The sequence below is a fragment of the Xyrauchen texanus genome, chromosome 24, assembly GCF_025860055.1.
Source record: "Xyrauchen texanus isolate HMW12.3.18 chromosome 24, RBS_HiC_50CHRs, whole genome shotgun sequence".
In the NCBI taxonomy this organism is placed as follows: domain Eukaryota; kingdom Metazoa; phylum Chordata; class Actinopteri; order Cypriniformes; family Catostomidae; genus Xyrauchen; species Xyrauchen texanus.
In genome coordinates, this window is record NC_068299.1 from 13579125 (window position 1) to 13723303 (window position 144179).

The window sequence follows — 144179 nt, forward strand, 5'->3', positions numbered from 1 at the left end:
GATGAAGTAATGTAAGTACTTTTATAAAATTATAAGCTTCACATTTCTGCATTTAAACCCTCCAAAAATTGGTCCCATTCACTTCCATTGCAATTGCCTCCTGTAACCCAGATTTGTGCAGTTTTTAAAGAAAAGGAGGGACGAGTTGAAATATTATTATTATTAATATTTTTTGTAATTAACATTATGCCACAAATTCTGTCGACTGAGCTAAACTTGTTTTGATATTCCTTTAAAAGACTTAATGAAAGATGCACTGCAATACAGATTTAAGTCAGATAGGATTTACTCAATTTACCTGTTCACCTATTAATTTAACTTGTCCCTAGAAATCAGTTTACCTAACAGAACAGGGCAATTTTTGTAATCTGTTAACCACATTATCTGTCATATAAACATGAAAACACATACGAGAATTGTGGCAAGAACATATAGTACGCAAGGCCATGGTGGTTGTATAGAGCAGCCTTTCTCAAACTTTTTTCAGTCAGGGCACCTTTCAAAAGTGCATAAAATCTCAAGGCACCCCAGTGTAAAATATAATTTAAAAACACTGCATAACCCAAATGTAAATGCAAATGTCCTGTTTATTTAGACAGAACAGTAATGAACAGAGCATAATACGAACTGTAAATAACAATAACAATAATAATAACAACTTTATAGCACCTTTAAAAACACAGGTTTGCAAAGTAATTCACAAAATAATTAATCAGAGACACAAATGCCATAAAACCGTAAGAGGTGGACCGCCCAATACAAGAACCCAACAACAAATCCAGACCAGAGAACTAAAATGAAGTGCAGGATGCAGTTAAAATAAAATAAAAAGGGGCAGACATGAAAAAAATATATATACAATACGATAAGAAAAAGATGCATGTTAAAAAAATGCACCAGAGATACTAAAAGTGGCCTAAATTCACGTTTATTTTTACGTTTCTGTCAGTCTGAGGTGTTGTTGCTATAACGCGTTGCTATGGGTTGCGTCAGTTGCGTCAAGTTGTGTGTGTGTCTTGCTTCGGTCTTGTGAGACGGATTTTTATGGTTAATTTTATATATATATATATATATATATATATATATATATATATATATATATATATATATATATATATATATATATATATATATATATATATATATAAAATTAACCATAAAAATCCGTATATATATATATATTTTTATTTATCTAAAATGAATTTACAATTTTATTAATACGTTCATATATTTAAAAAGAAGAAGAATGTATTTATGTAAATTCAAATATATTTATATATGAAATGTCAGATTTTTTTTAATTTATTTTTTTAGCCTACGTAATTTTTTGGCGGCACCCCTGACACAGTCAGGGGGCACCCCAGTGTGCCGCCGCACCCACTTTGAGAAAGGCTGGTATAGAGCAATTGGGAGGATCTGAATATCTTCAAATGTATCTGTAAAAAAAAAAACTGATCCTACTAAATGATAACCAACTGATCCTTTCTGCTTTAAATACACTAAACCTGAAGACCTATTTTTTCTCAGTGTTAACATTGTAACATAATGATCTCAACATTGGGATTAGCACAAATTCAGAATAATCACTCATGGGATGCAATAGAAGAAATGAGCTGTTCCAATCGATTTAGAACGAGATGAAAGTGATAGGAGTGGTAAATAATTCCTATTAAACATATTCCCTTTAAACCAATTTGCCTATTACAATTTGGTAGTGAGACCAACAGTTACTTGCATGTCAAAAATATATACATGCAAATATATTTTTTTCTAAATATTAATTAGGTATTTTACATAGCCTATCTATGCTGGAGAAACTTTAGTGACGAAGGGGTTAACCACGGACTCTTCACGACAGCCGTAAACTGCTTCGCGGAAGATGGCGACCCGGTGCGGCTGTCGAAACGTATGAGTTTAATTCTTGTAATAACTTGAGACCATTGCTCGATGAGTGGAGACGATGTCTTCTTCAGTATGGAGGTGAATTGGAGAGGACAGAGGCTGCATCTGACATTATTTATAAGTGAAAGAGTTTCAGGGATCCCTCATGTGAACTGGTCTGAAAATACCAATGCACATTAACTAATTTAAGTAACTGGTCTATTAGGGGTTATTTGTTTTATAATGGCTTGGATGTCACGGCTCTTTTGCATTGGACGAAGGAATCTGAGTATTTTCTCCAACCCGTCACCTTCGAACTGGATTAAAGTGGTGTCTGACGCGGAGAAGGTCGTAGGATATCCCACTTCATTCATGAGTTTACGGTGTTTACTCAGTGATGAGCTCAGTAATGTGGCCATGCATGTGAGGAAACTGGTCGGGACGAAACATCCTCTGCTTAACACCGCCAGGTACATTCATGACTTTTTCCCCCTCACAGTTGAGCAGCGTATAAACGATTTCTAGAATGGCGAAGTTCATAATTATTAATTAGGCCAAACTGACGTTACTTGCAACCTTCGTAATGTTTCAGGAATGGTCAGTCAGGTATCCTAATTAATGTTCATGAGCAATGTTTTCTCCATAGTACCCTGCAACAAAGACGATCTTAACCATTTCCCACCCTGGTCTTGGTAGGTTTATGCTGGTTTGGTGCTGGTCTGGTGCTGGTCTAGTTAGTGGACCACCATAGCCATATTTGTTTTTGTTACCAGTGAAACCCAGCTAGTAAAGCTGGTTAACCAGCATGGTCATGCTTATTATGCTGTGGGATAGTTCACCCGAAAATGAAGATTCTCCTATCATTTACTCATGCCGTCCCAGATGTGTATGACTTTCTTCTTAGTAGGGAATCTCAGCTCTGTTGGTCTATTCAATGCAGGTAAATGGTTGCCAGAACTTTGAATCTCCAAAAAGCATATTTAGTAAAACTCCAGTGGTTAGATCTATGTCTTCTGAAGCAATATGATAGATGTGGGTGAGAAACAGGTCAATATTTAAGTCCCTTTTTACTATAAATGCTCCACCCTGCCCAGTAGGTGGCGATTTGCACATATAATTCAAATCACCAAAAACAAAAGAACAACAATGTGAAAGTTTTATAGAAAAAAAATACTTGAAGTGTTGTATCTGTTTATCACTCACACCTATCATATCACTTTAGAATATATGGATTTAATCACTGGAGTATTATAAATTACTTTTATGCTTCCTTTTGTGCTTTTTTTACTTTTGAAGTTCTGGACACACTTTTACTTTCTTATGGACCTACAGAGCTGAAATATCCTTCTAAAATTATTTGTTAGTGTTCTGCAGAAGATAGAAAGTCATGAACATCTGGGATGGCATGAGGGTGAGTAAATGGTGATAGTTCACACAAAAATGAAAATTCTATCCTTTTAAACCATAGACATGACATCTATCCCTTTAAGCTAGTTTAAAACCCTGGTAGGATCACTAGCTTATCAGCATTCGTTGTTGTTGGACCAGCACCCAAAACTCAACATATGCTGGTGACCAACAATGCAGGTCATTGTAGGATTGGTTAAATGTGGTTCCGACCAGAGTCAACTTATTAGCATCTGCCTTTTTGAAAATCAGCAAATCCTATTGGGCTAACATGTAAACTAACTGAAAATAATTATCTAAGCCTGCAAGAAAGAAGGATATGTAAATTATCTGCCTGGCACAGTGAAGTCGCACTCATGAAAGGTCAAATGTGTAAAGAAGTCCCTGAAATCTCACACTTGAGTGTCTAGGGAGGACAAATGGATGTTTTCACCTCAGTGTCTCTGGAAAATACTTGCTTAAATCCAACAAGATGCGGGCTATTAGATGAATAGCTCCCCAAGGACATGTCTCACAGAGCTTAAGAGTCCTCTTTAGATTTGAACCCCACTGCCATTCATGAAATCTGCTGTGCTGAATTGTTCAGTTTGAGGTGTAGAAGCAGATCAGTTGCAGGCTTAAAGGTAACAGGTTCAGTGCCAGGTAGGGTCAATCTAGAAATGGTGGAGTTATTAAAATCACAGTCCTTGAGCAAGGCACTTAACCCCAGGATTATTCCAAGAAGACTGACCCTGTAAGTAGAGTACAAAAAAAGTCATTTTGAAGTGTCTTCAAAGTAGCCATGACCAAAAGTTGGGATGGTTCATCCAAAAATGACAATTCTCTCATCATTTACTCGCCCTTATGCCATCCCAGATATGTTTGACTTTCTTCAGCTGAACACAAATAAAGCTTTTATATATATATATATATTTCAGCTGTGTAGGTCCATACAATGCAAGTGAATGGTGATCAGACCTTTTGTAGCTCCAAAAGTCACATAAAGGAAACATAAAAGAAAAAGAAAAAAAGAACTTGATCTGTTTCTCACCCACACCTATCATATCACTTCAGAAGATATGGATTAAACCACTGGAGTCTTATTGATATGTTTTATGTTTTCTTTGTGATTTTTGGAGCCACAAAGGTCTGATCACCATTTACTTACATTGTATGGACCGACAGATCTGAGATATTCTTCTAAATATCTTTGTTTGTTTTCTGCTGAAGAAAGAAAGTCATACACATCTGGGATGGCATGAGGGTGAGTAAATGATGAGAGAATTTTCATTTTTTGGGGAACTATCCCTTTAATGCTGGCTCCCCCCTGTGGCTGCCATTTGCAGTTCCAGTCTCATATCATACGGGGCAACTCCGAGACAGAAAAGGATAGAGTTCAGGTGCGTCTCTACATTTTTCTGTAGCATAGCAGTCTGTATTCTTGAGGGTCTACATTTACACTGCTGTGAGATTTACTTTTCTCAACTCACAATATCGCATTGACTCTATGTAGAGGTGATCACTGCCACAGTTTCAAGTGTGGTAAATAACGGTCTTTAACTGTCTGATCTCAAGAGGTATAACTGGAATTTTTATTTTCCATAAAAAATTGTCTCCCTTTACTTTTTTCATTTTTATTTGATCTTGCCCATACATTCTTGCTGAGAGCATTATTGCACTTATGGACATGCAGAAAGTTTAAGAGGGAATAAGGACTGTGTGTTTGTGTCTGCATTTGGTTGCGAAAGAGAGCGAGATAGTTCTGGAACCCAATCCGGTCCATCCAGAATACAGTGCTGGAAACCGTAGCCCAAGGGTGTAATAACCTATACACTTAAATCTGATATGACAATCCATTTGGTAGGGGTGGGGAGAGGACCCTGTCTTCTCCCCTCAGTGCAGATTCAGCCTTCTTTTAAGATGCACCAAAGATATTTATATGCACAATGGCAGGCTGGCGAGCCAGGCTGTGCCAGCTCACGTTCCAGTTCGGTTTACTGTTCATTCTCAAAAAAAGAAAAAACGCACACCTCAGTGAAGTAGGGTTGAGATAACCAAGGATGTGAGGGAGAGAGTCGGGGAGGAAGACAAGAGTAGTTTGCGGTTGCATCAAGAGCTTGCTGAGATGTCCGAGGTGCTTAAGGAGAAGACCTTGAAAAAAACACTCTAAAACACAGATCCCCACACAGGCGTATTTTCCCGAAGACACACACACACACACATGATCTTACGAACAAACAAGTTTTAGTGACGTTCACACTTTCCCAATGACCTCATCTGCTGTGGTGTTTTTGATAATTACAGCAGTTACCTTATTTATTGACAAAAGTTTCACATAAATGTACCGTGTGCACCTTTAACAGGGTCATATCATCAGAAATAAACATTTTCTTGGCTTTTTAGTCAATTTGGAAAACGTACTATATCATTTTAGAACTCAAAACAACCTCAACTTTCAGATGTCATGAAATAATCTGAACGTGACAATCGACATTTTCCAGTACTAGTGAATAGCTGTGTCCATCCATGTAGATTTATGCGCATTTTGGAATATCACATAAAAATTACTGGATTGATGCACCAAGATGCAAATAAAATCATCAAAATGCTCAAATATGATTGAAACATATTCACCAAATGAACTCCTAATTAATTTATTAGAAATACAAGATGCATATCAAAAAAGTTATTTGACTGAATAACTCATTCATAACTGGACTAACCAGTAGACCAATCATTGCATCTGAAATGTTGCTCTGGCCATCCTGAAATCAACAGTGTCTTGAATAAACAGAGCCTGTATAGAGTTTGTAGAGCAAATAAGAAGTATACAATCTCCAACTCTGCCAAAGAAAAGGTTTATTGACACTTTTGGAAAACAGCAGCACGACAAAGACCTAAGGAAGGATGAATGCACACACATAGCACTCCCAGAACTGAGTGTCACTCTGTCGCTCGTAGACATGACCCAAAGTTATTTACAGTGTTTTTTCTGTGTGCTCTGAACAGCGAGTATTTTATTAATAAAAGAGTCACATGGTAAGATGGAAACATGGCTTTATCTGCACACTGTTTGTGTGATTTTATGGTGTTTCACATAAATTCAATTTGCAATTTGGATGGAAACATGGCTAATGATTTGGTATTCAGAAACTTGGCCCATCCTGTCAAGAGTTTTGTAATGTGGAAGTAAGATAGATACTGTTATGTATAAAAACAAAAGAAATAAAGGTAAGAGTAAAATGTGTGAAAGTCTGTCGAAATTGTTCCTGCCTGTGTAGCACCTATTCTGCATATCTTTCTGATGGATCCCAATGTTAGAAAATATATATATATATATATTTTTAAACCATATCGATTATCATGTCAGTCCAACCATAACAAGTTTCGTGACACATTTCAACATTCTTCAATCTGTTACAGCAGACTTTGCAAAGAGGCTTCTATTGAAGTATTGGGCAGTTAAAAACTGTATTGGACTTGACATAGAAACCCATAGCTTGTGAGGAATTTCTGCAAAGCACGGTTTCTTATTTCACATATGGTGTGAGAGAAGGTGGTAAATGGTCAAATTATGGCTCTTTCTAGCACTAGATAACTTAACCTATTTAAGGGAAAAACAATGTATGATATGACCCTTTAAACCCCTCCCAGCCTAGGTGTAAATTTCCATCAGTCTTTCTTTCCTTCATTCACTCTTTTCTTCATTTCTTATCACCACTCATCTTTTTAATGACTCCCTACTCCATTTGCAGTAGAGTCAGAGTGAATTTCTGATTTAATGACACATGTGTTTATGTGTGCACGCATATGATTTTGAGATGCATTCTCTGTCCGATTGAGTGATGGTGTGTATGTTTCGGGGTGGTAGATGTGACCAGATTATTTCAGGATGCTCTAGTCTGACCTTTCTGTCAATATATGTTTTAAAAACTTTAACTGAAGCCATCAGGTCTGCTGAACTGGAGAATGTAAACCTGTGGGTGTTCAGCTGGATCACTGGATGGTCTCTATTTAGATTGTGGTAGTGGCCTAATGTATACAAGAGCCACATGTTTGCCTCTACTGTTATCAGCCCCATCTATCCCCTTTTCTTTCTGAATCCTCTTTTATGCTTTCACTCCATCATTATATATCCTGCCCACCTCTGTCTGTCTCTCTCTCTCTCTCTCGCTCGCTCGCTCGCTCGCTCGCTCTCTCTGGTCTGATTGGTAGTGGGCGTGTCTTGGTGTCATCTCATCTCGATTACCATGGTTGTGATTCATGACAAGTGTCTCTCTGCCTGGAGACGGGATTACAGCCACTGTTGTCACGGGAAATGCATTGTTCCTCATTGCCCACCAACAATAGGGTCATTATAGTACAGTGCCCTAGAACTTGGAGATCTATTTTCTGATCAGCACATCCAAATGTACAAACTATCTTTCAGACCCTTTGATTTTGACACTTTAGCCTGTATAACCAGCTAAATAAATTTTAAGGCCTTTATCACAGTCTTTTAAGGAAGTTTTCTTCTCTTTTTGGCCATGTGGTAAAAGTTCTTAAAAAATTAAAAAACTAATTTACAACACCGTTTTGGTATTCCACTGCAATCACCACCATCAAGTTATTGCTCCTAGAACCAGCAGACCCATTATCTCCCTCTTTCAGAGTGTTGTCTGCGCACCTCTGATTATCAATTTCTTCTGTAATTGACCCTTTGCTAAGCTCCACCCCTCATGGTAATTAATACTTGCTCAGGCAGGCTTTACAGGAAGTCCTATAGAGATTAATTGGAAATTTGCGTGAACGGCATCCTCATAAAGTGGTAACAGTTGAATGGGTTAGTCTTAGACGATTCATATGGTACTGCAAGCTATTAGTTTTTTTTTTTTCATACAAAGAATATTTGAAATTATGGTGAGATTACACGTTTAAGTTGTTTTCTCACAATTTTCAATTTAAAAGAAACTGCACAATTGTAGGAGAGCTGTGGGTGAAAATGAGACATTAATAAGAGTCTCAAAAATGATAAAATGCAAAGTCTTCATCTCAGAGGAAAGTGCCCTTTGACCATTAGTGCTGTTTTAGTTTAAGGAGGCAATTAGAAGAATGAGATATTTGTATTATAGCCTATGTGTATTTTTAACAGATAATAGAGCATGGTAAAGGGTCAGTGGGGTTGAATGCCTCTGTGCGGAACCAGCCACCAACTGTCTCACAGATGCAAATTAATCATGATGTTGAAAGGCAGACCAGCTCATAACAGTGATGACCTCTGCCTCTGAGACCCCTTGTGGAGCTGTGATTAACAAGCCTGAGAGTTTCTTTGTGTGTGTGTGTGTGTGTGTGTGTGTGTGTGTGTGTGTGTGTGTGTGTGTGTGTGTGTGTGTGTGTGTGTGTGTGTGTGTGTGTGTGTGTGTGTGTGTGTTTGTGACCTGTTTCCTCCACTGCAACGAGAGGGAGAAAGATGGAGAGATGGGTGGTGAAAATAGGGCAAGAATGTATTGGAATGGCATGCTTGCTCATTATTTGAAAACTGTGCATTTAATTTGAGCACAATTAGAATATTACTCAGCCTGGTGGTCACTCACAAACATTCAATCACATATACACATACTTTCATAATGTTGTTGGATGACAATATTGATAAGCATGATTTCTTTTTATATTTTATGAAGAAAATGCGAATGGTGATTGCACATGTATGCAAAAGTTGACGTCTCAATGCTAGGGACTTGTATGTGGTTGCCAGGGTTTTGCAATATTTTAGCACATTGTTATTCGGTTGCAAGGGAGTTCTGTGTGGTTGCTTGGTGTTTTCTTTCTGGCCAAAGTCATGAGACGAGCTGACCCCGAAGTCTTTTAATTATTCTGGTGTGTGTAGATATGGTTTGCATCCCTCCTGTTTAAGTGAAACATGTTGATATTGCAATTGCAGATGCAAAGCTCAGAGAACTGACTTTAACAAGTGGAGTACAAATTTCTGGATGAGATGGTTGTGATTCCTGAGGGAGATCATTCAACATTGGGGTCACTGTAAACAGACTTCTGTTGATTTCTGTGAAGAGATCTATCAGTCAATCTCTGTGAAGAAATGTAGACTCATGTCGGCCTCGGCGAAGAGAGCTAGACTCTGTCGGCCTCCGTGACGAGATCATATTCTTGACTCTGTCGATCTCTTTGAAGAATTGTAGACTCCGATTGACTAACATGAAGACATCCAAAATCTCTCGATCTCTGAAGAGATCTAGACTCTGTCGTCCTCCATGAAGAGATCTAGACTCTGTTGTCCTCCATGAAGAGATCTAGACTCTGTCGTCCTCCATGAAGAGATCTAGACTCTGTCGACCTCCATGAAGAGATCTAGACTCTGTCGACCTCCATGAAGAGATCTAGACTCTGTCGACCTCCGCGAAGAGATCTAGATTCATGTTGACCTCTGTGAAGAGATCTAGAATATGGCATCTGTCGAGAGATGTAAAATCTGTTGACATCCATGAAGAAATCTGTATTTCAGACTCTGTCGACCTATGTGAAGAAATCTAGACTCATGTTGACCTTCATGAAGAAATCTAGACCCTGTTGACTGCTTTAAAGAAATAGACTCATGTTGACCTAATGCAGAAATCTTGACTCTTGGTGTCTGTGAAGACATGTAAAATCTGATGACATCTGTTAATCTGAAAATTAAATCTGCTATTTATTTATTTTTGGACTGTTTTAAAGGACAAGATGATTTATTTTTAGATAAAGATGAATCCCATTTCTGCTCCTCAGCACCATCATTTCTCATTCTGAAGGGTTTGATGGGTGCTACAGCCATCAACACTGATCACTGACCAATAGCCTGACTCATTAATGGATCTAGCCTAATGTGCACTCAATTAATTTGGCAACCGGAAATACAGAAATCAAGGTTTTTGTTTTTTATTAGTCCTTTTGATGACATCACAAAAAGTACCATAGTACTACTATTGTAAAACCAGAAGAAAGTTTTATTATTTTTCAATTAAATAAAAAATAAGAAAAGAAAAACCTGATTCAAATACATTTATTTTTGCAAAAATTACCTGAACCTGGCATGAAACTCAACAGTTTGTCAGGTCCCATCAGGCTTTGCTGGGGTACCAAGCCACTATGGAACATGAATCTATGTTTCAGTTTCATTGGGGTCATTGTACAGGGTTTGTGGCTGTTTTTAGTGATGCATCGTATGTACTTATTTGGATTTGTGTTTTTTTCTTTAGAGGATTTGTGTATGACAGCCGGAATAATCTACAGATGCGAGGGCTGGTGGTGCTGCTCATGTCAAAAGCAGCCGGTCCCAGTACCAGCACCAGTAACCCCATACATGACACTATGATCAGCGGCATCTATCCAAGGTAAAGATTCTTTATTTCTTTCTTTCTTTCTTTCTTTCTTTCTTTCTTTCTTTCTTTTCTCTGTCAGGGCCATGGGGCTTTAACAGCTGTAGCTCTAGTCATTTGTGAGAAATGAATGCCACCACACACAGTGTTTTCAGTAGAACACAAAAGGAGATGTTAAGCAGATTGTCAGCCTCAGTCACCATTCATTGAAAGTCATTTAATCTTTTTTACATACAATGAAAGTGAATGAGGCTAACATTCTGTCTAACATTTCCTTGTTGGTTCTACAAAATGTTATTTTTAAAAATGGGATTGTAGTTACATGAGTCCCAGTAAATGATGATGTAATTTTTTGGGGGTATCTATCCCTATCTATCTAAGATTGCTCTCTCTTTAGAATCACAAGTGAAATGAATATATATTAAATTTGCATTAAAGGAGCGCTGATTTAGGAGAGAATAAAGTTTATGGGAAAACATCTCTGGTAATCACATTTTTGCATACCTTTGTCTGTGTGACGTGTGTAACAGACAGATTATCGGAAACAGGATATGGAAGTGTGTAGGCTAAATTATGTCTAGTTAAAGACACAAAATTGACCGACATTACACACACTCATGCAACCACTTCCACTGCTGCGTCTCTGAAGTACTCTTGCTCTAAACAGGGCGACATGTGTGTGCGGATCCTTTGGCTGCAGTACCGGGGAGTTACCAGAAGCGGCTGTTGTACTTGGCAGCATGTTTGTATGTGTGTGTGTCAGATGTTGAATGAACGCTTCTCTCTCTCTCTCTGAGTAGGGAAAGAAAGTGTCAAAGCAAGTGAGAGGACGGACCAGCACTCATCGCCACACTATTTTCTCCCTCATTCTCTTGCTTGTGCAACCCACAGCCTTTACTGTATCTTGAACGGGAAGTGACCTCATAGTTCCATAGCTGGAAGTTGGGTGTCATGGAAACAGGGTGGTGATGTGGTTGTCCTGAGACTTGTTAGACTCAAGGCTGACCCTTTGTGGGTGTGTGTTGGTGAAACCTACACCTAAACTAAACATGTCTGCATTAGTTAGTACTTTAAAAAATGAACAGATGTAACTCTAATTTTTTATTTGATGAGCATGAAGCAATTCTAACTAAGGCCACATTCATACTAATCAATTTTCGTTTAAAAACACAGTGATTTTGCTTTTGAAAACTCTCTCCATAACTGCTTACTTTGGAAAATGTTTGGAAGCTGAACACTGAGTTTTCAAATGATAACCAATTAGTCTGATGCTCTCCATAGCTGTATATATTTGGGGGGGGATTAAGCTAGAAACTGGAAACTGAGATTTCCGGGTTCAATACAAGTTAAGCTCAATCAACAGCATTTGTGGCATAATATTGATTACCACAAAAACGTATGTCGACATTTCTTAAAAAAAAAAGCAAAAATCTGGGTTACAGTGAGGCATTTACAATGGAAGTGAATCAGGCCAATCTGTAAACGTTAACATACTTGCTGTTTTAAAAGTGTAGCCACAAGATTTAAACAATATACTTAACACAATTTTAGTGTGATAATACTTACATTTACTGTATAAAGGAATATCCAGTTGTACAACTTTGTTTTAACAACAACATAATGCCATACAACCTATACAACTAAAAACATATGCAAAAACGATGATTTAGACAAATTTAAAGCTTAAATAAAACATGAGTTTTAACAGAAGAATTAATGTAAGTGTTTTTATAAACTTATAAGCTTCACATTTCTACCTTTTATACCCTCATTTCATAATTGATCCCCATTCTCTAAAAATCACGCAAGTCAGCATAAAAGTAACCCATATGACTCCAGTGGATAAATCAATGTCTTCAGAAGCGATATGATAGGTGTGGGTGAGAAACAGATCAATATTAAGTCCTATATTACTATATTGTCCTTCCTGATCAGTCAATCTCCACTTTAACTTTCACTTAAACAATCCTCTTGTTGTGTTGTTGGTGATTCACGTTCTTCATGCATATCACCCCCTGCTGGGCAGCGAGAAGAATTTCTAGCAAAACATGACTTAAATATTTATCTGTTTCTCACCCTCACCTATCATATCACGTCTGAAGATATAGACAAAAAACTGGAATCGTATGGATTATTTTCATGATGGCTTTATGTGCTTCAGGGACTGCCAAACTTTTGGCATAGATTCACTTACATTGTATGGAGCTAAAGAGCTGAAATATTCTTCTAAAAATCATAATTTGTGTTCTGCTGAAGAAAGTATATCGCGCACATCTGGTATGGCATGAGGGTGAGTAAATTATGATAGTTCAACCAAAAATTAAAATTGTCACTTTAAGAGGGTTAAAGGAGATTAAATCACTGTATAGCACAATTGCTTTATTCTCACATACAGTACTCGAATCTCTACTTCTCTCTTGACTTCTTTTTCTTGTCAACTGTCTCTTTTTTTTTGTCACTAGTCTATTTTGTCAGTTTTCTCTACCCCCCCTCCTCCCTCCTTTGACACCTTTCTCTCGTTCCTGGTTAGAGGTGTGTTTGATGGTGGTGATGGATGAATTGCTGTGCTGCTCTCCTCCTCCTTGACATGCAGCATTTGTAAAATGTCCCTTTCTTCATTCACTCTCACACACAAACACACACACGGATGGTATTTATGTATGCTTTAGACGTGTGTGTGTGTGTGTGAGTACATGCACAAGTGCATCTAAGATAGATGTCTGTTTGAATGATTGCTCCACACATTTTTAACGGGACAGTGTGGAACACGAGTATGAAATTGAGCAGACTTGATTACAACCCAATGAGCTACACCAGTTTGCTGTTGTTTTTGGAAAGCATACAATTGGTTTATTTTGAGGATACACTAAAAATATCATCCATAAATCCCTGTGTGTGATAAAATAATACAATTGAACGCAGAAAAATAATATAAAGACATAGGAATGTGCAATATGGCAAAACATTTTATCTCTATTTTTATCAAACATATGGACGATTTAATACATTTTTTACAAAAACCTTTCAATTTGCTTCACTATACATTCACTGATCGACTGGAGTCATGTGGATTACATTAATGCTACCTAAATATGCCTTTTGGACCTTCAAACAGCCAGCATCCGGATGGCATCCATTCACTTGCATTTTATGGACAAACTGAGCTAAAATGGGCTTATAAATTTCTCCATTTCGGTTCTGCTGAAGAAGGAAAGTCACACACATCTGGGATGACTTAAAGGTAAGTAAATCATGAGAGAATTTAGATTTTTAGGTGAACTAACCCTTTAAGGATTGTGAGACTGAAAGCAGTGTAATTGCTGACTGGTTGTTCAGAGGACAATATGTAGTTACAAGAAACAGAGTTTTGTTGTGACAGCTTACTTTAAACTAATATAACAAGAAATAATATTGTTTATTAAAAAGTGCTCAAAAGCATTAATATTATTGTTGATAAAAATTTGTATGGCATTGGAATCAGAACTAAAATGGTTAAATTCCTTTGATTTCCATACCTAATGAATATATGCCATATATGCTGAACACAGTGCTGGTTGCTGCCAGTCATATAAGTGTTCTTTTTTTATAATTTTTTTGTGATAAGTTGTGCTCTCTTCATAAAAAGCTTGGAAGCAAAACCATTGTTGATCTGGCTGATATACTCTCACACATTAAACACACGCATTATACATTTAGTAACACTTTTGGTCGACTGACATCTTGACCTTTAAGGTGATCTGCTGTGAGCATGCAGACACACACTTAACTGAGCTCTAGGGTTAAATTGGCAGAGAAAATGGAACACAGAGAAAGGGGGCGTGTCAAGGGGCAGATCCCCTCTGCACCATGGCATCGGTTGCTATGCAACTGAGTTCTGAAGCTATTTATACTCCCTGTGCTGCCCCTCCCACTGACTTGAAAAAAATAAAATAAGGCATAGCTGCAGATTTGGGGGAAAATGAGATTTTGATTCTGCTCGGTCTGTTTGCACAAAGCCAAAACACTGCAACGATTCAGAATCCGAATCAGAATGAGCTTTATTGCCAGTTGTTCTCACACACACACAAGGAGAAACAAGTGCACACTGAACATTACAGTGAGACACAAAATATAACACAAGGTAGGAGTATAAATAGGCATACAAATAATAGGACATATAACTGAATTGCATATGTACATGTGCAAGTTCCACAAGACATGGTCCCATTGCACTCCTCTGAAAAAACAGCAAATCAGACACAAGCACTGACAGCTTTTGTTTGGCTGTTCTTAAAAATATAATAAAGTGTGTTTCTTCAAGTTCATCTTTTTGACTAACAGAATTTCTTGTCATGTGTCACTCGAGACGTCTTGCATATCACCCACCTGTTGTGGGTAGATGAGCAAAATTACTTGTGCATGAAATACATTTGGACGAGGAGCTCGTGAACAGGATTGAGTCTCGTCACATTTTGCGGGTGGCGGGTTCTATAACGGACATTCATAAAACCGCTCGTAGAAAATGCTCAAAACAACGAGACCCAGAACTCTATGTATGTGCGTGTCTTGGAGAAGCACTTTCATTGCACTCGTGAACAGCGGAGCTCACTGCACACTATTATATTAAATCAGACGTGTATCTGCAGCTTTTCTTTCATCTGTTCTTCAAAATATAATGCTTTGTCAAACGCGCATCTTTGTGTATAATTGCTTGAAATATATCACTCCGACAGGCAGGTGTTCATTTCAAACCTTGTTCACTAGGAGTAGGCTGTACGACAAATTAGGAAGGAAATAAAAACTGTCGTTGACTTCAAGCTTTGCAATCGCTCCCACACTTTCTGTTCGAAAATTATCTCTAGAAAGTTTTAAACGTTCATGTGTTGGTGAATGGTGAGACACCCGGCGAGCCACTTGATTTTTAACAAAAGAGCCACAGGTTCCCGACCCCTGGTATAGGATATAAGTTAACGAGCAGACATCGCATTTTATTTTAAGCTAAAAAAAGACTAGGATAAAGAGGAATCCGGCAAGGGGGATTCGCAAGGGTTACCTGAGGTGGCTAACGTTGACATGGCGGCTAACGTTAGGGATGCTGAGAATAAGGTTAAAGAACCTACTGTGTCCCCCGCTGTCACTTCAACGTCCACTGTAGCCGGTGGAGGGAGAACATATAGATTCAATGCGATTTGGCTCAAAATGTTCCCATGGCTAGAGTCCGAAAACAACGTCATGTTCTGCAAATATTGTAGAGGTCAGAAACTGGCAGGCAACTCATCCTTCATATCAGGAAAACCATATCTGAAAAGAGATAGCGTAGTGAAACCTAACATCTCGCGGCGGCAGATCCAGTGCAGAGATTTGTACCTGTTGAGACAGGAGAAACCATCTGGCACAGTGTCAGCATCCTTGAGGAGGCAAGTGCTGCAGTCTGAGGACGAGAAGAGGAGGCGGATGAAAATGAAGATAAACATTGTATTCTTCATTGTGGAGTTGATATTAATCCCACATATGACAATGATGTAAGATGTGCTGAGATGATCGGTAAAAATGACATAATGAGAGATCTCTGGCTGACCTCTAAGCGTGCCAGACGGCCAACATTCAAAAGCAGTAGGGCAACTGTGATATCCTTTGATTCTAGTAGGCATGGGACAATGTGTGATTTTGGTGGTAAGTGCTGTTCCACAGATGTGTGTCCCTTAGTGCATGCACACATACTCAATGATTATAATGATTTAAATGTAAGATTGCCAACTGTATTTTATATGAACTATCATAAGCATTCATCAAGATAAAAAAGAAAAGTCAAATCCTACAACTCTTGACCTGAGACAATGGTTCTTCAAAGCATGTTTGCATTTCCTCGGTCATCCTCATCCATTGTAAAGCACATCCTTAAACCTGGTCTCAGTTCTGCATTCAGCAGCTTGTCCTGAGCTCATGTCAACCAAATTGAAACTGACTGGGATCAGTGGCCCAGCTCTAATAGGATGCAGAGAGGATAGCTCTGCACAATAGAGATGATTGAGTCCAGGAGATGCTCCATTATAGAACAGCCTTTAATGACCACAAGAATTATTGCAGCGCTTGCTTTGTAATTACCCAATCATTGACCAGCACGTGTGCATGTCTGTGTAGAAATGACCACCGTAATCCTCTCGCACCAAATAAAGAGAATCTCTTAATCAGAGATGCATTTTCTTCATTCTCTCATCCTTTCTCTGTCGCTCTGAAGGAGGGGTAAGTGGTCATCAGCACTAATGTCTCTCTTGTGTCTGGAAGGTGGTTATCGCTGGCACCTCAATGGTCCTAGCTGATTATGGTCTTGAACTCTGCAAATCAACATTTGATTGTAACGTCCGTGTGATGGTGTCTTGATAATCTGGCTTGTTTGATAATCAGTGGCATCATTGGTATTTTGTGAATTGCATTATGGTCACCAGGACACTTGACACACACTCAGGGTTATTTGTTTTGCAGAAGAAAATTGTGGCCAAAATCACTCTCTTTCCTTATACAGTGCCCTGCCTCTAGTATTTGGACTGTTTATAGATCTAATGCACTCTTTAAATTGTAATGGCTGTGATGAAGTGCAGTTGTTCCCTGACAAACTACATTTTGTACTGATTTATCCGGACATGCTACATTTGACCCCTTTGTTCTTTTTCATGATTGTCTAATAACAAACATGAAAACAATTTGGATAGGTGGTGTTAAACAAGTACAATTTTGTCATAAAAAAAAAAATACATTTGACACCAATAGTGCTTGCACTTGAAAATATCCGGCCAGCTTGGAGTTTGCTGCCTTTTTTGTGTGTTTGTGTGTGTTAGGGCTGGAACTAATGATTATTTTGATAATCGATTATTCTAACAATTATTAGAATGATTATTTGACGATTATTGCAAAGATTAATCATTAGCTCTTAGCTGATTATTCAGCTTGTGGCTCGACTCAAAAGGCTGTATTAAACGTGCTTAATAAAGAGGACAAAATCATCTTTTAAAAATACCTCAAAGTATAGCTGCTAAAGAAAATGTACATTGTTTTAAAGGAGTTTTAGATTTTTTTTTTTTTTTTTTTGGAAAACAAGCCAAAACAAAATCTAATAAAAAAATGTATTTTGTTGCAGTGTATAATGGGGTGAAAAAGAATACCCTTTCACCTTTCTGTTCACTTCAATCCATCTTTAACTCAACTAAAAACAAACTCCCTCTTATTAATAAAGCTCCATATTGGCAGTTTTCTTTACGATAAGATATGCACAGTGACATATAGTATGATTCAATAAATCGTGAGCCATCACATTCTAATCTAGCTGCATTAAGCGTGTAAGCTCAAGCATCCCCACAACAGAGTGTGCTGGTGCAGTTTCAATCTCTCCCCATTAGATTAGGACATTTGTGCAACTCATAGAAGAGGTACTGACCACACAGAGAAATGCCAGTTTGTAGTTATTTACACGATCTGCTTCTGTATTATTTGAACTTTAATAAAGCTATAACGCATTAAAACTGCATTTAAAATATAGGGCGTCTCCGGTTATTCCACAACGAGAGTGCTTCTCAATTTACTTATTTGGTATTTTTGTATAATTCCCTCATACTTTGGGATCTACATCACCTGAAGCTTTTTGGAAAGTTTAGAGTGCATCTGGACTGTGATCTTTGTAATTATTCCTCTCCTAAAACAGGTGCGAGCCGCAGTGCTGCTCTTGCGCATCATCATTAGAGTTTAATGTGATCTCATGTTACGTTAAATGAGATCAAATTACTATTCGACAATGAAAACATTTGTCGACAATTCTTTGTTGTCGATTATGCCAACTAATCGTTTCAGCCCTAGTGTGTGTGTGTATTTTAATCTGGTGGCTCCTCTTGTGGCCTTATGGAATAAGAAAGTGTCCACTGTTTGCAAGCTTCAGAATCTCAGCAGATACAGCATGTCCTTTGGATATTGTTTGCCACCATAAATATGAAGTATTCTGACAGCCTTCTTATTTGACATTTTTTTATTTTTTTTACATACTGCATATCATGGAAATATGTATATTCAGGTGCAGAGAATATTTACAAAATGTTTTCCTCTTTTTTAAATTTTGTTTATTTATAATTTTTTTTTTAGTCAGCGTAACTTGGCTGAGATCACAGAGCTGATCCACACGGCATTCCTGGTGCATCGTGGTATTGTCAATCTGAAGGAGTGGACGAACTCTGATGGCCCCCTCAAAGACATGCAGTTCGGCAACAAGATGGCTGTCCTGAGTGGTGATTTCCTGCTGGCGAATGCCTGCACAGGATTGGCTCAGCTCAACAACACCAAGGTACTGCATGCTGCTGGATTTTTTCTTCATTACAGCGGAAACAACATTAAAATTAATTTTGGGGCATACAGATAAGTGTAAGACATCATTAGAGACTATAAAGGGTTTTACTGTATTTTGGCTCAAATGAATGCAGTCGTGGTGAACAGAAGAGACTTCTTTTAAATGGTAATGTAGGTCTAAAATTAAGCCTATGTATAGAAAATGTATAGTCAGATTACTATTACCTTGATTTTGATAATTAAGTCTCCTCACATTCATTCTCATTGTTTTTTCAAAAACCATGCATAAACATTATTTTCTCAAATACAAACATGTACACAAATGTTACTCGCATATTATTGTAGCCCAGTTTGTGCTGAATACAGTGTAATTAGACTTTAGCCATTAATATGTTTTTAAGCAACAACAAAAAAAAGCACACTTTTTTTTTTTTAAATGCAAATGTCAAGGCATGTCAACTTCTCCAGGGTCCAAAACACCCTCAGATCCCAGAGGGTTAAGAGTTCAAAGAGAAACTTATGCATTATTAGTTATATATCAATTAGGGTTTTTCCCTTTGAAATAAAGTTGATGTGTATAATAGTTTTTTGATGTTAAGGTACTTTCTCCTAAACATATACAGAGAAAACATAAGCTGATTTCCTAAAAGTATTAACTCTTGTGGCACTATCAAAACATTGCTGTGCTTGTTTCTGTTGTCCAACTAAGCAATATTGACTAAACCAATGATGTGATTTGGGGTGGGCTACCTATTTGTTGAGTAATGGTAGACACTAGACAGAGTGTTTAGGGAAACCTATACTGTATTTTCAGAACTTAAAACTGCACCTTGAAGAGTATTTGACATTTAAAGGAAAGTTCCTTGTTCAATGCAAATTAATCTGAATCTAGGGCTGCAACTAACAATTATTTTGATAATCGACTAATCTAACGATTATTAGAACAATTATTTGACTACTCAGGCGATTATTGCAAAGATTAATCACTAGCTCTTAACCGACTGTTCAGCTTGTGCCCCGAGAAAGAGGTTATATTAAAAGTGCTTGTAACAATAAAGAGGACAAAATCATATTTAAAAAATACCTCAATGATATTCACTGAATTAAAGGAATAAAAGTGTTCTGTCTTGTTTTCCATTTAAAATTATCTAAAAATCCTTAAAACAAGATTAATTTGCCTGAGAAGCAACATATCAGATATTAAGACTTGTTTTCAGAGAATGTATCCTTGAACAGGGACTAAAAACTAAATGTTTTTCATTTCGGTTTGTTCTGAGCAAAAACTGTATTTTTTTTTGTTGTTCTTGTTCAGAAGTTCCGCAGCCTCCTTTCCAAATGTTACCGGTTAGAACAAAATAAAAGAATGGTTAATTACTCTGTGGTAAAGGGTGAGTGAACTACCAATTGCTGTGTTGCCAGATCTCGCAACAGAAGCAAACAACCTGGTCTGGAAAAACAAGCCCAAAATAAGTGAAAATAAGCTCTGGAAAAATTGAAAATCACTTTGTTCTGGTTTTCACTTGCGTTCTGATAAAAATTCACTTCGTTTTCTTTTTCCATTTTCGTTCCTTGAACTGTTTTAGTCCCGGATCTTGAATATATTGTATTCCATTTATTTTAGTATTTTGTATATGTGTATTTTTTCACTTGTTTATACTTCTGGCAGTAATGTAAAGATAAAATACACTTATATTCAAGATATATTCTCTGAAAGCATGTCTAAATATCTTATAAGCTGCTTATCAGGTCAATGTTTTTTTTTTTTTTTTAAAGATATTTAGAATGATTATTATTGTTATATATTATTTAAAATTGTATTCAACATTCTCAGAAGAGCTCCTAAAGTAAATGTACGTTGTTTTAAGAGTTTTAGATATTTATACTGGAAAACGAGCCAAAACAAATCAAAACAGTGTTTTGGTGCAGTGTACAATAGGTGAAGACTAACAACCCTCGCTCACCTTTTTGTTCACTTTGAAACATTTTCTACTCACAAAACACAACATATATGCCTTATGATTCACTACGTTGCAAGCCATCCGGTTATAATCTAGCTGCAAGCACACCAAAGGGACGAGTGTCCATTCCCTAGAGTACGCATCAGCCTGGTGCAGTTTCAATCTCTTCCCCTTAGATCGGGTCACTTCATGCGACTCACAGAAGCACCACTGACCACACAGAGAAATGCCAGTTTCGGAGTTTGTATTTATTTAAATGACCTCCTTCCTTATTATTTTAACTTTAATAAATGACGCTTTAAAGATATAACGCCGGGGTGTTTCCCTTAAAGATGCTCGGAATGCAAGTTATGCTTAAGTGGAATGGCAGCTATGGCTTCACTTTATTTCACAAGGAGAGTGCTTCTGTATTTAATTATTTTTATAAGTTCCTTGTACTATGCAAACTAAATCACCTAAAGCTGTTTGGAAAGTTTTCTCAATCGGCACGAGCTGCAGTGTTCCTCTCACGGGCCATCATTATTTATATATATATATATATATATACATGCATGCATCCGTACTGTGTGTGTGTATCGTTATAGGCCGGCCATGCTCTCCTTCTCATCACATACCCCCAATGTCGATTCAGGCCAGCAAAACCTCCGGCCTCACATCTCCCCCTCCCTTTCCTGGAGGGGAGGTGTTGCCCTTTTGGCCTTCCTTGAGCCTTCTGGCCTCCTGGGAATCTGAGTAGAGAGAGGGAAAGAGCGAGGGAGAGAGAGAGCGAGAGAGGGACAGAAAAAAACTGGCTTGCCGGTCCCCGAACACACTGTCTCCGTATGTTGCTAGGCGATGGCACTGGACCTCGCTTCCTGGCGGCAGGCAGCGGCTCCTCCGTCTCCTGGCGGACGGAAGTGGGCTCCTTCACCTTCAAACCACTCCAGCACCATCGGACCGTAACTTCTCGGCGTCACAACCCTCCATCAGCAGTGAGGGCTCTCCAACAGCGCATCCCTCCTCCTTCCCAGGATCACCAATGTAATGGATAAACCTTTAATAAACAACTGAACAAAATGCAACAGAAACCGGCTTTCTATCATAACACTAAACACACACACACACACACACACACACACAAGACTGCAGCGTGTGTCTCTCTCTCTTGAACTGGCGTCCCCGGCTGCTCTTTTATCCCTCTCCCGGCTAATTCAGCACAGGGTGTCCCTCCTCCTCATCACATAAGATTTTTATTTTAAAGAAAATGAGGGAAGAGTCTTAATTAATTTTCGTGGTAATCAACATTGTCACAAATGCTGTTGATTTGAGCTTTGTTGTATTGGACAAGGAATATTTCTTTAAAGGGACAGTTTACACAAAATGAATAAATCTCTAATCACCCTCATGCCATTCCAGATAAGTGTGACTTTTTCTTCTGCAGAACACAAATGAAGATTTTTAGAAGAATGACTTAGCTCTGTAGATCCATACAATGGAAGTGAATGGTGGCCAGAAATTTTAATCTCCAAAAAACATAAAGCAGCATTAAATTAATCCATAAGATTTCAGTAGTTAAATCTATATCTTCTGAAGCGATACTCCTACTTCCGCATTTTTCTTATTTTGTTTTTGACAGTTCACATTTTTTGTGCATATCGCCACCTACTGGTTGGGGCTGGTCAAAGGTGGAGATTTATAGTCACAAAGAATTTAATATTGATCACTTTCTCACTCACATCCATCTTATCTCTTCTGAAGACATGGATTTAACCATTGAGTCTAATGGATTACTATTATGCTGGCTTTGTGATTTTTGGACATTCAAATTTCTGGTCACCATTCACATGCATTTAATGGACCTACACAGCTGAGATATTCTTTAAAAAAAGAATATTCTTACACATCTGGGATGGCATGAGGAAGAGTACATGATGAGGGAATTTTCATTTTTGGGTAACTATCCCAACATGGACTTGTATTGTTATTTAACAGCTATCTATAAATACTAATGACTGTCCCAAATCACAACTCTATCCCTAATAATATATTTATTATTTATTTTACTATATTTATTTAATTATATAAATGTTTCAATTGAAGACATCTATATATGTCCCATATGTAAAGGAGGTTTTGCTTACTTCTGGGAATACATTTGTACCTAAATTAAATCCAGGTAAACCCCCCCATTAAGCATATGAGAACATTGTCTCACCGGTTTCCAGCTTCCTGCTCAAAGACCTTGTTTGTGTGTGTGTGTGTCCTCTCCTGCTAATTTCCATACACTTGCATACTCCTCATTCTCTCTAGCTCTTTGTGCATGTATATGTGTGTGTGTGAGCATATGCCTCCTACACCCCTCATTAAGTGTCAGTGTTCTCCTCTAGCTCTAATTAGAGTCGCAGTCAAAGCACGTCTAACTGCATGTGGCCAGCAGCACGACTGCCTCTTTCTGGCGCAGCGTTGGAGCATGTTTCTGCATATCATATAGCTTTATGAATGGTCAATACAGAGTAAAGATGATGGTGGATTTCTGATTAAAAGATCAGGAAATTTTAGAGCAGTGGTGCTCGACTGGTGGGCCACAGGTCTGTTCTGAGAAGGTTGTGGACAGCAGGGAAAAAACAATGCTAAATGTAAATAATAAATTGCAACTAATCGTATAATTGTGCAGAGTTAGGATAACAAAATGCATGGCCTTAAAAGGGAGAAAAGACTTTCAATATCTTTTGACGTCAAAAGCTGGTATTTTGGCTCAAATTCATCTGTCACTTGGTAGAAGCAAGCCAAATTTGTAAGAACCAACAGAGACCGGTTGTGTGCCATACCCTCATTATTGAAAACCATGAACAAAACTACTGTATTTTATCCTGATATAATTTTATATAAATTATATTTTTTTATAATTTTTAGATTTTAATTATGAATTATATTTGGGTCACCACTTGATATCCATGCAAAGTAAAATCAATGCAATGTGTCCTGAAGCAAAACCAGTTGAAAACCACTGACTTAAAGGATATATTGCTTGTGATGTAATTAAAAAACTAAATAAAAAGGGTTAATTTGAACTTAGAAACTAACATTGAATTTCAAGTTCTCCTTTCTCTCTCTCTGTATCTCTGAAACACACACACACACACACACACACACACACACACACACACACACACACACACACACACTCCGATGCACTAAGAGGCTGTATGCTGACAGGATCTGTCACCAAGTGTAGCTCTAGAATGAAACTCTCACCATGGAGGAAAACAAACACTTTTCCTTCTGCGTACAGCCTCAGACATGCACACATACACATACAAAGCTCACTATAATGTGTATAAGCGGACATGGAAATGACTGCAGGGGATTGATTGATTGAGATGATCAGCAGATTGTCAAGACTTTTTTTTTTTTCCTTCTCTCTCAAGAAAAGCTCAGCGTTCAGACATCAAGACCTCTCTACAGTCAAAACTGCACACCTGATTAGATCATATCCCTGATGGGGTGTGTGTGTGTGTGTGTGTGTGTGTGTGTGTGTGTGTGTGTGTCTGTTAATACACGCCATCTGTAGGGAGATGATAGAGTGGGCAACTCCTAGTGGCAGAAAGGTTAAATTCACCTGTTTTGAGGTCAAGTAAGTTTTGATGACTTGTTGACAGTAAAGTTAAAGATTTAAGTAAAATTGTAGAATTAGGCCTATAAAAAGAAAAGTGGATGAGCCGTGTTTGAATCCTTTGTTAAATGCACAAATGTGACCTCACATTCTATATTTATCCACCAAGTTTCTACGTTGATTGGCAACCATAAACAGCCCACATTTAGTGGACTATATTAGTTGCCAGAAGAATTGTTCATTCTGATTGTTATGATTATTAATTGTAACTGAAAATCTCGTTGTTTCCAACGTTTATAAAAGCAATAATTCACTCAAAGCTCTGTGTTGCAGTGATTTTTACCAGTCACTTGAATGAAAAACATCACTGTACAACCTTATTCATGCTAGCGCCATCTTTTGATTTTTAATGGGAATGACAAGGAGGCTGTGTGGAATAGACCTACAGTCTCTTCAATGGGCTGTACTTCAGTTTAAAGTGTTTTTGGATCTTTCAGCGGACAAAACATTGAGAAAATATCTGTCCAAGAACATTCAGTATACAAAACGCCAGATGACATGAGTTGTGGAAAATCTGATCTAGGAGCTTTATACCATTTGCACATTTGAAGAGATGGTAAGTCTATCCCTCACAGCCTCTTTGTCATTCCTATTAATGATCAAATATAGCGCTAGCGTGAATCATGTCTCAACATGTCTCACAACACAGAATAAACCCATTTAGGATATTTTATATCATGTTGTTCCAAACCCATATGACTTTCTTGTATCCCGTGGAATACAAAAGATGTATGGCGGAATGACGTGTTTCAGTCACCATTCTCTTTCATTGCAACTTTTTTCCATACTATGAAAGTGAATGGTGACTGAAGATAACATTCCGTCTAACATCTTTTGTTTTCCACAGAAGAAAGTCATGCTGTTTGTAAACAACTATCCCTTTAATGTCAAACTTAAGTATTTTCTTCACAAATAGATATATTATATATAATTGAAATAAAAAAGTGATGTATATGATGTTTTCTGTAGAGCATTTTACCTCATTGCTCACTTTGAATCTGCATAATTTTCTGAAAAATGTGATTTAAATATCTTAAAAATCACTCAATAGAATAATTGAGCTTTAACGTCTTGCACACACACACACACACACACACACACACACACACACACAGAGAGACACACACACACACTGAAGAGAGTAAGAGTAAAGTCCTTTTTCCTGTGAAACTGAACCTGGTTTGCAGTGAAGCCTGATCAAAGACACACGCTCTGTTCTGAACCACTGAACTAGTGATTGACTGGTGGTCCAGCCAATCAGATTTTAGACCCTTTTTAAGTGAGGCTTTAAAACTTTCAGATGTGTAGTAGAAAATTAATTCTGATATTTTGTATTTACACTTTTTGAAAGTTATTTAAATGTCTTAAAATACTTTTTAAAAAGTTTTACATAGTGGTGCACTGATCAGGAAATTTGAGGCAGATACCGATCACTGATTTAAAAAAAAAAAAGTGCCCTTAGCCACACTTTTTCAAGTTATATTCTGCAGTTATGTTTATGCCCCTCACAATAAACTACATTAATTGTGAATTGTTCACATATATTTGTATTGAAAACAGTTATGAATAATTCTGTTGTCAATATCAAAGTTCATTGTGATAATGGCAAGCAGTAAAATGAGGGCATCACACACAGCAGAGATACGTTGAAAAAAAAGTTGTCTATTACTAGCTCCTATACTGCTCCTGTGAGGAATCATTAGTATTTATGATTTGTTTACCTCCTTTGGCATTTTGTTTCAATACAAGTTATAAACCCACATTTTTAAGGAAATGCATGAAGATGCGGTGCCGTTATTTAAGGATAAACATTGGGCATTGCGACAAACATTCATTTAAGTTAAATTGGGATACTTCGAATAGCGCTGAGATGAGTGACATGATATATTGAGAGCACCCGGAGAGCGCGCTTGTTTGTTTGACACTGCGCTCGTGTTGAAGGGGAGAAGCTAATCGCGCACATGATTGCTCAAACAGTCTCTATCACTCCACACAACGTTTGATTGTCACAACTCAAGTTACATCAAATATACTCCGATTTGTATTCAAGTTTATTTGTTAATTCGCTTTTATGCCTGTTGGCAGTCTCTTTATCATCTCTGTGCTCACAGGGCAGCGAGTCAGAATTACTACCATATTGACTCTAGAAAATGGGCAGAATAATATTTATTCACTTGTTATTCTTACACATGTTTTAAAACAAACTGGCATATTCATCTAAATTACAACATGTCTTAAATTCGTGAATGCTTAGAATTGCCATCAAATCACCGTCCAGCGGCCACACTGTATGCTTCAAGGGCTGAGCAAGCGCTCATTCATTAGAGTAGCAGTGTATGCTTGCTGCAAAAAAAGATCGGCCCTGGATCTAGGCATGATAGTCCGATCACCGATCATGTATTTAAGATGAAAATTGGCCGATTTTAGATCGGTGGCCGATCGATCGGTGCACCCCTAGTTTTACAATGTTTCTTGATGGTACTGGCATTTACATAGCCAGAACCAAGTGAGTGCACCTTTGTCATAAAGCTACCATATATGTAAATTAAGGCAAAGCCTTGTTGCATTAGTGCAGCCAGCAGTGCAGTTTGCTTGAGAGCATTAGTGGTGGAAATCAGACGTGCTCTCTCCGTGGCACAGTGCTTTTCCCCCTGATTGATCTGTATTATGTGTCGTGGCCTTGAGTGGGACCCTGACTTAGTAGACTGTGTGTGTGTTTTTGTGAGTGAGAGAGAGAGTGGGATTCTGGCTCGCCACTAGTGTAAATGGTAAAGGGATCCGCGAGCGGCTGTCTCCTCTTTCTTCTCCTCACAGACCTGTCGGCGAAACACGACTCCTGCTGGATTTGGGAATGAGACGAGATGAAGGGAGGGCAGTTTATCTGATACTTTCCAAAAAAAGCCCCCCCAGCTCAAATACACACAGACACACACTCACACATAAGCTCATGCTAAAGACACAGACATACACAAACACACAGATTAAATACACATGCACTCACACACACACACACACACACACACACACACACACACAGTTTAATGTCTCCCAGTGTGGAGTGTGTGAAGCCGCACATCTGGCTGCGCAATAGGGGCTCTCTGTCCTCTCTGGGTAGAGGAGTCAAGTTCCCGCACTATTTCCTCAAAGATCTAGTTACTCAGAAGGTAGAAAGAAAGAGAGAGGGAAGAGTGGGAAAAACAAAGTTTAAAAGAGAAACTTTGGGGGAATGGAGAAGTGTAACATAATATAAATATGAGGAAAAGTTGAGTGTTTAGACCGTAAGGCCTCTGCTATTTTAGGTCCCCGGAGATTCCGCCAGTGGGCTTGTGATTCAACTGGCAGGTCTTTTGGGAAAAGAGAATAAGAACAACAGAGGGTGAAAAAGAGGTGGAGAATGCAGCCTTGGTTGACGGATGGAAGGGATGGGGAAGTGTGTGATTAGATGAAAGAGGAAGGTGTCATGATTTACCCCAACGAAGTGCTGTGGAGTAGCTGTAACAGAGTGGCACCCCCTTCAGGGGCACTATGGTTACCGCATGATCCAGATTGGGCACTGGGCTTCCTGATGAACAAAGTAAACTCTTCATAGCCAGGAACCAAAATCAACACTCGTCAAGTGCCAAATTAGAGTTAAAAACTTGCTTTGGCATGTAAATAAATTGTAGTTGTTTGCTAGTTGGGTGGTACATTCCTTATGATCTGCAACGTTAAATGGTTTAAATTGTAAGGGGCTGTTTGTGGGGATGAAACACCCAGTTTCCTACAGATTATTTGAGATTTGGACATGGCAGCATGTTCATTCAGTAACTTATTACTTGTCCATCATAATCACTCTTGGCCCGTTGAACAAAATAAAAATTAATTTTGTCACTTGTTCAGAAAGAACCTACATGCGTATATTTCTTCACGATAAACCATTGAAATCCCTTTTTATTAACTTATAACAAACATTATTAGATTATTTAATGCTTAAAAGATTATTAAAACTGTAGTGCTCACAGAAGCACAGTTGCCCGCTGTGTGACGTTGCAATCTTTTGCGCACTCACGTTTTTCTGCTCTCTTTGTTCCGGAAGTGTATTTCCCATTCACTTTTTCAATTGGGATTTCATAAAGAACTTTAGAAAAGTGTTCTAAGCCTTGAACCAATCCAACTTGGCTCTGAATCACAACATTACAAACTTTGATTTGAAGAAAAAACTGATTTGAAAAATCATACAGAAAGACAGAGGTACAACAAGATTACGTACCTAACGTCTTTAATGAGGGAACAAACTACAATCCCATGAAAGATCGTGAATTATATAATCAAAGTAAAAATGATGGAAAAATATAAAACCTTTGATTTTAGGTTGTTTATTTAAAAGAATAGAATCAATATATTTTAAGTATATTGCAAGATATTCTGATATATACAAATATGTAAGTTGTTTGACAGTATATGGAGACAGACTCGATGGGCAATTTTGTTTCTGTTTGTTTGCCACGATTCTCTGATTGGTGGTTCTTTCTCTTCAGGATCATGGGTAGTGTAGTTCTTTACAAGTTATGTTGCTATTAAACACAGTTTTTTAAAATGTATTAGTTGTAAAAGATCAGAATACTTTTAGGATTGGTTCAAAATATGATTCTTTAATTCACAAAGCAGATCTGTATAAATTTCATGACTAAGGTTGTAAACTGCTGTGTACATTTTTGCTTGTGTGCATGCTTGCTTTGCATGTCACATACATGTCATGTCCCTCTGATGCTTTTTAGACCACTACAGTCTTCTGGAGAAATTCTTCCCATTTTCCCAAACAGCTCATGTCCTTATAAATACTAATTTCAGAACAGAAAGAGGTGATCCTGTATCAACACTCTTATTATTATATAATGAGAGACATTTATGTGGTACAAATGTTATCAACATTTGTCATTATCAAAGTTTTCTGTAAATGTTGTTGTAGGTGGTGGAGCTGATCTCCAGTGCTATCGGAGATGTGGTTCAGGGAATCTATCATGAGAACTCCAGTTCTGCAGAGGTACAACTATCAGCTCATTGCACTTACCATAGATAGCAATTTGGGGTGCCCTGTAGTGCACAAAGTAATTCAAATTCTATATTAATGTACCAAGTTGATATGTTTCTTTCATGTTTTTTCTGGTAATAAGTAATTTAACAATTTATTAAACAGTTCTGTCTTTTATCATATTACATTTGATGCTGTTTTTTAATGAGCAATAAGACTCAAGGTTATGAATTACACAGCTAAATTTATCACAGCTAATGCCTCCCACATACTACATGATTTTCAAAGATGTCGGATTGCGGTACCGTTCATATTTCACGTCTGCCTGTCTTGTCATGGAAGTCGAAGCATTTTCAAATTACACAACGAATCGGCGGGGTGAACACATTACAAAACATTTAATTGACGATTAAAACATCCCAGACAACTCTGCCTGGACTCTAAATTACATTTCACAACAGAATACATGCAAGAACTGATTCAAGATATGAAAACAAATGCATGATCATATGTTATGCATTTTACAGTATGATGTGTATGTTTTTAATCGCCTCAAGGCATCATATATTTTATGGGCTACAATATGAAAAAGTACCTCCTACTGAAAAATCTACCTATTTGCTTATCTGACTGTCCAAGAGAATTTGCAATTTTTCTCCATCTCTTCACTTTCTCCACCCGGTTGTGGTACAGTTCAGAGGAAACATCAAATGCACTGGTGCTCCTGCCAATGTTCCGCAAATATTTCCTCAATTTCTTTGGTCCAATGAGACTTTCTTGATACCGCAGCCATGCTAGTTGATGTTCTGTTGCAGGTACATCAGGACTCCTCCCACTGAAACTTCCTGTGCCCGTTTCTTGCTCTCTCATTGGCTGTAGGTCAACGCTGCGGTTGTAATTGGTCAAAACATATTTCACATTGCACGATTTGGAGTCACAGACAGGTCCAGATATTTAACATTCTAGATATCTTGCTGACATCGGCGACTCGTCAGCGCTTCTCTCAAATCGCGTCTTTGATAGTTCATACATTGGGAACGGCGTTCACGTGAGCGAGCTCTGATTTGCCTATGATTTCGGGCATTTATCGCGATCTCCACAAAACTGTCGGTGAGCGAAAATCGGGCTTAAAATAGTGTAGTGTAAACTCACAGGGAGAACGCTTGTCTTATCATTTTATAAACATAAGTATATATCTGTGGGATTTATGGAATGTAATATCTATCATTGATATAGTTTTATTTTCCTCAGTCATAAATTCAATTGAGAGGAGCACAATAGTGACGAGTACCTTAGCATTCAGTGTTTAATATTCCGATTTTCCAAAACTGAACTAACGACTGAACAAGCCAAAACATCTCCAAACAGACTGACTTGAAACATCTGCAAACTGCTCATGTTGAATAATAAATGTCAAAGTTTTGTGTGAGGTAAGGAGAGAAAGTGATGGAGAGAGAGAGAAGAGCTCCATGTGTATGTGAGAGAAACATAAGGAAGGAGAATGAGAGATTCTTTTTACCCCTTTTAGAGGAGAGATTTCCAAGCAGACATTTGCATCATCTTCCCTGCTCCAGTTACACGACCCCACCTCCCCTTCTACCCCCATTCTGCCATTTTTTGTTTACTCTCTCATTCTTCTAGTTAAAGTTTTTATTCTTAAAGTTTCATTCACGTTCAGAGGTTTTCTGATATTCTTTTGTTTTTTGTATGTGTTGTTTGATATTTTCTTGTCCCTGCTAGGCCTACAATTAATGGCTATTTTGATAAGCGATCAATCTGTTGAATATTACTTGAATTAAATAAAAATGCCAAATTTTATTTTCTGTATTTTATTGCTAACATGTTATTTCACATATTGTCCTATGTTGTCCACTTAACAATGTGCAAATTGAAGGCCGATAAAAACAAATATATGTTTTGGATGAATTAAGGTATGCTGGATAATATGTGGGGAAAAAAGGTTTAAAATAAGAACATTACAATATAAATTGCATGTAGCTTATCACATTATCAAAGCGAAAGAAAAAGACAACAGTTTGAAATCAGGACAGATTATGAATTAACTAAGTTAGAAATCATATTAACGAAAAACATGTAACACTTTACTATCCAATTGTAATCTTTGACATTAGTTAACTACATTAGTTTACACAAAATAACAATGAAGAATACTTTTTCAGCACTTACTAATTTTAGTTTGTTAACTTCAATACAACAAATAGTAGAAACTTATTGTAAAGTGTTACTGAATAACAAAGGTCCTGGTCAATAATACGTTTTTTGTTCTTTATTTTGTAGATGAGCATTTGGTTTATACACTTCTCAAGATCAGGTCTCTGAATCAAGTAACCAGAGGTGCAAACATTCAAAGTGCCATTTACAACAACACGTACCATTTACGCATCTCATTAGATTAGAACTTGAGTGTAACGTGAATTATTTTTTGTACTTTTACAGTTATCTGTTTCTGTGATTTTCTTTGACACACATCACAGTATCTGTAAAACATTGATGCTTGTTTTAATGACGTTTTTATCTTTCTTTCTGTATTCTGAAGGAGGGGAGTCTAACAGTGGTATCCTGGGAAGACCAGACATTCCTGTCCCATGGTGCTTTGCTTGCCAAGAGTTGTAAGGCAGCAATGGAGCTGGCCAAACACAGTCCTGAAGCTCAGAATTTGGCTTTTCAGTATGGAAAACATCTCGCTCTGGGACACAAGGTATGTACACGCCTGATTTGTGGGCTGAAGCTGTCTACCTATAGTCTACCTATGCCTGCTGTCTCCGTCTTGGCTTGTATCTCCTGGTGTTGATTTATTCTCTCGTGTGTGTGTTTTGTAGTTAAACTCTGATCTGCAGCCATTTATGAACAGTGGGTCAGAACCAGCTGTGTTTAGTTTGGACTCCGCACCTGTAGTATTCCACAGACAGATCATAGGACCTGAAAGATGGCGGCACCAGCTACAACAGGTACCACACACAGAGATAATTTAATACACCTACACACATACATGAAAAAATACTGAAATTAGATTCGTATTTGTACAGAGATGTCAAGGCTGTTAAAGCAGGTGTGATACTTCATAGTCTCTCTTTAAATTAAACTGCTGAATCTTACAAAAGCATGCGCTGGTCAAATTTAGAATCTATGAAAAATATCTTATTTTTCTTTAATGACAATAAAGCCCTTATAGAACTTTTAAAGGAATATAACCGGTTCAATACAAGTTAAGTTCAAATTACAGAATTTTTGGCATAATGGTGACTACCACAAAAAAAAAAATATTTTTTATTTTATTTTTTATCTGGGTTACAGGGAGGCACTTATAATGGAAGTAAATGGGGACAACAATATTCGTGCAAACATAATTTTAGTGTGATAATTTAATAACCTTTTCTGTGTAGTTAGTACATTTTACAACTTCATTGTCATGGCGACATGAAGCCACAAACCTTAAATGACCGTAAAAACAATGATTTTAACAACTTCACAGCTCAAATAATACACAAGTTTTAGCAGAAGTGCTTTTTTTCATTGTGACATTTTCCTGACAATCAATTACATTTCAAATAATGTATACAATATGGATATGTTACTTAAGTGGGTTTTTTGTGTAATTCTCATTATAACTCGCATGCTCAACAGCTAATTGCTGTATTACTGAATTGTAGTACAAAACATATGTTATAGATTGGTTTTTCATTTAACATAAATGGACATAAAATATTACCAGTATATAGAAATTATTCAATTTGAATAATATTGCATTGTTTATTCGCATTATATTAATGAAAATGTGATCTCATTTATGTGACCTGCAGTACAGTTCATTCCGACTCAGTGCAGTGAGAAGTCTGCACATTTCGGCCTGCTTTACTGGAGTATAGTTGATATTCTTACTGAGTTGACAGGATTTATCATTAATTGGTGTGATTCAATAAGATTATAGCCTCTAAATTGATGGAAAAACACTGTTACGGTTCAGATTTCTTTGTGTCAGCATGGTGTGCTCTAGATTCACATTTTTCTTCCTCTTTTTTTTAGGCCCAGAATATGGCTAGACAGATTGATTACACAGAGGTGAGCAACTGATATTTTTTGATAAAGGAATGGGGGAAACATAGTAAAGAATGACAGACTCATTTTAGTTTGTTCAGAATTGTATTTCTTTTTACAGTGCATTCAGAAAGTATTCAGACCTCTTCATTTTTTCACATTTTGTTAAGATGTAGCCTTATGCTAAAACACTTTAAATAATTTTTTCCCCACATCAATCTACACTCCATACCCCATAATGACAAAGCACAAACCAGATTTTTGATAACTTTGCATATTTATTACATAGAATTTTTTTTAAATGTTACATTAAAGTGTCATATAATCATATAAGAATCATAGAAGTATTCAGACCCTTAACTCAGTACTTAGTTGAAGCACCTTTGGCAGCAAATCTTTTGGAGTATGATGCGACAAGCTTTGCATACCAGGATTTGGGAATTTTCTGCCATTCTTTTCTGCAGATCTTCTCAAGCTCTGTCAGGTTGGATGGTGACCGTCAGTGGACAGCCCTTTTCAGGTCTCCAGAGATGCTTGATTGTGTTCAAGTCCGGGCTCTGGATGGGCCACTCAAGGACATTCACAGAGTTATCCCTAAGCCACTCTTGCGTTGTCTTGGCTGTGAGCTTAGGGTCATTATCCTTTTGGAAGGTGAACACACTGGACCAGGTTTTCATTAAGGATATCTCTGTATTTTGCGGCATTCAGCTTTCCTTCAACTCTTACCATTCCCTGCCCCTAAAAAAAACCCACACCATGATGTGCAGGTAATGAGTGGTTTCTGGTTTCTTCCAGACATGACGCTTGGAATTGAGGCCAAACAGTTTAATATTCGTTTAATCAGACGAGAGAATCTCGTTTCTCAGTCTGAGAGTCCTTTAGGTGCTTTTTTGCTAATTCCAAGCAGGCACTGAGAAGAGGCTTCCATCTGGCCACTCTGCCATAAAGCCCAGATCGGTGGAGTGTTGCAGTGAAGTTTCTCCCATCTCCAAACATTATCTCTGGATCTCAACCAGGGTGACCATCGTGTTCTTGGTCTCCTCTCTTACCAAGGCCTTTCTCCCCCGATTGCTCAGTTTGGACGGGCGGTCAGCTCTAGGAAGAGTCCTGGTTCTTCCAAACTTTTTCCATTTAAGAATTATGGAGGCCAGTGTGCTCTTGGTAACCTTCAATGCAGCCAAATATTTTTTGTAGCCTTCCCCAGATCTGTGCCTCAACACAATCCTGTCTCTGAGCTCTGCAGGCAGTTCATTTGACCTCATGTCTTGGTTTTTGCTCTGATATGCATTTTCATCTGTGAGAACTAGTATAGACAGGTGTGTGCCTTTCCAAATCATGTCCAATCAATTGAATGTGCCACAGGACGACTAAGCTAAATTTAAAGTGTCATAACAAAGGGTCTGAATACTTATGTCAATGTGTTTGTTTATTTATTTATTTATTTTTTTATAAATTTGCAAAGTTATCAAAAATCAGTTTTTTGCTTTGTCATTATGGGGTATCGAGCATAGATTGATATGAAAGAAATAAAATAATTTAATGCATTTTAGCTTAAGGCTGCAATAACAAAATTTTAACAAATAATTTTTGAATGCACTGTACATGTTGTCAATGGAATAAGGTGTTTATCCACTGTAAAAACCAATAAATCAATTGATTATTTTCTCAAAGAATAAATTAGATTGTCTATCGAATTCAAGAGAAATCAATCCTCCGGTTCAAATCACTAATCAATGAATCCAGCCACAATCCTTTTGATTAAACATTCATACAGTTATGAGACAGATCAGTGGTCCAAGAGTCAGTCATGAAATTATTCCAAGGCTCCCAGCATGTGTTAATGTTTGCAAAAAAAACATTGAGAGCAGTTAATTCATATTTAGGAAATAAGTGACTAAGTTGAATCATGTTAGATCATGCTTATTAAAATGTTTTAAATAGAGTTGTCAATTACAAATTTTAACTAAATAAATGACATATGACAATTATGTCATTGAATTAATTGCGTATTTCATTATTTGCTGAGAATAGCCCCATGTGAAGATAATTCAAAGACATTATGTTATTGTGACTGACGAAAGCTTTGAATAGACATTACAAAAAGTGACTTTAGAAATCAGTATATTGTTGTTTTATTTCCATCTCATTAAACACAAGTCTGTCAGTGACCTACAGTCAAGAGTTTGTCAATCTGTTTGTGTATGCAAGGCAAGTTTGTTTTATACACATTTTAAACTTAATAGTAAGTTAAAAAGCTTTACATATAAAAAATATATATATTATAAGGAATATAAAAAGCAGTATATAAGGAATTTATTACAATGAATAAAAGGAAACAGTCTGTAACTGTAAATTCAGAAATTTGGTTTTCAAAGTCAGAAGGAGAAGAAAGTGAACGAGAAAGAAGGGGAGACAGATGGAGGCAGTGACTGGGGTGGGGAGGCAGGAAGAGGAGGCGGACACAAGAAGCTCGGGTCGCCGTGGAAACTGGATATTAGGGGATAGTGTGGCAAGTTTATTTGTAGAGGAGACAGAGAGACGGTTTGACAGCAACAGGGCACAGACAGACATATCACACCCACACACACATCACATGTCTCTTATCAGCACATAAATGTGAGACATATATTATCTAGTATACACTTGCTGGTTTGTTCTTCAGTGTAAAAGTGTGAAACACAAATTGGTGTAGGCCACGAGGTCACATTGCTTTCTGGCATACTCACAATATTCAGTAAAGCTTTTTAGTACAACAAAGACAATGAAACTCTGGCCATACATAGATATGGACATACACAGAAACAGCATAAATACATCATGGCTTCCAGACATCAGGGACACAGCCAGTTGATGCCATCTTATACCTATCCACAGCCATGTCTCCTCCTCATTCGGTTTCTCTGTCTCGCTAAACCTTGTGTTTAATTTTGCCTTCGCTTGCAGCCCTCGATGGGCCGATGCATTTGCACTCACTGACCACTTTATAAGGTGCACCTATACACCTACATATTCATGCAATTATCTAATCAGCCAATCGAGTGGCAACAGGCAATGCATAAAAATCATGCAGATATGGGTCAGGACCTTCAGTTAATGCTCACATCAACCATCAGAATGGTGAAAATATGTGATTGAGTGATTTCAACCCTGGCATGATTTTTGGTGCCAGACCTTATTTATTAAGTGTACAAATGGTAGTAAATACATAAATAGGCTTACTTGTCTTTCTAAATAATAACAACCAAGGAGCTGCAACAGGTGATTTCACCGTTATAAAACATTTTACATTATTAGCAGTAGATTTAAGCTGGCTCAAGAGGGCAGGCACATCTGCCCTGCCCCTTTATTTGAATTCATCCAATGAGATTGAAGCACTGCGTGCGCACTGTGTGGAAGGTTACAAAAATTGGCATGTGCGCAACTGTGCAAAATGGATGCGACAGCCATGATGATGTCACTTTCTGCGTGCAAGCAAGTGGATGGATAAAGTCTAAACCAGGCTTTTGTGAAAGCAGGTCTCTTCTGCTGTTTTTAACTCTAGGGCCCCCAAAGGCTTTTTTAGCATAACACATCTGTGAATTCATTTGGTAAAAAGGCCTGCAGCAAAACATGTTTGTACAGAACAGTGGAGGACTAATTTTGTGGGGGGTGGGGGTTTGGCTAATCATTGTATACAGTGTTAAGTACATTTATATATTGAATATAAACACATATGAGCATACTGTATATATTAGGATTGTTCACCCAAAAATTAAAATTCTGTCATCATTTACACACATTAATTTTGTTCCCAGCCAATATACATTTTTCTTTTATTAAAAAAAAGAGATGTTGGGGACTTACAGTCTCAGTCACCATTTACTTTCATTTGATAGAATACAATGAAGTGAATGGTCAATGAAGTGAATGGTCTCTTGAAACTGCCAGTTTTTAAAATTCTTCCAAACATCTGCTTTTGCATTCCATGGAAAAAAAAGTACATCATATGGGTTTGGAACACGAGGGTGAGTAAATGATGACAAAAACATTTTTTTCAGGTGAACGATCTCTTTAATCTGTAAAGATGGCTGTTTCTGTTTGATCAATTTGGAGTGATATTAACATTTCTCTGCCTGCCTTTCTTGCATCTTCTGCAGCTCTGGGGCCTTATAAAGATGGAAAGAGGCATTAGCCAGGCACTAGACCTGTGCAGTTACCACGGCAACAAAGCCTTAGAGGCCATGAAGTGTTTCCCGCTCTCAGAGGCTCGGTCAGCGCTGGAAAACATGGCCTGTGCCATCACCAAGTTCTGAAGATGATTAAGCTGGACCTAAATGTAAATCCAATTCTATTTGATCAAGAAGCAGCAAGCTGAGCCTGAGTCTGATTTGTCACTGTTTTAAGTGGACTTGGCTTGAAGCTTTGAGGTTGTGACCTGCTCTCTTTGAAGGGCAGAGATACAGCTCTTTAGATGTCAACGCTGATGCTTATGTAGAACTAATGCATGTCTTCAGCTTTGAAGGGGTAGTTTACCCAAAATCTATAATTCTGTTGTTATTTACTCACCATCGTGTTCTAAACACATTTGATTTTCTTTATTCCATGGAACACAATGAAGATGTCTGGCAAAATATTAGGGACATCCTCAGTCAATATAGTAAAAAAAAAGAAAAAGCAGTGTCAACATTTTTCAAAACCTCTCTTGTGTGCCATGGAAAAAAAGATGACATACAAGTTTGTAACAACATGAGGGTGAGTAAAGGGAGACAGATTATATATTTTTGGGTGAACTATCCCTTTAAGTGTGCAAGTGGAAGCAGACATCAGTCATCACACATGACCGCACAATCCAGTTTGCACTCTATGTAAACTATCCACATACACGCTATGAATTTGGTCACCAAAAACATGCTATCTATTTGGAAAACTCTTGATATCATTTTTTTTTTCCAGTGCTTTCTCCCTCTATATTTATTCTGAAACTTTCAGACTAGCTGCCAGACAATTCCCTTTGGTACTTGGCAGAGGTCAATATTTCTATATAGCAGTTGAAAAAGACAAACAAACATTATTGATATGACTGTAAGTTGATTCATGACAAGAGAAAAATCATATTGGTATTATAGGGGGCGGCATTGACCAAAATGTTTGTAGGAAAACTATTGACAATATGTGAGTGTGTGCATGTGTATGTGTTGTGGGTGCCCGGGGTGCTCCAGCGGCTGTGTTGGCACTAATAATTAATGAGGTGAGTGTGTGACCTGAGTGAATGGGCAGGAAATGCTGCAGTATTGATCAGCTTGGCGAGATAGCTGGCGCCAGCTTGGGCAGCCTGCGGTTTCCCGGGTGATCACGGGGAGGACAACTAGGGTGTGAAGCAGGGCGTAGGGGAGTGACTGTCACCACCAGCAGCCACTGGGCCACACGCACACACTTAAATTGCTTGAAGGACAGAGAGGAAAGAGACAGTAAAGGAATAATAGGCAGAAACAAGACTGGAGGGACTGCAGGAACGTCAGTAGTTCTTAGCTACAGACTGGCTTAAAGACCCCATGAAATGGCTTGGCGAGTGCAGTTTTCATATATTGAAAACAATATATATTCATATATTGGCTTGTCCTTTTTTAACAATATCCAATAGCCTTTAGTTTACGTCACAGCTGTGGACCATTTACAGCTTGCTATTTTAAGACAGAAGTAGGTGGAATTAGGGGTAGGGGAAATTCTAATTTTAAGCATGTTGTTGGAAAAGTTTGGTTACGCACCTGGTTGCAAGATGATGTTGTTAATATTTTTATCGATAGTGTCAGAAAAGCAAATGTGAGATGAAAAATGCAACTGCTGAAGCAACCGTCTCATTTAGTCGAGCTTCTATGACACTTTCGGCTCAAGTGTCGACTCGCATGAGCTTCAGGACTCATCCCTCAGTCCTTTACATCGCAAGTGCAACATTCTATCTATAGCATATTTGGTTATGTAATGCAAATGTTAAAATTAGGGCTGTAAATCGATTACAATTTTTAATCAAATTAATTACATATTGTCCCGATTAATTAATCACAATTAATCGCATATACAAATATTTGCTGAGAAAGCCCCTCATATAACAATAATTCAATATATAACGATGAAATAATTATACATAGTTATCTTTAAATATTACAAAATTATATATATATATATATATATATATATATATATATATATATATATATATATATATATATATATATATATAAAATAAACAAATAATCAGATAATTAAAATGCATTACATTCTTGTATCAAAAGTGCTGATCATTGATAAGACAATATAAAAGTGGCTTTAGAATATAATGTATTGTTTACTACCATATTATTGATCATAAGTCAATCATTGGCATACAGTTCACAGCAATCCATTTCACAAGTCAATTTGTCAATCAGTTCGAGATTTATTATGAAGGCTTGTTTAAGGACCCGTCAATTTACACCTGCATATGAACATTTATTTTGGGCCAGGGGTATACATAGACCACAATACTACAGATATAAGACATTATATTAATTACATAGTGCAATGGTTTTCAATGCTTTGGAGTTGTTGGAGGTACAAGTTGTTGGAGTATTTAAATAATATTTCAAGTCTTTACAAAAAAGTGCATATAGGGGCTTTATAGACATACATTTACACTTATGTATAAAAAAAACTTGGCAAGAAAAATAAACAGATTAATCCGAAAATATTAACTTTAATATTAAAGTTATCAAAACTGTGAAAACCAAATAAAACATCTTTATAAAGCAAAGAAAATCTAGTTAAAACAGAGGTGCGTTCAAACAAACAAAACTTTCTCCAAAATATTACAGCGTGGACACATTCCCAAAAAAGGTGAGAGGCAGATTTCATCTACAGCATTACTGAAGGAGCAAAGGGGAACTATTTCCAGGAGCATGTTTCTTAAATAAAGATTGACTGGGTAAAAATGGTGCAACAGTTTAAAGGACACCTCCTTAACCTTGTTGGTAATTAAATATTTGTGAGGTAAAGACCGTACAACCTGCGTCAGACATGCTTGTGTCGCACCTCGGGTGTGTTGCATCATAAAAATAAAATGTTTAGGTCACTGTGTCAAGTTAAATATAGTTTAATACTCAATCTTTAAATGCATCTTGAGATCCCTTCGTTTGCATTTGTGCTCCTTCGAGTGTTTTGAACGCAAGAACGTAACGCGCGTTTGTGTGTGTGTCCGCTGAAGAGTTGTTAATGTTTTGTTCACTGTAATAAACTGTGTGTTGCTCACACAGCTGAAATTTCACTTACTGCCCTCTGGAGTAAACAGGTGGTACTACAAGCTGACATTTCTCAGGAAAGCATTGCGATTTAATTGTGTTCATTTTTTTAACGCATTATTTTTTGTAAAATGTATTGCACGTTATTAACGCATTAAATCAACAGCCCTAGTTAAAATTTAGCACTTATAAGTCATGTACTATAGTAAAAAAAAAAGATTCATAAAATAGAATTGTGTGAGAAATTTGTAGAAGCTGATGATCTGCCCCTTTTAACTTATTTGTGTAAAAGGGAGTAAAGATCGTTGTTGGCATCTTTGGCATGCTCCTGGACAAGCTGGACAGCGATTTTCAATGTAAACAAGAGGCATAAAAGTACTGCTGCTGTCTACTTAAATGGCAAAAGACCGAAATCTACAAAATGGTTGGTCTAGGTCTAGATTACGATTAAAATCCTATTTCAATGGTGTTATAAAGCGTGCTGCTTTAACTCAGAACACTGCGAAACAAAACGCTATTTTAAAGCTGATTCAGCTAATGCGCATGCGTGTTCTTGAGTTGACTAACAGGTGATGTCTGTATTTAAAAGGTGATTGGCTCTTTTATTTTTAAGTTGGGACTTCCTTTTCTACATCTCTTGGGCATTCTAGTTTTTCCCATTCATTTAAATATTAGTGGTCCGTCTCTGTTGTTGTAGCACCACTAGTGTTAAATTAGAAAACTGCCACGATGCACACAGCGAGCCACAAAATATTATTTAAAATGTTGGTATAGTAACAAGATTCCGTGAGACCTGGTTGTGCAAGTTATTTTTGTCAACTTTTTGGAGTACGGTTACATACTGATGACCTCGAAGCAAACGGACATCATGGACTTACAGCCATTTTTATTTCATGGTGTCTTTAAAAACATACTTTTTTCTGTTTCTCTCTGGCCTAAGATGTGTTGGGAGGATATTACACTAATTCTTCTTGCATGAGCGGGGCAGCCCTCTGGTCATATGTGAAAAATTCATTTTGGCCTCGAGCAGACCTGTGAAAACAAAGACAGAACAAGCAGCTCTCTTCAACTGACACACCACCACCCTGTCAAAGGCAAACTCTTGTGCTCTCTCTTACCCTGATCAGAGTTCATTTGGACTTATATTAGTCACTGATCACAGATCCAATGTTCATAATATGTGTAGAGATGGAGGATGGGAAATCTGATGCAAACAGGTCCTTTAAGCACTTTTGTGAATAAAGGTCATCTAGTCTTTGTTTGAAGGAAATTGTAGGTTTAAGACTTCTATACATCTAAGAGATTTCAATTAATCATGTGGAAGTTTGCCTGTTTTAAACAGTTTCCAACATAAATGTCACTTTGGAAGCAATAAAAGTATTTAAGGAGCAGTTCACCCAAAAATGGAAATTATATAATCATTTAATCAGCCTCATGAGGTTCCAAACCTGTAGAGCTTTTTTATTTTTTTGTGGAACTCAAAAACAGATGTTAAGCTGAATGACCACCTCAATCACCATTCACTTTCATTATATGGAAAAAAATGAATTGTGAAAAAAAATCTCATTTTGTGGTATTTGAAAGCAAGATGTGTGTTTGGAACTGCACAGTGGTGAGTAAATAATTTTGGGTGATTTATCCCTTCACTCTTTGGCAATTTTCATGAATTGATCTTTCAAAAGATATAAAAATGCTGTTGGCTCAGATTTTTGAGTTTTATTTTCCTTGGTTTAAATGTAGTGTGTGTGTGTGTGTGTGTGTGTGTGTGTGTGTGTGTGTGTGTGTGTGTGTGTGTGTGTGTGTGTGTGTGTGTGTGTGTGTGTGTGTGTGTGTGTGTGTGTGTGTGTGTGTGTTATGGGGTCAGAGAGTGGCCTATTGTAAGACAGACATTTACCCAGACTCTGTGTGAATTTATAGCCATCTGTATCATCACCATGGAAACATGATCCTGTCTGTTTTTGTGCATGAAAATGATTTTTGTGGTTACAATCTGATCTCCTGATGACATGGTGACTGGCCTTGTAGAGAAATTGAATATAGGACACCAGCTCCACTTCAGCCGAGCTCTTGACTATTACAACACTTATTTATCTCAAACAGACAGGCAACTCTCCTCCTCCTTTATATGTTTTGGTCAGTTTGAGTTATTTTGGGACAGACGGAGGCTGGTCCAGGATCAGTTCTTAAGATTTGTTCTCCGTGCACTGAAAGTCAAATGCTTATGTGACATATTTTTAATGATGAAATAAACATAATGGAAAGAGCCCTTTATAAGTAAACTATTTTTCCTGTGAGATAAAGATACATTCCATGCTGTGCTTTACTCAATAGACTTTAAATGTCCATCTGCTGTAGGATGATGGATGTCTTGTGCTCTGTCTCTCCAGCTACAGACAGATGTGTAATACTCATCACCAGCAGTAACCACACATCATACAGTGCATCCAGAAAGTATTCACAGCGCTTCACTTTTTCCACATTTTGTTATGTTACAGCCTTATTCCAAAATGGTTTAAATTCATTATTTTCCTCAAAATACAAACAATACCCCATAATGACAACGTGAAAGAAGTTTGTTAGAAATCTTTGCAAATGTATTAAAAATAAAAAACGAAAAAATTAAAATAAAAAATCACATGTACATAATTATTCACAGCCTTTGCTCAATACTTTGTTGAAGCATCTTTGGCACCAATTACAGCCTCAAGTCTTTTTGAGTATGATTCTACAAGCTTGGCACAATTATTTTTGGGCAGTTTCTCCCATTCTTCTTTGCAGGACCTCTCAAGCTCAATCAGGTTGGATGGGGAGCGTCAGTGCACAGCCATTTTCAGATCTCTCCAGAGATGTTCAATCGGGTTCAAGTCTGGGATCTGGCTGGGTCACTCAATGACATTCACAGAGTTGTCCCGTAGCAACTCCTTTGTTATCTTGGCTGTGTGCTTAGGGTCGTTGTCCTGTTTGAAGATTGACCTTCGCCCCAGTCTGAGGTCCAGAGCGTTCTGGAGCAGGTTTTCATCAAGGATGTCTCTGTACATTGCTGCATTCATCTTTCCCTCGATCCTGACTAGTCTCCCAGTTCCTGCCGCTGAAATACATTCCCACAGTATGATGCTGCCACCACCATGCTTCACTGTAGGGATGGTATTGGCCAGGTGATGAGCAGTGCCTGGTTCCTCCAGACATGATGCTTGCCATTCAGGCCAAGAAGTTCAATCTTTGTTTCATCAGATCAGAGAATTTTGTTTCTCATGGTCTGAGAGTCTTTCTGGTGCCTTTTGGCAAACTCCAGGTGGGCTGTCATGTGCCTTTTGCTGAGGAGTGGCTTCTGTCTGGTCACTCTATCATACAGGGCTGATTGGTGGAATGCTGCAGAGATGGTTGTTCTTCTGGAAGGTTCTCCTCTCTCCACTGAGAAACGCTGGAGCTCTGTCAGAGTGACCATCGGGTTCTTGGTTACCTCCCTGACTAAAGCCATTCTCCCATGATCGCTCAGTTTGGCCGGGCGACCAGCTCTAGGAAGAGTCCTGGTGGTTCCAAACTTCCATTTACGGATGATGGAGGCCACTGTAGGCCTACTCATTGGGACCTTCAATGCTGCAGAAATGTTTCTGTACCCTTCCCCAGATCTGTGCCTCGATACAATCCTGTCTCAGAGGTCTACAGACAATTCCTTGGACTTCATGGCTTGATTTGTGCTCTGACATGCACTTTTAACTGTGGGACCTTATACAGACAGGTATGCGCCTTTCCAAATCATGTCCAATCAACTGAATTTACCACAGGTGGACTCTAATCAAGTTGTAGAAACATCTCAAGGATGATCAGTGGAAACAGGATGCACCTGAGCTCAATTTTGAGTGTCATGGCAAAGGCTGTGAATACTTATGTACATGTGATTTTTAAAAAAAATTTATTTATGTATTTATTTATTTTTTTACATTTGCAAAGATTTCAAACAAACTTCTTTCACGTTGTCATTATGAGGTATTGTTTGTAGAATTTTGAGGAAAATAATGAATTTAATACATTTTGGAATAAGGCTTTAACATAACAAAATGTGGAAAAAGTGAAGTGCTGTGAATACTTTCCGGATGCACTGTATGTCATCATGTTTCCTGTTCCCATGGTGCATTCCATCACTTAAGGTTCTGAAACTTCAGATACAGAATAAAATTTTATAGTGGTAAGTAGGGAAGACTGGGGTAAGTTGTCACTTTTTATTCCAGTGAAATTTCTTACATTTAAAAATAAAGACATTTCTGTATAAAAGTCTCTACTAACAACAAAACTGAGCTTAGTTACTGAGCAATGGCCCTTGTGAAAATTAGCCCAGTCTCCCCCAAGTTCATGTTAAATGAATACAGGATCTCCGTCAAAAAGTGTAGGATGCTTTTTTCCTCTTATTTTACATTTATTTTTATGACCGAAGTGGCTAACACAAAGTAACCATAATAGCCTGTTTTTCTAGAACCCATACAGTAGCTAACTATTATATTATGGCACAAACAAGTTACCATCGTAATATTTTGTAAAGGCAGACAAAGCACTAAACTTGATCATTTACAGTATGCATTTATCCTCCCTCTGTTAGATGGATGCGCCTTTTTCTTCTCACGAGATAAAAAATTAGACGAGCGCATCACTGAATGGAATCTTTAATGAGTAGCGCGAGCTCCGTTCTCTGCGCACGCGCGCGTCCCGTCCAACAGAGGTGCGCCGCGAACATCATCGCATGAGCGCGTGATGGATCAAACAAGGCACATTACCTGAATAATGATCGGCGCTCCATCACACCCACAGCTCAAAGTACCACGGCTCCATGACTTAATGCAGACATTAGCCTACTAATGCACGTTACGGCACATTGGCCACGTTGGGTGCAGCTGATGAGTGTCTGAGAACATAACATTCATAGTTTCAGAAGTGTGCGTACGTGTACGAGAGCAGGAGGGGACTTATTTGAGCGATTTGCTTGTAGTCTACAGTGTAAATCCTGATTCGGACCGGATTAGTTTTCCGGACATGTGCCTTTTAACAGGGTTGGGGAGTAACGGAGTAAATGTAACGTCGTTACATAAAATACAAAATATGAGAAACAGTAGCCTATTCCAATACATTTACAATTTAAATAGTTTGTAATTAGACTACAGTTACATTCGAAAAGTATTTTGGTAACTGAAGATATTAATTTTCATTTGATTGTAATTTGTTTCATTTTATATTTAGTCTATTCAGTTGAAGCGATCAGAGGAGCGTTTGAGCAGCTGGGAAACGTTTGAATGTATTACTCATAGGAGCAGACAGAGGGCGATCTCATCCTGTTCTCAATGAAAATGTGGATCTTATGCCATTGAGATCAGCAACAAAGAAAGAGTTACATAAATACATGAATACAAGGCTATGGTTTGTCAATTTTTTTTTATGTGGTTTGGGTATTTTTAGAAGATTATTGAATGCTTATATGATAAATACATACCAATGTAGCTGTAGCATCATATAAAGCTATAAATTATAGATGTTCTGCCCCATTATATGAACAGAATCCACAAGCAAAAGTAAAAATATGTTTTTGTGTACACACTGTTGTTTTCAAGTTTGAAACATCAGAAATAGTTCATTTTGTAAATTGCCTTATGAACATTTAGCATTATGTCAAGTTAAAATGGTATTTCTATATGCACCTGTCGCGATAATATTTTATAATTAATTACATCAAGAACATCTACACTAGATCTTTTTTCCCCCTCAAGTAAGACCTTTTATATAAGTGCAAAATGTACTTATACAAGATTAAAAGATTATAATTCTTAATAAGAATTCCTGTAAAAAAAAATCTAATAAATCCTTAAATATACTTGAGCAGCGACACTGCATAAGATATTTAGGCTTTTACAGAGCAAGTGTATTTTGTTTTACTGTACTAACAGATTTATTTTAAAGTTTTTTACTTGTTTTTTGTCAAAAACAAATGAAAACTTCTTCAGTGCTGAAGAAGTAATCCAAAGTATTTAAGATTACATTACTTATGATGAGTCATTTAATGGAATACAGTACAAATTACATTTTACATTATGTATTCTGTAATCTGTATTGGAATACATTTTACAAGTAACCCTCCCAACCCTGTCTGTAAAGTAATTATTACAATCAGTTCACATTATTTTATTTGTCCCTCAGGAATATATGTTCATTATGTAATTACAATCTGTTTACAAATTATTTCTGTAAAATTACAAATATTTTTCATTTTTACCAGCGCAGGAACTAAGAAGACTGTAAAAGTCTTGCTTTTATTTCTGCATCATCTATAGAGAATCCACTCCATCACATTTTCATGCTATATAAAGTCTAATTCTGTTCTTAAGCAGCCCTGCTGCTGATGGCTTGGGTGGATATCCTATTAATTACATGGCTAACAGCCCAATGCGGCTTTGCCTTGCAGTTCACCTCAAGTCCACTAGAAAGCGACAGATAACACTAGATGAAATGCCCAGTAGCCTCCTTAAGACACAATGGATGACATCTTTAAATTAATGTACTGATTAAGTTAAAGAATGCCTTTTAAAGATAAAATGGCATGTGAAATGGGGTCAAGACATGCTAATAACTCTATAAAGGTATCTGATTATTAAAGGAATGTTTCTCAAAAAATGAAAATCCTCTCATGACATCCCTGATGTGTATGACTTTGTTCTGCTGAGCACAAATTTTTAGAGGAATATTTCAGCTCTGTAGGTCCATTCAATGCAAGTAAATGGTGGCTAGAACATTGAAGCTCGTAAAAAAGCATAAAGGCAGCAAAAAAGTAACCCATATGACTCCAATGGTCAAATCCATGTCTTCTGAAGCAATATGATAGGTGTGTGTTAGAAACATTTAAAAATGTAAGTCCTTTTTTTTAACTATGAATTCTTTCTGCCCAGTAGGTGGCGACATGCACATAGAATGGGAATCGCCAAAACTGAAAGAAGATTTTGAAAGTGAAAGTGGAGATTTATATTTATAAAAGGACTTAAATATTGATTTGTTCCTCACCCACACCTATCACATTGCTTCAGATGACATGGATTAAACTACTGGAGTTGTATGGATTAAAAATCTTAAAATCCTTTTTTGGCGCTTCAAAGTTCTGGCCACCATTCACTTGCACTGTATGGACCAACAGAGCTGAGATATTCATCTAAAAATGAGGGTGAGTAAATTATGAGATCATTTTCAGATTTGGGTGAACCTTTAACTTCAACTTGCATTACAGCCACAGAACTTAATTGTTGAACAAGTGCACGTTTGGCTTTTTAAATCAAATCTGTACATGCTTGTGTTCAGGGTGCAATACTTAATCTATGAAAACTTGTGTCTTAAAATACTTAATTGGTAATGATTTTGATAAAGCATTGAAAACCCCACAATTCCCTGAATTGGTGAACGTTATTAATTTATCTGTATCTCATTGCATCCAAGAAAGGAGGTAATAAAATAATAGATTGCACTGCAAGTCCTTTAGCGTGACCTTACGATATTTTTATTACATTTTTTGTATCTTTTTGCTTCTTAGCGAATAATAGGCAATATTGTTTTATTTTTATTACAGCCAAATAATTTATACACAGTGCAAAATATATATTCTCATTGAAAATTCATTATTAAGGCTTTGTCCAAATTTGCTATATATTGAGATTTAAGTTTGTGCGATCATGGGCGTCTATTTCGCAGATGATTTACACTCGTGGAATTCAGCCTAACAGCTCGCGTGACCTCCAAGTGACTGTCACGCGAAGCCCCACGCCACAGCGCGCACTCGGTGCGTCTCTCACGGACACTGCGCAGCAGCGCATGGATTCACGCTGGGTGGGCTGGCAGGAGCCCACAGCAAACCCACAGCTGTGCGGAAATGACACAGTAACGTCACGTCACGCGAGAGGGCACTGACTACGGGGAAAAAAATCAGCGGAGAGAAACACGGACAACAGTTACCCGTGGACTACTAGATTTAAAGACGCGGCCATGGCTTATGCCTTCTAACATACTGCACACGGCTGCACGTCGCAAAGGTGAGTTTTCTTGATGTGGTGCAGGTAGTTTTTGCGTACCGCGTTACACCAGACGGAGCGAAAACTCGTCGGTGGATGTTTTTCTTGCCGCGTCACGCAAGAGGGAGAGGAAAACACGAGAGAGGAGGGCAGGACATTGCGTTATTGCAAAAGAACACATACAGTAAATAGTATATTGTTTATTTAAGGCATACGCAATCGACATTAGGGATTCCGAAGGATCGCAGCAGGGAACCGATCGTCCGTCTTTTTCCCTGGTTGTACCGATCCGTGGGGTTGCCAGTGGAAGAATGAGGAAGTGGAGCCGGTGGACTGGGGTCGGTACGGTGAAGTAGCGCCTCTCCGGTGTTCTGGCGAGACTTAACGGTGCAAGACATGAACAAACAAATAGGAAAAAATCTCCCCCACAAATTTAAACTTTTCCACGCATCATTATTCCCTTAAGATTTCCCCACGCTTTCAATGACACAAGTGACCAGTCGTTTGTATTGTTGACATAACTGTCAACCAATAGGGCAAAGCCTTCCCTTTTTTTTTATTTTTTATAAATACATTGTCAGAGTGAGATTTTGTCAATATGTCAGTCAGTTAATTCCTGATTTATTTTAAAATCCCTGGACAGCTGTTACCATATGCAAAAAAAAAAAAAAAAAAAAAAAGGACAGGGAAATAAATGTGATCAATTTGCAATTTAACTGGCTGCAGATCAGATTGACATCAAGTGAGTCATGGATCTTTTGTTTTTCTCCCAGGACATGAACTCCTCTGTATGCATGGTTCATGCAGACGGACAAGCACCTGATCAAAGTATGTGAATATTAATTAATGCTCGGATCATTCTCACATTTCATTACACATCTCAATTTTCACTGTTTAATAACGTGTGTGTAACACCCTATCAATCACAGTCTGAGTTAAATTAACCAATGACAACAACTGAATTATATCTGTGTCAAGGATATATTATTATTGCTGTATTATTGCTAAACAAAATTAATAAAATGAAACCATTCAAAAGTGATTGGGATAATGTATGTTTCTTGAATAGTTACTAATCTCTTTTAAACTTTTCTCCAGAAGTTAAAGTTGAGAAAGATGCAAATGTTATTGAAAACACAGAGGGAAAGATGGAGAGCTTCTTTCAGCACATTACAAAACGATCAGCCACATACACAGGTCCCGATGGTCTTACAACAGAGGTGGAACGTTCCAATAGCAGGAAGAGAGTCAAGGTGACCGCACAGGTGAGGTAAAGTTTCTGTGTGTAAAGAATGGTACATCTGTGACATCACAGACAAACTTCAGTTCCTCTACAGTTACAGACTTGTGTTTGGGAGATTTTACTTGGCATACTGTGAACTAGGCATCTAACCTCAGGTACTGTCCCTGTATAATGTGATGCACTATGGATAAACACATTGGCTGAATGAAAACTTACTAGCATACTATGCACATGAATATGAACGTGGTGTTTACCATATACTGTAATTACATAACAGATGGAAACCTTAAACAATCAATGTGTTACAAGTACAATGCCAGTGTTAAATGCAGTGAATACTATCATAGAAAATACATATGGGTCATATAGGAACCATATATGCATTCTAGGGGTAATAACACAAACTTTCTTATAATTAAAATTATATTCAACTAAATGCTTAAAGTCAGTTTACATGGTCAAAGACAACTTTACTGAGGAATACCTGGAGTATTGGATGAAAAGACTGCTTAATGTAAAAAAAATTGTCAAAAAGAGTCATTTTTGACCCACATATGCATATTTCTTTGATAGTTATCCCTTTAAACAACAGGCTAATTATATTTTTTATATATTCAATAATCCTAAAGTCTGGTTTAAAGTCCTTTATACTCATCATTCAAATAACCTATTTTCTGTAATACTGTCTGTCTAGACCGGAGAACATCTCCTAGATGGCAGTTCAGATGATGGAAGCAGGTCCTACTCTCACAGTCACAGATTATCTCCACAGGAGCAGATACCTCACTCTTCATACAGGAAACCACTCTACAGCATAACACATCGCATTTCTGAGCGTAAAGCTGCATCTAATCTGGACCAGCATGCAGTTCACAATGGAGCCAGAGCTAGCCATAATGGTATTCACTTCCAAACACTTGGCAGTTCTGGAAAGCATCACATGTTTAAGGCACCCACTGGTGTGGGGGTCACAGGGTCTCCTGCAGCCTTGGATACTCACCTCTACCCGCTCATTGAGAAGATGTTCTTCCTCCTCAACACGCTGAATTCCAGTATGGCTCAGCTGCATAGTAAGGTGGATTTGCTCTCGCTGGAAGTGACACGCATCAAAAAGCAGATGAAGCCCTCTGAGATGAATATGGAATTCCAGCCACCTCCTGAATACCAGCTGACCGGTGATGAGCTGACCCAGTTGATGGAGCAAACGTCCACTGCGGGCGAGCTGGGCTGCAGGCTGCTCGTTCAGCTGTTCCCAGAACTTTTCACCGCAAAGGAATGCACACATGGCTGCAGCGCGTGCGGCCTGACAATGGAACGCACATTAGACTCATTGCACCTTCAGCTACTACGAAACTATGTGGAAGTCTGCTATCCACTGGTGAAAAATGAAAACTTCTGGCAGACAGAGTGTCTGCTGCAGATCAATGATTTCTTTAATCGTTTCTGGGCTCAGAAAGACATGGAGAGTGGTCAGGCGTGTAGTAAACAGGTTATTGGGTTTGACATGGAACAGAATCACCGTTCCCATCTCATCAATGAAGATGTGCAGGATGAAAGTCTTTCTCTGAACTCTGCAGAGAACGACAACATTCATCCTAACAATGCCAGCTCAAACATAGTGTTTGACCACCAGGAGTCTGCTGATGACTCTGAAGACTTAACCTCCCCCGAAGACCTCGTAATTTTCCTGTTGAACAGACTCTTTCCAGAGGTGTTTGAGGAGGGTAAGTTGCCAGAGGGCCACAACAGCATTGGAGAGTTGATCATTGACTCAGACAGACTAGAGATTATACGAAAATACATGGAGGCCAATTTCCCTGATGTCCCAGAGGACAACTGGCTGCAGATGTGCATACAACGCATGGAGGAAGCACTGGAGAATGCTTCAGCCAATGGCAGTGGTTGTGACAGTAACCGAGATGACAACATCTCTATTGTTAAGATCACTGACCTCTGCGATTACGAGAAGACAAATTGCAGATCTAAGAAATCATGGTTGGAGCCTGTGGATTTCGACAACCTGGAGATTCTTCCTCCAGACTTCGATGTTCCACAGGAGTATTTACTCACAAAGGAACAGCTAAGGAACAACTACGAATGCAGTTTATCCATCGGGAATTTTGCCTCCCATCTCCTGGTTCTTATGTTCCCTGAGCTCTTCACTTATGAGAATGCAAGAAAACACTACAACTGCAGCGGCTCTCTGGGGAAGAAACAGCTGGATCCCGTAAGGGTCAATCTCATCAGACATTACGTCCAGCTGTTGTACCCACGGGCTAGGAATGACCGTATCTGGACCCATGAGTTTGTTGGCAAATTGGATGAGCGCTGTAGGCGACGGGATACTGATCAACGCCGCTCATATCAGCAACAACGGAAGTCCTATTCACCTGAACGAGAGCCTGACCCGAAAGATTCGCTAACTGCGGGCCAAATCAATGTTCTCACCTCAGATCATTTGAAAGAGAATTTTGAAGTCCTACCTTTACCCCTGGAGAAAAGCAGTAAAGACTTCTGCAAGATTCCTCTTGAGGACCTCTCAGTATCCAACCCAGATTTTCCAGTGCCTTCCGACTACCTGCTCACAGATGCTGAAGTGAGGGAGATTGTCCAACAGAGTCTGTCTGTTGGGAATTTTGCTGCCCGCCTTCTCGTTCGTCTCTTCCCAGAGCTTTTCACGCAGGAAAATTTACGGCTGCAGTACAACCACTCGGGGGCCTGCAATAAGAAACAACTGGACCCTGTGCGTCTCCGACTTATTCGCCATTATGTGGAGGCTGTTTACCCTGTAGACAAAATGGAGGAGGTGTGGCACTACGAATGCGTGCCAAGCATTGATGAGCGCTGCAGGCGCCCCAATCGCAAGAAATGTGACATTCTCAAGAAGGCAAAGAGATCAAACAACACAGTGACTTATTCCTAACAATGTTCCTGCAAAGTGCGGTCATGCTTTCCTATATTTTACACAATATAGTTGTTATTTGCACAAGTCCATAAGCTGAAGCATATTAATTAATCTTGTCCTTGTTTTAGGTTGTTTGAATCTTTTGGCCTGAAACAAGATGGACATGTAGGTGACAGAAAAGTTTGTGATTGAGGCCACCATCATCTGACAATGAAATATTAGTATTAATATTTATATGCCAAATAATTATTGATGTAATTATAATGTCTAATAGATAAGCTACAGTAGCCTTAATAAACTTAATGTAAACATTTAAGGGATAGTTTCCACCAAACTGAAAATTCTCTCATCATTTACTCACCCTCATGCCATCCCAGATGTGTATGACTTTCTTTCTTCAGCAGAACAAAAAGGAAGATTTTTTGAAAAATATCTCAGCTCTGTAGGTCCATACAATGCAAGTCAATGGTGATCAGACCTTTTGTAGCTCCAAAAATTACAAAGAAAACATAAAATATATCCATTACACTCCAGTGTTTAAATCCATGTCTTCAGAAGCGATATGTTAGGTGTGGGTGAGAAACAGAACAACATTTAAGTTTTTTTATTATTACTCTAAATCTCCTCTTTAACTTTCACTTTCAGATGAGAAAGTGATACTAAACAGGCACCTTATGTGACTGTCAGATGTAAAAGTGAAAGTGGAGTCATGTTTCTATTATGTGATTTTTGGAGATACAAAGGTGAGACATTGTTCTAAAAATCTTTGTTTGTGTTCTGCTGAAGAAAGAAAGTCATACACATCTGGGATGGCATGAGGGAATAAATGATGGGAAATTTTTTGGGTGAACTATCCATTTAAGATCTTTAAAAACAATAGGTCACTTTAGTTTGGGGTGGGGGAGAGAAGATTGATATATATTTTTGTTTTTAGTCGTAGCAATGTTGCAGCACTGGCTTTTTATAATTATGAACTTACTGAAGTATGTCCTGCCGTACAGGAAGTCAATCTTTTTCATCTGTACTAAATGATAGCAACAGGTTATATGTTATATATTTTTAAATAAAAACACACTTCCTAGCAAAAATGGGTGTTGATTTTTATTGATATTTTGCTTAATCAGGGGTAGTTTTATATGGAAATTTGTTTTTCACCTGTGTGCCTTGTCAGATAAACCATGGGGAAACCTCAAGAAAGGCAGATACATTCAGTTGCTGATATTGCTCAAATACTGTCTAAAATATTGTCAATAAAGTGGACATCAGCCTCCTTTTGTCAACACTCTTAAAATTACATTGGTCATTTTAATGAAGATAAACATTGTTTCCAGTTTGAAACAGTCAGATTGTCTTAAAATGTAAATTCTTGATTCTGGGTCTGTAAGTGTAGGTGTATGCAAAATATACAATGTTAATCATAAACAAGGGATAAGAAATACACAATTTAATTTTTATAGGTGAAAAGTGATTCCTTTAAAATTTTGAACTCTCTGATTGGGTTTGACCTCTCCCTCAAAGGCTTCCTCCTCAGTAGAGCTTTTATCTGTCTCACCACAGAACATCTTAGCCCTTACTTATCCATTATCAGTCTTCCACAACAACTGTATTTTTGTGAATCTAGTGAAAATGAAACAATGCATACAACCAAAATCACCTCTAACAATAAGATGTGTTTTTGATCTAAAACCGAAGATTATTCTTCAAGTAGTGTGAAAGAGTCATCAGAACTCTTATCATGTGCATCTTTGTAAGAACACTTTTTTTTTTTCTTGGGCAGAGACAAAACATTAAATGATCAGTCTGCAGTTTCAGAAACAAATGGAGTGGAATCGGAAATACCACTTTTGTCTTTCAAAACATAGCACAGAATTGGTCTTCACTGCACATCCTTTCTGGAAAGTTGTAGGTTTTTCCAGCTTCTTAGAATGACTCTCAGCTTTTTTTGCATCTTTTGTATGTCCAACCACCTTTTTTAAGTTCACTCTCTTCAGTAATACTGTGTCCATTTCCTTATCCTCACTTATGAGTCTTATTATCCAGTGTCACCCACTTTAACCTGTAGGAGGAAGCATAGCATTGTGGCTATTATAGTAAGATTCCATTTCAAATCTATTTTGAGTTTATTCATAAAAGGAATAAAAGTTGTGCAAAAAAAACCCAGGGGTCATGATCCTCACACAAAAACATTGCTATATTCAAATGCAAATGTTTAAGTTGTGGGCAAATGTCTTAATTGCACTGATCACTAATCAGATTAGTTAAATTAAGACAGTTATGGAAAAACTAGCACAACCAGGATGAGTTTCTTTGTTTCATGATTGCAAAATCTGGGCTGGAGATAGATAAATAGAAGAAATCGAATAGATATTTCTGAACTTAGTTCTTTCTTAGACAGGCACTAGAGGGCGCCGACTTACCATTTTACTCTTCGTAGAGAGAGTCTGACCATTCAGTATCAATTTGAGGCTATAGAAAGCATCCTCCACACCACTGTAAACTATATATATGGTTTCTTAGTAAATGCCAAAATATCAACCTCCAACTGGAGCTGAAAACACCCCTTTGTAACTCACTGGTGTGGACATGATGAATAGTTTCCCTGACTTGCTGTTGGGCAATGTCCAATCCAGCCTTCAAAACCAGATCAAAGTGTAGAGACTGCACCGTTCTTTCATGGTCTTTTTAGTCTTTGGATAGGCCAGGGTCATCTTGAAACTCGTCCTCATAATCACTAGCCACTGCATGTACATCCTCTCCCTCCTCCTGCTGAACTGCTTTATGCCTCCCTTTCTTCCTTGTGCTTTTGAATCTGGTCTGCTCTGCTGAGCGTCCCACGATTTTGGCCAAATGGCTGCAGGGTGTGTCTGGGGAGTGGCTTAAACCCACAACTGACGAGCGTGTGACATCCGCAGGCAACACATGCTGGAGCCGTGGCAAGGCGCGAGACGCTGCAGGGAGTTCAGTCAGACTCTGCATGCTGTAACACTGACACACACACACACACACATTGGAAATAGATAAGAGAATATTGTGTTTATGTATATCCACGTGAACATTCCGTTTACACAACACAAAGTGATGCTAAAAATATTTATGAATAAGGTTACAGTCTAAAAAATGTTTATAGTAAGTAAAACTAGTTTGATGGGAACATATTGCACAAAGACATTCTAGTTGCTATAATTTAGACCATAAAAGGATAGTTCACCCCAAAATGAAAATTCTGTCATCATTTAACTCTCTCACGCAATCCTGGAAATGTATGACTTTTTTCTTCTTCTGCAGAACACAAAAGCACAATTTTAGAAGAATATCTCAGCTCTGTAGGCCCTCATAATGCAAGTGGCCAGAACTTTGAAGCTCCAAATAGCACATAAAAATTGCATAAAAGTAATCCATATGACTCAAGCGGTTAAATCCACACCTTCAGAAGCAATATGATAGGTGTGAGTACAATTTTTTAAATATATATTTAAGTCATTTTTTTTACTCTAAATCTCTACTTTAACTTCCACATTCTTCTTTTTTGACAATTCACATTATTCTTGCATATCGCCACCTACTGGTTGGGGCTGGTCAAAGTTGAGATTTATAGTAAAAAGGACTTAAATATTCATCTTTTTCTCCTCCACACCTAAAGTACCACTAAAGAAATTATGGATTTAACCACTGGAGTTTTATGGATTACTTTTATGCTGCCTTAATCTACTTTTTTGCAGATTAAAATTTCTGGCCACAATTGCATTGTATGAACCAACAGAGTTGAGATATTCTTCAACAAATCTTAATTTGTGTTAGCAGAAGAAAGTCATACATCTGAGACGGCATGAGGATGAGTAAATATTTAGATAATTTTAATTTTTGGGTGAACGATTCCTTTACAGCATAAAGTGAATTAAGCAAAGCTTTCAAACGTCATTTTAAAATGAATCTGAATATTTTTTCTTCCTTATACTGTCAATATTTAGGTAAAGATATCGACACATAAGACCTGCAGTTGACAATTCTTTGAGGAGATATTTCATGTCTAAATAACTTCCTATAGTTCCAACCGACTTGACTAAACACAGAACAAAAAACAACCATACGATGCCATTACTATTTACTTTAAAAACATGTACATGTAAGGAACGAGATGATAGACTTGACTCGTTCCCATGACACACAGAACAAACAGCAACTCGTAATGGGTTTCTAAATCAACCTCCACAGCATTGCCTGCCACGACACTAATTCGTGATAAAACCTAACCACCACCAAATTACAGGCAAAATTTGTATTTAACAGCTATTTATAGCTAGATTTAAAAGATGAATTCATACCTTTGTGGATTCAAAAATCTCTCTCTGTCTCGAACTGTAAAGCCCAGTAAACCAAATCATGTGTCATGAGCTGATGTAGTGTGAGTATTATAGCGCCCTCTACATTCGGGATGTATAACCACCAATGCTTTTTTGGGCTTCATGTTATCTAGAGTAAACTTTGTCTGGTAACCTAAAATATTCTTCGTGTGGTTAAAAAGTTAATTCATCTGACCAAAATGTATTTGTGAAAGGTTACCGCTTTTTTCAGTGCATCTTTTAAAGTGGCGTTCTGCACTTTGGCTGAGATTTGTACAAGACCAAACGACCGCCCAGTCAAACCCATTGGTGGCTGGTCTGGGGGCCAGAGACTTTAAAGCATCATGTGAGAGTCTTCTCCCGTCAAAACTCACACAGTGGGTCGGAATACACGCAACGCAAAAAACGGACACTTCTATAATCCATCTTCATCAACATGGCATGCTTTATTAGCACTTTTGTCTTTTGCTTATCTGCATGTTTAATGGAGGTGCACGGGACTTATGGCCCTTACACACGGGACCAGTACCAAAATCAGCTGTACGCGGACAGGTTTTCTGTTCACCGGCAGAGATCGCATTTCACCCCCAGTATACCTGGACAGGGAAACTCCATCAACATTGGAGGTATTGACAGAATTCATTATATTGCTGTAATTTGAGCAGTTTTATGATAAGAATAATAATAATAATTGTTATTATTATGTTGTTGTTGAAACTTATAGATAATAAAGGCAATAAATAATCAAAATACACTGAAAAAATGTTACCCAAAAATATTTACGTAAACATCTAGATTAAATGGTTTTATTCAAGTAAAAAATATTATTTAATCTCACAAATTCAACCTGAATGCATTTCACACCAACAAAAGTAATTGCAGGGTTAGGTCAGGTAGAAATAGCTTGTTAAGGTAACAACTGAATGTTACCACTTTTTGTCTACAGATTTATTCATTTAAATGGAAATTTGGAAATCAGTGTTATGAATGAAATTCTGAAATTGGTATTTGAGAATCAGAGATACTTTTTTAAAATGACATTAATGCTCTTTAGGGATAAAAAAAGTACTCTTAGAATAATAGATTTAAATAGTAATGTGTATTTAAGGATTTATCAATGTAATGATTTAAATTCTGAAATAGGTATCTGTGAAACAGATAAACTAAATTAAATTATTTGTATGCTATACAGACATAAAAGTACCCTATGCTGCAAAAAAATTTGATTCTAAAAAATTGTCTTCATGTTGTAACATCTAAATTAAACAGTTTTATTCAAGTAAACAATGTAATAAGTCAACCAGAATACATTAGGTTACACCAACAAAACCAATTATTAGGGTTATCAGGCAGAAATAATTCATTAAGTTATCAATTGTTGGAACTTTTTTACCATGTAGTACTGTTTACAATCTAACACAGTTGGACTTGCCAGGATTATTAACTTGTTAATATTAGGAAATGTGCTTAATGACGGATTAGAGACCCTCAGACTTCTAAATTCTTGCAAACAGTGGCTTTATTGACTATTCAATTAAATGAATTATTGAAATATTAAAGCTCTTTTTCCTTGTTTTTTTATATATTATATATCCTTACAGTCTATTATCGCTAAAGAAAATTTTCTTAATAAAATTTTGGTTTGTTGAAATCTGCAGGGTTTGGGACACTTTGTCTTAAGCAGTGAGGCTTTTCCCATGTCTAATATTGTATAATAATCATTTTTTAGATGGTATAATAATCATTCTTAGATATCAAAATACTTATATGAGTTTCTAGGCCTTTGTGTGAGCCAGGAGAGAGCATATGAGGTTACTAAAAGTGTTGATGCTGCAGAGAACACAAAGAATGGTATACAACCTTGAAATACAGGATGTACTTCTTTAATCAGTTATTATATGAATGGTGTCTTGTATTTTTGCAGCTGGTGTTTTGCTGTTTCTGTTAATTAGTAGTATTCTGACATATATCTTTGGTGTATTTCCTTTATGCTGACACGTATCTCTAAAATATATGGTGTGTCTCATTAAAATACAGGATGCACTTCTTATGAAAACACTTTTAATAAGTTAGATATCTCTTATATGATATGTTTCTGGCATGGTGTTTTACCTTGATGAGTTAAATATCTTTGGAGCTTGTATTTTCTTTCATTAATCAAATGATACTGTGTATGAACAAACAAGGCCGCCTCATTATGAGGGTACACTGAAATGTAGGGCAAAGGTAAAAGGTATGTGATGGGGACATGGCTGTTTGTCTCATACACAGGTGTTTCTAAAATTGATGCACTTTTACCATGAACTATGACTTATGTCAAAAATAAGTGGAGTTACCAGTTGATGTATGTTTTTTAAAAAATAATTAGATGGGGATTTTCCACCAATATTTAATTAGTGAGGAAAATAGAACATATTGGTGGCTGAAGGAAAGAGACAAGAGTAATTATTCTATTGGTCAGAGATAATGGGCAAGAAGATAACAAAAAGGTATATAACTGAAAACTCAGGAGGATAGAGTCAGAACGGACAGCTGGCCGGTCTCATGTTTGTTGGTGTTCAATAAACTACAATTTTGGCATCTGGAACTCAAGACTCCGAGAGTTTTCTTACAACTTAGAGAGATTCATCGCGATATTCCACGACATATTTTCAAAAGTCCCACATACTAAGTCCCTCAAACCACAGTATAGCCACATAAGCCAGCCAATTTAATACAACCGTAGCCAAAATAGGCTACGCACTAAGTTATCAATACCGTGCTGATGGGGCCACACTCTGCAGGATTGTGAACCAAACCTCTCCCTCCACAATCAGCTAGAAGGAAGTAAAAGATTCCAATCCTCTTATCTATTGTCAATAATGGGGGAGCAGAAACAAATCATATTATATGTAATAAGCATGTGCATGCAACTTGAAAGCCTTAGCGTTGTGTAGAGTACAATTGATTATTCATAAAGAAAAAACATATATAAGATAAGATATATAAGATATACACAATATATTCCTCCCTCAACACGAGCTACATCCTTCGTTGCCAGAGGAACTCACAGACAATTCCGGTAGCCTGGAGCTATCTGGTGGTGTGTTGGAGCAGACAGCGGGTTTTTAAACCACCAGTTGAGTCTATTTGCTCTTGCAGCCAAGCACTGAGGTGCTCGTCGCTCCTGTCTTCAAATATAGCTCTTATATGTCTTCTCTTGGCAATAACTTCACATATACATTATATGGAACCATAATCATCAAAAATGCTACTTCTATTTGGTTAGAGACAGTGTACTAAAGATATACTTCACCAATAAGTAATAAGTAATTGGTTACATTGATAATAGGGAATATGTCAAAAATAACAAACAAAACACCCTCTAACTCCTTTCTTGAGATGCTACCTATTTTGTTATGTAAAATGAAAGTACAATAGTCTTGCTGTCTCCCTTACTATCAAAAACATGAGAAAAGTGTTCAAAAATAAAATTCCCCTTACATTGTTATTTTCTTGATTGCTTCTCGGTAAATCTCATCAAGTTCATCCAATCCTGGCCCAATGGTATATTGTCTGGTTGCTACACTTGTTTGCGTTGTCATCATTGATACGGCTACCATTTGCTTAGCCTCTGTTCTAGTCATAATTGATCTCAGAATGGGTATAATACAACATAACAATAATGCAAATAGGGTCAGTCCCATAACTACTATTATACCTATTTTCATTAGTCCCAACTTCCATGAACCAAAAAGATCATCAAACCATTGCCCAAACCGCTGATCTCTCCCTACATTAGATTTAACTTCCTTTCTCAGGTCATGCAGTTTCCTCATCAGCCTGGGTAAAAGTTCCTTCTGGGGATGTATTATTTGGTATGCATGTATATACAGCAATCTAAATCTAAACCTAATCACATTATTATTAAAAAACATTTCATCATCTAAATGCCATATTACTGCACAATTGCCCTTAAATTGTCCTACATTCCTTTTTCCTTTAGTTTTGTTAAAGCATTCATACTCCAGTTGACGATTTATTTTATATGATAATGTGCTTTCTTTTTTCTCATTATCCACACGTATTTGTCTAATTTTCTGCCTTCATCTCCCCACCCTATCATCTTATACTATTTATCATATTCCAGATGACCCAAGAATGCCAAACATTCTGCTGGGCAGTACACTGTTCTCCCTGTTTTACCACAATTGTTTGGCATAATACTCAGCGCAATGCTTATAATCATACTGATTTGGGACTACTACAAATTTTTTCAATGGAGTGGGTGAGCACATTACACAGTTTGTCATTTTTGCTTGCTTAGCTGTATATCTGGCCCATTTATACCAGTCATTTTGATTTGCATATTGTAATAGTTCCTCTGTTCCTGCTGACTCTATGGGTTCCATATCATTTTCTAAATTTATTTGCTTTTTCAGTCTTTGGGTGATTATTTTGACAGGTGTCTTTTGAGGCCGATTCTTCGGTTTGTTCTGCTTAGCCAAATTGCTTATCCAGATTCTTTGCTTTTCGGGTTCACCTTTGTTTAGTGATCCAGGCGTTACGCTTCTTTCTGATTTCTCGTGCTATGTTATCTAGTCTCTGCTCATTCGGGGGAATAACATTGAAGGTCTGAGATGTCAATTGTAGGAAATTCATCATACCATAGTCGTTGTGACAGTCCTTCACGTGGAGAGTCTGGGCCTTCCTTGATCGCCTGTCCGGTAGGCCCTGTATAGGAGGCAATACCTGTCCCAAATATGTTAGTAACAGCATCATCAACACTAATACCTCCTTGAGCTTCCATTCTTTCTCCATGTGCCACAACTCTTCCTCGAACAACTGCGCTTGTTGGCCTGTTTCATTTCCTTCAGTTGCTTCTGAATCTGTTTCAGCAGATCACTTTCTTCTTTGTGTCCTGATTTCCTCCTGCAGCATTAGTAACTTCTATAAAATCATCTTTCTCAGCCGTCTGCAATGGGGAGAAACTAGTTCCAGAATGAGTTAGTGAAACAACACACATAATAATAACAAATGAAACACAGAATAGACACATGAATATGAAGTTATTAACATTCATATATGAGGAAGTTATGATGTTCAATTTAATCTTAACCTTTCTCCATGGGCTTCACCCGCCCCAAAGACTAATTTTTAAATGATCCAAATCATTCTTAAATTTATGTTCCTTTAATTTTAGTCTCAAATGCAGCTTCTCAGTGTATCCACGATCAACCAAGACCTATTCTGTGTATACCAAACAAAAAATAAATAAAATACAAATAAAATAGCTATCTATCTGCTTTCTATCTTTTTCTAAAGTCGGGGCCCCTTTCTGTCTGTCTGAAGACATCAAGAGAGGCCTGTTTCCCCTCAAAGCCATCCTCAATGCCTTCATCAGACAGTCCCTAACAAAAATAAAAAATCTCTGCCTATCTTTTGTTGGTTGATCAAGTTTACACCGATAACGCTGCACTCACATTTAAATTGTTCTCCAGACATTTTTAAAATCATAGAAAATTCAAAAACAACTTTCTTGTGTTTAATTTAATAATGTTAAAATAGTATTCTCTCATAAACTGGACCAGACAGAACATAAAATGGACACATGAATGTGAAGTTTTCACATTTAAGGTTTAACTGCATAAGATACAAAATATAATTTTCTTATTTTATCATATCTTTGGTCCTCTTTTGCCATTTGCTTTAATATAACAACACTTATCTTAAATACAACCTTGGTTTAAAATACAATTACTTATTTGACTTTAGTTTAGCGCAATACACTCGACTCAAAGCTTTATTGTTTGTCCAGATAATGTGATTTCCCAAATGCAATTCAATCACTTTAAAGTTATCACTTTTTTATAATCTAAATATTCTTACTCATCACTTTGATATAAAAGGAGTTATGATCTGACACATGTCCATTCAACAGCTGCTCCCTTTCTGTTTAGTTAATCTTACATCAGGCTTCATTCATGGCATGAAAAGAACAGCCCAAGAATAAACATTGTCCAGTCCGCTAAGGGTTAACTTTTTGATTTCATGCACATTTTTGTTTTAAAGCTATTTGTTTGTTTATACTGTATTATATTTATCCTTATACATACATACATACATACATATACATATACATACACACATTTACACAGACATACAAATATAATTTTTATCATTGGTTTTAATTCTACAATCATAATATTTATTAAGTGCCCTCTTTGTTTTTAATCATCAGATCTCTTCTGCCTCTTATATTGATGAAAATAGTCTAAATAGATTTTCTTTTATGTAAATTGCATACATACTCCTCATTAGTTATGCAGCAAAGGATCAACCTCTCTATCTTGATTGATATTTATTGGGCTCATATAACATACACTTCCATACGCAATCACACTTCAGTCATACTTCCCATACTTTAAAACACAGATTCTCTCACAAACACAGAAACTTTCACACTTTTTACAAACACAAGGCCTTTATAAACACAGAGCTCTCAAAAAATATTATACTAAAACAAACCTATTACTTCTGCCCCTCCTTTTGCTCTCCTCTTTTTATCCCTCTCCTTTATTTCCATAAAAAACACTCATTATTTACAGTGGTTGATTGCTATATCTGTTACTTCTTTTTATATTAAAACTCATGTACTTCCACCCACAGAGGTCACATCCATTTTGGGTCTCTGTTCAAGACAATTTCTACATTGGTGCTAATTCTCCTTTACTCTCCCTATTAAAAATCACCTTAACATTTTTGACTGTATTTAATTTGTTCATAACTCCAGAAATGATCACTAATTCCCTGTGTTTTTATTATTAATCTTTTTAATTCGATTTCTTTTCTCCTCTCAGTTAGTCTCCTCTCAAATTCAGTAACATCTTATTTCCACATTATTATTTCTGCTTCAGGAGGAAAACTGAGAAAAGGAAAAAAAAATTATTGTTCTGTTTCTCTGTGCGTGCTCAAAGCCCTCCCTTTACAGCTCCCTATTCTCACTCTAGCAGCCCCTCCCTTCTCTCTTTCCCAGCACTCAGTCTCCAGCGTACTGTAAGAGAGAGAGAATGAAAAAATCAACAACTGTGCTCATTTATCCGAGTCTTATCAACTATACTTCTGGATAACATCCAACTAAATAAACTAAATATTTATTACTACTAATACTTATTTATATATTTATTATACTTATTTTTATTTCTTATCTCTTCCCCTTATATTTATTTATTATCTTTTATTTCTTTATTTTTACTCTTTTTGTTATCCTCTTTATTTTCTTAACTTACATTTTCTCTTATTCTTTTATTTTATTATTTGCTTATGTTCCTTCTTTTATTGCTTATATGGTTTCACTTTATTTCTTCTCAAAACCAACTATTTGTTTATTCATGCTTTATGTTTGTTAGTATAATCTTATTTTGTGAATTACAAAACTTTTCTTAAAACATGGTTATACCTCACATACTACTTATACATACATCTTGGGTACAAAGTCTAAACTGGATAATAAGATTATACATTACTTATTTCTTATACTTACAGCATGGTCACAAGTGTTTAAACTAATGCATTCATTTTTCTAATTATTTGCTTTATCATGCATTATACTTTCATTTTTGATTACATATGTATTTCAACATGAGCAATACATTGCTTTCACATAAGTAATGCATCATTATCTATGTCTATATTAGCAATACACACTTAAGTTTTGTATTCTGCTTTATATCATGCATATCTATGTTTCCCTATCCAAGTCTGCCCTCTTAAAACAACGTTTCCCAATAATGTGCCACTTCAGATTTCAAGTAAGGAATATTTGCCTCCTTGACTGACACTTTCAAATGTCCCTTGTATATATCTATCTCATCTCTATGGCCTGTTTTACAGAGTGTAGTTATGTGATCCACAAATAATTTAGGATCTATGTTCCTAACCGCAACATCCAACCAGTTAACAAATGGCCACTCCTGTTCTATTTCTCCTAAATTCACCACTTCAGTTAAGGTTCTCATTAACTCCTTCTTTTTTGCAGTTAATTTTCTCTTCTGCCCTGCGTAATCTATGTACTCTGATTCTTTCCAAAAATGATCGCTGATTCCCTTTAACTCTATCAGCGCTCTTTCCAATTCTCTCTCCCACTCTTCAGATCTGCATTGATCTCCAAGTTTACAAAACTCGCTTGTCTCTGCATTTTTCTCTAGTCTTGTTCACTGTAATGGAAAACTTTTTGCCTTTTCTTTATCTTTTTCCCAATTATTCTATTTTTTCTCTTCTGAATCTCCCCTTCCCCTCACTCACAGAGCTGTCCGTTCAGCTGACCAGTGAGTGAGAGCAAGGCAGGGAGTTATCAGAGAAGCAGGTGCCATTTTGCGTCTTTATACTTTTTCAACAATTGTTTTATTCAATTCACTGTTTCAATTCAATTTCCACTTTTGCTCTCATTTAGCATTTCCTTTGTGCAGCTGATTCTCTGTATTATTCTGCCTCTGCACACAATACATCATCAACACTGCAATCATGCATTTGAATAAACACAAAAACAGCGCATTACCGTAAGCACACATGCACCAACAACATAGTTAGTCATGCACATTATTCATTATCTCAAACATGCACATAGTTCAACATTTGCCCGTTTTCTACACAGTCCGGGTTCCGTCAAACACTTCAATAAATAACTAAATCTAACACCTGGAGGAATTTTACGCGAATTTCACTTCTCCACCCGTGTTAGGATTTTCACCTGTACAGGATTTTCAGCCACTCTTCTGGCAAAACCTTGAATAAATGCACCTAACCGGGAATTTTCACGCGCGTCGCTTCTCGACTCACCCCCAGGCTTTTTCTACCTTCTTCAAATAAACTTTCTTAAACTCTCTTTAAACAATCCCACCCCCCTATTTTTGAAATCTGGAACTCGCCTCTATTTTAGCCAATTAGTTCAAATTATTCTATGTCCGGACTGGCAAAAGTCTTAGGGAAGCCACTTACCGGGACTCGCTACCACAGACCACACAAAAACACCTTAAGCAAAGATGCTTACCTCAGTTTCTGGCGCCAGTGTTTCTGTGCGATTCGTGCAAGCCGTCCCACCAGCGACCTCTGCCCCCTTGACCTCAATGCCAGCCCCACGAGTTGGGCGCCAAAAATATGTCGTGGAATATCGCGATGAATCTCTCTAAGTTGTAAGAAAACTCTCGGAGTCTTGAGTTCCAGATGCCAAAATTGTAGTTTATTGAACACCAACAAACATGAGACCGGCCAGCTGTCCGTTCTGACTCTATCCTCCTGAGTTTTCAGTTATATACCTTTTTGTTATCTTCTTGCCCATTATCTCTGACCAATAGAATAATTACTCTTGTCTCTTTCCTTCGCCACCAATATGTTCTATTTTCCTCACTAATTAAATATTGGTGGAAAATCCCCCATCTAATTATTTTTTAAAAAACATACATCAACTGGTAACTCCACTTATTTTTGACATAAGTCATAGTTCATGGTAAAAGTGCATCAATTTTAGAAACACCTGTGTATGAGACAAACAGCCATGTCCCCATCACATACCTTTTACCTTTGCCCTACATTTCAGTGTACCCTCATAATGAGGCGGCCTTGTTTGTTCATACACAGTATCATTTGATTAATGAAAGAAAATACAAGCTCCAAAGATATTTAACTCATCAAGGTAAAACACCATGCCAGAAACATATCATATAAGAGATATCTAACTTATTAAAAGTGTTTTCAGTAAGAAGTGCATCCTGTATTTTAATGAGACACACCATATATTTTAGAGATACGTGTCAGCATAAAGGAAATACACCAAAGATATATGTCAGAATACTACTAATTAACAGAAACAGCAAAACACCAGCTGCAAAAATACAAGACACCATTCATATAATAACTGATTAAAGAAGTACATCCTGTATTTCAAGGTTGTATACCATTCTTTGTGTTCTCTGCAGCATCAACACTTTTAGTAACCTCATATGCTCTCTCCTGGCTCACACAAAGGCCTAGAAACTCATATAAGTATTTTGATATCTAAGAATGATTATTATACCATCTAAAAAATGATTATTCTACAATACTAACTGTGTACCTTTTCCATGTTTCACTTATTCCCAAAAGAGTAAATGTCTTCTGGATATACAAAAACATTGTACAACATTGTTTCTCCATTAGGTTGACATATTAATGCCTGAGAATACACAGTCTGAAACTCATGATTTTCCACAGAAAACTTATGAACAGGCCTCTTGGCTTTGACTCAGCACTTTAAAATGAATATTTTTAGTCAGGATAGCTCATGCTTTTGCTAACAAGCAAAACAGTTTCATCACATGACCACTGGAATGTCATCTTGCTTTACACCATCAAAGTAATGGCTTATTGTAATGCTTTCGTCTCCTTTTGGAACTATTTATTTTCATTCCCCACCTTTGTCTTTCTCTGCTCTTCTATATTCTCCTGTCTCTCTCTCTCTCTCTCTCTCTCTCTCTCTCTCTCTCTCTCTCTCTCTCTCTCTTTAAACAAACAAAGCTCATGGCTTTAATCACAGGTTTTATGGCTATCATCATCATCATCATCATCAGTGGCCACCCTTGAAGGGGCCTCTGTCTCCTTTTAACTACCACCATCCTGTCTTATCTGTCCGACCCTTCTTACCCATCCAACCTGTTGTGCCCACACCACCCAGAATGCCATTGGTGTCACCTGCCCCAACAGTGCCCATGCCACTCACCATGGTAGCCACCCTACCCCCACTACCTCCAACACAGACTACAACACCTCCAACACCTCTATCACAGACTACAACCACTCCACAGCCGGTCAGTACCCCCCATGGCACAACTGCCCCAGCCGAATCTCCCTCTGACCCAGGTAGACCCATCCCACTGCACAGGGGGCAGAAGACCAGTGTGGTACTTTTTAGTCCCTCTTAAAGGAATATTCTGGGTTCAGTACATGTCAAGGCTCCATCAACAGCATTAAAATAAAACAGCATAATGTTGATTAGCACAAAAAAGAAGTAAAAATCTGGTTTATAGTGTGGCACTTACAATGGAAGTGAATTGAATCAATCCATAAATGTTAAAATACTCACTTTTCAAAAGTAAAGCAACAAGACGTAAACAATATGTGCATTAACATGAGTTTACTGTCATAAAATCACTTACTAACCTTTTCTCTGTATAGTTACATAAAATTCCGTTGCCATGATGATGACTTATCAGTCTTAACCCATGTAATCCCAAAAAAACGACAGTTTAAACAACTTGACAGTTCAAATTATTCACAAGTTTTAACAGAAGAATTAACGTAAGTGCTTTATAAGCTATTAGCTTCACATTTCTACCTTTATACTCTCCAAAAATTGGCCCAACATTTTTTAAGAAAAAAGGGACAAGTCAATAATTATTTATGATTATGAATATTATGCCACAAATGCTGTCAATTGAGCGTAACTTGTATTTAACCCTGGAATATTGCTTTAATAATTACAGCATAATCAATTCTCTCTCTCTTTTGCAGGGGAATTCTTGTAAGCAGATGTTGCAATTTACTTACCCTCATGTCGATTCAAACCCATATGTCTTTCTTTTTTCAGTGGAACACAAAATTAGATGTTTGGCAAAATGTTTAGGTCTAAAGAACCTCAGTCCCCATTCACTTTCAGTGTATGGAAAAAAGATACAATGAAAATGAATAGTGACTAAGGCTGCCATTCTGCCTAACATACCCTGTTGTGTTCCATGGAAGAAAGAGAGCCATATGTGCCTTGCTCAAGGACACAATGGTGGTGGCTGTGGGGGTTGAACCAGCGACCTTCTGATTAACAGTTATGTGCTTTAGCCCACTACGCCACCACCACTCCATATGCAATATACTGTATATATTTTTATATTAATGAGGTTTTACATTTTACTAATGCAAATCTTATTGTTCACAGAAATGCAGCTTTAACCTTGTTTAGCACAAATGGGGTTAACTGCTCCAGTGTCTTTTGATTTTTCAGTCCCAGTGCTGTATTGCTATCTACGGAGCTTCTCTGTGTCATAAAAAGGCACACTTTTAAATATTAATCTCTTTCAGCATCACACTTTGCACTTTATATAATAATTTTTAATAGTAATGTGTCACTCGTTTAATATATTGAGAAATTACCATGAGAAAATGGCAACAAATGAAACATTTTAAATACATTTCCAATCGCTTTCTCACAGCTCCTGCCAAGCTTTGCAGAAGCCGCCCGCTGGACTTGGTCTTCATCATCGACAGTTCTCGTAGCGTACGTCCTGCGGAGTTTGAGAAGGTCAAAATCTTCCTCTCTGAAATGGTCGACTCTATGGAGATCGCATCAGATGCCACACGAGTTGCCCTGGTCAACTACGCCAGCACCGTCAACATAGAATTCCTCCTGAAAAAGTACATCAGCAAAGCTGAGGTCAAGCAGGCCATCTCTTGTATTGATCCGCTTTCAACAGGAACCATGACTGGCCTGGCCATCAAAACCGCCATGGAGCTGGTTTTTACAGAGGACGCTGGGGCCCGGCCACAAAAAAAGAACATCTCTAAAGTAGCCATCATTGTGACCGATGGAAGACCGCAGGATAAAGTTGAAGAGGTGGCTGCAGCAGCAAGGGCATCAGGGATCGAAATATACGCCATTGGAGTGGACCGTGCAGACATGCGGTCTCTTAAACTGATGGCTAGCCAGCCTTTGGATGAGCATGTGTTCTATGTGGAGACTTACGGTGTGATTGAAAAACTCACATCCAAGTTCAGAGAGTCACTCTGTGGTAAGAGAATAGAGAATCTCTCTGGTTGAGAATCAACAGTTCAGTTCTATCAACTGAATCACTTGATGCAGCTCATTTTACTGAATCTAAAACTAAAAACTAAAACTAAACTTAGGGATAGTTCACCCAATTCTTTCATCATTTTCTCACCCTTATGCGATCCCAGATGTGTAAGACTTTCTTTCATCTTGGTCCATATAATGCAAGTGAATGGGTGCCAAATTTGTAAAGTTACAAAAGTCTGCATAAATTAATCCATAAGACTTCAGGGGTTAAATCAAATCTTCAGAAGTGATATGATAGGTGTGCGTGAGAAAGTTTTTGGTGATTCACCGTCTTCATGCATACCAGCCCTACTGGGCATGGAGAAGTATTTAAAGAAAAAAAGTACTTAAATATTTATCTATTTCTCACCTACACCTATCATATCACTTCTGATATGTATTAAATTACTGGAGTCATATGGATTACTTTTATGATACCTTTATGTGCTTTTTGGAGAAAATAGTTTTTGGCCACCATTCACTTGCATTATATGGACCTGCAGAGCTGAAAAATTCTCCTAAAAATCATAATTTGGGATGGCATGATGCTGAGTAAATGATGAGATAATAAAATATTTTGGGTGAACTATCCTATAATTGTTAAATTAATTTTAGAACACTCAGACAGTCAAAAGTAATTCCAAACAGTGAAATTCTATGTTAATAAAATTTTGTGATTTTGATGATTAAGCTCATTAGTAGTGAAATTATTTTTGCTGATTCAGCTGATTTTGCAGGTTTGGACGTTTGTGAGATTGGGCACAACTGCGAACATATTTGTGTCAACAACAATGGTTCTTATTACTGCAAGTGCAGGGAAGGATATGTCATCAACTCCGACAAGAAAACATGCTCTAAGCAGGCCAATGGTTTGTTTTAGTATCAAAAATATGCATCTTAGACATACAGTAGTTGATGCATATCATAAAAGATAGCTCGTTATTTGATGCATTTTAAAAGATACTTTAGAAATGCATCCACGATACTTTGTGCAAATAAATAATTTTTGCCTTAAGCTAAATAGACATTTAAATATGTAATTGGAATTAGATATTTTATCTGAATAATTATATTATTTGAAATAAGGTGTGCTCTGGAGTACCTATGGCTTGTTTTTAAAACTGTGATTAGTGACAAACTGTACAATAATACTATTCATCCTGATTAAGCGATTGGCAGTTAAACAAGTTTAGAACCTGGAGAAAGATCTTCAGCATTAAATACAAAACAAAACCGCTTAATCTATGTTTCTCTTTCAGAAGAGGCAAGAGGAAATCTGTCTGAGAATGCCTGCATGTGTGAGGCTCAGATCGCATTTCAGAAGAAGGTTCACAACAGCATTCTGGAGCTCAACAGCAGACATATCCTTTCAGTTAAACAAGTACTCTAATTTAACCGCTTTGTCAGTCCGTTGAACTCCTTAAAGTGCCTTTTGTTATCCAAAGTATTAATGATGGCTAGGTTTTCAACATATTGCATCTTGACAGATGATGTCTATTAATATTATATTAATAAAAGTAAGTAATATTAATATTGATCTTTTGTTTTTGGACTTCAGGAAAGGAACCACTAGTTCTATAAAGACCCTGATGGTGATTATGTGTGGTGTGTTTTTCTCCTTAACTGTTCATACTAGATGACATCACAAACAGAGTGCAGCAGTTTGATCTTCGTCGGGTCTAAAGTGGAGGATGAGACTCATAACAGTCTACTCAAAATATATATATATACAAACACACACACACACACACACACACACACACACACACACACACACACACACACACACACACACACACACACACACACACACACAGTAAATGTACATGTAAAAAAAGTCTTTAATCTCACTTAAACTGCCCGCAATGTATCCAGATCATTAGTCATTTGCGGCCTTGAGACCCTGCCTTTCTGTTAATTTTGAATCTATTAACTCTCTTATTTTTACTATATTGTGCTTGCAATTTTATTACATTTTATTATGTACTATTCCTGTTCTATCAACAAGAATATATAGTTGACTTTGTTGACAATTGCACTCTCATTAAACACTATTGCCTTTCAGAGTTAGTGTGACCTAGACTGTGAAAGCAGTGTAAAAGTGTTAAATGTTTTGCTGAGCAAATATAATTTTATGTTGGAAGAAAATATGAGACAAATACATGCAACCTTGACATGCTCATTTTATACAGAAAAGTATTATGTAAAATACTGTATTATGCATATTATTTTTTTGTTGTTCTTTATTTTTAATACCTGTACAAATAAATATGAACAAATAAAATTATTCTTGGAAATTTTGTTTTGTTTGATGGTGTCACATTTAAGGTTTACTTTTCATGGTTAGTTAGATACAGTATTTGCTTATATGGCCACTGCAAAGCACTCTTAGAAGACATTATTCTATGTAAAACCTTAACAGATTCTATACCACTCACTTAATATTTAGACCCTGAAAATTCCATACAGATTCTACATAGCACCATAATGAACTTTATTACTATCATTACTATTATTAATATATATATATATATATATATATATATATATATATATATATATATATATATATATATATATATATATATATTTAATACATTGAGAAGACATAATTATTAATTTTCTACATAAGCATGACATTATATAATAGATTTCGGAGATACTAACGAGAATAAATTATTATGAATAGCTATATTAAATGTATATTATATGATTATTAAGATAAAATGAGACGTGCGTTTATTAACTATTTGACCTCAAGACTAGTAGGATAGGCCCATGTATTTTCATAGTAAAACAGTTTTTAACTACCCTTTTACACAATTTGATTAATTGTATAATCAATTTTCCCAGCATTCAAAAAAATGTCAATCTAGTAAAATCTAGTAATTTAACAAATTTAACGTATGTGCCATCATGTCATGAGTGGAGCGTTACTACAAAATTACATGACTACAAGTACCATGACCACATACTAATACGCCATTTCCGGTTTATGGTTACCTAGAAACTAAGTGTTACAGGAGTAGCGTAAATGCATGGAAAATAAATACACGCTATAACAAATGTCTTAAATAACCGCTTTCGTGTGCCTTTACTTTAAATGAGGACACTACACTAATCACGCAAAGTCTTTGGAACTTTATGAAAACATTAGAATCCAAAAGACAAGAAAATCGTTACAAAAACTCGGGGGCAAGCTAGTAAACTAAGCTAAAGCAAATATGTTTATTTATCTCAGTAAGAAGGTAAGTTTTACATACTGCACGATCTTTTCATATATGTTACTATTGTCTCTGCGCAGACCGAAAGCTGTTGCGGTCTACTTGGTAGTTTAGTCATTAGCATTTGATAGTTTCATTCCTTAAAATGATTTATTTATTGATAATGATAGCTTTTTCTGCAAATATACAGTACAGGCACTTAAGATGTTTCACAAAAACATTTGTCTTTAGATGGTTATTTATATCTTCAGCTTTATTGTGTCAATAGGAAAAATACATTTTAGACTCCCAAATATTACTTTTGCAAATAGAAAAGATTAGAATAGAAGAACAGGGCGTCCTACAACAGATGTCATGTCCACCACAGAAACCCCCACTGAACATTGAGTCAGTCTGGGATTACATAAAGAGACAGAAGCAATTGAGACCGCTGTAATAGATAGAAGAACTGTAAAAAGAAAAACTGTATCCAGGTGTACCTAGGAGAATTGGTGCTGTTTTAAATGCAAAGGTGGTCTCACATCAAATATTGATTTGAGCTTTTTTATGTTTACTGGACTTTGTACGATGTTAATTGATAAATGAAAAGTATTTATGCCATTATTTTTGAAGACATCCTCACTATGCAATTTTTTTTACAAGTGCCTAAAATGTTTCACAGTACTGTATATGCTGATGGCATTGTATTTGTGTACTCAGATTGCCATTCCAAACAATACAGTTTTAAAATGCATGTCCTGGAACAAAGATCAGGGTTTCATCGCTTGTGGAGGAGAGGATGGACTTTTGAAAGTGCTCAAACTTGAGAATTACACAGGTGGTAACATAAACATTTTACAGAATGCCTCAGGTTATCTTGATACAGGCAAGGCAAGGCAAATGTATTTATATAGCACACTTCATACACAATGGTTATTCAAAGTGTTTTACATAAAATGATAAAGCAAATACAAGATACATTAAACCAATTTTATAACCAATTAATAGAAATAAGAATAAAAATTCATACAAAAATATATAAACAAAAAGAATAAAGAAATAAAATGATACTTTGCAAATTAGTAAGTGCAGCAAAGTGCTCAGCCAGTAAATGTATAGCTAATCAGATGTGTTTACAGTCTGGATTTGAATGTGGCTATAATCCAATGTTTATTTAAGAAATTACAAGGCAGTTTTGTGTCTCAGTGATATAAAAAATTAGTCGTGACAGCTTGTGGCGAATGGTGCGCAATAGGCACATCTTGTCACATCAGCACATGCCATTATGTTTTAAAAAGACAGTAGAATCTGAAACTGAATCTACCTGCATTTTTATCATCAGTAGATCAATGTACATTTTTGAATGGAATAATTGTAATTCTTCAAAACATGGGATGTTTGAATTAAATCCACCAATCAGCCACTTATTGATTACTGTTTGTTGGTGTTCTTAGATGATGCTAAACTGAAAGGTCTGGCTGCTCCTAGCAATCTGTCCATGAATCAGACACTGGAGGGCCACAGTGGTAAGAAAGAACAAATGTATGATATCAGCCCTGTATCTGTGCTTTCTTTGTATACTGTAGGTCTCTATGTGTATCGTTTGTGTTGGTCACTCTCTGAGATTTGATTGGCTGTGCAGGTGCAGTACAGGTTGTGACGTGGAATGAACAATACCAGAAATTGACCACCAGTGACCAGAATGGGCTCATCATTGTTTGGATGCTTTACAAAGGTACATGGTCCCATAACAAACCGTCCAGATAATAATATAATAGTTAATTAATTTCTTTTAACTCCAACCAGATTAATGTGTGACTTTGTTTGATTGTAACTTTTCTTGTGACTTTGTGTGTCTAACAGGATCATGGTATGAAGAGATGATTAATAACAGGAATAAGTCTGTGGTGAGGAGCATGAGCTGGAACGCTGATGGGCTAAAGATCTGTATTGTGTATGAGGATGGTGCTGTGATTGTGGGCTCAGTGGATGGTGAGCACACATTTGCTCCACTCTCTGATTTGGCAAAAATGTTTCCAACTGTCTTAGAATAATAGTAAACATTTTCAATTCTACCTTCTTTTCTAACTTAAAGGAATAGTTCACCCAAACTCATTTACTCACCCTCATGCCATCCCAGATGTGTATGACTTTCTTTCTTTAGAAGATTTTGAGCACAAACAAAGTTTTACAATATAACTTTTACTTTGTTTTAGGTTTGTCAAAGTCCTAATAATGCTGCAATCCTTCCAGGCCTAACTTTTAGTGGACTATGATTATTATTTTTAACAAGCCAAATAAAGAAAAAAAAAGAAAAAAGCTTTAGCTTTATTGTTTGTTTATTTAGCCTTTTCCATGCGTGTTCATTTGCTTATATGATGTTTATTTATTACTGTATTTGTTAATGTGTTTTTATGATTGTGTGATTTGTAGGAAACAGGATCTGGGGTAAAGAACTGAAAGGGACTCAGTTGGCACATGTGGCCTGGTCTCCTGACAGTAAGATCCTGCTTTTTGGAATGGCCAATGGAGAGATCCACATCTATGATAACCAGGGAAACTTCATTGTAAGTACTGAGACAGCTTGCATGTGATAACTAAAAACCTCTATGGTACTGTGTGCTCTTACTAAATGAATGAAGTTCTTGGCTTTGAATCTTTAGGATACGATATGTTGATTTATTTTATAGTGTGGGTGCTATTTTGATGTTTTAGCTTTTCATTTATCCAGTCAGTTGATACACTGCAAGCAAAAACACAAATGTCCTTTGTGTTTGTTTGTGTATGCCCAGATGAAGATGACCTTGAGTTGTTTGGCAAATGTAACAGGTGCCCTCAACATAGCAGGTATCCATTGGTACCCTGGCACAGAGGGGTATCTGGAGCCTGACTGCCCCTGCTTGGCACTTTGCTTTACCAATGGGCACTGCCAAGTGATGCGGCATGAGAGCGATGACAGTGAGTAGAGTTTATGTATTTAAAGTGTTTCTTTCATAAAAACAGAAGACAAAGAATATTTGAATTTCCTATTTATTGTGTGTGTCTGTGTGTGTGTAGATCCTGTTATTATTGAGACAGGCATGTGGTATGTGGCCAGTATTCAGTGGAATCAATGTGGCAGTGTTCTGGCTATAGCAGGATCACTCAGAAACAGTGGAGCAGAGAAAGACATAAACATTGTTCACTTCTACACCCCGTTCGGAGAAGTTAGTACAGATCACACACCCAATCTAAACCTTAAAGGAATGGTTCATCCAAAAATTATAATTCTCTCAACATTTACTTACCATTATGCTGTTTCAAACTCGTATTACTTTTTTTTCTTCTTTTGAACACAAAGATTATTTGATGGAGATATGAGGAGTTTTGTCCAGACAATGCAATTCAAAAGGGTCCAACACATTTCATGCTCCAAAAGCATAATCCATACAGCTCGAGTAGTTTAAACCATGTCTTCTGAAGCAATCCGAACAGAGAAACAAACCAAAATGTTCTTTGTACAGTTTTCACAGTAAATCTGACACTTGTAGCCATCTTGGCACAATCATGATTTGAAGCTCGATTAAACTTCCTTGCATCATTGAATGGATATGAACATACACTCACCTAAAGGATTATTAGGAACACCATACTAATACCGTGTTTGACCCCCTTTTGCCTTCAGAACTGCCTTAATTCTATGTGGCATTGATTTAACAAGGTGCTGAAAGCATTCTTTAGAAATGTTGGCCCATATTGATAGGATAGCATCTTGCAGTTGATGGAGATTTGTGGGATGCACATCCAGGGCACGAAGCTCCCGTTCCACCACATCCCAAAGATGCTCTATTGGGTTGAGATCTGGTGACTGTGGGGGCCATTTTAGTAGAGTGAACTCATTGTCATGTTCAAGAAACCAATTTGAAATGATTCGAGCTTTGTGACATGGTGCATTATCCTGCTGGAAGTAGCCATAAGAGGATGGGTACATGGTGGCCATAAAGTGATGGACATGGTCAGAAACAAAGCTAAGGTAGGCCGTGGCATTTAAACGATGCCCAATTGGCACTAAGGGGCCTAAAGTGTGCCAAGAAAACATCCCCCACACCATTACACCACCACCACCACCAGCCTGCACAGTGTTAACAAGGCATGATGGATCCATGTTCTCATTCTGTTTACGCCAAATTCTGACTCTACCATCTGAATGTCTCAACAGAAATCGAGACTCATCAGACCAGGCAACATTTTTCCAGTCTTCAACTGTCCAATTTTGGTGAGCTCTTGCAAATTGTAGCCTCTTTTTCCTATTTGTAGTGGAGATGAGTGGTACCCGGTGGGGTCTTCTGCTGTTGTAGCCCATCCGCCTCAAGGTTGTGCGTGTTGTGGCTTCACAAATGCTTTGCTGCATACCTCGGTTGTAACGAGTGGTTATTTCAGGCAAAGTTGCTCTTCTATCAGCTTGAATCAGTCGGCCCATTGTCCTCTGACCTCTAGCATCAGCAAGGCATTTTCGGCCACAGGACTGCCGCATACTGGATGTTTTTCCCTTTTCACACCATTCTTTGTAAACCCTAGAAATGGTTGTGCGTGAAAATCCCAGTAAATGAGCAGATTGTGAAATACTCAGACCGGCCCGTCTGGCACCAACAACCATGCCACGCTCAAAATTGCTTAAATCACCTTTCTTTCCCATTCTGACATTCAGTTTGGAGTTCAGGAGATTGTCTTGACCAGGACCACACCCCTAAATGCATTGAAGCAACTGCCATGTGATTGGTTGATTAGATAATTGCATTAATGAGAAACTGAACAGGTGTTCCTAATAATCCTTTAGGTGAGTGTATATCTCCATCAAAATATTTTTGTTTGTGATCTGCAGAAGACAGAAAATGATATGAGTTTGAGACTGCATGCAGGTGAGTGAATTGAAATTTTTGGGTGAACTGTTTCACCCAAAACGAGTGGGTGAAATATTTTTAGCATTTTATTAATAAAAATAAAAAACATAATACATTTTAATTGAATAAGTATTATTATTTTTTATATATTAATTCCAGTTGTTGCACTCATGTCTGATGTCATCATGTGTCTAGCACTTGCGGACTCTGAAGGTTCCGGGTAAGCAGATGACTTCTGTATCATGGGAAGGTGGAGGACTCAGAATCGGCCTGGCTGTAGATTCCTACATTTACTTTGCTAATATTCGGCCAGACTACAAGGTAATTAGGCTGTAAATAATGGCAATGAGAAACATTTAGCAAAAAAAATAAATGTCCCTTTTCAGGACACTTCTTTTAAAGATAATTTTATAAAAATCCAAATAACTTTACAGATCTTTATTGTAAAGGGTTTAAACAATGTTTTCCATGCTTGTTCAATGAACCATAAACAATGAATGAACATGCGCCTGTGGAACGGTCGTTAAGACACTAACAGCTTACAGACGGTAGGCAATTAAGATCACTGTGCAAAAGTTTTAGGCACTTGTAAAAAATGTTGCATTGTGAGGATGTCTTCAAAAATAATGATTTAAATAGTTTTCGTTTATCAATTACATCATACAAACTACCCCAGTTCTACCACAGTTCTTCTATCAATTTAGGCTGTCTCAATTGTGTCTGTCTCTTCATGTAATCCCATGAAACATTTGCACAGTACTGTGTATATATATTATTCTTATTCTTTTTTATAATTTTTTTCTTCACATTTTAAAATAATATTAAAGTAATCAAAACTATGGAATAACATAAATGGAACTATGGGAATTATGTTGTGACTAAAAATCCAAAATAAATAAAAAATGTGTAGTCACCCTTCATCTAGAATTTGCAGACATGTACTCTTGACATTTTCTCAACCAACTTCTTGAGGTATCACCCTGGGATGCTTTTTAACCAGTATTGATGGAGTTTCCATCTATGTTTGGCAGTTATTGGCTGCTTTTCTTTATTATTACAAGTCATCAATTTCAAAAACTTTTTTTTTAAGTAAAATTTTTGTTTTTGTAATGAAATAAATTAATATGGTGGCACAATTATATTTTTGTCTACAAAACTAATTTCAAATATTTAAGCATACGCCTTCAGAGCAAAAGATTTTTAAGATAATGAGAAACATTTCAGTCAAAAGTTCTTGACCGGTAGTGTATGTATATATACAGGTGTATATAACATTTTGAATGACAATGTTTTTATTTGGGAGAAATGTTCTCAGTACTTTATAGAATAAAACTAAAATGTTCATTTTACTAAAAAACATTCCTATAAATAGTAAATCCAGAGAAACTGATAATTTTGCAGTGGTCTCTTTATTTTTTTTCAAGAGCTGTATACATATATAGTAATGTGCAAATGTCCTAAAATGTTTGCAGATTTTTATTAAATGTAGCTTCATTTTACCGTTATTTACCTGATCAGATGAGATTATTAATAAGAGATGCTGATGGAGTCACCATAGAAAACACTCTTTCTTCTCGGTCCTTTGTGATTGCTTTTAATATTAAACGATGTCTGTGTATTTAGTGGCAGATGTATTCCTTCCTTCCTTCATAAACAAAATTAGTGATAGATTCCTCTTTTAATCAATAAATGAATGAATTAATGAATACATTTCCTCCTCTGGCACTGGTTCCAAGACCTTGGAACTGTAGTCCGTGTCAGTGTTTCCTGATTATCACAAAGAAGAAAAGGACTTTGATATAATATTTCATAAATAACATATGTGCAGTCAGAGCTAAGAAACCACATTCGTCAAGAAGCGAAGAAGGCTTAAACCACAGAGTGACATATAGGACAGAAGCATGTGTACAACAAGAGTGTGTGACAAGCTTATTGGAGATTGGATATAATGCTCGTTCCAGCACCGTCAGTGTGGTGGGATAAAATGCAGATCACCCACAATGTCACTGCATCTGCTCAAATAAACAGGGTCTTTAGAGAAGCCGATAATCCCATCCAAACTTCATCAAACATAAGAAAAATCTGTTTACCAAAAATAACTTTTGATGTGTGTCTGATCTGATCTAATCTGACCCTCTGTTCTTATAGTGGGGTTACTGCAGTAACACGGTGGTGTATGCATACACGCGTCCTGATAGGCTGGAGTACAGCGTGGTGTTCTGGGACACTAAGAATAATGAGAAGTTTGTGAAATACGTCAAGAGTCTCATGTCCATCACCACCTGTGGTGATTTTTGCATCCTGGCCACCAAAGCGGATGATACACACCAACAGGTATGAAAACAGCAAATGCACCAGCACTCTGTTTCCTAAACAAGGGATCTGTTTATTCTGACTATGTCTATCATATTTTTAAAATGCATTATTTTGGTCAAGGGATATTTTTTGAGATAGGTTATAATTGTAAATAAAGAGAGTTTCAGAGTGTCACCTGCTTTTCAGAACTGTATCATGTGATTTGTATTACTTCTTTTGAAGGCAGAATGCAACCAAATGCAAACTGTGTATGATCACAATTTTATTATTTCATAAACAGGAAGAAACAGAGACTGAGGCTGGATCTGGGCTGGTAAAGGCACCTCTAAAAACACTATGTAGCAAAAAGCAGTGATATTTTCACAGAGCATGGGAAACCTGTTCAAAAGTAAAAATGGGTCTCCATCATAAAGTACAGTGTAGAGTGGCGCCCAAACACTCAAGCCACACTTTAAAATGTATAAATGTCTTTGCATTATTACAAACAAATAGCAAGCCAATTTTATTTTATAGATAGATGGCACAAGCACACTTTTATTTAACAATATACACTCACCTAATTATTAGGAACACCATACTAATACTGTGTTTGACCCCTTTCACCTTCAGAACTGCCTTAGTTCTACGTGGCATTGATTCAACAAGGTGCTGAAAGCATTCTTTAGAAATGTTGGCCCATATTGATAGGATAGCATCTTGCAGTTGATGGAGATTTGTGGGATGCACATCCAGGGCACGAAGCTCCCGTTCCACCACATCCCAAAGATGCTCTATTGGGTTGAGATCTGGTGACTGTGGGGGCCATTTTAGTACAGTGAACTCATTGTCATGATCAAGAAACCAATTTGAAATGATTCGAGCTTTGTGACATGGTGCATTATCCTGCTGGAAGTAGCCATCAGATGATGGGTACATGGTGGCCATAAAGGGATGGACATGGTCAGAAACAATGCTCAGGTAGGCCGTGGCATTTAAACGATGCCCAATTGGCACTAAGGGGCCTAAAACGTGCCAAGAAAACATCCCCCACATCATTACACCACCACCACCAGCCTGCACTGTGGTAACAAGGCATGATGGATCCATGTTCTCATTCTGTTTACGCCAAATTCTGACTCTACCATCTGAATGTCTCAACAGAAATCGAGACTCATCAGACCAGGCAACATTTTTCCAGTCTTCAACTGTCCAATTTTGGTGAGCTCTTGCAAATTGTAGCCTCTTTTTCCTATTTGTAGTGGAGATGAGTGGTACCCGGTGGGGTCTTCTGCTGTTGTAGCCCATCCGCCTCAAGGTTGTGCGTGTTGTGGCTTCACAAATGCTTTGCTGCATACCTCGGTTGTAACGAGTGGTTATTTCAGGCAAAGTTGCTCTTCTATCAGCTTGAATCAGTCGGCCCATTCTCCTCTGACCTCTAGCATCAACAAGGCATTTTCGGCCACAGGACTGCCGCATACTGGATGTTTTTCCTTTTCACACCATTCTTTGTAAACCCTAGAAATGGTTGTGCGTGAAAATCCCAGTAACTGAGCAGATTGTGAAATACTCAGACCGGCCCGTCTGGCACCAACAACCATGCCACGCTCAAAATTGCTTAAATCACCTTTCTTTCCCATTCTGACATTCAGTTTGGAGTTCAGGAGATTGTCTTGACCAGGACCACACCCCTAAATGCATTGAAGCACCTGCCATGTGATTGGTTGATTAGATAATTGCATTAATGAGAAATTGAACAGGTGTTCCTAATAATCCTTTAGGTGAGTGTATTTCCATGGATACAGTACACTGTTCAAAATGAAGACAATTTGGACACTTACTGAATGTCAAACATTAGTGAAATATTTATTTAGTTAATGCGATGAATGACCCCTGTGGTTACTCTGCAAGGAGACCAGTGTTAACTTGAGGGGGACTGACTTCCTACATCCATTAAAAATAACCTTGTTGATTTATCAGTAGGTTAAAAGTAATTGAATTGAGAGAATTTTCATTTTTGGGTGAACTATTCCTTGAAGTGTCCAAATACTTTTCAGGGCCACTTTATTTAGGAATACTAATAATAATTGCACCATTCAGATTTTTCATATACATCATATCCCTGCTACTGCAGGCTAAACATTTTAAGCAATGTTGTTAAAGACAGTAAAAAATAAATAAAAAAAACTAGCTGAATCAGAATGCTATGTTTGCAAAAGTAAAATCTCATTGCTTAAACGTTGAGAAAGCTGTTCTTAAGAGCCAGATTCAACCACTTCACCACAGGCATTTAATGAGCTGTCCAATCAAACCCTCCTAAAAGAACAGTCTATGAGGAGAAAGGTATTACAAACATCTGCAAAAGAAGCTTCTCAGATATTTCCTTAACACCGATTAGTGTAGTGTAAATAGACTTCTATCTGTTCTCACTTCACAGTATGTCCTGGTGTTGTGTAACTCAATTGGAACCCCACAGGACTCCAAATACATTGACACTGGTGAGTAAAGCAACACGGTAGGCTCACTGATTCAACAAGCCCAGATGACAAGCTTTATTTGAGTGCTTAATAAATAAGTAAATGAACATCAAATATATATTTGAGTTGGAATGATTTTATTATGTAAGAAGAAAGGCTGTGGCGTGATACGAGAAATGAACTGTATGTAGGAAATAATTTTTCCTGGAACAACGGACGCAGCTGTTTAATGAAAACACGTATAATGTACAGTTGAAGTCAGAAGTTTACATACGTGTAGGTTGAAGTCATTAAAACTCATCTTTAACCACTTCAATGATTTAATATTAGCAAACTATAGTTTTGGCAAGTCTTTTTGTACATCTACTTTGTGCATAACAGGAGTAATTTGTCCAACAATTGTTTACAGAAACAGATCTTTTAACTGACTATATCACTATTCCAGTGGGTCAGAAGTTTACATACACTAAGTTAATGGTGCCTTTAAACAGCAGTCAAGCCTTTAGACAATTAGCCTATTAGCTTCTGATAGGAGGTGTACTGAATTGGAGGTGTACCTGTGGATGCATTTTAAGGCCTACATTCAAACTCAATTCTTCTTTGCTTGACATCATGAGAAAATAAAAAGTAATCAGTCAAGTCAACATTATGGACCTCCATGAATCCTTGGGAGCAATATCCAAACGCTTGAAGGTGCCACTTTCATCTGTACAAACAATAGTATGCAAGTAAAAACACCATAGGTCCAGGCAGCCATCATACTGCTCAGGAAGGACACATTCTGTCTCCTAGAGATTAACGTATTTTAGTGCCAAAAGTGCAAATTAATCCCAGAACAACAGCAAAGGACCTTGTGAGACACTGGAGGAAACAGGTTGACAAGTATCTATATCCACAGTAAAATGAGTCCTATATTGAAATAACCTGAATGGCTGCTCATCAAGGAAGAAGCCACTGCTCCAAAACTGCCATAAAAAAAGCCAGACTACATTTTGCAAGTGAACATGGGGACAAATATATTACTTTTTGGAGAAATGTCCTCTGGTCTTATAAAACAAAAATGTAACTGTTTGGCCAGAATTACCATCATTATGTTTGGAGGAAAAAGGGTGAGGCTTGCAAGCCGAAGAACACCATCCCAACCGCGAGGCATGGGGGTGCTGCAGGAGGGACTGGTATACTTCAAAAAATAGATGGCATCATGAGGAAGGGAAATTTTGTGGATATATTGCAGCAAAATCTCAAGACATCAGCCAGGAAATTCAAGCTTTGTCATAAATGGGTCTGCCAAATGGACAAGCAAACCTCCAGAGTTGTGGCAAAATGGCTTAAGGACAACAAAGTCAAGGTATTGGAGTGGCCATAACTGAGCCCTGACCTCAATCTGAAAGAAAATATGTGGGCAGAACTGAAAAAGCGTGTGCGAGCAAGGAGTCCAACAAACCCGACTGCCAAAATTCCAGCAACTTATTGTGAGAAGCTTGTGGAAGTCTACCCAAAACTTCGTCCCAAGTTAAACAATATAAAGGCAATGCTACCAAATACTAATAAAGTGTATGTAAACTTCTGACCCACTGGGAATGTGATGAAAGAAATAAAAGCAGAAAATATATAATTCTCTTTACTATTATTCGGACATTTCACATTCTTAAAATAAAGTAGTTATCCTAACTGACCTAAGGCAGGGAATGCTTTCTACGATTAAATGTAAGGAATTGTGAAAAACTGAGTTGTACTCAGGTGTATGGTGCACTAGGGTGTATGTAAACTACTGACTTCAACTGTTCATTTGCTGGATAATTTCTTGGTTTAAATAAAGCCTAATTGGGCTTATTGAACCCGGCTTTTCTTTAAAGTCACACATTTTGTATTAAATTGCACTCTCAGTTTGAGGAATGCTTCTTTGATGCAAGCAGACAGGTTGTGGTTATAATGATGAAGCCATTCATGTATGGTATACTAATAACACCAACACACAGTGTTATCTGCACTGGGAATCCCGGCTCCCTTCCTCTTGCTCTCACTGGCATCCTGCTAAATTCCTCCCCTGGTTGGTAGAGCAGATCTGTGGGAGTATGAGACGTTCACCTTGATCATTCTGTGGAAAGATTCCAGAGCCTGAACAACAGCACAGACAGACATACACTTCAACGTAGTAGTTACTCATAGAAAAAGATTATTTAAGACAACTTTCTTAGGTGGAATCTGATTGATTTGCAATGCTGAAAAGTTACAAAGCCTCCTCACATTTTTGTTTAGCATCCATTTCCCAGAATCCAACTCTGAAAAGAGGTTTGTGTGATTTTGTCTGCCTTTGAAGCTTAAATGTACAGCCACATTCCTGTCGTCTATGTGTGGCCTCCTGATTTTTATAAACATTTAACGGACTCAAGGAATTCCTAAAACAATATGATCACTCTCTATTAAAAGTCAGTTTGTGATATGTTTGTCTGTATCTGAATGGGCTCTCAAAAAACAAAAAGATTTCAAAATTATTGTTTCAGTATTTTCTAAAATGTGTTATAACAATTATGCGCTAGATGTTCTTTCCCAATATATTTACTCTTATTTGTTTTCTGTCACAGACCCCCTGTTCGTGACTATGACAAAAACCCATGTGATCGCTGCATCTAAGGAGGCGTTTTACATTTGGCAATATCGTGTTGCCAAGAAACTCACTGCTCTTGAAATCAACCAGGTCGCAAAGACCAGAAAAGAAGGTCGAGAGAGGTAAAGCACAAAGGCTCTTAACAAGTGATTTACTGTGCAGAATTACAGTAGAATGTAGCAGCACTGTGTAATATGTAAGCTTTCATCTGTTGACGAGCTCCTTAGAGTGTGTTGTGTGATGCGTAAAGTCTGTGGGCTGGCCCGTCTGCCCATCTGCCTGTACAGTGTGAGGGTGTGTGATTGTGTGATAAAATGCAGTGACCCACAAAAACAAGGACTGGACCCACTGTTCTGGCAGGGTGTCCCTTTACATGATAGAAAAACATTGGGAAAATAAATTGCTTTCTTAATCACTTTTTGCACACTGTCTCTTTTCACTCTGTCTTCTTTGCTGTCTATCTCCTCTAGGATTTATCACATGGATGACAGTCCAAGTGGAACATCGGAAGTGACACTGAACAATGCCAAGGCTTTCACAGTGAGTACACTCATAACACTCATATACCTGTGGCTCTCTCAAGCTCTTGTCAGAGGATTAGTGGAAAAAATCTCATAAAACACACTTGGACACATAAAACTCCTCATCTCTGGGTTTCACTTAAACCATTTATGAACTTTCCCTGAAAGAACAAAACCTCACTAAAATTATGAAAAAAAAAAGGTATTATATGATTTTACACATTGTCAGCTTATGAAATATAATTGGTGTGCCTCTAAATGCACTTGCTGTGTGTTTTTCCTTGTCTGCATTCACCTTGACACTTGAGGAACCCAGGCCTCAGGGAAAATGTTGTTCTACAGTTTTGCATACAGTTTAAATCAGAAAAAAGTGTCATAAAAGTCAGAGATTGGAAAAATGATGGTAACAATAATGTTTACTTTGTTTCAGGCCACCAGAGATCCAATCTGCTGCATAACAGCTTCAGACAAGATGCTTATAGTGGTACGTCTTTATAAGCAAGACATTCAGTATGTGCTTCCTCCACCCTAAGCCTTGTCAGTCCCACCAGGATTTCCCAGCACTTTTTCCTTATTTTTGTGGCCCAAAGTTACTGCATTTGCTGCAGCTTTTCTTAAATTTTGCAGTGCAATTTGCAGCTTTTTGGTTGTTTTGTTTGGTTGTTAAAAACTCTCAAATCATCATTATACACCTCTGTAATTGTAAATATATATATATATATATATATATATATATATATATATATATATATATATATATATATAAATAAATAACTAGTTTATTGCACAATAACTGAATATGCAGTAAGTAAGCAAAAAAAGAAAAAAAGAAACAAAAATGAATTACTCACAAAAATTCCATACATTTAGGTGAAACCTGTGGGTATTGGAAGACTCTTAAATATTTTTGTATTAAAGAGCACCTATTATGGATTTTCAAATATTACATTTCTTGTTATAAAGCTGTTTGTGAATGTAAAAAATGTCTGCAAAGTTTCAAAAATCAAAGTGCACGACAAATGGAGTTGCAGACCCTCAAAAGCAAGAACCAATTCTGAACACCTGAAACGAGTTGTTAGTAATTCCAGACTTCCTGTACTAACCTAAGTAATTTTTTAACAAAAAACCCGCCTCTGGTCTTCATTGGCTGCTCACGAACACCTTTGACCCGCCCTCAAACACTACACTAAGCTGTAGACCAGTCACAACAGACTGGGGCATCTGATTAATCAGAGCAGAGTAGGCTCTCTTAGAACGGATCATTAAACGAGTCATTTTTGACACTGGGAAAAAAGGTAATGCTGCAATTTAAATTTTGAGCAAATTAAAGTGTTTTTTGAACTTCGATGCATGTAAATCTAGTGTATGATACCTTTAAAACAAAATTAGGCACGTTTTAAAACCATAATAGGTGCTCTTTAAAATGTTCTGCCTCAGACAATGCAAGAAAACGTATCTAAGGTTAAACTAGACTTGCAATAAAACTGTAAAATAAAAACACAAATGAGGATTCAATAATTAGGCCTGTTGCAATTATTACATTGTCCCCAATTTGGAACCCAATTCCCAATGTGCTCTAAGTCAAGTGACTCGCCTCAATCCAGGTGGTGGAGGACAAATCTCAGTTGCCTCCGCGTCTGAGACCATCAATCCCCGCATCTTATCATGTGGCATTTTGAGTGTGTTACCGAAGAGAATTATATATTGCATATATGTATAGGCCAATAAATTACCTTTTTATATAAGTAAAAAACATTTATGAACATTTATTTTCAGCATATAAGTGTTCAGCATAAATTGCCATTTTAAGATTCACAGACTACTGTATTAAGCACTTCAAATTCGAATCACATTTTACTACACAACTAATGGGGATTTTAAATGAATGTTTGGGATTTTTTGTATAAACGCAGGTTTTCGTGACTCATTTGCAGCACTCAAGGTGAAGATTAAGCTCTAGCTGTGATGTATGTGGCATGTGTGCTGCTTGTGGTCCTACAAAGGTTTAGACAGGTATTTTGATAGTGAACACAAAACATGGCGGAGACGAGGCGGAGATGCTTACGCTTACTATGGAGATGATACAATGTCAGCTGTGCATTTTGACATGAAGTGACTGCTTCAAGCTTTCAAGCATTAGTTTAGCCACTGTCAAACATGAGAGGAAGCGATGGGATTCCCTCAGATTTATGTTTTTTGTGGAAAATTTGTGGAAATTATAAAAAATTGCAAGCTACCGCAAATAATGCAGAGATTGGTTGAATTCTTGTGATCGCAAGATCATAAAATCCTGGAGGGAGTGCCTAGTGGTGTGATAGTAATGATGTGTATGTCTGTGTTTTTGATATCCACAGGGTCATGAGTCTGGCATCTTGCAGAGGTACAGCCTGCCCAACATCGGCCTCCTGCAGAAATACTCCCTCACCACCAGACCATATCAGGTGTCTCTCAACTGTAACTCCAGGTCTGAACTCTCTCTCTCTCTCTCTCTCTCTCTCTCTCTTATTTGCTTTCCTGCTGTAACTTCAGTCTATATTCATGCCATCATTGTTAGACTTTTATGTACTATCCACTTCTGACCTGAATCTCCTGTTTCCAGCCGTCTGGCTATTATAGACATTACAGGCCTGTTGACGTTTTTAGACATAGAGATGAGGGCTTCTTCAGGTGACACAGAGGGTGGTGGGTCCACAGCCGGAGACCCTTCTAAATTCGAGCGCAAGGATGTCTGGGATATGAAATGGGCCAATGACAACCCAGATCTGTTCTCCATGATGGAGAAAACCAGAATGTATATCTTCAGAAACCTAGACCCTGAGGTGAGACAGAAAGTATGTCAATTTTCAGACAATTTCATAATCGATTGCCATGGAAATTAACAATCAATTAATTGATTAATCATTAACCTTAATACTGGTTAATGTGATTTATATATGCAATATGTGTGTTATTCCAATTGTTTAGACGTTATGATGACAAATGTAGGAGTTACGCATAATCAACTAAAAACAAATGGTAGAACAAGCAGTGCTTTTACGGTCCATTCATTGCAGACGACACGCGGAAAACCCATGTTGCGCATGCGCACGCGCACTTCGATCCTGTATTCTTTAACATGTACGGCAAAAAGCACAAATCTGCTGTGCCTTTTGACGTAAATATGTTATGCCCGTAATCATCTCCGTTACGTATTAGACATGGACCAATTAAAATCAAGATATTCCTGGACATTTGCGTAGCTAACGTCATTACACCACAGCTAGCGTACATGCCTAATCCCGCCAAATTCAAAATCAAAATGACAGCACCGGCCGTAATCACGGAATTAAGAATTTTTTCCAAGCTCGATTTTAATTCCAAATATGAGTTAATTGCAAGAGGGAGGTCTACGCCAGCCTTAGATTGACTAGTACAGCAAAAGGGCACAAAAATTATCCGATCATTTCAAACTGATTGGTATGTAAGAAAAGATTGGCTATGTGGCTGTGCTAACAATCAGCGGCTGTACTGCTATCCCTGCCTGCTTTTTTCAACCAGTCAGACTGTTTGGACTTCAGCGGGATATTGTGATTTGAACAACCTGCCCGCAGCTTTAACCAAGCATGAAAAGTCGTCAGCTCACATCCAGTGTCAAATTACACTGAAAACCTTTGGAAAATCTCGGATCGACCTTGCACTTGACGAGCAAAGGAAGCTGTATATAACCTACCACAATGAAAAGGTCAAGGATTGTTGTATTGTATCTTCTGTTATAAAGATGAAGATTGCACATAAAAAAATAAGCACATAATGTTGTAAAAAAAAAAACAACTTATGTTCTGTTATATGTTCTGTGTTTTGACTACTGAATTTTGTATAATAATATCTAATGAAGATATATTAACAAAATCGTATATATTATAACACATATATAAAATACATAAATTTCTTGATATGCCGCGCTTGTGCGTAACGTTCACTGTGTGTGTGTGTGTGTGTGTGTGTGTGTGTATGTCTGTGATAGAGAGAGAGAGAGAGAGAGAGAGTACACGATATACATCCTGATTTTTTTTTTATTGACACATAATTCATCCTGATTTTTACATTACTTGATATGCCGCGCTTGTGCGTAACGTTCACTGTTATTACGTATTATTAGCTTAAACAATAAATCAGGTAATCTGGCTTTCATAACTCAGTGCCTAGCCTCTTTAAGACATCACCGCACGTCACTGATGTGGAGTACTCCAAATAATATGTGCATATGTGCATGTAGCTTACTATTTAAATATAAGAAACACAATATTGGCAATTTCCTCTTAAAATATTCTTAGTTCAGTGTATTTTAACACATTTGTGCTATGTTTAGTACAAATTTGTGAATTGTTTAATCACTGTTAATTAATTACTGTTAATAATAACTTACAAGTTAAAATATTTGTAACAAGTTACATATTTAAGTTCATTAAAACGTTATAGATCGTGGGATATTTCGGACCTATTTTTTTATTTTAATTAAAACTAAGTCAAATCATATCACGTTGTGTAAACACAGCCTATAACATACCACTTCTCTAGTGATAGTAAAATGTCAGATGAATGTGCTTTCGTGCTTTCCCGGCGATTACTGACGTAATTGTAGGTTGGGATGAAATAAGCTTGTTTTCATGTTGTACTTCAACACACTATCACGGTGTATGCAGAAAACAAAATGTTAATTTTTAAAAGAAACTTTCCAACACTGATTACAGTGTGGTTCTTCTTCACTGATGCAGACAAGACGTGACATGCAACGTGCAAGCGCCCTCTAATGGCTGATGACTGTATAGACAGCCTAATCAACGTCTGCTGGCTTGAAATGCACTCTGTTTCAAAAGTATAGCCACAAGATGTATAAAATATGTGTTAACATGATTTAAGTGTAATAAAATCACTTACTAACCTTTTCTGTGTAAAGTTATAGCCAATTTTACTACTTTGTTGCCATGACGAATTGGCAATGTAATGTCAACAAACACTTAAACCCAAAAACGACTGTAAAAATGATGATTTAAAGAACTTTAAAGCTCAAATAATACATGAGTTATAACAGAAAAATGTATGTAAGTGTTTTTCTAAAATTATAAGCTTCACATTTCTGCCTTCAAACCCTAAAAAACTGTCCCTATTCACTTCCATTTTGAGTGCCTCACTGTAGCCTCGATCTTTTTATTTTTTTGTTAAAAGAAAAAGAGGTACATGTCATGGTTATCAACAGTATGCTACAAATGCATTCCAATGAGCTTAACTTGTATTGAACCCAGAATATTCCTTTAATGACAATTCAAAGATTATCATTTAATCATTAAAAGCATTATCAATTAATCATTAACATACCTAAGTGTTACACATTTACACACAGGCACACACACAGCAGTGGAAAGAATTAATGGAAAGAAAAAGAGAGAGAGTGATCAGAGATGACATTACTCTCTGTTTTTCTCAGAGCTACTGTACGTATGTACTCTTTAAGTATGTGGAGTTCATGAAGTGCTGCCATTTTTAAATAAACATACACGCACCTCAATAAATCACAGAGCACATTGCCTGTAGATCAGACCACCTACAGCAGAGACCCGCAAGAGTTGTTTCTCCCAGCACAGAAAAGTAGTAGGAACTCTGTGTGGCTTAGAGGTCTGCTTCATTACATTATACACACACAGTGGCCACAACATATTCACACAAAGATTAAACATACATATTTGAACTTTGTTTAAATGATCCATTCCTTTAGTCTGTAGCCACTGTGTTAAATTTACAGCCATAATGGTGTGTTCCTTCCTGACAAGCTCATATTTTTGTTGTGTTGAACACAGGAGCCAGTTCAAACGTCTGGCTTCATCTGCCACTTTGAGGATCTGGAGATCAAATCTGTTCTTTTGGATGAGATTATGAGGGTTAGTTCCTGTCACTCTTTCATTACAAAAAAAACATCTTTACTAGAATCACGTCTGTTTCAACTCAAGGAATGATTTCATAAATCTCTCTCAATTTGAGTAATTTTTCAAAGTTGACTTAGAATTTATTTCATTCTGATTATTACAGTTTTTGCAGTATGCCATTACTATTAATACTACATAATACTGTATATATGCTCAGCAGACTATCTGTGTATGTTGTATTTTAGGATCCAGAGGTTCCGAATAAAGATTATTTAATAAACTTTGAGATTCGCTCACTGAGGGACAGCCGGGCACTGATTGAGAAGGTTGGAATTGAAGATGCTTCTCAGTTTATAGAGGACAATCCCCACCCACGTCTCTGGTGAGACACACACTCATTCCAAACAAGAAGTGAAGCAGTATGGTTATTTATTCAAGCAAACTCACACAGACAGAGAAGAGCTCATAAATGAATGTATAGTTAGGCAATACAGATGAGTGCAGTAAAACACTATGTTCGTAAGTTTGCACACAGGACTGTGTGTTTGCTGATTGTTTAGGAGTGTGCAATGCGGCCTTATGTGTGTGTGCCAATGTCTGTGTACGCTTCCTCAGGGAGAGGAAAGTGTGAGGTCTAGTTTTATAGTCTGAATGAGGTGTGAGGTACAGTTTTATAGTCTGAGTGATGATCATGGCTTTGAGAGTACAAGATAAAACCAGTATGACAGCACACTTCTGGAGAGCTGCCTGAACATTGCAAAAGGAATCAGAAACAAACTGGAATAAAAATAAACTGGAATAAAAAGCCACTTTACCGTACAAATATTTATTGTAGTGTCCATCTTTTTAAAAGATATCTTCTGCCGAGAGAAAGAGAGAGAGATAGAGAGAGAGATTACCTGTAGGTATAAAGCATGCCAGTCTTGGAGCGGCTCTATTGATTTAGTGGCCCACTGGAGTTTTAGTGCTTTGTCAGTTCTCACAGCACAAGGAGGAATTTCATATCAGACTCTTGCTACAGCAGGGAAGGTAAAACCTAGTGTCACGTTAGACATTATTTTCAGGAGATGTCCAACAATATAGAGTGCTTCAAAAGTGGAGTATAAAGGTACTTTATGGTCAAGGGTTCATATTTGTCTTAAAAAAGCAAATTTTTTCTCCCCTTTTTCCCCAATTTGGAATGTTCAATTCCCAATGCGCTCTAAGTCCTTGTGGTTGCATAGTGACTTGCCTCAATCCGGGTGGTGGAGGACGAATCTCAGTTGCCTCCATGTCTGTGACCATCAATCCACGCATCTTATAACGTGGCAGGTTGAGCGCATTACTGCAGAGATGTAGTGCACCATGCGTCTCACCGAGAGCGAGAACCACACATTATAGTGTTCACGAGGAGGTTACCACATGTGACTCTACCCTCCCTAGCAACCGGGACAATTTGTTTGCTTAGGAGACTTGGCTGGAGTCAGCACACCCTGCATTTGAGAATTCCATTTGAGTAGTAAACCATTGAGAATAATAGGAATTACAAATAAAAAAACCTCAAAAGTATGATGTCCGGTATGAGCATTTCAGGAAACATGGTGCTTAATTGTCAATACAAAAAATCAAGGCTTTTTTGGGCTATTTACTTTATGCAAAATATTATTTTTTCAGTTTTTGTTTTTTTTATTTAATTACAGGGTGTAATGTGTCCTTGTTTTTGTAAGACTCACCCTTGAATGTTGCTTAAAGTCACAGTGAAGTGTTTTGACGTATTTCCTGCTGAAACAGAAAGTGGGAGTGGGACATGCCGAACGGCTTGTCCATTTTATTTTTTACATAAATAGCCAAAAGGCTTTAGTTTACAGGCTCACGCATATCCCTTTCCATTGTGCTGCTCATGCCAAAGCCAGTTACCAATACGGGTCTGCTTTTCCACTGGCTTGAGAACCGAACGATGATCTAACTGACAACATTAATACATAACCAGCCCAGAAACGCATATAGCACATAGTGGTCTTTGATAATGATGAGGCTGGAGTTGTTGTGCAAGTCCAATGGAGTTCAACGTTTTAAATCACAGTACACTAAATATAAAGAATAAAGAACACTGTACATCCCGTTATACATCCGAAAAATGTGTGCATTTGAAAAATATACTTTCCAGCCACTTATTCCTCATCAGACTTATGCATCCGATGTAAGCATTCAAGTGTGAAATGTCTCTAAATCAACTGCAAATTTACCGTTATTCCTCTTTCATGCCCATAACCATGCATGGATGAATGGTTCACAATAAGACCAGAAACGTGCATTTAAAAAATTAATAGCTCCAATTTTTATTTAATGCTGACTTTATAAGTACTGTCAGACAGAAGAAGGAATCCTGTATGCTCCAAAGAGCAAGAGCCAAATGTCAGCTCTCTCTTTCTGAATGTGTGTGTGTTTGCTTGGATGCAAACATAGGCATTCGGGGGCACTGTTGTTTGATTGAGCTCATCCATAACTTGCCAATGTTTCAGAGGTCAAAGGTCTTCTTAGCTTTCTGTGAGCACATGAAAAGAGCTCAGACAGACTCTTCCTGCCCGTCTTGTCCACTTTCTGTTTCCCAATTCACCAAACATTGTTCACAGACCTGTTTTCAATAAGGCATTTCATTTACACAGCAATCTCAGAGTGAGTATTTACACTTGGTCACTTCATGCATTTTTTACTGATTGGAAAGCTATCCTATCATGAAAAGGCCAAATGTACACACCCTCCAAGATGCATTCAAGATGGACTGCAATCCGATCACTCAATTACAGCAACATTTTGCTGCCCAGCATTATTATTGCCACAGAAGAGAATTCTGTTATATTTGCAAAAAGCGAAGGAATAGTAGATCTGATTTATATCCGTTTTGTAGAAACACATTTATGTGACCAAGTGTAAGTGGACATGCATACAGAGTTAGATAGCAATCTGATCAATCAAGATACATGAAGTATAATTAGGCTCTGAAACATTATCAGTTTTGCTCTGTTCAATTCAACATTTATCATTTTGCTTAAGCTTAACATTCTCAGTACAATAAAATCTCTTTTGAGATTTTATTACTCCAAATAAATAATTGCATACCAACTAATGTTTCAGATTCTAAAAATGTATGACATTTAAGGTCTTCATTGTGAAGTCTCAGGCCTTCATTAGTTGAAAATGAAGTCTTAATCTGTGTGGCTATGCACATGCAGGCGTCTGCTGGCAGAAGCAGCTCTGCAGAAGCTGGACTTGAAGATGGCTGAGCAGGCGTTTGTGCGCTGCAGAGACTACCAGGGCATTGAATTTGTGAAGAGGCTGAGCAATCTGCAGAGTGAAGCCATGAAACAGGCTGAGGTGGCTGCTTACTTCAGCAGGTTCGAAGAGGCAGAGAGGATGTACCTGGACATGGACCGGAGGTGAAAAAACACATGCACACATGCATACTCTTAGACACACTCCTCATAAATGTTTTTAGCCCATATGAAATCTCTTTAAACAAGAACTCTTCATCTTTCATTATATTAAAGATTTAAAGTGTTCATTAAAGATTCCAACGTCTCTCTTTTGTCTCTTTAGGGACTTGGCGATCAGTTTGCGAATAAAGCTAGGTGATTGGTTCCGAGTTCTGCAGCTGCTGAAGACAGGGTCAGGTGACTCAGATGATGCTCTGTTAGAGCAGGCCTACAATGCCATCGGAGACTACTTTGCAGACAGACAGAAATGGTGGGTGTTGTTTTTGTATGATTTTGAGACTTTGTGCTCTGTAAGTGTGTATGCACACTATGTGCATATTCTTTTGTGCACGTGCACCTACGGATCTGTCTAATAACATGTTTTTGCATCAAAACAGTCTGAGGCCTGTTGGATGGGGGTGGTGTGGCTTAGTAATTAAAGATTCAGTAGTAGTAACTGACAGTTTGTACGTTCGAACCCTCCATTATTTATCACTATTGTGCCCTTGATTAAGACACTTAATCCCAGGTTGCCTTATTATAACAACTGTCATAACTGTACTGTTAAACACTTTGGATAAAATGTCATTTAAATGACTGCTTACAACATATTGATTTATTTTCTAATTTATTCCAATTGTTTTTTTTACAAATGGTTGTTGTTTTGATGTTATGTATTCTGCTGTATATGATACAGAGACTTGATAATTAAAATGTGTGTGTGTGTGTGTGTGTGTTCCACAGGTTGAATGCAGTACAGTATTATCTGCAGGGTCGTAATCAGGAACGTCTGGCTGAATGTTATTATATGCTGGAAGACTATGATGGTTTGGAGAAACTGGCTAACTCGCTACCTGAGAACCATAAACTGCTACCAGTGAGCTCTCTGTCTCTTTCTCTCTTTCTTCTGTAATTCCTTTCTCAGCAAACCAAGCAGATTCTACATTATCTTAAAGGGAACTAAAATTTTTTTATGTGTGTGTAGGACATTGGCCAGATGTTTGTTATGGTGGGAATGTGTGAGCAGGCAGTTAGTGCATTTTTGAAATGTAACCAGCCCAAAGCAGCTGTGGACACCTGCGTGCATCTAAACCAGGTGAGAGGTCATACACACAGGTCAAAACAGAATTTGAGCTTGTTGTTTGGTTTTGACATCCCATTATTAATATTAAAGGTTCAACATGTTTTCATATTAGGGCTGTCAATCGATTAAAATATTTAATCACGATTAATCAAATGGTTTTTAGTTAACACATTCAGTTCCTTGTTAAGAAAATAAAACTAACAAATGTGTGTGTGTGTTCGCAATTGGTGTAAATAAGTTGTTTTTCCCGAATGTGTGCATATATCATAGATATTAAGAAGGCACTGGACCGAGGAAAAGCCTCTGCAATACTTATACAAAAATCTTTACTTTACCTACACTTTACAGATTTAATCTTACATTTATACTTATATTTATCAAAAAAAAAAAATTCTGCAGGCCTCCTGATGGACTTCTCTTTCACATTTGTCCAAATGATAGTGTGTTTCACACGTATGTGAAATTTGATTAGTTGGACATCCAGCCCTACTAATATGCATGTCTCAAAAAACAAAACAGAAACTAATTTCTCGCTCTTACTAGCTTTCATCACTGAACAAATTGTGACTCACTGCCCTTTCTCTGGCTTTAAGCTTTTGAGAATTAATGATGCCTCTGCCCATGTGAATTAGTTTGGATGAGGGGTTCGGAGAGATCAGAGTGCTCATCATCAGTTCTACTGAAAGATCCAGATGCAGCCGTAACGTCATCACACTGAAACACTGAGTGGAACTCTGCTGCTCATGAAACCTATCTGTGATTGATAATTTGTGATAAATATTTAGTGTTTGGTCACAAGTGTACAACAGTAGAACTAATTTGTTTGGTTTTTAGTGGAACAACGCTATTGAACTTGCCAAAAACCACAGTTTGAAGGAGATTGGCCCTCTGCTGTCTAAATATGTCTCTCACTTGCTGGAAAAAAACAAAACATTAGAGGCTGTGGAGCTGTACAGGAAATCCCATCACTTCCTGGATGCTGCTAAACTCATGTTTAAGGTAAGTCTGACTGTGTATGTCACCTCTGCGATGAGGGCGATTTGTAAAGGTGCAGTGTGCAATTTCTGAATCACAACAAGCAGCACCAAACAGAATTGGAAAAGTAAAACAAACAGATTGCAGTTCCGCTTTGTGCCACTATATTATACCTTTTTAAGCTGCAACATTTGCGTTATCATATACTGTATCTTATATAATGGCACAGTTTATTTCACTTACTGTCTGTGTGCATGTCAGATTGCTGAAGAAGAGGCGAAAAAGAGAACAAGACCATTGCGAGTGAAAAAGCTGTATGTGCTCGCTGCTCTGCTGGTGGAAAACTTCCACACTCAGATCAAAAATTCACAGCAAAGCAAAACCAAGGGCAAGAAATCAGAGGTACTGAAACTCACACATACTCAGAACATTGTAATCCTGGTAAAAGTGCAGTTTATTTGCATGCGCTGTCTTTGCTGGTTTAGTGCCTGATTCACTAAAGGGATTATGCAGATCAGGCAATGGTGCAAACGCACCCATAAAATCTCATCTGATTGCAATTTGCATGCACAATTCTGATCGTTCGGGTCGGTCCTGATCTCTATATACCAGAGGCGGCAACAGACCATCACGATCTGGAACACTGTGTGGGAGTTTTCAGCATCACTCCACCACTATGATCAGACACCTTAAACATCTCTTTAACATGCTGAAATTGTGCTTGATTTTAACGCCCATCTTGAGTATATGGCAGGTTATAAGGCTTTTCTTTTCTAAATTTTACTGCCATGATCAATAGAACAATACACAAAAATATATTTTCATTAAAATTCAGTTTACCGCCTGCTTTTTTCGGGCGGTAATAGCATGATGTAAATTACACCAGGCAAATAGCACAGAGTTTTGTGAATGAATCACAATCTACTGTATAATGAGACTGATTTACATATAAAGGTGTTTGCATGGAAAGAAATTACTTAATTTAAATACTCAAGACACAGTGCAATTTCAGTGCTGATTGAGCCTGCTTAAACTAGATTGTGGAGGGTTAGTGAATACGATGCTGGTTTTTGCTCTGAAATATCGCATGCAAATGTAGTAAAACTCTTTATTGAATTTGCCCTCTGTTTTCTCTGTAATCTCTAAATTAGATTTAAAGTTGCAGTAAGTAAGATTTTAGCTGGCTCTTACTCGGCCCATTGGTCCCATTAGTACTTGTGGTTTTGGAGTCTATACTGACACCCACCGTCCTGGATACTAGAAGTTTGTGTACCAAATGCTGCCGCTTTACTTTGAATATGTTTGTTTATTTTCTGTTTTGTTACTTTTAGTTGGTTATTATCCATCTCATAATACACACATCCCTATAATGGACATTCTTCTATCCAATCCAATAAATGTTCTCACGTTGTTGTGCGCTGGACTGTGACTGTGCAGCCGTGGCTCACGAGCTCTCTGCCCCAGCTGAACAAGTTAACATGTTATTAATATTGTCATTATTAGTGGTAGGAATTGCATGACACAGGTTGTCATGTGCTGTCAACATGGCAGCTCCCATGAGGGGGCGACCCGCTCCATGTTAAACAGCTTTTATTGAGTTTCATATATGACTGGAGTCTTCATCTATTGTGAGTGTGTCATTTTCAACATATTACAAAAATGTATATTCATGTCTTTATGTGTAAAACTTTTTTAATGAGCATGAGCAAAATCGTACTTTGTGCAACTAATTAGTTCACATTATTTTATGTTTTCTATTTAGCAGAAATCCAAAAAGCTCTTGTAGTTGATCATTTATACTCAGAGAAATAGTCTGCAGCTGCAGTCTGACGGAGTGTCCTATAGCATTGGAGGGGCAGGAAATCAGTTGTGATAAAGTGTTCATTTACAGCCTAGTGGTGGGTAATTTGTGTGTGTGATTTATTTCAGGCCACCAGTGCATTAGCAGGGCTGTTAGAGGAAGATGAGTCGTCTTCAGACAGCCGAATACTGGATGATGCCTGGCGTGGGGCAGAGGCCTATCATTTCTTCCTGCTCGCACAGAGACAGCTATATGATGGCAAGGTGGACGCAGCCATGAGAACAGGTGAGACACATGTATACACACAATCATGGAACTAGTGAGCCATAATACTATCCAATAAGTGACTTCTTTCATGGGGGACCAACTTTTTTTACAAGAATTTCTAGTGGTAATTTTTGGGATATGATATGTTGATGTTTGTCTCGCACAACCCAAACTGTCGTTTGTTTCCTCTAGTATAGTAGGCCAAAGCAATCTAACTTTTGTGGTTACTGAAACATTGTTTGAAACATGTATAGACTTAAATTTAAAAATGTATATACAGATTTATTTAGTTTAGTTGGGTAACTTAACTCTCCATGTGTTTGTGTGCATGTGTATCAAAACGCAGTAATGATGTCCAAATGAATATCATGTCCATTTGGATTGTAAATCTAAGTTACTGTGTGTGCACATATGTGAATGTATGCATAGTATGTCTCTGGTCTTGTCTATGCAGACACAGTGTTAAATCGCTCGCTCGAACAGAGAAAACAAACTCAAAGTTGAAGTCTTTAATGCTAAACACATACACACTGCAAAAGATATTTGCTTACATGACGGTCTAGACAAGAATGTTTACGCCACAGCTTACATCATATCCACCGGCCACCTGGAAAAGAGGTGCGCACATGTACTGCATGAATGTATTTTTTTGTTAACTGTGTTTAATGCATATTTCTATTGCTAGAACTATTCCAAGTATTATTTTTGTACTTCGGGCATAAAACAGTCATTTCTATGTTCTCTATTTCTAGCTCTTCATCTCCGTGATTATGAGGATATTATCCCTGCTGTGGAGATTTACTCTTTGCTAGCAATCTGCTCCTCTTCCAACTGTGCATTCGGTACATGCTCATGTGCCTTTATCAAGTTAGAGTCTCTGGAAACACTGACTCCAGATCAGAGGCAACTTTATGAAGACCTGGCCCTGGAGATCTTTACCAAACACAGCCCTCGAGACATCCGACAAAGCCAGCGAGACGGCCTCAATGACGGGTGAGAGAGAGGAACACTGCAGCCACATGTGCTGTATGACCTCAATGAGCGTACAACCGCTGGAAACATTTATCATGCCCAGTTTAACTGATAACTGAGGCAAATCCTTCCATACGGCAGAAAGACGGAGCTGAGATGTCATAGTGACGCAAGTGTACAGTGGTGTGAGAAGCGTGACATATGGTTAGGGGTGTATGATGTAGGCTTTAATCACTGCGGTGTGCTGGATCACTGGAGATTTCCAGTCCATTCATATTTCATGTCAACACTTTCTCCTGTAAAGTGACGTAAAACAGTATGAATCTTTTCCTCTCTAAGGGGTCGTTCACATCAAATGTATATTTGCATCTGTCTGTGCTGTATTTCAACAGTTTTTCTATGTAAACATGTGCAAGATGGACGTCTTTTGATGCACATTTTCTCCCACGTTTTCAGAAGCAACATTTTAAAGAACTTCAATTCTCGAGACACGGCGCTCAGTCTAAACGCCCCTAACACTTTCAATTCAACTGTCTGGAGGTTTTTGTTCCATCAGCATTTGTACAATGACCACTGATGGACAGTAAAAGCACTTGAAGCAGCATATAATGCACCTCACTCTGTATGAGCTATTAAAAGAGCCACAGTTTCTGATTTGGTACTTTGATGATTTGACTAATATTTTTTCTTAAACTTGTGCTTAACACAATAAGTGTTTTAATTGGTTATTTTTATTTTAAATGTTATCTGAGTGTTGTGCATCATAGCTTTTAATTTTAGCATTGCTAGAACAGCAAATTAACCAATCAGCACCTTGGAAAGGAACGCAGGCACAAACAATCACAGACATGAGATATGGAATAATTAATTAGACATTTAGCTGATGTTTTTATCCAAAGCAACTTAAACTACTCTCCATTTTAGGGGTTTGAATGGTTAACCCTTTGGTTATGAGCTCCGATCTTTAACCATTACACCGTACTAATCTCAGCAGTAATTAGTAATCAATACAGTGCAAATTGTGATTTATAAGTGAAATAACTGCCCTAGTTATGTTCATAAAACAATGTAACTGATTAAGATGGAATGTGAGATATGAGTTAAATCTCTCTATTTCTCTTTCTCAGGCCGGAAGGAAAGTTACCTACCTGTATCGTGACAGGAAGAGTGATATCTGAGTATCAGTTCTGGTTGTGCAATGTGTGTAAGCATTGTGCTTCAGAACAGGAGATTACACAACACAACTTCTGTCCTCTCTGCCACTCTCCAGTGGCATAAACTGGGCAAACCCTGTGTCCTTTTCAATGCTCATCTCTTGCTTTGCTAAATGCCACATAGGGCACAATGAAATCTGCCATAGTGTTAAAATGTATAAAATTTAACATTTGGATTTTCAAAGGAATGTATTTATGAATTGAGCCTGTTTTGTACGCCAATTTCATATATTTATATGTAGATTTACATTATTTACTTTAAATACAAATATTTTACATATAGTGCAAAGAAATATTGTTTTACTGTTTGTAGAATTATGAATGATTCATCTTAGATCTGGGTAACATACTGTATATGTGTAATTATATGCCACAAATCCCCAAAGAAGCTGAAGACAAACATACTGCTCCAATAAATGCATTTTGTAAAATGGGTTGAGTGTTTGTATGTTTAGCATCAAACTAACAAGAGCCAGAACAAAAAAAAATTAACAAGCTGTTTACAGCTTGTTAATTCTTCCATGTATTGGGAATTTACCTGTCCTGTGGAACTGTTATAGCATATGTCTTTTCATCCTGTCATATCTCACATTCACATATTGACGCTTCCGCCAAAATGGATTGCATCACTAGCTGCATCCATATACTTGAGAAATGTATTTGTGTCTGAGAACAAGTCACAGCGTAATTCTTTATTGTAAAATCAAGGTTTATTTTCGTTTTTTTTGTAATAATACAGATGTAAAATTCTAAAAATATTTTAAAGCATAATATTCTGCAGCTGCATGTTTCCCTGGCTGCCTCTAGAGGGCACCATCTGTTAGTTCGTCTCTGCACGTGCGACAGGTGCGGAGGGACCTGCTTTAGCAGAGCAAAGTGAAAGTTTGAAAACAGAAACCACTCGCAGTTTATACTGTTTTAATGTATGATTTTACACTTTCTAAAGATTTAATGCTGTAGGCCTATATCGAAGTTTTTTTTCCACATCTCAACCCCCCACAACTTTTAAAAACGTGTCTCGAGACACCAGCGTTTTTTTCTTTGAGAACATAACGTTCCCCTTAAATCCTCTGACCTTTGTTCTTTGTCTCATCAGTTAATAACTCAAGGGATCGTTAATCTGAGCCTTTCAGTAGTTTTCTAATCCTTTTGCTGCCCTTCACAGCTAGACTCTCACCCCGCCTAGACTCTCATTTCCCTTTATTTTTCAATCTATTATTTTACCTCTTGTTTCACCACCAATGCTTGAGGGAGATAAAACCCGCAACGTGAAGCATGAGAGGTGCGCGTGTCCTCTAAAGCAAAGAGCAAGCGCGCACCAGTTGCCACGGACCAGTGACGCACGGAAGCGCAGCTGCCCCGAGGCACCGTGAGTGCATTAGCGTCGCACTCTCTGCCAGGAGTCCCACCCGACACAGTCCGCTGCGGGACATGGGGCAAATACTACGAGCAAGCGCACACCAGACTAGCTTTTATCAAGGAAGGCGCTGGAGGATGGAAATATCCACAGCGAATGTTTTTGCAGTACACTGACGATCTCAGAAAGTGAAAGAGGTAAAATCTTACATTGTTTTTTTTTTTTTTTTTTTTTTACTTAAGTTTAGTGCTGTCCGTGGTGCTGGAGTAGGACTTCGGAGCAGGCAGTGCACGCACATTTATACTCCTGTGTTCACGCAAAATAAAGAAACAATTACATTTTAGGCGATCTTTTAAAATAATAATTCTGGTAGCATATTACGATTATATTTTATAAGGTTCCATCCAATTTATAACATTTGAAAATGCATTAGGTATATCATGAACTAACAATTAACAATGTTTATACAATATAAACCATTTAGGCCTATTAATCTTAGTTGTTTTTAGTTTCTAAAAACACAATTGTTCATCGTTGGTTTATGTTGGCTCATAAGGCATTAGCTAATGTTATAGTTCAACTTTAATTAAAAAAAATGGTATTCGCATATGTTGGAATTTTCATCACCCAAGATTAATAAGTGCTGTACAAGTTGTGTCCATTGTTAGTTCATGTTAACGGATTAACTAGTTAATTAATGTTAATGAATATTACCTTATTGTAAAGTGTTACCATTATTTTGTCCACACATTCAACAGTTCAGTTAATGCTTTGAGGTCCAGCTCTGAAATATTTTGGAAAATAATTACGATTTTCTTTCATTACATTGGTTGCAATAAAAATACTACATTAGACTGAAATATTGTTCTGTTTCATCATCTCAGAAAAAAATGATTTTTTTCCAAACCCTACTAAAAGTATTGCTTGTCAGAACTGACAACTTTTTAGAAAATGTCCTGAAATTCTGGAAATGTGATTTTGCAGAAGTGCTCAGTACTACTGGGAGAGAAAGTCAGTGTACAAATGCTCATGATGATCACTGTGGCTTTAGTTATGACATTGTGCAGAATCAATATCCATTAGCAACTATAAAGGCTGATTTGGGCTGCAGAATGCTTTTATCTCATTGCAGTTGTTACAGATTGAAGCAGTATAATAGACCAGCTGTCTTTCAGCCTGTGCATTTAAATCTGAAGTTTTTGTCTTGTCATTCACAGTATAATATGCCAGGATTGTAGAGCTGTGGACCCAGTACAGTGGATTGTGAGTAATATTTAATGTATTGCCAACAGGTCAATCTTTTCCTCTTTAAAGTGTCTTTTCTTAATGTATGTTTCTCCAATTTCTCCCATTATAGGCACGGAGCCATAGAACATTCTAGGTCTCTCTCCAGCCCTGCTTAGCCTGACTGTCCCATTTACTCCTTCATGTCCTGGCATTCATCATGGTGTACGGGCAGGTCCTGCACCGCCAAGGACCAGAAGAGAGCTTCATCAACCTCAATGTTGGTGGTTTTAAGCAGCGCGTGGAACGGGTCATCCTCCAGCGTTTCCCCAACACACGACTGGCCCGAATCCTGTACTGCAGCTCAGAGGCTGCTATCCTCCAGCTGTGTGATGACTACGCTGCAGCCGACCGTGAATATTACTTTGACCGCAACCCAGGATTTTTCCGCTATGTGCTGAATTTCTACCATACTGGAAAGATCCACTTGATGGAAGAGTTGTGCGTGTTTAGTTTTAGTCAAGAGTTGGAATACTGGGGCATCAAAGAACTTCACCTTGACTCTTGTTGCAGCAACAAATTTCAGGAACAGACAGAGTTTGTTGGAGAATGTGATTGGGGAAATGAAGATGACCCACAGAACCAGCTGCAGGACAGCTTGAACTCATCCATGGAAGAGCTATCTGCATTTGATAAAGACCTGGAAAAGTTTGAGGGCACCTGGTGCTCTGAGATTCGCAAGCAACTCTGGCTGCGATTGGAGAATCCTGGATATTCCTGCTCAGCGAAAATAACGGCAGTGCTTTCTCTGAGTGTGGTGCTAATGAGTATTGTAGCCATGTGTGTTCATAGCATGCCTGAGTTCCACCAGGTGGATGCCAATGATAAGGACATAGAGAACCCAGTGTTTGCTGTGTTTGAGACCTTTTGTGTCATTTGGTTCTCTATTGAATTCATCCTACGGTTAGCTGTCACACCATGCTTGCGCAAATTCCTGTGCAATGCATTAAACATCATTGACTTTGCTTCTATTATTCCATTTTATGCAACGCTAGCATTTGAATCCGCTGACGCTGAAGAAAGTGAGGAGCTAGAAAATGTAGGGAGGGTCGTGCAGATCTTGCGTCTCATGCGGATCTTTCGCATTCTCAAACTTGCACGGCATTCTGTCGGGTTGCGTTCACTCGGGGCGACTCTTCGTCACAGCTACAATGAGGTTGGACTCCTCCTCCTCTTCCTTTCTGTAGGAATCTCCATTTTCTCTGTGCTCATCTATTTTGCTGAAAGAGAGGACGATGAGTCTTTATTGCAGACCATACCGATGGGCTGGTGGTGGGCGACGATCAGCATGACCACGGTGGGTTACGGCGACACATATCCTGTCACGCTGGTTGGGAAACTCATCGCCACCTTGTGCATCATTTGTGGCCTGCTTGTGGTTGCTCTTCCTATCTCCATCATCTTCAATAAGTTCTCCAAGTACTACCAGAGACAGAAAGCCCTGGTGGAGTCAGACCAGCTCCAACTAGACGATGATAAACCTCCAGATCTTAGCATGCTGGAAGGTCTCCCATTAGTTCATATGAGTGACCTCTATACCCAAAAGATGAATTCTCTGGTGCACAGTGTGTCTTCTAAGAGTAGCGGTGGAAGTGAGGAAGGCAACACTGATGCTTCCAGCATTCAGGATGTAGAAGTTGTCTGCCCTTCTGGAATGCCAGAGGCAAAGAAAGCAACATGAAAAAATAAAAAATAAATACATGCATGCACAACCTCAGATAAACGGGGAGAGAAGAAACCAGAAGAAACCTACTGTCACATTTAATGTGCAGAACACAAACGCTTCCTCAGTCAGAAAGACTAGTAGACCATAAGTTCTCTCACAGCTCTGTTTCTTACTGAGAAGCTCCTGAACCTTTAATATGGACCTTGGAAAAATCAACAGCACTTTTTCTCTTTTGTTCTCAGGGTGAAAATGTCTCTTGCTTTCCATTATTTATGGATCAGAACCTGTTACAGATGTTAACATACAAAGGGCCAGTGCTAGCACTAATGTTGACGTTCTCTACCCAATTAATTAAGAGCACTGATTGACAGGTGTTTTTTTTTATATCCTTCTGACAAGCTGTTCATTTGAATTAAAAGCGTTTCTGTAGTGCCTATGGGATCTGAGCTATACTTAATGTTTTATAGGCAATGGCAGCATTTGAAATGTTGGCATGTTGGTACACACCATCCTCCCTAATGTGTCCATCAGAGGGATGGAAGGAAAGTGTGCATGCATATTTCAATATGAGAAAGGAGATGAGAAGAAAGCAGGGGAAGAAATGTTACGGTTGCATAGTGTCGATATACAGCATATTTGTGTCTCGGCTCTTGGTTCTGAAATCACTGCATTGTTCCACAGAGGGATGATAAACAGCTTCCTGTAAATGCAAGGTCAGTATTTCTTAATTTCTCTTATATCTGGGAATAATGTGAAGCCATTCAATGCAAAAATATCAATTTCTTTAGGGATAGTTCACCCAAAAATGAAAATTCTGTCATCATTTACTCACCCTCATGCCATCCCAGATGTGTATGACTTTCTTTCTGTTGCAGAAAACAAAGATTTTTAGAAGAATATTTCTGCTCTGTAGGTCCATTCAATGTAAGTGGATGGTGACCACACCTTTCAAGCTCCAAAAGTCACATAAAGTCGGCATAAATATAATCCATATGACTCCAGTGGATAAATCCATGTCTTCAGAAGAGATATGATAGGTATGGGTAAGAAACAGATTAATAATTAAGTACTTTTTTTTTTTACTATAAATCTCCACTTTCACATTCTTTCACATACTGAAAGTGAAAGTGGAGATTTACAGTAAAAAAGGATTTAAATATTGATCTGTTTAAATCCTATGGATTACTTTTATGCTTCGATTGTGTGATTTTGGAGCTTCAAATGCCTGTCACTTGCGTTGAAAGAACCTACAGAGCTGAAATAGTGTTCTATATTTAGAATATTTAATATTATAAATATTATATTAATATTATATAGATGTTCTTCTAAAAATCTTTGTTTGTGTTCAGCAGAAGATAGAAAGACATACGTATCTGAGATGCCATAAATTAGTAAATGCTGAGAGAATTTTCATTTTTGGATGAACTATACCTTAAATCAGTATTTTGTCTTGGTTTCTAGTAATAGATCTAAATATCTTATATAAATAACAAGATAACCCGAGAAGCAAAGGCAAGAGTTGTTTTCAGAATGAAGTTTATTTTTCTTACCCAATTGGCTAAATATGTTTTCTTGTTTCAAGCATAATGCTCCCTAAATAGTGTTAGATTTATAGTTATAACAAGATGCACCAATTGGGTAAAACAATTAATTCAAGATATACAGTATCAAGTTTTAATATCTGACACAATTTTGCTTCTTAATGAATTAAATGTATCTTGTTATAGGCACATTTATATATTTTACTGGAAAACAAAACAAAAATACTGATTAGAAAAATGTTTTTTGCAGTGTGCACTGCAATAACTTTTCTTACTCAACATTGTTCAGATATTTTTTACTGGAAAACAAGACAAAAAACTGGTTATAAAATGGATAGTTCTGACCCTGAATTTTGTTTGGATGAGCCGCGTTCAAAGCCGTTGTGAAATGACTGAAAGCACGCACCTTGCCTAGCACATTCTGTATTACTGTGCTATATATGCAACTATATTACTAGAGAAAATTGTTTATTCTGATTTTTATTAACCATACATTGAACTGCGTATTTAAAAAATGGTATCTTTAATCATATTGCTGTTGCCGTTGTTGTATAAAAGCAATAAACCACACGAGTCCATGTGTTACAGTGATTTTAGCATGGGTACGGAGGTTGTAGGCACTCCACATTACATACTGCAAGAAAATGATTTTTGCACTTTGTACATTATCAAAAATCTCTTTAACTTCAATAAATGAACATAAAATTCACACTTATCATGTTTCCTCTGCCTTGAGGGAACACATTCTCTCTCATCTGGAGTGACGTATGTCTGTATGCTGTATTAGCAGCAGGGAAAGATGTCCAAATTTTAGGGCTGCCAGCCATGGGGGATGTATTACTGCTGAAACGGCAGCCGTTTGACAAGTAGCTTTAACTTGGATAGATTGGTCTCTGTTTGAGATGTGCCTATTGATCAATATGTCACGGTTGTGTGCTCAAGTGTTTAAGGACTGACCTGAATCCCTCATGAGATTCACGAATGATGCAGTTGACCCTTTTCAGCTTCAGCAAACACTGAGATTGAAGTTTCAAGGAGAACATAACTGAATAGAAAAATGGCAGTGACACTTTAAAATAATGTTCTGTACTATAACTTTAGTAGTTAACATGAAATAACAAAGAACAATGCTTAATTTTTTTTTACATTTATTATATGTTGTTTGTGTAATTTATTATATGTTGTTAATGTAAATATCTACATATAAATCAAAATTTGTATATGTTAACATTAGTTCATGCATTATAAACTAACATGAACTTACCAAGAACAGTATTTATTAATTAACTTCAACCAAGATTAATAAATGCTGTAAACAGTATTGTTCATTGTTTCTTCATGATACCTATAACGCATTAACTAATGTTAAAGGAATGTTCGGGTTCAGTACAAGTTAAGCTCAATTAACTTTATTTGTGGCATAATGTTGATTTCCACTCATTCCTTTGTTTATTTAAAGAAAGCAAAACTCACAGTTATAGGAAGACACTTACAAAGGAAGTGAATGGGGCCAGTCCAGAAACTCTAATATACACATAGTTTCAAAAGTCACAAGACGTAAGCACTGTACGTGTTCCATGATGTTGGTATGCAAAATCGCTTTACTTATGTGTTAAAGCTAGGGTGTGCAATCTTTTCCAGAAACATTTTTTGTTATACTGGTTAAAAGTCTCTTCACATCCTGATAGCAATCAATGATTTAAGTGGTCTAAATGAAAAAAAAAATCATTATATATATATATATATATATATATATATATATATATATATATATATATATATATATATATATACGTCTGTGGAAGGGACATGACCGACCAATCATCGGTCCAAATTTAATGATGGAATGTCCTTCCTGTCTGTCAATCTCAAGGGGTCTAAAAAATTATGCCATGGTTGCTGTTTTACTTTTGGACATGGTTTGATTTGTTTTTGATATATTTTGTTAATGTAACTGCTGTTTGTGTGTGTGTGTGTTCATGTGTGATAGAGGAGGCGTGGCTTTGGAGACACCTCTGAAGCGAGGGCGGGCTCTATGCTTGCAAAGCTAACTTGCTAATTGCTAGCCTCTCTGGATTACACATCCTAGCTTTAAGTTAGCTTTTTTGTTGTTGTAAGAAACGAGGGGTAAGTCGAAATTCCATTAATGTATAGAACCTTATTGTAAAGTGTTTGTTTTACAAATGCTTATATTTATACTGGGACCTTTTGACTCTGTGAGGGTGTGGGGAGGGTGTGGCCGGGCCGCGTGGGTGCATGGCTGGCACTAACTCAGCTGATCAGCGAGAGAGTGAGATTAAGTGGAGAACTGAGACACCAGTTCAAGAGAGAGAGACGCACACAGCCTGTGTGCATGTGTGTCTGTTCCTTTATGTTTTATGTTGTTTTAAGTAAATTTATATCATTAAATACGTTTATTGCCCACCTTTAAGGGATCAGAGTGATCAAAATTATACAGGGAGAGAGAGAAACCTACTTATTATTTGCTAGTATATAAAAGGAAATAATTTAAAGAAATTGTTTCCCATTAGAGATTCATTATGTGCCATCCACTGTGGCAGGGCGTCTCCTCTCCATCCTCTCAGCTAGAAATATAAAGAAGCCACAACGAGTCACATTTTTCATACAAACCATGTTTGTAAAGCTCATAAAAATATGAGCATGGTGTATGCAAATATGTATTTAAAATCATAGTTCATTGTTCCTCTGACATAATCATAATTTACTCTATGAGCTGGTGGTCAAGGATGTGGGTTTCAACTCAGGGGAGAGCAGAACCCACAAACTGGTGGGTTTCCATATCACTATGAGCAAGGTACTTAATCTAATGATGCTCCAGGACAATATGTACTTTGTACTTTGAGTATCTTATGGTGATGTTGCTTTAGATAAAACCATCAGCCAGGTGGCACAACCTATTCAGCATCAGAGTTTGACAGTTAACAAGGGCCACAAACATATGCATATACACATACACTGATAAGCCACAACATTAAAACCAGACTAATATTGTGTAGGTCCCCCTCATGCCGCCATAACAGTGACAACTCACCACAATTGTACAGAGCGGTTATCAGAGTTACCGTAGACTTTGTCAGTTCAAACCAATCTGGTCATTCTCTGTTGACCTCTCTCATCAACAAGGCATTTCTATCTGCTGAAATGCCCCTCACTGGATGCTTTTAGTTTTTGGCATCATTCTGAGTAAATTCTAGAGACTTGTTATGTGTGAAAATCCCAGGAGATCAGCGGTTACAAAAATACTCAAACTAGACCATCTGACACCAACAATCATGTCATGGTCCAAATCACTGAGATCCAATTTTTTATCTAATCATCCAATCATGTGGCAACAGAGTAGTGCGTAAAATGATGCTTATACAGGTCAGGAGCTGTTCACATCAACCATCAGAATAGTGAAAACATTTGATCTCAGTGAACAATCTCATGACCATGACATGATTGTTGGTGCCAGACGGGCTGGTTTGAGTATTTCTGTAACCGCTGATCTCCTGGGATTTTCACACATAACAGTCTCTAGAATTTACTCAGAATGATGCCAAAAACATCCAGTGAGTAGCGGTTCTGTAGATGGAAATGCCTTGTTGATGAGAGAGGTCAACAGAGAATGGCCAGACTAGTTTGAACTGGCAAAGTAAATGGTCTGCAATTATATAGCACCTTTTTAACCTTAGCAGTATTTAAAGTACATTGCGTCTCATTCACACACTCTCACACACACACACATTCACACACCAATGACGGCAGAGCTGCCATGCAAGGCACTATCCTGCCATTGGGAGCAACTTGGGGTTCAGTGTCTTGCCCAAAGACACTTTGGCATGTGGAATCGTGTGGACTGGGAATCAAATGATTAGTGGACAACACGGTCTACCACCTGAGCCACAAACACCCCTAAAAGTCTACTGTAACTCAGATAACTGCTCTGTACAATTGTGGTGAGAAGAATACCATAGGTGCAGCTTGGAACTGTTTGTTTACACGAGGGGGACCTACACAATATTAGGCAGGTGGTTTTAATGTTGTAGCTGATCGATTAAGTCCAGCATATTGTGCAGACAAGAGAATATTCACTAAGTGGATGTTAGTTCCAGCAGTGCAGACTATAAAGCTGAATTATACAAAATAACAGCTTAAAGAGATGTGTGTCATTTCTGCGCCACTACTGTCCTCAAATGGAGTTGCAAAAATGTCTGTTTCCAAACAGGTTTCCTGAACACTCTTCCTGTCTTCCATTGGTCAGATAAAACAGAGAGTTCTACCCCAAAATTATGCCATTGGTTATTGTAACAGCGGGGTTAAAATGGGAAAAGAGGAGGCAGGAACTGGACAAACCATCAATGTAATGTTTAATGTAAAATTAAAACATTAAAACAAAACACAAATACACACACACACACACACACACACACACACACACACACACACACACACACACACACACGGCAGCTGTGTGTGGCTCTCTCTCTCCTGAACTGCTGCATCCAGCTGCATTTATCCCTCTCCTCAGCTGATTAGCCCGGTTGGGGGCCGAGCATGCTTAGTCACGGCCCGGCCCGACCCGGACCTCCTCCTTGTCACAGTTATATTATGTCAATATTGCTTATGCAGGCTGGTCAGGATGCTCAAACAAACAGACCAATGCTTTGTTACACATGGCTTGCTTAAAGTTGTCTCTGCACATTAGGAGAACATATTTAAACAAAAACACATTTAATCTTTAAAATCTTCTGCAAATTTACAGTTAAACTGCTTTTCAACAGAAGATTAGGCTCATGATGTGTCTGATACACCAGGCAAAGGTCAGACAAAATAAAAGTGGTGTATAACAGGTGTGTTTTGAACCATCACATCATCAGTAGTCAATTAAGTCCTTTCTCAACAATTTGCCATCTCCTCCACATGGGTCAGCACACATCATACTCACCAACATACTAACTCAATTTCTCTCTGTCTCTCTCTCTCTTCTTTTCTCTCTTAACTTACACATCAGAAAATGGATGGAGTCTATGAAAAGTGGTGTGGTGTAGTGGGCTAAAGCACATGACTGTTAATCAGAAGGTTGCTGGTTCAATCCTCACAGCCACCACCATTCTGTCCTTGAGCAAGGCTAAATGGGGATTGTACCTGTAATAAGGGCACTGTAAGTTGCTTTGGATAAAAGCATCTGCCAAATGCGTAAATATAAAAGACGTTTTTGAATCTCATCATTCTTGGAAATGTAAGGGTGACTTACACGTTACTCTGTTTTAGTGAAATCCAATAAATTTACAGTGATGGGGCCTACATACACAGCTTCTCTTCAGTGAACTCAATTCACTACCCATTGTTCTTATAATAATAAATAACAAAACATGTTTATAGAGACATTCACATGATATTTTAATTAACTAGAATTCCAACTAGGGATGTGCATGAGTAGTCGAATATTCAAATATTCGCTCTGCAATAATTATTCAAATATAAAAAAATACTATTCAAATTTTGCAAAGTTGTGCTTTGCTGGCCATCTATACTGTGAGATGCATGTTAAATCCTGAACACACAAACTAAAACTGGCAGTTATAACAGAATGCACTGGGTGGCGCTGTTGAGTGTGGACACAAGTTGATCACATTAGTTGAGCAAACGGTTCTGTCAGTACATTCAGATGGACACCAGAAAAGCAGGTTATTGTGAGAATGTGCCTTACTGTGAGAAAGCTGGGTATCTGTTTAAATGTACTGAATAAGTGGTGTACACTTGACTGCATATATGTGCAGCTCGTCAGAAAGCAACATCCTCTTAGCAACGTAATCCCTGCAACGCTTCTGTAAACAACGAACATGACATCCGAAAAAGACTGCTAGCGGAGGTAAGGGACATCCCATCATTTAAATTGGTGTGTTTAAATGAGTATATTTTACTGAGCGTGTGGATATGCCTGTTTTTCTCAACAAAAACATGATATGAAGTACAATATACAACATAATAACGATTATATGTGAAGTATACTCATCCTGTACGTTAACTGCGCCAATATACTTCATTAGTAGTTTCTTTTTCTTCGCTTTTCATGATCTTAAATGCTTTCATTCAATTCTTTTTTTATTAAAAACAAAAAACAGGACATGATATAAGCTTGTTTTGATTATAATTAGAAGCTTGTTTTTTATATGACTTAAAAAATAATTTTACAATGTCTCTTTCTCATTAATTACATTCATTTAAATAATAGAATATTAAAATCAAAATTTTTTATGAGCTTAAATATTTGAATACCAAATTATTGATGAATGCCCAGATGAATGGTGAGGTGGGTGGTTGCTAGGAGGTTGTCAAAAGAGCCCATGCATGGTATTCTGATCCATATATTGTATATGGCTTGGGGATTTTAGAGATTCACCAGCATAAACTGCATATCAATTCTAAACAAGCCACATGATTTGAGGTATTACTCATATCCGTAGCACAAACGCAGGATGAGTTACTAATAATAAGGGTTAGGGGTTTCTTTAAATCACTGACCCTAAGTATGAACATTAGTAATAATGTAATAACTTATATACTAAATTGAGTTTCTTAATAAATTGATTGACTTAATTCAACAACAATTTGACAAAAGCAATAAAACTACCCTGAAACTGCTATCTAACACACTTTCATTATTTTTTGTTTATCAATTAAGCTGGTAAGATGATGGCATTCTATAATTCATTAAAAGCATTCGAACCATTGCTGAAGCTGTAAGTACTTCCCGTACACAGCGATCCTGTTTCTGCCTCATTCAATCTCACATCTGAAGATTGCTTGCCAGCCATCAGACCACTTTACCAAACTCAAATCCATCTGTTCAGCAGGACTGATATGGATGTTATTAATCTCTGGCTGGATTGGTGTGATGTGACTTCAATTTTATCAAGAGAGAGACCCTTCCAGAAGCAATGGCCAATAAATATGTACAGACACAGCGTACAATGTCACCCAAATACAAAAACCTGCTAATGTTACACAGGTGACACTAAAATAATGCAATAAACATTAACTAAACAATCTCAAATGTAAAATTAAACACTACAATACACACAACTGATATAAAAATATTTTACTAACATATAATCAAATACGGTGGGTCACACAGGGACTGCTGGGAATGACCAATTATTGTGTTTCAACTTAATTTTAATGATTGTTCACTGTAAAAGTACATGTACTGTCTTGTTAAACGTGATATGCTTTTTTGATGTTAACTATCACAATTTTCTTTTCAATATTTTACCATAAAATTGTATGTAATGTGTTGTTAAATAAAATATTGTTTTTACCGTACATAGTAAAGTAACTACCAGTTCTCTTAATAGATTAAAATAACCAATCATGGTTAATGTCTTGTGGCAGAAGGGTCATTGACAAATAAGTTTGTCTGAGGTGACACAATTATATATGTAAACTCAGCAAAAAAGAAAACTTTTTCAGGACAATGTCTTTTAAAGATAATTTAGTAAAAATACAAATAACTTTACATATCTTTTTTTCCATGCTTGTTCATTCTTGAACCATAAACAATTAATGAACATGCACCTGTGGAACGGTCGTTAAGACACTAACAGCTTACAGACGGTATGCAATTAAGATCACAGTTATAAAAACTTATGACACTGAAGAGACCTTTCTACTGCCTCTGAAAAACACCAAAAGAAAGATGCCCAGCTCATCTGCGCGAAAGTGGCATGTTGCATGGAGGCATGAGGACTGCAGATGTGGCCAGGGCAATAAAGTGCAATGTCCGTACTGTGAGAGACGCCTAAGATAGCCCTACAGGGAGACAGGAAGGAGAGCTGATCATCCTCGCAATGGCAGAACACGTGTTACAACACCTGCACAGGATTGGTACATCTGAATATCACACCTGCGGGACAGGTACAGGATGGCAACAACTGCCCGAGTTACACCAGGAAAGCACAATCCCTCCATCAGTGTTCAGACTGTGCACAATAGGCTGGATTGAGGGCTTGTAGGCCTGTTGTAAGGCAGGTACTTACCAGACATCACAGGCAACAACGTCGTCTATGGGCACAAACCAACCTTCGCTGGACCAGACAGGACTGGCAAAAAGTGATCTTCACTGATGAGTCTCGGTTTTGTCTCACCAGGGGTGATGGTCGGATTTGCGTTTATCGTTGAAGGATTGAGCGTTACACCGAGGCTTGTACTCTGGATCGATTTGGAGGTGGAGGATCTGTCATGGTCTGGGGCGGTGTGTCACAGCATCATCGGACTGAGCGGCCTCGGCCTCGTGCCTGCGGCCGATTCACAGCAATGCTGATGTAGGGCCATATCGCACTCTTGCTCGTGTGATATTGCTTAAATATGCAAAGTGAAATGTACTATAACATGGGTTAATTAAAAAGAAAACCCTTGTTTGGTGTTGATAATGGTGGGAACTCGAGCTTTATTAATTTGTCTGTGGGGGTACACAAGACAGAAAAGATCGGGAAACACTGGCATACAGAACAGTTCCTGAAAGATTCACACTTTGAAAAGTGAGACCTGGAGAACTGCTGTTCATGTGAGTACATGTGAGACACCAAGTTGCACATGTTCACACTTTAACTTTGTGTCTCCTTTACAGAAATGTCTGAAGGGGTGGTGGGGGATAGCAGGGTAGCTCCAGCAGATGGAGGTTAGGCTTCTGAAGTGCATTCCATTTTAAACAGGTAATGGGCTGTGAAATGAATACACAGTAAGCATTTTTCTTGAACGTGAAAGCATTTCATTCAACATATGGAATGAAATGAGTGTGCAAGTGTGTTGGGCTCTCTCACACACCCGCTTGTTGCACAACATCTGTCAATGTGTGTGAAGTGTATTATAATAGTTAATCACCTTTAGTCTTTGAAACACACTCCCTTGAAAATGACATATTGTTTTTAAAGCAAATGCCATGAGGTTGATATAATTACCCTCTCTGTGTGTATGAGTATGTTTCCTCTCAGGTGAATTAGGAATAAAAGTTCATTGGTTCTCACGAATTTTAAGCTCACACACACTGTCCCTTCAGGCCACACACATACAGTATGCGTCTCACACCTCTATCTCTTTCCCCCTGCCCTCCCAGAGATCAATTTCTATTTAATTAGTGGCTGAAAGTTGTTAGCACTCACTGTGAAGTGCACACACATGTGAAATTGTTACTGATGACTAACGCTTTCTCTTTCTTTATGGCCACGTCAGTTCTGTAGCTGTGCTATCTGCTGGTATTATTGCAGAGTGTGTGATCTACAGTGTGTGAGGCGTTTCATAATGCCATGTTACCCAGGTGGCTTGGCTCTAATTAAGAGCACAAATCATGACTCTAGAGGTGAAACACTTGGATTCCTGTAGGTCTTCGATTGACTGTTTCAAATATGCTGATGTTGCTGATTTTTAACAAATGAGAACATTATAGAAAAAAAAAATTCTCCTCGTGTCAACTTTGAATATTCTTTGCTTTGTTCGTAAAAGGTAAAGTTCACCCAAAAATGAAAATATATTTTTTTTGACCCTCATGATATCCCAGGTGCCTGACTTTCTGTCTTCACCAGAACACATTTGAAAAAAAAAAATAGAAAACTATGTTAGCTCACAAGGTCTTTAAAATGCAAGTAGATGGTGATCTGATTTTGAAGCTCCAAATACTACAGACAGTCGGCATAAACATCATAAATACGACTCCAGTGGTTAAATGAATGTTTTCTAAAGCGCTACGATTGCTTTTAGTGCCAAAAAAAATCTATATTTCGGTACTTTATAACTCTAAATCAATGCTTCCGGTAAGCTTCACGAGAGGGTGGAGTTCAAACGGTCTCTAGTGTGACGTATTCGCTTTGCCATGATACAGAGGTAATCTCACGTTCTCCATTCGGTTGAGACATCCAGGATAAGCACACAAATGCACCATTGTGAGTAAAGAAACAGATAAATACAGATCTAAACCAAACCAACAAAGCTACTGCACAGAGTTCCTCCTTCTCACTTGTAAACAGCGCTGCTCTTCCGGCAATGATGCATGTGCCACAGTTCTCGCGTTTCAAATGCCAATGCGATTACGTCACATGCACGTACCGCTCCTGACTGGAAGCAGGATTTAGAGTTAAAAAAGTACTTAAATATTTATCTTATTTGCACCAAAAGCGATTGTGTTGCTTTAGAAGACATTCATTTAACAGCTGAAGTTGTATGGATGACATTTATGCTGACTGTTTGTGATTTTTGGAGTTTCAAAAATTGGATCACTACCCACTTGCATTTTAAGGACCTCCTGAGCTGAGATATTTTTTTTAATTTTCTTTAAATGTGTTCTGGTGAAGAAAAAAATTAATACACACCAGGGATATCATAAGGGTGAGTATTTTCATTTTTGGGTGAACTATCCCTTTAAGACTTTTGCACAGGGAGTAAACAGCATCCTTGTGAAAATGGATAGTTGGTCGGTATTGTGTACTGTTAAGCTGTACTGTGGCTTCTGAAGTTCATCCCAAAATGAAAATTCTCAGAAGTGTTAAAATCCTGGTCGTGCCAAGAGACTGCATTGGCAAGATGTATGCTTCAAACTGGAGTTGTATGGATTACATTTATGTAGAATTTATCTCCTTTTTGGAGCTTCAAAGTTCTGGCCACACATTCACAAACATTTTTTTTATACCTTCAGTGCTGAGATATTCCTCTAAAAATCTTAATTTGTGTTCTGCAGAATAAAGAAGAATGTAAAAATATAGCAGCATACGGATTTTAGGATGAGTAAATAATGACAGAATTTTCATTTGTAAGTGAACTACTACAGAGTATCTCCAATTTTCTGTTCAGATTGACATTCTAAGCAGTTGGATTCATTGCTGGAGAATCTTGATTCTGATGTATTGATCTTCTCCATGATAGACGTCTGACAATGCTTTTAAGCCTGATTTCTGACTTTCTTCTCTCTCTCTTTGTCTTTCTCAGTGCTCTGGTTATATGAATGCATGCTTTCAGAAATCCACAGAGATAAAGAGATACATTAGAGGAAATTTTGTTGCTTTTAAGCTATTGTGTCAGAGAGCAGCCAGACAAAAAAACAAAACAAAACAGTAAAGTAATTTGATTTGGGTGATTAGAACAGCAAAGTCACTAATCAAGTGTGACACAGAGTAACAAAATTAAACTGATTTGGGAGGGAACATTTAGGAAAATCTAATTTAATAGTAACTTTTGCCAAATGGCTTCAGTGAATAAAGATCTAAATCACTCATTCAATCTTAAATTATCTGCATTGTTTCATGAAATCATTATAATGAGTACATAGCACACAATCAGTTTACTCCCTTTAAAAACAGTTATATCAAAATGAACCAAATTAGCATATGTGTGTAATTCTATCACTTATATACACCCAAGTGAGTAGCTCTCCACACATAATTGATGCAATGCTAGCAGCTTTGCATAAAAAAACACTTGCAAAAGATCAAGTATGTTGAATACATCAACTGCTGAACCTCCATCTTGAGGAGTTTTCTTGAGCGGTATTCAGCCATACAGCATTTGTCTCTGTATCAAAAAGGTTGGCAGCCTAGTTGTGCATTATTAAGCTCAAAATCCCAAAGGCCCAAAATGTGCACAGCACATTACTACTTCCTAGTGGAGTGGAGAAAAAAAGCAAAACTTTGCATTACTTTGCAAAACAAGGTGAGCATAAGCATAAAGGCTGCTGAGCCACATGAATCTCACCAATCATGACATCATGATGTAAGTGAGTTTTGTTTCTGTGTCTTTCCTCCTAGTCAGAGTGAATCACAGGCACATTATGGTTCATCGTTCCAAGCCAGATACAGCCCATCTGTGTTGTGGCCAACCTTGCATAATCAGCTAGTTGAGACAGTTGTGTTTCTGTTTTCATTCAGACCCTTAAAGAGACCCAAGCCCACTTAAATTTAGAGCTTATACAAGCATACAAACATACAATAAGCAAACAAACTAAACTACGTACATGTCTAACCAAGTTGGACATGTTGTTGAATGGCCTTCTTCTCCTTAAGTGATGCTGTACTGGTGGACTTGCAGCTCTATAAATCTCAGACCTAACATTTGGCACGTTTTCTGCATAGATACCCTGATAGAGATGTGTTTGTGCATATGTGTGATTCGTCACATTTTAACAACATTTATGTTACTTTTAGATGAAATTCGATGCAGTATTAGCTTTATGTCTGTTTTGTGTGTGGATGACAGTGCACAGAATGTCTTGCATTGTCACTATCAGTTTGTGTCTGAATGTTGGTGATGTATTCTCTTTGTAGATAAAGGGATAGTTCACCCAAAAATTCTCTCATGATTTACTCTCATGCCATCCTAGATTTGTATGACCTTCTTCTGCAGAACACAAATGAAGATTTTTAGAAGGATATTTCAGCTCTATAGGTCCTCACAATGCAAGTGAATGGGTGCCAAAATTTTGAAGGTCCAAAAAGCACATAAATGCATCCAGTGCTTTAAGTGGAAGAACAAATATTTAGATCCGCTTAAGTCTGTATCTTTGACAATATCGACCCACATAAGAAAACAATGGCAATCTAACATAGACAATCACAATCTAACATAGACAATAGGCAATCTAACATCTTTTTACACAAAGTAAATGTCAAACTGAAAAAAAGAACATTATGTTTATCTTAAACACAGTGAATAAACTAATTTGATGATGTTCAGGATTGTGAACACTGACATACATCTGCATGTCGAACTAAACACTTTCAGGATATATACATGTATGCCAGTTTAGTGACGGTTCACATAATCTTTATACGAGCACTACTGAAAAGAATGGAGAATAAAAATCAAAAGGTCCTGTGTATTTTCTTTAAAAGCTTCAGTTTTAATCATCAGGTTGTGCATATAAGCTGATATCACTACTGTAACAGCTTTGATATTTTTTTTGAAGACTGCTAAACAATTTGCATGATTAATTTGAGTGAATAAGATGCAATAAAATGTGCTCACTCAAAAGATGCTAGAGAAGAGTGTAACGGAGTTATGCCCAGACAAGCATAGATATACATCTGGGATGGCATGAGGGTGAGTTAATGATGAGAAAACTTCCATTTTTGCCTGAACTAACCCTTTAAATTGATCAGTATATGTGACTGAGTACGGAAGGCTGGTGAAGCTTTCAGCTGTACCCACAACCACAGAGATCAGGTCATACGACGCATTCAATCAAAATTCATTGAGTTAACATAGCAGTCAATACACACCATCACTGTCACGGATTAAAGGCTTGATAAGATTGCCATTTCTTTCTTTCTTTCTTTCTTTCTTTCTTTCTTTCTTTTCTTTCTTTCTTTCTTTCTTTCTTTCTTTCATATCTAGGGTGATTATTTTCAATAATTTTTTGGTACATGACAGGTGTCAAATAGTGCACATGCACATCATTTTTTACCATATTTGTCTAAAGTAGTCTATTTTTCATTACTTTGTATAATTTCTATGTTTTGGTTTTCTTTGAATGTGTTTAACCTGTTACCTTTCTCAGTGCTAGTCAGAATAGACTAATCCCAGATGTTTGTGATTGCTGCATAACGTAAATATATTTAAAAAATATTTTATAGATATTGCTAGGGCACATTTTTACAGGTATGAATTTTTATTTTTATCTTTAAATGACTATCTTTAAATGACTTTCTGGTGTGAAAAAATTCCTGTTACCGTAAAGACAAATCCATAGACATTTGAATGTGGATCAATGGAGGGTTCAGCTTTCAGGGCTGTCAAGTGCCCCCTTGAGGAGGAAAACTTTAAAAAACATTTGCATTTCAGTTAACTTGAATTGCAGTACAGGAGTCACTCATTCGTTCTGTTTTTATGGTTTTTGGAGCTTGACAACCACAGTTATTCACTTTAAGATTTAAAAGCAGCTCTATACTGTTATATTTGTAAAAGGTGGACTGGTTCACTTGTTCTATCAGTAAGGTTCACTAGGCTGGGGAAGGTTCAGGTGGGGAAAGGGGCCCGTCATTATTCAGTTATCTGTCAAGCCTTTCTGGCTAGCCAAGCAGTGGACTACTTAGACAAATGTAAAGGAGTCTTATTCTGCATGAAGATAATGGTTGTCTTGAATACGGTTGAATTCTTCCTGTAACAATGTGGCAGGGCGGAGGGCGGGGCCAGGTAGTGAATTTGTACACCCGGCCCCATATCAGGCTAATTAGCCCTCAAGAGGGATAAAGGCCGTCCGAAGACGGCAGAGAGAGAGATTTACGGACAGCTGTCCTTAACACTCTCTCTGTCACACTGCAGTCTACATTGGGCCTTTATCCCTCTCAGAGGCTTGATTAGCCTGATTAGGTCCAACAAGCTCATCATTAATGATAGCAGCCCACATCATTACTTCTCCTCCACCCTGCTGGTCCCGAACCATATCATCTGTGTCAAGAGGCACTCCCATCACATCTGTATATAAAACCTTTGAAAAATCAGTCTTCTGGTATTTCCTGGCCCAATATTGATGCTTCAGCTTGCGGTTCTTATTAATTCAATTAAATGTTTATTAGTTGAATTAAATGTTTCAGCCTTCTTGTTATTAGCAAAGTATTTCATTATCTGGTGGTCATACCTCAATTGGATGGAAATTTCAAGATTATTGCACCCTTCTGTTAGGCTTATCATAATTTTGGACCTTTTTTTTTTGGTATCTCTTTTTTCTCTTTCATTTGACCTTTAGTAAGCAAGCTGCCAAATAATTATTCAAATCTGAATACAGGTTGTTAGTCCCTTTAAGCCACACCCTCCTTCATTAGGAATGAAATAGCACGTAAAATAATTCAACTTAATTAATATTAAAAGTTGATATGGTTTGTAACTTGAAAAATATTTGATTAGAATACTGACTTGCCTAATAATTATGCACACACTGTATGCTATAGTACACACCCTGTCTTACTTATCTTACCAATTAGTTACAATCATTTTTATTGGGATTATTGGGTTGAAAACTGGAGGGTTTGGGGTTTATGGTGTGTAGTCACTGTAAGCTGATCAACAGCTATCTGTCATAGGGTAATGTTCACCTTAAGGACCGATGCCAGGAATTGTTTCTCTGTTCAGCTCTCTTATTTGAAGGTAACAGATGTAATAATTTGCTGTTCTATTGTGTTTCTTCTGATGAGCAACAGTGAAACGGTTATAAGGAATTCAACTCTAAACCCTCTAGAGATCCGAATACACACCGTAAAATTAGCATTTTCTGTCTTACGCACTAACACAGGACTCACTCAACAACATTCTGTCTCAGAAACAGTAAAACTCAATGTCATGCTGATAGACCTGCCTGTGCATACCATCTAAAACATGACTGGACTTCAAGGGACTGGATAAAGACTGGATACAGTCAGAGTGCACCGAAAACAGGAAGGGATCATCTGTGTAAACAGTTTCTCCCAAGGCTTTAGATTAAGGTCTCAGACAATTAGTAAAGAAGTGAAGAAAGGAAATGATGAATTGGCAGATTTATTGTCACTTATTTCTCTCTCTCTGTCATGCTGCAGAAAGAGAGAGACATTTATTGAAGGTTTGAATATTCAAGTTTATCAAAATCGACTGTTGATCGTTAAGACTGGTAAAATATTCTGTGACGTCAAAGATGAATACAGATCAGGACAGAATAATCGATTTCTGCATTATCAGCTGTATAGGGCTCCTGTCAGAACAATGAGGTCTAATACCTGGAGAGAGCTATAGCATTCCCATTAATTTCAATGGTGCAGGAGTGGTGGTGGTGTAGTGGGCTAAAGCACATAACTGTTAATCAGAAGGTTGCTGGTTTGATCCCCACAGCCACCACCATTGTGTCCTTGAGCAAGGAACTTAACTCCACATTGCTCTGGGGGGATTGTCCCTGTAATAAGTGCACTGTATTGTTGGATAAAATCGTCTGCCAAATGCATAAATGTGTGCAGCCCCCAGAATTACACAAGCTTGATGCTGCCACTCAGCATCCTCATGGACATTCAGATCTGGGCATTTTTTTATGTACTGTAAATGGCATTTGACTAATTGAAAAATTACGAAAGCCGAATAATTATGTCCAGGCAACACTGATCATGCTAATGGTATGACAAGAATGTGCACATTTCCATCACTAGTGGAATTCTATAGTTTCCTGCTATAGTTCATGAGGCAATCAAGGGCAGAAGACAAGAATAAAAGTTTATTTTTTATGTTTTTAAGAGCACTCCCAAAAATTGATGCTGGTAAAACATCTACATTATTATAATGACATTTCTTCATCTTAAATGTTGCTTGCAAAAATACAATTTGTCAGAATACACAGCTAAGTTTAAAATGCTTTTTGCATTAATAATAGTATAGCTATGGCATTTTCAGTGCCTACCTGCAGGGCCAAATTACCTGGGTTAACCAGCCAAACCTTGACCCCCTGTGTCAAATAGTACAGTTGGCATCGACAGGACAACCTCTGAAACAAAAACTAATCTTAGGAACAGGTGCTGCTGGCATTCTTTAACAATTACAAAGCCTGAAAATGAACCCCAAAGCAGTGTTAAACATTGCTATATGGATACTTACATTTAAGATTTGATAGAATGATGATGCTGGATAAAGAGATTCTGGATATCAGGATATGGGATGTTGATGTTCAGGACAAAAGTCTTGTATCAAAGCTATTAGTCAAACCATGTGGTAACAAGAACCACTGTGGGATACCCTCTGTTCTAAGAGGTCAAAGCCAGTTAAAGTTTAATGTCACATTGCCCATGCCTGGGACTCTCTGTATTACATCCATAAAACAACATACAGAAAAGAGCACAGATTGTAAACAGAAATAATGGCAGAGAACAATACATAACAGTAAATTAAACTGACACTTTTAGTATTTAGTGAGGGGTCACCCTCTCTCCCTTAGATCATGACAAGAAGACACATATTTTGTTGCTAAATCTATACATTCAGCCTTCTCTCCAAGAACTTAAGAGTTTCTCTATATTACTCATTCTGCTGAATTCGTATAAAGAGTGTGTTTCTAATGTGAGGAAGTGTCTCTCTGACACCTTGAGTGCAGTGTGAACACAGTCTGTCCGCTTTGGGTCTCTAGTTCTCCACTCACACAATTCTAATAAGGGCAGTGGTGGCTCAGCGGTTGAGGCTCTGGATTACTGACCAGAAGGCCCAGCACTGCCAAGAAGTCACTGTTGGAGCTGGAGCACCCTATCTGCTCCAGGAGCACCATATCATGGCTGACCCTGCAGTCTGACCTCAGCTTAGCTGGGCTATGTCAAAGCAAATAAATGTCACTGTACATACTGTATGCAAAAACGTGTGCATATTACGTGACCAAAATAAGTAATTTTTTAGGAAATAGGTTAATTTGTTTATTTCTTTGAGATTTCTTTGCCAACGATGAATATGTTCTTCTTGAGTCGTGTTTTCTATTTGTTTAAATTTTGCCTGTCTGAATTGAATTGATACATTTAGTACTGTACTATGTACTGTACCACTAAGTACTGTAAAGGGTCACTCTCTGGGTGTGCTACACTTTGTATAGTGATTTTCTGGGGAAGAACCTGATAGGTGGAACCAGAATTTACTGGCTCTTTTTTGAATGTCTGCCAAGAGAGGGAATCTGCCCAGTTCTGCCCTACAGCCCAGGTTAGATGCACTTTTGTGAACTCCCAGGATGTTTTTAAAATTTGAGGTGGAAAGTTTCAATTTAAATTTTGCCCCAGAAGATTCATAATTTAGTTTATATTTGGGTCCCCAGATATCACTGCCAAACAAAAAGATGTGTTTGATGACACTGTCAAATATATTCAGCCACAGTTTGAATGGGGGGTTAAATTTGAACAACATTTTTCTTACACTGTATAATGCCCTACGAGCCTTGTCTGTTAGGTACATGTCTGTAAAGCCATGTCAAATTGTCCAGAAGTCAAGATTGTCAGACCTAAATAACTGTAACTGGTAACATGGCCAGATACTGGTAAGAATTTCTCCCCCAAATGTAAAACCATATTTTTTGTCTTTAAGATGATTTTTCTTTTGAAAAATTATGACTTTAGACTTGTCCATGTTTATTGGTAAGGCCCAGTGACTACAGTGATTTTCTAGAATTGAGAGGCTTTCACATAATCCCTCTTCAGTAGGTCGAGCAGCAGTAGGTCATCTGTGTACAGAAGACATTTACTGTAATTTCTCTGTCCTCTAGTGTGAGTCCAGGGCTAGAGGAGTTTTGTAGCATTGTGGCCAATTCATTTATGTAAATATTAAACAAAGTTGGGCTTAGGCTGCAGCCTTGACGAACTCCATTATTCTGGCTGAAATATTCAGTTCTATTATTGTTTATTTGAATGCAACAATTGTTGTCTTTGTACAAGTCCTTAATTAAATCATAAACATTTCCTCATAATCCACTCTAACTCAGTTTTAGGAACAATCCATCGTGGCAAAATGAATAAAAGGCTTTTTTTTTTAAATCAATGAAGCAACCAAATATTTTTCCTTGTTCTGTTTGGTGGAAATGTTTATGTACAAGTGTGTGCAGTGTGTATATACGATCAGTTGTTCTCTGTTTCGGGATGAATCCAATTTGACAGTTGTTTAAAGCATTTTGTTCTTGGAGATATTGAACTAATCTGTCATTCATAATACAGCAGGATAGTTTGCTTAGGTTGCTGCTCACTTAAATGCCCCTGTAGTTGTTTGGGTTAAATTTGTCACCTTGCTTGAAGATTGATGTGAATTGATTTTCATTCCAATTCTCAGGAAAGTGTTCTGGAGTGGTGGTGGTGTAGTGGGCTAAAGCACATAACTGTTAATCAGAAGGTTGCTGGTTTGATCCCCACAGCCACCACAATTGTGTCCTTGAGCAAGGCACTTAACTCCAGGTTGCTCCGGGGGGATTGTCCCTGTAATAAGTGCTCTGTAAGTCGCTTTGGATAAAAGTGTCTGCCAAATGTATCAATGTAAATGCTCTGATTTTAAGAGCAAACTGAATAATTTGAGAATGGCCTCATTCAGTTGGGGCTGCCATGTTTTAACATCTCATTGCTAATTCCATATTAGCTGCAAGAGTTGTGCTTTAGTGATATGGGGTTGTCCAAATGATTTAATTTACCCTTTATTGTGTATTCTAGTTGATGTAGTCATATTGTTTTGGGTGGAGTTTAGTTCACTTTGTGTATAAAGGTTTCCAAAATGTTATGTCCAAGTGTTTGGGTCACAGATGGAAATATGTTTTTTGTTCTTTTTGGACTTATTTAAATTGTTCTATAATTCCCAGTTTATGATCAACTGCTTGCACAATTGTTGAGCTTTGTTGTCAGCTCTTTTGCGTTTTAGCAGTGGCACTTTAGCACAGTACTCTGAGCACTCCGAGCACAGTATATTTTTTATTATCCCTTTGGCCAGATGCCAGTCTCTCAGCCACCTCAGCACTTCATACACTCATTAGTGTCACTTCCTCTCATTGCTTTCATCGGCAGGACTATCAGTCTCATAACTCTATAACGCAGTGAGTGTATGTCCAGTGGACAATATATATTCTTTGTATTTGCAGTATTTGCACTTTGTAAATAAATCACATAAAAGGAATAGTTTTATCTCAGTTCCTGGTTGTGCACTGTTATGCATCTTAAAACTAGCTAAAACAAGACCATCTGAAGATACAGTGTATCCTAGCACTGCATAGAATAAACACACTTTTCAATTTGATCTCGGCTACAAAATTGTTTACAAAGAGGGTCAGGGGTCTAAAAACTAGCCCTGTTTCAGGTATCGAGATTCATTTATTGTTTCATTGTTTACTCCCTAAACAATGGAGGCCGGAGTACATTGCACTCTAGCAGTGCTAGTAACCTTGTCCATGTGCTCCCAAACAGTCATCGTCCATATTGTCCTCCCTCTAGTGGTGGCTGGGTTAAATAGGGACATTTTCCCACCTTTTCCAATTGAAACAAACCATTATTTTAAATAAAATTAACCCTCACCTATCCATTTTAAATACAACATATTTGAATAAATACATAAGACCCCCAATAAATATTTTAAAGCGGTGAGTAAAACAATAAATTGTCCTTTAGACACATTCAAATCCTGTGATGGAGGACTCGTAGGCTCTCCATCACAAAAGGATACATATTTCAAAGCTGCAAACTTTTTGTTGCAGGAAAGTAAATAGATGGCATATTGTAACATACTGTGTATAATGTTATTTGTGGTTCATTATTATTTAAAAAATCCCATTTCATTGTGGCACGATTTCTGCTCTGTTTAGACTTAAATGCAAAGGACACCATCACTAATGTATATTCATTGATGTGCTTAATATTTAGCTTGCCAAGTGTACAGCATCACATAGTTGAATGCAATATAGCTGAGTGCCTTACAAAATTGTGCATTTCATTCTGGCCTGAATTCAGCATTTGATGTTTAAAAAATAAAATCCCTGTATATCGTTTTTCAATGATGAGATCAACTGCAATATCATAAGTGCATTGCTTTTGCAATAATATTTTCCAATGTAAGGATTATGCATCAATGTTGCACTAATTCTGTGCCATACTGACCAATTGTGCAAACTGTGAAATGCTACCATGTCATGAAAAGAACTTTAAAGAAAAACGTTTCAAGTGTTTAATTGATTGTGATTGCTGAAAATGGTTTGCTGAATAAACTGATCTTGGACCAGCAATCAGTGCTGAAATATGGTTATTTGCCAAGTAATGAGCCTTTTTCTGAGTCAGTGAAGTGGGTAGAGGACACTGCCGAGTGTAATTAGCATCTACTCATGTAATGTACTCCCATGAAGTTTAATAGTGTTACTCAGCGATTCAGCTTTACTGATGGGCTACACTTTCTCTGTAAAAGCTTTAGATTGTGATTGGTCAGTTGGGATCAAGGATTGCTGTAACAGCACACACACACACGCACGCACGCACGCACGCACACACACACACAAAGAACCTAAAGGTAATCCATACGACTCATGTGGTCTAATTCATGTCTTCTGAAGCGATATGATGTTTTTGGGTGAGAACCAACCAAAATGTAACTCTCCTTTTTCACGAAAAAAGTATTCTGAATGAGCTTTATGCCTTTATGTCCAAAAGCAATTATAATCATTTTATCCCAACTTTATACTCACCTGCTCTTCATTTGGTCAGTGAATTCTCTACATCTATCTGTGAATACAGTTATATCATAAACGTGAAGCACCAGTCACGCAATTGACCATCAGTCACCTGAGTGAAAAATGAAGACTGCAAATTTCATTGAAACTCATCCATAAAGAGCTTTTTCCTTTAATCTGATCATAATTGCATTTTCTCTTGGTTGACTGTGTGATGAGCTGAGAATAAGAGAGTGTGATCACCTTTAAATGTGTAGTAAGAAAAATCTTTACAGGAAATGCCCACTGATATAGAAACCGTGAATTGCACTTACATGCTGAGAAGTACCTGAATACTTAAACCCAAGCTGAGAAAAAAGTTTGGAGTTGCAGTTTGATTTGCATACTTTAAATGTTGTTCTTTTTTGTACCAAATAGATTTTACTGTTAGAGAGGTGCTTACAACACATAGTGGGGTCCAAAAGACCACACTGAGACTCTGATCTGAGACCACTAGCTTTGCATTCTTCTAACTTAATACACACATTTTCTTTACAAATTATATGATTAACAATTTGATAGTTTAATATAAAAGTTTGATTGAAAAATATACATGATTTTTTAGAACGTCTTGGTTTTTACTACATGCCCCTTTTGATTTAATGACAGCATGCACTTGAGCTGGTATGGACAAGTTTGTTCAAAACCTGATGCTCTATGTTATCCCACAATGATTTGAGAGTGTTCCAAAGAGCATATTGTATGCTTTAACGGAAGCAAGGAAATGTGACCTTTAGAACAAAGTAGTTAACATAATCAGTGCCACCATTTGTTGCTTACATAGACATTCTTCTAATTATTTTTCCTTTTACATCATAAATATCATTCGAACTGTCAAATGTTTGATTATATTTGCAACTAAATGTTTTGTATAAACGTGCTTTCATTTGATTAGTTCAAGAAATAATGCAGGATCTTTCTTCATTTTACATCATAACTTTTCTGTCTATTGTTCAAACTTCCAGGTTTCCAGGTTTAAATATCAATAAAAAATTCCGGTCTCAGAATTGTGGACCCCACTGCAATATGTATCTTTGCAAATTTAACAATTACACTTCTTAGAGTAAGTGCAGTAGGTTACTTACTGTATATTGAATGTGGCCTGTAAAGGGGTTTCTGGTCGAACACTAAAGCCTGAGGTGTGTCATGTGTGAATTTGAAGTGATGATCTTTCTGCTGCATTACTGCAGCACAGCAGGACCATAAAAAGAAATGAGAGCCTGGGGCAGGGGATCAGTCAGATGGGGTGTGGACTTGGTTGAATGAAGAGCTTCATAATATCAGAACAATGCACTGTAAATTACCCCAGTAAAACTGCAGAGCACTGTCATATGCAGTGTGCCTATTCCAAGATAACCAAGATAACATAATTGTGATAAAAAAGAGTTTAATTGTTTCTCCTAAATCAAAAGGCACACAAACATATTATTATGCATTATCTTTCTTTTAGAGGGCTGATAAAAAGGCCTGTTTGATCTGATTTATGCTGAAAATTTGTAAAACACCAAAACAAACACTAATTTGTTCGATTAATTGGCCATTACTAAGGTTCTGTCTGTCAAATTTACACCAAAGAGACATAATTTGTGTGTATACCACATGAATAATAATGCAGCAGTGCTTTGACTGCTGTATAGATTTTCATGAAAACTGTCCTTGACTTTCTATAATTGCTGGATAACTCACTAATATCATGATCGAAGGATTCCACACCAATTAAAGCATAGAAAATAGAAAACGCGCTTGCAATAATTCCCTAATATCTCATCCTGCTGTCCTCACTGCTCAAAAAGTGAACACCACCAATATCAAATTAATATAAAGAATATTCATATTATTCAGAAGCTTCTCTTTGCTAGTGATGCTGATGAATAATATATCAAGCATCAAGCATCCGCATAGACTGTATTCAATTACGCCAACAAACTTGCAACATCTACTCAAAGATAATTTACAACCATTACTGCTTAGATTCTGTTGGACTCATTTACTGTTTTCTACCCCCTGAGAGCCCCCTGACTGCTGTGAGAATTTTCCATTTCCATTTTTGATTTGTAACTAGTAGACCCTAATAAACAAGCAAAAATATAAATAGAGCAAATAGTTTTCCCCAAAAATGTTTGTCCTCATATGTGGACAGTGGGACTAAGTTATGAAATGAGTAATACCAAGCAAAAAAGTCTGATTTTATTTTATCAAATAGTTTATTGTGTCCATGAATGCTGGTTATTCATGTTTTTGAGACATGTTATAGACATTACACACGATTTTCTATAAAGCTCAATTAATTATTCTCATTAAAAGTAAAGACCAGGATAATCAAATCACTGCCAACCATGTTAAAATAAAAATTTGCATTATAAAATTCTGAAACTTTGTACTGATTATCATTGTCCCATGTCTGCCAAACAAGCTGATCAGCCCAAACATCAACTGCAGCCTGAAACTGAACTTTTGATCGGATTTTAGGAGTGAATCGACTGCATAGAAAGCTATAGGATGAACCCTTGCTCCCTATTTAGTGAATGACACAATCATTAAAGAAAGTAGGTAGATAGATAGATAGATAGATAGATAGATAGATAGATAGATAGATAGATAGATAGATAGATAGGTCAGTCGGTCGGTCGGTCCGTCGGTCGGTCGGTCGGCGCCTGAGGTGTGTCGGTCGGTCGGTCGGTCCTGACCTCGAGTGGTGCACTAGCGACTGATGCTAGGGGCTGTAGCCTTTAGCAACCTTGTTAACACACCAGTGTCCCATGCCGGAGTTGCAGGTTCGTGTCCCATACAGAGCGGGTAGAACAGGAGCATCACACTCGCGTTAGGCCGCGGGATCGCATGAGGCTAAGCATGCAATCCCTAAATAAGAAATGTAATCCTATGAAAATTACACCACTCTGTTACATTATTCCATAAAACCTGCTTTATGTAATCTGTACATTTGCATACAGGCATTCAAGGTAAAGCAGCAGGAATTTTTAAAACCCTTTTTTCAGCTCACTGACCATGTCCAATTACCTATAGAGAGAGACAGAGATTGCAACAGACTAGAAATTGTCTGTAATGATTAATCTTTTACACAGGTGTGCACTGTTATGCTGAGTGATTGTTTGAAATTGAGATTTTTATTATTCAAAAATGAGAGAGAAAGAGAGTGGAAAAATTAATTTACCACTGTCACATTCTGAATGGTTCCCTTTTTTTCTCAACCTGTGCTGAGTCAGGTAATTAATATGCATACCATAATGCAGTGATGACTTTTGTGTCATGTGTCTGAAAACGTACCAGTAATGTAGTGTTATGCTAAGTGTTATACGTGTATTGCTCTTTGGCAAAAGGCAGGAAAATGCATCTGTGTGGACTGATTACCTGCAATTTGATCCTTACAGATACGAATAGTCCCACAGAGCTTTTACTGTCCATATGAAGTCTGGTCCTCATTGTAGCTTGTTCTGGCCAAAACAGTTATACTTTATGTGGGTTAATCTAAAATCAATGGCACCAGAAAAAAAAAACACAATCAGAACTCCGATGCAAACCGGAGGTGGACTTTAGCTCTTCAGCACATTTTTTTCTTCTTACATAATTACATAATTTCAATGCAAATCAATGTTTCATGTCCATTTATTTATTTATTTGGCAAGTAGTCTTGTAGGCTGGATAATGAGTAGTCAGAAAGTCATTTGCACAGATTAAACACCAACAGATCTTTGATGCAAACTGGAGGTGGATTTATTTTCACATAATTTCAACACAAATCAATAATTTAGGTCCATGTATTTATTTATTTAGTTAGAAGCCATTGTAACACTTTACAATAAGTTTCCATTTGTGACATTAGTTAACAACATTAGTTAACATGAACTAACAATGCAGAATACACATTAAACATTTGTTAATCTTAGTAAATGTTAATTTCAATATATGCTAATAACTTTTTTTTTTTATAAAATGTTGTAGGTAATGCACTTTTCATTAACCATTAACTAACAACGGGCATTTTTATTTTTATTAACTAACATTAACAAAGATGAATAATGCTTTAAAAAATATATTGTACATTGTTTGATAATGATAGCTAATGCATTAACTAATGTTAACAAATGGAACCTTATTGTAAAGTGTTAGCGAAGCGGTGTAATAAGCGGCTTTGAATTGGGGTCCTGATCACCATGTCAGGGTTTATTTTGCGATAACAACCGGCTGACTGTACATTATCCCTTACATATGAATCAGCATCAGATTTACAGTATAAACCTCTGCAGTGTAATTCTGTATGATGATACATGACCCCCGAGTCCAGAAATGAAATTAGGGTTTACAGAAATATCAGCCTTTTCTAACTGTAAACCTGATACTGAGAACTGTAAACGGAGTGGGCTGTCAGGATGAGGCTGCAGTTTTGTGGGATATCATGTTTTGATTGAAATAGGGAGAAAGAGACATTTCATAAACACATCATCTGTCTATTCATGCACATAGTCAGGTTGGTTCATCCTAAAGTCACTGCTCCCTGTGCTTCAGTGCATCCCTTGTCAGGTTTCTAGTGGGCAAAGGATCGAACAGCCAAAAAGCCCTGTCAAAGCTTGAATGGATTTCTGAGGGAATTTCATATGATGGATACATTCTGATGGATAAATGTTGTGATTCATGTCTCATTGTCAAAAAATGGCACACTGTTACTTCACTGTTCCTTTCCCAGGATATTTTGAAGTCACCCACAAAGCTAAACCAGATTCTGCATGAGAGATGCATCGCTTTGAGTCTTTGCCCATGTTTATTGACATCTTAAAGATAGATGCAATATCTAATACTGTATGTCATCATTTTGCAGATACTTTTCTTCCAGATTAACTTGCAGTACAGTTCATTTATTCAGCAGGATGTGATTTAAAGGAGGTTTTGGGGAGTTTGGTTTTGTAATTAAGCTTGAATATGCATCAGAAGACAAGGTTGTAGGGATCCTAAAAAGTATAGGCCTATGGCTAATTCTACATACAGGATAACTTATGGAGCTTTTATTAAGTTGTTCTAATATAATACCTTACATAAAATGTCCCTACTACTGATGGACTTTACTGAAATAGGTGTCCTGAGATTTTGACAAAAAAATATTTAGGGGAGTGATCCTTGCTTTTTTAGGCAATCAGAAACGCACTCTACCTGTGAGTAATTTTGCGCTTTTGGGTTTGCAAAACTGGGTTCTCTTACGAGAGGTTCTCTCGTATTGCGTAAGCTAGCTTACGCTACGGGAAAGATTAATCTTTTCTGAGATATTGAAGCCAAAAAATTATCCTTAATTTTGTATCATTTGTCAACGCAGTGCAGCAACTGCAGACCTTGAGCGGGCTAGCTAGCGAGCTCATTGGTTGCTCTGCGGCAACTGCTGCAGCCTATAGACGAACTTGCGTGAACTCGCGCCCAATGAGAGGCGCCCGCGCGCTCACTGTCCCAAAGCCCGCCAGAATGGGCATGGCTAGGGTGCATATAAGCGCAGTTCGTAGGCTGGAACCCTGATTTCCATCTCTTCAGCGAAGCTCTTCGCATCTCTGAAACTGCAAGAAGCCGCGTCGCCGTTCGAGGGGCATCAAGCAAGCTTGGACAGCGCTCGAAGAAGCCGGCCGCCGCCACCTTCAGCCATCCTGCGAGCTACGCCATCCGGCGACGTATCCTTTTTAAAGCAAACTAGTTCCTCAGTGAACTTCACAAAAGAGCACGAGCGTCTTTTTAAAGATGCCTCGCACCTGCGGTTCATGCCGCACCCCTCTCAGCGCCGGAGACCGCCACATCATCTGCGCTCTCTGCCTGGGACTGGGGCATGCAGAGCTCGCCTTCGCTGACGGCGGATGCGACCTCTGCGAGGAGCTTCCGATGTCGACCCTGCGGGCTCGACTCGAGCGCTCAGGACCGAAGCCGCCGCGCCGCCTTCTGTTTCGCCGCGCCGGAAGAAGCGCCGCTCCCAAAGGCTGCCGGAACCGGGTTTAGAAGCGACTGTCTCGCCGGAGCCTCTCCCTCGAGCATCGCGTTCACCCTCCCCGCCCCGGGACCGCGCAGTTGCCGCCGAGCGGCCGCACTGCTGCCACCTCGGAGAGCGAGGCGGAGGACAAGGGCTGCTGTTCCATCATGGCTTCGGACAGCGAGGAGTGGTCACAAGCCTCCTCATCGGCCCAGGAATCCAGCAGGACCCGCGCCGGAGTCGAAGGGGAACTGATAAGCCTCCTCACACAGGCCGTCGACCGCCTCGGGCTCGAGTGGTCACTGCCCCCTGAGCAGGCTCCCAACAGACTCGACGGCTGCCTTCTTCAAAGCCGTCACCACGCGGCGCCGCGCCGGCCGCTCCTTCCTGCCGAACTCCGCCGAGCTCTCAAATCGTGGAACGCGCCTCTCTCGGCCAGGATTCGATCCCACGTCTCCACCTCTCTCGCTTCAGTGGACGGCGCCGCCGAGAAGGGCTACTCTTCCATCCCCCCGGTTGAGGATTCGGTAGCAGCACACCTTTGCCCGCCCTCCGCGAGATGGCGGTCTAAGCCAGTGCTCCCGTCTAAGGCCTGCAGAACTACTTCCGCCTGTGTTGGCCGCGCCTATTCCGCCGCCGGCCAAGCCGCATCTGCTCTGCATTCCATGGCCGTCTTGCAGATCCTCCAAGCGGACCTTCTTCGGGAATGGGATGAGAAAGGCAGGCACCCAGAGGCTGTTACAGATCTAAGGAGCGTGACGACCTCACCCTTCGCGCCACCAAAGCTGCAGCTCAAGCCCTAGGGAAGTGCATGGCCTCGCTGACTGTAACCGAGAGACACCTGTGGCTAATGCTAACCGACATGGGAGAAGCTGAGCGCTCCACGTTCCTCAACGCGCCGCTCTCTCCGTCCGGTCTCTTCGGTTCCGCGGTAAGTGGCATTGTTGACCATTTTTCGGAAGTCCAGAAAGCCACCCAAGCCATGAATCTCTTCCTGCCTCGCCGCGCTAGCTCCTCTGCAGGCCGCCCACGTAACCAGCCTCCTGCACGAGCATCTTCACAGCGCCCAGCTCAACAAAGCCAGACTTCCCAGCGTCGACAGGGCGGCTGCCCCAGATCGCGCTCAGACAGCCACCGGAGACCGCCGCCCCCCCGCGGGCCTCGGCCTAAGATTGCGCTGAAACCTGAACAACCGAAGTCCTCCTAGCTTTGTTGAAAAAACGACAGCTCAGTCCCGCCGCAGCCAGACCACCGTCAAAGCTTCGCCCCCTGTCAGTCCCCTTCTCTCAGGCTACTACAGTGGTGAATTCAGCAGCCAACAAGCCGGTGTTACTACCCGCTTGCCTGCACTCAAACGCCGTTTTCACGGCGACACAAAAAGATCTTGTAAAGAGCAAACCTGTCTTATGTGTAGAAAATGTGCCCACAATCCAGTGTTCACCCCTACACACAAGCATTACACTTCCCGTGTCCCTATCAGAGAGCAAACATGTCTTATGTGTACAAAATGTGCCCACAATCCAGTGTTCACCCCTACACACAAACATTACACTTCCCGTGTTCCTATCAGAGCACACTCACATAAAGCGGGCACAGCCCGCTCGAGTGTTAGAGTCAATAAACGCGCCCATGAGCCCGTGTGCGCGTCCCCTCTCTGCCCGCTCTGTCACACGGCCAGCAAACACCTCTCTATGTGTAAGTCCCGTGCCCGTGACTATGCTCGCGCATCACTTAACAGATGTGACTCTTTCCCCATTCATCTCAATCGGGAAGTCACTCACAGAACAGCATGTCCCTGCTGTCTGCGAGCAGTCATGCATAAGCACAATAAGCGCGCTCACACATTCTGTTCAGCCCGCTGTGTACGGCAATCAGGGCTACTCGGCCATTCACCCTCTAGCGTTACGCTTCAAAGCGTGGGAAGCTATCCCAGGGATATGCAAATGGGTATTAAGCACAATAAAACAGGGCTATTTGCTACAGTTCGATCGCCGCCCTCCCTGACGCGGCTCGAAACTACTGTGAACACGGAAGCAGCCTGCATGCTTCGTTCAGAAATAGCAAACCTTCTGTGCAAAAGGGCCATAGAGAGAGTGCCGCCTTCACTGAGCGAGTCGGGGTTTTACAGCCGTTATTTTCTTGTCCCCAAGAAAGACGGCGGCCTCAGACCAATATTAGATCTCAGGGTTTTGAACAAGGTGCTTGCAAAAAGACCGTTCAAAATGCTTACAATAAGGAAACTCGCGTCGAAAGACCTGCCATGCCCGTTAGGCATTAGGGCTCACTCCACCAGAGGTATGGCCTCCTCGTGGGCATGGTCCAGCGGGATTTCCATTCAGGACATATGTGTGGCAGCGGGCTGGGCTTCCCCCTCCACCTTTGTCAGATTTTACAATCTGGAAGTGCCCGCTCTGCAGGCAAAACTACTAGCTGTTTAATACGCTACAGCTCCCCTGGTGAGCTGCACTAATGGGACACATTCCACACAGACCGGCACCGCCGCTCTGTTTTTCCATTCCCACTATGTGCTTATGTATCACACACACACTGACCCGCACTCTTGCCGGCCAAATATTATTTGCCCACTCACAAGGGCTCCCCCGGGTCCCCCCACCCCCCTGGGGCTCATGCAGTGGATGCTTGGCGCGCACGGCGTTGACAATGGGTTCCTGTAGCGTAAGCTAGCTTACGCAATACGAGAGAACCTCTCGTAACAGAACGTCTCGGTTACCTACGTAACCTCGGTTCTCTCTAGATGAGGGAACGAGTATTGCGTAGCTGGCCGTGCTCGCGCCACGAGCGATTTTCACTTCATTCAATGAAAACCAGGGTTCCAGCCTACGAACTGCGCTTATATGCACCCTAGCCACGCCCATTCTGGCGGACTTTGGGACAGTGAGCGCGCGGGCGCCTCTCATTGGGCGCGAGTTCACGCAAGTTCGTCTATAGGCTGCAGCAGTTGCCGCAGAGCAACCAATGAGCTCGCTAGCTAGCCCGCTCAAGGTCTGCAGTTGCTGCACTGCGTTGACAAATGATACAAAATTAAGGATAATTTTTTTGGCTTCAATATCTCAGAAAAGATGAATCTTTCCCGTAGCGTAAGCTAGCTTACGCAATACTCGTTCCCTCATCTAGAGAGAACCGAGGTTACGTAGGTAACCGAGATGTTTGCTGACTATGACTAAGACTATGGTGGTCAGGATTTTGGAGAGAGGGTGTGCTGTTAAATTTTACAAAACAATGCAAGTTAGTAAACCAACATCACATGGGATGTCATCATGTTGTTTGCAAGAGTTCCAATACATTAGGTTTGGCCACATTAATTAAGAGCCGAATCTCTGTCAAGCGGCTCTGCATATCCTATCAGCCATTTTTTGTATCGACTCCAGCATGTTTGCTTTCCCTTGAAGCGTGACCAGAAGTGTGTTGCGTCAGCAGTGTGAGAGACCCGCATTCGGATCCTGTATTGAAACCAGGAATCTATTACGTTTGCATAATCAGTGATAAGCACAATATGGAGGTTGCAATGTCCCACTAACTCTACTCCACTAACTCTCATTTTTACTCCACTGATGATTAGGAAAACAACTCATTGGGCCACTGTTTCTAATTTCGATAAGCACAGACTGATTTTATCTAAAGAAAATTCAACCTACTGTTTTCGATTTCACTGTGAGATCAGTCTGAGCAAACAGCTGAAATCGCATGCATCACCTTTAAGGTCATAAAATGGTTCAAATCTTCTGGACATTATAATGAGTCCTGGGAGCTGAGCTTGAGTGTAAAATGGAATGGTTGACTGGTGTACAGGTGTCCAGGTGTCTAGTGAGGCAGTGTGTCCAGTGAGTTTGCTCTTTGATGGGGTGAACTTGTTAACAATTTATAGCTTTAATCTCACTCCTCAGGTTTTGTCCATGGGAGTAATAGGATAACACGGAGTCTGTTCCAAAACGTAGTGAGCTGTCTTGCTGTCTCTTGCCTACATAGGCAGCTGTCTTTTATGGCAACATCCTATAACTGAAATTTAGCCCCATAAGAGAGCGATTTGGTATGGTCTACATAGGTGGCCTATGTGTCATCTTGCATCATTCAAACAGCATTCCTTAGCACATGGGAGACTCAACTCTCAACTGATTTCAGGACAAGTGTCGCCAGATGAAACTATTGCATTTTTTTTTACACATTACAGTACTGAGTACATTTACAGTATAATCAACATTTCTCTGTGGAAATGTAGGAGTGGTCTAATTTGTTTCTGTTCAGCATATTCTAATAATTGTATTATTTTATTATGTCTACACATCTACATTTTTCATGTACATATCTTTTGGAATGTTGTTCTGTTGGAAAAGGTTTTAACTAAGTCTCTTTCACGTTGTGACTTTGTCTCTTTATTTTTCCCTTTTTTCCTTTTTAAGTTTAACACGACTTTCATTAAGAGAACTCCTGCCCTTAATTGTTGTCTTCAATGTACAAATAAACTACATTGTTGTTTTTCTTCCTTTTTTCACCTTAAGTCCTAAAGGAAATGCTCTGACAGGTTATTACAATCTTTTTTGGGAAAACAAAATGTTCATAACACTGTGTAGGTCACATTGCTTTAGAGGGCATTTGCTTTTGCTCATAGCATATTGAATTTTGTTTAACAGTGTTGAGAAGTTTTACAGAAAAGTGCTGAACCAATGTAATCAATGACAGATCATTTTTCATAAGTAAAACATCAGGCTTAACGGGCAATTTGTCTTTGTAGACATGCTTTTGTTCAATTATTTGCCCCATTAGTTAAATAGTATTTCTAAATTCTGCTTTAGAAATATTCTATTAGCCAAACTCCTTCACATTTCATAAGGAATTCTGGTAACGCTTTAGATTACAGCCTGCAATTTACAGTGTAAGTACACCAAATTACAGCATACCTTTTTTGTATTAATAGTGTAACTACACAGTACATATGTGGCAAGGCGGAGGGCGGGGCCGGTTTGTGATTATACACACCCAGTCCCTTATCAGGCTAATTAAGCCTCCTAGAGGGATAAAGGCCGATGGCAGCCGGTGGTGCGACGAGAGAGAGATGTGTATAATGGGGGTGTGTATAATCATAACCCGGCCCGGCCCTCTGCCCTGCCATATTCCTCCCTCGTTCTCTCAGGCTGGGGAGCCCTCTTTCCCTGGGGGAGGGCGTGCTTTAAGTCCGGTCTGCCGGCAGGTCATCCCCATCTAAATCGCAATCAAAACGCCCCTCCGCATTCTCGATGACCCGTGGGGACACTCCTCCGCTCCTGGTAGCGGCCCTACCGCTCCAGGCTGTCGGGGAGACACTTTGCTCCTCCCCTCGTGGACGGCGGTCTTCCTTCAACCCCTCCGCATTTCTGGGGGATGGCAGGGCTCTACTCCACCCTGGCAGCGGCGCCATCGCTCCAGGCAGTTGGGGAGTCCAGTCCCCACTCGCCTCGTGGACGGCGGCCGTTCACCGCATCCGGGCGGTCGGTCTACTTCCTCCCCCGGTGGATGGCAGTGGAGCTCCTCTGGGTGGATGGCAGTGTCGAGGACTCTGCGACGGGCATCCCTATTCCGTCCCAGATGTTTCCATCAGTGTAACGTTGTTCAATGGAATGGAGGAGGCGAGAACCGGCTTGTCAATGTAAATAATATTTTAATGAGTAACTGAAACAAAGACACAAACACACACATGACAGACATGCTCTTTCATCTCTCAAATTATCTCTCTCTCATCGCACCACAGTCTGCCATCTGCCTTTATCCCTCTCGGAGGCTTAATTAGCCTTATGATAAGGGTATAATCACAACCCTCCCCGCCCTCCACCCTGCTACAACATACTTACAGGTATAAGAGAACAATATGCAACGTTTGGGGAATAAAGGTGTAACAACATATAAAATTACAAATAATTTATACTGTAAGTATTTTATTACTAAGGGGTAACTATTATAATATTACATATTATATGACCTTATACTATGCTAAACAACAATCTTACTTTGAGAGCAATTAAGTAAGAACATAAACAGCGTATCTTTTTGTAATAATAGTGTACCTACACATATAGGATACTGTAGGATTTTTTTTTTTAAAACAAGGTACTTACTCTATTATTACAGGATACATGAGTTACCGGTGTTAGGGGTATAACAGTTGTGACCCGGACCAGATATGGAGAAAGAAGACCAGGAGTCGAGGGGTGCAATTTAAAGAATCCAAAATTTACTGAAGCATTAGTCTGCAGTGAAATTGGTAGAGCCAGTGGCAAAGTCTCACGAGGAGATCGAAAGCCAACTCGTACCTTACACAAAATCTTACATCAATTATACCATTTGCAAGGACGTACATTCCATTATTTTACTCCTGATTGGCTAAAAGAACATACAGTCACAACATATAGACAGCTATGCGGCCTATCAACATTAATCAGTGCACTTGTCATCCGAGCCCGAGATTTACATCTGAAGTGACCTCGCAGATGGTCGCGGGGCGTCTTCGAGTCGGCCTGGTGTGCATCCCTGGGTTCAAAAACTGGGTAGAAGGTCAAACGCACACACAAAACACTGACGAACGACAGTTCTTCTCTCTGGGCACAAGAGAGCCAGAGCACACATTATCAGGCCATTTGAACCAAAACAGAGAGATAAAATATTCACTCCTCGGGCAGAGGAGAGGGTTGAAATAACATACATTTCTTCCCTAAAGAAATAATAAGAGAAAATCACACTTCTACTATTCAGGTATTATTACATAGGACTTTAAACCATATAATTAGTCATGGAAAGGTAACAATCAAACACAGAATACATCTGGAACACATGTTTAACGCATTCCCCTGACCCCCTCCCTGAGAGGCTGGAGAGCGTCACAAATAAGCTTATCCCCCAAAAGACCTTCAGCCGACGTGCAGGACAGAGAGACTCTGGAATGTTCCTAAAAGAGACTAATTAACATTCAACACACATATGATTCAAAGTATATTTCAATTATGCATAAGAAAATAGAATTGATTATGTGATCATGCATATAGTTAATTCATCACTTTATTAAAGAAGTTAAGCAACAGAATACAGATAGATATTGATATAAAAGGATATATATATATATATATATATATATATATATATATATATATATATATATATATATATATATATATATATATATGTATTGATATATCTGAAGAGCCAAGGGATTTTGACCCTCACCCTTCACCGGTAACTACATGGAACAAGGGGGGTAAACAAGCACCACTTCAATTTACAGCCTGCAAATGTTGCACTTATTCTATTACTACATGGAAAATATTTATTATAATTACAAAAACGTACACAGTGTATGTTCTTGCTAATTTGCTCGCAAACGTTAGATTGTTGTTTAGCATAGTAGGTCATACATACCACGTAATATTAGTTACCCCTTAGTTAGAAAATACTTATAATATAAATTATTTGTAATTTTTCAGGTTGTTATCCCTTTATTCCACAAACTTTGCATATTGTTCCCTTATACCTACACGTAAGTTATTTATAGGTACACTATTATTACAAAAAGGTACTCTGTAAATTCAGTATACTTACGCTGTAAATTGCGGGCATTAATCTGAAGTGTTACCGGAATTCTAATGGATATGTAACTATCTGCCCTTTGCCACCACAGCAGGCATGGTAATTTGTGCATGCATTCTGGTAAAACGTCTAAGACAATACATATTACTGAAAGCACAGATTTTTTATTATTATTTTTTTTTCTATTTTTTATTTTTTATTGAAAATCGATTTGAATATTAAGCTCCTGAGTTAGGTTTATGGACGATTTCTTTTATTTAGCATCTGTTTATCCACTGGCAATTTTCCCATTCCTTGCCTCTCTGTTCTCTCTCGACTGAAAATTATTAGATATTAGACCATGTCACATGTGCCTAAGGCTCTTTCTCATTATCTCAATATCTCACTCCATTTCTTTCTCTTCCCTTTTCTCCTCTCTCTCTATCTGTCTTTTTGTGTGTGATGAAGTGTGAGCAGTAAGACTTATGAGGTGGATATAATGGCAGGTGAATCAGATGTATGAAGGTCCCTGGGTCATTGGTTTAATAGAGATTTCAGCCCTTGCATACTGACATGAGTCAAGCCCCCTCATCTGTCTTTTTTACACACACACACACACACACACACAGTTGTGTTTCCATGTTTTATGGGGACTTTCCATAGACATAATGGTTTTTATACTGTACAAACTTTATATTCTATCCCCTAAACCTAACCCTACCCCTAAACCTAACCCTCACAGAAAACTTTCTGCACTTTTACATTTTCAAAACATAATTTAGTATGATTTATAAGCTGCTTTCCTCATGGGGACCGACAAAATGTCCCCACAAGGTCAAGAATCTGGTTTACTATCCTTATGGGGACATTTGGTCCCCACAAAGTGATAAATACACGCCACACACACACACACACACACACACTACACACACACACACACACGCACACACACACACACACACATGAAACACAGAAAAGATCCTCATTTAGCCTTAACAGACTGTAGGGGCAAGTGCTGTTCAGGAGCAGCTATGAAGGCTGAACAGTACACAAGGGGTGGGTGGCCAGCACCACGCTGACGCTTTGTCTCCCAGTGGCGATGTTTACACACTGCACCAGGTACTCATTTAGGCTGAGTCGACCTAGGGAGGCCCAGGACCGTTCAGATAATCGTCACTGGTGTTGGCCATGACGCGATTGAACTCAGGTCGCGACGTTCAGACGCACGCGCTAACGCTACGCACTCGCATGCACACACACACACACACACACACACACACACACACACACACACACACACACGTACCTTGTGTTTCCATGTTTTATGTGGAGTTTCCATAGACATAATGGTTTTTATACTGTACAAACTATATATTCTATTCCCTAACCCTACCCCTAAACCTAACCCTCACAAAAAACTTTCTGCAGTTTTACATTTTCAAAAAACATCATGTAGTTTGATTTATAAGTTGTTTTCCTCATGGGAACCGACAAAATGTCCCTACAAGATCAAACATTTCAGGTTTTACTATCCTTATGGTGATATTTGGTCCCCACAAAGTGATAAATACACGCTCACACACACACACACACACACACACACATGTTGTGTTTCCATGTTTTATGGGGACTTTCCATAGACATAATGGTTTTTATACTGTACAAACTTTATATTCTATCCCCTAAACCTAACCCTACCCCTAAACCTAACCCTCACAGAAAACATTCTGCATTTTTACATTTTCAAAAAACATAATTTAGTATGACTTATAAGCTGTTTTCCTC

The 144179-nt window shown here is 38.1% G+C and overlaps 5 protein-coding genes and 1 long non-coding RNA gene across 11 annotated transcripts; 5 read left to right on the top strand and 1 right to left on the bottom strand.

Moving 5' to 3' along the window:
* Nucleotides 1-1881: 1881 nt before the first annotated feature.
* On the top strand, nucleotides 1882-39687 carry LOC127618140 (all trans-polyprenyl-diphosphate synthase PDSS2-like). Its single transcript, XM_052090425.1, has 8 exons — nucleotides 1882-2351; nucleotides 10497-10631; nucleotides 18723-18921; nucleotides 29482-29556; nucleotides 32102-32263; nucleotides 32385-32513; nucleotides 33589-33624; nucleotides 37737-39687. Exons 1-8 carry the CDS (start codon nucleotides 2125-2127, stop codon nucleotides 37890-37892), a joined length of 1119 nt encoding a protein of 372 aa, XP_051946385.1. The 5' UTR covers nucleotides 1882-2124; the 3' UTR covers nucleotides 37893-39687.
* An 8676-nt stretch (nucleotides 39688-48363) lies between these two features.
* On the top strand, nucleotides 48364-53052 carry LOC127617441 (BEN domain-containing protein 3-like). 2 transcript variants are annotated; one of them, XM_052089412.1, is made up of 4 exons: nucleotides 48364-48904; nucleotides 49657-49711; nucleotides 49982-50148; nucleotides 50821-53052. In XM_052089412.1, the coding sequence occupies exons 2-4, from the start codon at nucleotides 49660-49662 to the stop codon at nucleotides 53047-53049; spliced, it is 2448 nt and encodes an 815-aa protein (XP_051945372.1). In that variant the 5' UTR covers nucleotides 48364-48904; nucleotides 49657-49659; the 3' UTR covers nucleotides 53050-53052. The 2 variants fall into 2 exon arrangements, with proteins under 2 accessions (XP_051945372.1, XP_051945373.1); XM_052089413.1 differs by having other exon boundaries at nucleotides 49985-50148.
* A 1891-nt stretch (nucleotides 53053-54943) lies between these two features.
* Nucleotides 54944-57420, bottom strand: LOC127617442 (uncharacterized). 2 transcript variants are annotated; one of them, XR_007967353.1, is made up of 3 exons: nucleotides 57354-57420; nucleotides 55449-56016; nucleotides 54944-55087 (listed from the first exon to the last, which is right to left on the bottom strand). It is a non-coding gene; the product is annotated as an uncharacterized LOC127617442 (long non-coding RNA). The 2 variants fall into 2 exon arrangements; XR_007967354.1 differs by having other exon boundaries at nucleotides 55449-56310; nucleotides 57354-57395.
* Nucleotides 57421-57807: 387 nt separating this feature from the next.
* LOC127617502 (matrilin-3-like) lies at nucleotides 57808-71889 on the top strand. The gene is made up of 6 exons (XM_052089475.1): nucleotides 57808-57997; nucleotides 67902-68243; nucleotides 69587-70162; nucleotides 70944-71075; nucleotides 71466-71567; nucleotides 71840-71889. The coding sequence occupies exons 1-6, from the start codon at nucleotides 57808-57810 to the stop codon at nucleotides 71887-71889; spliced, it is 1392 nt and encodes a 463-aa protein (XP_051945435.1).
* Nucleotides 71890-73216: 1327 nt separating this feature from the next.
* Nucleotides 73217-102280, top strand: LOC127618096 (WD repeat-containing protein 35-like). Of its 4 annotated transcripts, none has more exons than XM_052090342.1 (28): nucleotides 73217-73454; nucleotides 74130-74247; nucleotides 74864-74935; nucleotides 75052-75144; nucleotides 75273-75401; nucleotides 75843-75976; nucleotides 76202-76367; nucleotides 76467-76615; nucleotides 78485-78610; nucleotides 80438-80623; nucleotides 80886-80918; nucleotides 83019-83079; nucleotides 85644-85788; nucleotides 86137-86206; nucleotides 86618-86671; nucleotides 88542-88651; nucleotides 88787-89006; nucleotides 92022-92102; nucleotides 92333-92469; nucleotides 95300-95503; nucleotides 95664-95810; nucleotides 96284-96416; nucleotides 96525-96635; nucleotides 97458-97622; nucleotides 97860-98000; nucleotides 99528-99684; nucleotides 100419-100659; nucleotides 101766-102280. In XM_052090342.1, exons 1-28 carry the CDS (start codon nucleotides 73431-73433, stop codon nucleotides 101914-101916), a joined length of 3558 nt encoding a protein of 1185 aa, XP_051946302.1. In that variant the 5' UTR covers nucleotides 73217-73430; the 3' UTR covers nucleotides 101917-102280. The 4 variants fall into 4 exon arrangements, with proteins under 4 accessions (XP_051946302.1, XP_051946303.1, XP_051946305.1 ...); XM_052090343.1 differs by having other exon boundaries at nucleotides 92025-92102; XM_052090345.1 differs by lacking the exon at nucleotides 80886-80918.
* Nucleotides 102281-104653: 2373 nt separating this feature from the next.
* LOC127618097 (potassium voltage-gated channel subfamily S member 3-like) lies at nucleotides 104654-106395 on the top strand. Its single transcript, XM_052090347.1, has one exon. The coding sequence runs from the start codon at nucleotides 104654-104656 to the stop codon at nucleotides 106172-106174; it is 1521 nt and encodes a 506-aa protein (XP_051946307.1). The 3' UTR covers nucleotides 106175-106395.
* Nucleotides 106396-144179: the final 37784 nt, after the last annotated feature.

What these genes read in the sequence shown, in the direction of transcription:
- LOC127617502 (XM_052089475.1), top strand. Translation starts at nt 57,808, where the DNA reads ATGGCATGCTTTATTAGCACTTTTGTCTTTTGCTTATCTGCATGTTTA. An exon ending in AAACTCCATCAACATTGGAG is followed by an intron (nt 57,998 to 67,901) that starts GTATTGACAGAA and finishes AAACAAACAAAG; the next exon opens with CTCATGGCTTTAATCACAGG. An exon ending in TCTGGAGCTCAACAGCAGAC is followed by an intron (nt 71,568 to 71,839) that starts ATATCCTTTCAG and finishes AACTGTTCATAC; the next exon opens with TAGATGACATCACAAACAGA.
- LOC127618140 (XM_052090425.1), top strand. Translation starts at nt 2,125, where the DNA reads ATGGCTTGGATGTCACGGCTCTTTTGCATTGGACGAAGGAATCTGAGT. An exon ending in CTCAGCTCAACAACACCAAG is followed by an intron (nt 18,922 to 29,481) that starts GTACTGCATGCT and finishes ATGTTGTTGTAG; the next exon opens with GTGGTGGAGCTGATCTCCAG. An exon ending in ATCTCGCTCTGGGACACAAG is followed by an intron (nt 32,264 to 32,384) that starts GTATGTACACGC and finishes TGTGTTTTGTAG; the next exon opens with TTAAACTCTGATCTGCAGCC.
- LOC127617441 (XM_052089412.1), top strand. Translation starts at nt 49,660, where the DNA reads ATGAACTCCTCTGTATGCATGGTTCATGCAGACGGACAAGCACCTGAT. An exon ending in CGGACAAGCACCTGATCAAA is followed by an intron (nt 49,712 to 49,981) that starts GTATGTGAATAT and finishes ACTTTTCTCCAG; the next exon opens with AAGTTAAAGTTGAGAAAGAT. An exon ending in GAGTCAAGGTGACCGCACAG is followed by an intron (nt 50,149 to 50,820) that starts GTGAGGTAAAGT and finishes CTGTCTGTCTAG; the next exon opens with ACCGGAGAACATCTCCTAGA.
- LOC127618097 (XM_052090347.1), top strand. Translation starts at nt 104,654, where the DNA reads ATGGTGTACGGGCAGGTCCTGCACCGCCAAGGACCAGAAGAGAGCTTC.
- LOC127618096 (XM_052090342.1), top strand. Translation starts at nt 73,431, where the DNA reads ATGTTTATTTATCTCAGTAAGAAG. An exon ending in TTATTTATCTCAGTAAGAAG is followed by an intron (nt 73,455 to 74,129) that starts GTAAGTTTTACA and finishes TTGTGTACTCAG; the next exon opens with ATTGCCATTCCAAACAATAC. An exon ending in CGGATGATACACACCAACAG is followed by an intron (nt 80,624 to 80,885) that starts GTATGAAAACAG and finishes TTTCATAAACAG; the next exon opens with GAAGAAACAGAGACTGAGGC.